This window comes from Cervus elaphus, chromosome 30 (assembly GCF_910594005.1).
Source record: "Cervus elaphus chromosome 30, mCerEla1.1, whole genome shotgun sequence".
Taxonomy (NCBI): Eukaryota; Metazoa; Chordata; class Mammalia; order Artiodactyla; family Cervidae; genus Cervus; species Cervus elaphus.
Genome location: NC_057844.1, coordinates 12479518 through 12590295, shown reverse-complemented (window position 1 = coordinate 12590295; position 110778 = coordinate 12479518). Strand labels below are relative to the sequence as shown.

The 110778-nt window shown below is 39.7% G+C and overlaps 1 protein-coding gene and 1 pseudogene across 9 annotated transcripts; both read right to left on the bottom strand.

The window, feature by feature from the left end:
- Positions 1-6902: 6902 nt before the first annotated feature.
- LOC122686844 lies at positions 6903-7688 on the bottom strand (annotated as a pseudogene).
- A 20344-nt stretch (positions 7689-28032) lies between these two features.
- On the bottom strand, positions 28033-96578 carry NAA16 (N-alpha-acetyltransferase 16, NatA auxiliary subunit). Of its 9 annotated transcripts, XM_043891837.1 has the most exons (20): positions 96277-96578; positions 90706-90790; positions 88940-89044; positions 87163-87320; positions 84875-85009; positions 78844-78997; positions 75928-76047; positions 73086-73181; positions 66127-66233; positions 48177-48249; positions 45917-46086; positions 45422-45574; positions 43471-43599; positions 37187-37400; positions 36037-36227; positions 33893-34001; positions 33368-33466; positions 32914-33057; positions 30903-31000; positions 28033-30126 (listed from the first exon to the last, which is right to left on the bottom strand). In XM_043891837.1, the coding sequence occupies exons 1-20, from the start codon at positions 96328-96330 to the stop codon at positions 29929-29931; spliced, it is 2592 nt and encodes an 863-aa protein (XP_043747772.1). In that variant the 5' UTR covers positions 96331-96578; the 3' UTR covers positions 28033-29928. The 9 variants fall into 9 exon arrangements, 7 of the variants coding, with proteins under 7 accessions (XP_043747772.1, XP_043747773.1, XP_043747774.1 ...); XM_043891838.1 differs by lacking the exon at positions 73086-73181; XM_043891839.1 differs by lacking the exon at positions 75928-76047.
- Between the last annotated feature and the right edge of the window lie 14200 nt (positions 96579-110778).

Sequence of the window (110778 nt, the reverse complement as noted above, 5' to 3'; positions counted from 1 at the left end):
AATCCTTAATCCATCTGGAGTTGATTTGCATGTCTGATGTGAGATAGGAATCTGATTTATTTTTCATATGGATAATAATTCTCTTTCTATTTCACTTATTGAATTTCTCATAAATAATCCAGGAAACACAAATCAAGACCATAGATACCAATTTACATCCATATAGCTGGCAAAAAATTGGGTCTAATAATGCCAAGAGCTGAAGCAGATAGATCAATAGCATGGTGAGAGTATAAACTGTTACGGCTGCTTTGAAAACTGGTTTTATCCTGCAAAGGTAAACATTCACACTACCTACAATTGACTCACACTCCACTCATAGATATAAACCGAAGGCAACTCCAGCAGGTATGCAGAGTAAACCACTTATGAGAATGTTCATTGCAGCAAGAAACGTGAAAACCCGAACTCCAGGATCCAGGAGGCCAGATAAATAAACATTGTATTTCACACAATGAAATGCTATACAGCAGTGAAGATGAATGAATCACAGTAGCCCACAGCTCTTAGTAATAGAAGTAAATAATTCTTAGCAATCGAAAACTAAATGGAAAAAGTGTCCCAGAAGACTATGTACAGAATAATATGCTTTTCATAAGTCAAAAGCAGTGAAAACTAATCATCAATTTGTTTGCATGCATATATGTGTGATAAAAATATTTGAAATCAAGAATGAATAAAAATACAAGATTCAGAATTGTGCCCACACAGTGGGCAGAGGGCAGTGAGGGGAGGGGTGGGGAGAGGAAGGGGCAAGGCAAAAGGTGGAAGTTTCTCTCAATGTGTTAGTTCTCTAACTGGAGAGTGAGTTCAGAGGTATTCATTAAATTATTAACAAATAAACACACAGGTAGATAAAATAAAAGAGGGCCTAGTATGGACCAATGATGAGCGTTGGAGGGGCGAATCAGCACAGAGCTGAATTGCCCTAATTATGAAGCGATGATATTCAAAGACCAAGATCGAAAAGCCATTTGAAGGAATTCCTTGGCCATCCTGTGATTAGGACTCTGCCTTTCACTGCTGGGCGCCCAGGTTCAATCCCTGATCAGGGAACTAAGAACCCATAGGGCTTAACTGGCGTGGTAAAAAAAAGCGCTATTTGATGTAACAGTTAAGTATTACTAAATCAAAACTCCTCACTGTGCTAATTTTTTTTTACCTGATTTTGATTAGGTATTAGGGATTCCCTTGTGGCTCAGGGGTAAAGAATCCACCAACCAGTGCAGGAGATGTGGGTTTGATTTCTGGGTTAGGAAGATCCCCTGGAGCAGGAAATGGCAGCCCACACCAGTATTCTCACCTGGGAAATCCCTTGGACAGAGGAGCCTGGTGGGGTACAGCCCATGGGGTCCCAAAAGAGTTGGACACAACTTAGCAACTACACAACAAGTACACATGTAGCCTGCATATTTAAATTTAAAGTCCATGTCCTTTCAGCTCTGCTTGGACCACAGTGAAAAAATAAATCAGTTCTCTAGGGAGGGGCTGGGTGGAAAGAGAAGCAAGCTGGCTAAGAAAGCCTTCCATTCTTCTGAGGACTCTCTTTATGTCACAAGAATAAGTTAAAAGACTATGGCATTTCCAATCTTCTAATAATAAAAGCAGCTTGCATTTTTCTAGGATTCTGTACTTGCTGAGTGTTCTCATGTACATGCTTCATTTGATGGGACAAAGAGCCTGACAACTTAAAAAAATCAAGGCTGTCAGATGTTGGTGATGAAAAATAACAATACAAATGAAGGGGAGTGCTGGTGTTATCTGAATGTTATCTCTGTAGATAAGAGCTAACTGAAGACAAAACATAAACTGAGAGGTCAGTTTATCAGCAGGATCTTTTTGGGCTTTAATTCTTTAAGTCTTTGTCTACGTAGGAGGTTACCCTTATTGTCGCTTTAGTCACTAAGTCCTGCCTGACTGTTTCCAACCCCATGGACTGTAGTCCTCCAGGACCCGTGTGTCCATGGATTTCCCAGGTGAGAATGCTGGAATGCGTAACCATTCCCTTCTCCTGGGGATATTCCTTCCTGACCCAGGATTTAACTTGTTTCTCCTTCATTGGCAGGCAGATTCTTTACCGTTGAGCCACCAGGCAAGCCTGAGGTTTCCCTGTGCCTGCATGCCAAGTCCCTTCAGCTGTGTCCAACTCTTTGCAACCCCATGGAATGCAGCCCGCCAGGCTCCTCTGTCCTTGGGAATTCTCCAGGCAAGAATACTGGAGTGGGTTGCCATGCCCCCCTCTAGGGGATCTTCCGGACCCAGGGACTGAACCTGAGTCTCTTACCTCTCCTGAATTGGCAAGCAGGTTCTTTACCACTAGTGCCACCTGGGAAGCCCCGAAGATACCCTACTGTTGTTGTAAAAGGCCAGCTCAACAAATATTCACTGAATTCCTAAAATATGTAGGCATTGTGCTTGGTGGAAGAACAAAACAATGAGCAAGAAAGACAACAGACATGGAGCTATCAATAGATGATATTTAGCAAAATAAAGAGATTTCTGTTTTTATTTTAAAAACTGTATCATGCATGATATCTTTGAGCTGTCTTTACCTGAAACATATCTAGTAGATTTCTTAAAATTTAACTTTCTTTTCTCTCTTTTTTGGCTGTGCTGGGTTTTCGATTGTTATACATACATTTTTTAAACGGTCAGCTGCACTGGGTCTTCCTTGCTGGGCACAGTCTTCCTCTAGTTTTGGTGTGCAGGCTTCTCTGCATCGGTTTCTCTTGTTGCCAAGCACAAGCCCTAGGACTTGAGCTCAGGAGTTGTGGTGCGCGAGCTCCGCACCATGCTCTGAAGAATGTGGGATCTTCCCAGACCAGGGGTGGAACCCGTGTTCCCTGCATTGGCAGGCAGATTCCTAAACAGTGGACCACCAGAGAAGTCCCCATATCCAGTAAAATTGATGACTCCGTATATATCTCCATTAGACTTCTCTGTGCTTCCTTATATTCAGTAGTATTCGTCATGCTGACTTGCAATCATTTGTACAGATATCTTCAGGGCTGCTCTGGGCTTAGTCGCTCAGTTGTATCCAACTCTTTGTGACCCTATGGGCTGCAGCCCGCCAGGCTCCTCTGTCCATGGGATTCTCCAGGCAAGGATACTGGAGTGGGTTGCCATGCCCTCCTCCAGAGGATCTTCCCAACCCAAGGATCGAACCTAGGTCTCCTGCACTGCAGGCAGATTCTTTACTGTCTGAGCCCCCAGGGAAGCCCAAGAACACTGGAGTGGGTAGCCTATCCCTTCTCCAGGGGATCTTCCCAACCCAGGAATCTAACCAGGATCTCCTGCATTGCAGGTGGATTATTTACCAGCTGAGCTACACCTGTGCAGTAGAAGTCTGTTATTTTTCTTCTGTCCAGGCTCTTTTCCTCTCAGAAACTCCTTTCTCCACCTTCTAAGACTGTCAGACACATGGCCCCACCTCCCCCACCCACAGGGAACCACAGGACACAGGCCGGCAGAAAGAGGAGGTAGGTCTGTGATGCAAGTAGAAGCTTTTTGGAGGCTTGGTTTGGATCCTGAGAAAAAGAATGTGTCTCTTCTCCTAAAATGACTAGTACTGATATCACGGATGACTAGAGCTTTGCCTTCATGAGAAAATCTAAGGAGCCAGAGGAGAGCAGGGTTGTGAGATGGAGACACCAAATTCTGACACTTTAAGCCTGGTCCAGCAGTGCCAGAAACCCGTTATCTCAGTTAAAAGAACCAATATACTGACTTCTAACTAAAGCTTGTTAGGTTAGTTTTTTGTCACTTAAAACTAGGAAATCCCAACCAATGTTGTGCATTGTCTCTTAACCAGACAGTGAGCTTCTAGGAGCACCTATGAGCGAGGGTCCAGTTGGCACCAACATTGACCTGGTGACAATCGCTGACACCGCAGGTGCATATCTAGATAAAATTGTTCCGCATCTAGAACAGGCATGTGTAACCTAGGTCTGCGAACTTCTAGTTGGATCCATGAGTGGATGTGTGTATGTGGATTTTTTAGGTAAGAAAGTTAAAACTTGTTATCAGGACTTCCCTGGTGGTCCAGTGGTTAAGAATCCACCTGCCACTGCGGGGGGGACACGGGTTGGATCCCTGATCAGGGAAAATTCCACTTGCCTCAGGGCAACTATGCCCACGCGCCACAACTACTGAAGCGCACGTGACCTGGAGCCCAGCGCTCTGCAACAAGAGAAGCCACTGCAATGAGAAGTTCACATACTGCAACCAGAGAGTAGCCTGCAAGCATCAGCCGAGACCCAGAGTAGCTGAAAATAGATGAATTTTTAAAAGAAAAGCAAAACTTATTTTGGAAACACTAGTCATCAGATGTGCAAAAGAATCACAGAGGAAGTGAGTTCAGGAACGCCCGCGGGTTAAAGGCAAACTCAGCTGGGTGTCGGTGTCCTGGTGAAGGTTCACAGTATCAGGTCCAGCATTCCGTGACTGACGCCAAGAGCAGTCACCACATCTGGAGGCATGGAGCCGGGGGAGAAGGGGCTCTGCTGGAACTGTCCTTCAAGTCTAGGCAACACGCAAGCTTGCTGGATTCCAAGTACCATCTTGCCATGTTTGTTTGGCTTGATAATTTTAGCGTGTGTGGATAATTTCCAGTCTGTTTTTCTAAGTCCACTTAGAAAGGGATAGAGCTGGGAAATGTAGGTAAGAGGAGAAATCCAAGCCCCTTGGACCACAGGGCCCCCACGTCCCCCCACTCCCCCACCCTCCACTCACATCACGTAACTGACAGAACCTCTCCTGCCCGCCTCCCAATCCATGGGTTCCCTTGAGCATTGACCATACCGAGTTCTAGTATCAATCTCTAGGCTATTTGCTTTTTTTTTATTGTGGTGAAATACACATAACATCAAATTTACCTTCTTAACCTTTCTTTTAGTGGAAAGCCTCACAATCTATTTATTATTTTTTTATTTTGGCCACACCACACCGTGCCACATAGCATGTGGGATAGAGTTCCCTGACCAGGGGTTGAACCCATGCCCCCTGCAGTGGAAGCACAGAGGTCACTGGACTGCCTGGGAATTCCCAACCATTTTTAAGTGTACCATATGGGGGCATTAAGTACATTCACATTGTTGTGCAACCGTCCCCACCATCCATCCACAGAACTTCTCATCATCCCAGACTGAAACTCTGTGCCCATTAAACATGAATTCCCCGTTCACCTCTCCCGCAGCCCCGGGAAGCTCTAGATCACTTTTCTGTCTTCTGAACTTGACTAATTTAAGTACCCCATATAAGTAAAACCATACAATATTTCTTCATATATATATATATATATTTTTTTTTTTTTCCCCCACTGAGTAGAATGTCCTCAAGTTTCATCCATGTTGTAGCACCTCACTTCCATTCCGAGTGGCCTCTGGACCACAGTGAATTAGCTTCCTAAGCCTGCCCCTTCCAGGATGCCACGTGGGCTGGCCCTCAGAGAGCTACACTGAACGCTGAGCCCGACGCTGTGAACCCTCATCTCCCTGGAACAAATGAGCCTCTCTCAGGGACTTCCGGGGCAAGCCGATGGGAGAGTTTATTATCCCAGGCCCGTGAGGTCTCCAAGTGTTGCCTCTGTAATGACATCTGCTTCTCCCACAGGTATGACTTGTTGGGAGATTCCGTCAAATAATTTTTGGAAGTTCTTCATATGTATTTGCTGATCTCTCTCTCCCAAGCATAGTCATCAAATATTTATTGGCTATCTACCATGTAACAGGCTTATCCTAGGTGCTCGGGATATAACTGCTTCTGGCCCAAGATACGACAGGAGAGCTGGGACCCCAGCTGGTGATCTTGAAGATGGAAGCCAGGTTCTGAGGCTGATGGAGTGGAAAAAGAGACACCTGTTACCTTGTTGTATGGTGAAGCCACCACATCAGCCCAGGCCTAGCGACCATGAGAAATGAGAAAGAAATAATCTTCTCTCTTAAAAAATAATTGGTATTTTGGGTTTTCTGCTTTATGCAGCTGGAACTAAACCCCCATTATTAAGGTTCTCTATTCCTCACTGCTGTTGTTAAGTCGCTCAGTGGTGTCCGAATCTTTGCGACGCCATGGACTGCAGCACACCAGGCTTCCCTGTCCTTCACCATCTCCCAGAGTTTGTTCAAATTCATGTCCACTGAGTCGGTGATGCTACCCAACCATCTCATCCTCTGCCTCCCTCTTCTCCTCTTGCCTTCAATCTTTCCCAGCATCAGGTCTTTTCCAATGAGTCATCTCTACATATTTACTGTCCTCGGACCAGCAGAATCAGCATCATCTCTAAGCTTGTTAAAAACACAGACTCTCAGGCTCCACACCAGATCGACTGAATCAGATTTTGCATTTTCCCTAGGAGATTTGTTTGCACAGTTAAGTTGGAAGAGCACCACTTTAAGCCATGTAAGGAGGCTGACTTTCCTATGGTAAGTTTTGGTTCCATTTTAGTATTTTTTTAAATGATGGACTATATCACAACATGTGGACTGGATATAGACATGGATAATTCTCCATATTCATTCATATGATTTTCTTCATTTTTTCTTGAGATATAATAGGTCTATACCATTACAATTGGTACAACATAATGATTCAATGTGTGTATACATTGCAAAATCACCACAGTAAATCTGTTTAAATCCCATCACTATACAGTGTATAAATCTTTTTTTCTTGTGATGGAAACTTTTAAGATCTACTCTCTTAGCAACTTTCTTTTTTATTATTTTTAAGTCTTTATTTATTATTATTTTTGACCACACCACATGGCATGTGGGATCTTAGTTCCCCAACCAGGGATTGAACCCTGGGCCCCTGCATTGGAAGTGCAGAGTCTTAACCATTGGATGGCCAGGGAAGTCTCTCTTAGCAACTTTCTTTTTTGTTGTTGTTGTTGTTTCAATTGTTTATTAATGGACCAGATTACAAAAATAATCCTGGTAGATACCTTAGTTCATCCTTCTAATAAGCCTGTTGATCTGGTCCTCCCTGTTGCCAGCATCTCCACCTTCTACAAAATGGGTGGTCTTTTTCTTCATTCCACCTCATGGAGAAGACAATTTAAAGGGCCACAGGAAGTTGTTTGCTTCTTTGAAACGTTTTCCAAAGGCATAGATCTCATGAATCAGATCCTCCATGCAGACGATTCCGTATTTCCCAAGAGATCGAGCAATCAATGCGTTGTCTGTCAGGGCAATTCGCTTTTTGTTGATTTTGCCATAACCACGCTTGTAGATCAATTCATTTACAGACTTCAGATTTGGGTGCCCCCATGCAGTGTATGGCTCCTCAATTCTCAGCATGTTAACTGATGCCTTGTTGAGCGTCACAAAGGTGTCACAGAAGGTCTGCCGGAGGCAAAGGAGCTGCAGCACCTTTCGAACCTTTGGGCTCACACCGTTGATACCTCTGATCCTGATGACAAATGCCAATTTGGGTTCCGCGGGTACATAGAAGTTGCCGGCTTTTCGTGCCATCCTAGCTATTCAAATTTCAGTTCTGTACATCTGCCTGTATTCCTTGTGGTGATGCTTAGCTTTTTCATAAATAAGCTTCCTCCTTGCCTTTCGAAGCATCTTTTGGGCAAACTTCTTTCTCGGTCACTTGATATTAAGCTCTGCGAAATTCTTTCACTTTTTCTTAAGGGTTTCTGGCACAGCAGGAATCTTCTTTTTCTTCTCTTCTGCACCCTCCATGGTTCCAGCTGGGAAAGAGCAGCAACTTTCATTAATGGTTTTCAAAGATAAAAGATAATCTTTGTGCACCAATACACATGTGGATAAAAGAAAGAAAAAGAAAGTAAAGTAGTTCAATCGTGTCCAGCTCTTTGGGACCCCCATGGACTGTAGCCTACCAGGCTCCTCCTTCCATGGGATTCTGCAGGCAAGAATACTGGAGTGGGTTGCCATTTCCTTTCTCCAGGGGATCTTCGTGACCCAGGGTTCGAACCTGGGTCTCCCGCATGGCAGGCAGATGCTTTAACCTCTGAGCCACCAGGGTATCAGATCTTTCATTCCCAGGGGGTACAGTGGTAGAGAATCCGCCTGCTAATGCAGGAGACGTGGGTTCGATTCCTGGGTCAGGAAGATCACCTGGAGGAGGAAACAGCAACACAGTCCAGTATTCTTGCCTGAAAAATCCCATGGACAAAGGAGCCTGGCAGGCTACAGTTCATAGGGTCGCAAAGAATTGGACACAACTGAGCGACTGAGCATGCATGCAAAGAAGAGGTATCAGATCTTTCACTAGGTGAGGTCGGAGCAAGCTCCAGAGCAGCGATAGTGAGGAAGAGAGGAAATGCTAGTGAAGAGTCACCAGGACTGGCAGCTACTCCGGAAACATCAGCTTTCTTCTTAGGACAGCTGGGCTGGAGGACACAGTGGGACCTCCTACTCCAATCACACTTGATCGAGAGCAGTCAGGTCCTGTAGGGAATATGCTATGCATAGGTCTGTACTATCATTAGCAGGGCTTCTTTGAAAAATAAGAATGACTGTCTCATCACCCCCAGGCGAAGGGGTGGGAGCAGTAAAAAGTATATCGTGAAAAAACATCTTGAAAACAAGAGGTTGAAGTACTGATGTGACTGATGGAAAACCATTAGTGACCGTTCCCATAACCAGAGCCTTGAGGGAGTTGCTGAGAAAGGTCGTCACTAGCCAAAGTGCTAAAGAGAGTCATGAAAGGCATGAAGGTTTGACATTGAGGACTGTGCATTGTATATCTTTATCCCCGATCTGAGACTGTAAAGAACAGATATCTCTAGAGCACGTCCGAGGAAGTAGGTTTTAGCAATGAAAAGCATGCAAGGATTAGGATCTGGGCTTCTGCCTGCGAATGGCAACAGCCCCCTGATCCCCACTTTATTTCTGAGTCTTCTTTTTCTTTATTCTTCTGCGGCACCGCTCCTTCAGGTCGGTTGGTTGTTGGGCTGGTCCCAACAAGGTCTGTGGCTGAAAAGCTGGCAAGGATGTGCCTCTCCTCTGGGTGGCCCTGCTCCAGGACACCGAAGACACCACGGCGGGGAGCACAAGACCCCCGCCTACCTGAACAAAGGCAGGTCCAAGAGGGGACCGTCCACTGCTCTTGCCCCACAGGGGTACATGTGGCTTTGACTGGTCATCCACCCGATCAAGAATCCTGCTCGAACTTAGCCATCAGTGGGGTCACTCTTCCATTCAGAAGCAGCTAGAAAAGAGATGAAGGGAGAGGCAGGAAGAAAGTATTAGGACTGGTCATTTTTCTCCGGGCTGAGGCAGGGATGAAGAGCCAAGGGAAAGATAAATCCACCTTGCAAATTCCAGAAAAGTCAGCCTCACAGTGCCTGACAGCAACAGCCTTCAAACTGGAGGTAGCAAAGACTGGCTGGTTTAGGAGCTCTTGGAAAGTTTTAGGAAATTCATTAGAAGATCTTCAACTTCAGTTTGTCTTCTTTCTTAAAACTGTTCTGCCAGAGAAGCAATGTGGTAAAGGTATCATGTGGTGGTGGTTTAGTCGCTAAGTCGTCTCTGACTCTGAGACCCCGTGGACTGCAGCCCACCAGGCTCCTCTGTCCATGGGATTCTCCAGGCAAGACTACTGGAGTGGGCTGCCATGCCCTCCTCCAGGGGATCAATGCCGGTGTTCTATTTCCTCCTCCAGGTTCTCAGTAGCGCTTCTGCCTCTTAAAAGAATCAACCTCTTGCTCATCTCAATCTCCCAACGGATCTACCATTCCGTGTAAAAATCTCCAGACACCCAACGAAGGGCAATGTAAGATAGTGGTGTTGGGACTTCCCTGGTGCCCAGTGGTTAAGAATCCGCCATCCAACGCAGGGGACCTGGGTTCCATCCCTGGTCTGGGAACTAAGATTCCACATGCCACAGGGCAGCTAAGCCTGCTCACCACAACAAGAATTCTGTTCTGGAGAATTAAGATGATGTGATCAACTTTTAAAAATGGGCAATTTGGAATGGAAACATAGGTTTAAAGAGAGAAGAGTGATGGAATATGTCTTGCTGTTAATTTAGTGCTTATTCTTTTTTTAAACAGATGATGGATGGATAAATTTAAGGGATGGATTTGGATATCACTGGATATGGATAAAAGAGTGACATAATTATTTTATTTTAAAATGTATTTATGGAAGCCAGGAAATAACGTCCTTTCAGTTCCATATGCTTACAATGAAAAACTTTAGAAGTCACTCTAAACTTCTTTCAGAAAATATATTAAAGTGACAGTAAAAGTAATAGTCGCTCAGTTGTGTCCGACTCCTTGCGACCCCATGGACTGTAGCCCACCAGGCTCCTCTGTCCATGGAATTCTCCAGGCAAGAGTACTGGAGTGGGTTGCCATGTTCTTCTTCAGGGAGATCAAACCCAGGTCTCCGGCATTGCAGGCACATTCTTCATCATTTGAGCTACCCAGGAAGCCCCTCTGCTAAAGAATACTAAAGTGGGCTGCCTCTAAATCTGAATTGCAGATTCCCAGAAAAGAGGGCCTGATTGGTCCAGTGTCAATCAGATAGCTTACCCCTGGTAGAATCAGTTGTGGTCTGGAGTGGACAAGACTTGCTGTCCACTCAGTAGGAGCTGTGAGGGATTGGGTAGCATGTGCATGATGGTCCTTAGAGAAGAGGATGGTGCCCAAGAAAGCTTAACTACTTAATAAAGCTCTTTACTTAATATGCAAGTGACCTCAGTAAATGGATTTCTATGCTGAATCCATTTTTTAAATATACGTATACTGAGGGAATAGGTGATGGTCACTCAGAAACACACTGGCACAAACTCTCTGGAAAATCTGTAGGCGCTGATTTTCAGAGACCACTGAGGATGCTGACCACGCAGCCAGGCGCCCAGCTCCGCGTGTCTCCATGAGGGATGAGAAGCAGGCAGGCTCTCTGTTCACGGATGGAAACGCTCAGCACATGAAATATCACACACACCTCCCTACTGACGTAAATTTCCTTCCTCCTTCCAGGCAGTGGTCCAACGTGTATTTTAGTTTCCTTCTTTGCATCCGTCAGTGTCTCTACCTCTTATTTCATAAGCCAACCTATATTTTGCTCTTGTATTTTTAATTGGGTTGAGTAACACAGCTACTGGTTTAGGCCAGATTGAATTGATTTGCTTCTGACTATGAATAACACCACGGGGAGTAAAAAGGAAACATGAGCAGACAGTGTGTCTCCGGAGAGGTTCGGGAGATGGTCTGAGGAGCAGCGGGCTTCACTTCAGCGTCTCCTGTGCTTTGGACACTTCTGTACTCTCTTCATGAGCTTGGCTGCGTCACTTGCTCCTACTTGCACTTTTTTTTTTAAACAGCTGTATTGGGATATGACTCATCATTTAGTGTACAATTCAGAGTTTTTCCAGTATATTCACAGAGCTGTACAATCATCACACATGGCATGCTTAGTCGCTCAGTCGTGTCTGACTCTTTGCAACCCCATGCACCGTACCCCACCAGGCTCCTCTGTGCATGGGATTCTCCAGGCAAGAGTACTCGAGTGGGTTGCCACACCCTCCTCCAGGGGATCTTCCCGACCCAGGGATCAAACCGGCGTCTCCTACATTGGCAGGCGGATTCTTTACCACTAGCGCCACCTGGGCAGCCCACAATAATCACCATCATCTAATTTTAGAACATTTTCATGCCCACAGGACAAAGTCCAGACCCACCAGCTGTACCTTCACATCCCAGCCCCCACACAGCACACCCACTCCCCCGTCCTAAGCAACTATCGGCCTCCCATACATCTCTATGGACTTGCCTATCCTGGACACTTCACATATATGAAATCAAACAATTTGTGGCTGACTTTTTTCACTCATATAACATTTTCAATCCTTTTCCTTGTCAAATAGCATTCCATTATACCTAGATATATCTCTGTATTAGTCAGTGTTCTCCGGAGAAACAGAATCACCAGGATGAGTATGTGTGTATACAGAAATTTGTTTTTTAAATTTTTATTTTATATTGGACTATAATTAATTTGCAATATTGTATTAGTTCTAGGTGTACAGCAAAGTGATTCACATATACATATACCTACTCTTTTTCAACTTCTTTTCCCATTTAGGTTATCACAGAATATTGAGCAGAGTTCCCTATGCTATAGAGTAGGTCTTTGTTGGTTATCTATTTTAAATATAGTAGTGTGTATATGTCAATCCCAAGCCCCCAATTTATCCCTCCCCTTCCACATTTATCCTCAGTAACCATAAGTTGGTTTTCTAAGTATGTGAGTCTATTTCTGTTTTGTAAATAAATTCATTTGCATCATTTTTTTATATCACACATTTAAGCAATACTGGGTATCCCCCAGGGCTTAGCAGTAAAGAATCTGCCAGCAATGCAGGAGCTGAAGGAAGCACAGATTCAATCCCTGGGTCAGGAAGATCCCCTGGAGCAGGGCATGGCAACCCACTCCAGTATTCTTGCTTGGAGAATTCCATGGACAGAGGAGTCTGGCAGACTATAGTCCATGGGATCTCAAAGAGTGGGACACATCTGAAGCAGTTTAGCACACACTCACACATAAGCAGTATCATATAATATGTCTTTCTCTGTATGACTTACTTCACTTACTATGATAATCTCCAGGTCTATCCACATTGCTGCAAATGGCATTATTTTACACTTTTTCATGGCTGAGTAATATTCCATTATATATATATATATGTACCATATCTTCTTTTTTAAAATTTTAATTTATTTTTAATTGGGGGATAATTGCATTACAATGCTGTTGGTTTCTGCCATATAACAATGTGAATCAGTCATAAGTATACAGACATCTCCTCCCTCTTGAACCCCTCCCAACCCACTCCTCTGGGTTATCACAGAGCACCAGCTTGAGCTCCCCGTGTTATACGACAGCTTCCCACCAGCTACCTGTTTTGCGTACGGTAATGTATATGTTTCAGTGTCACTCTCTCAATTCCTCCCACTCTCTCCGACCCCCATTGTGTCCACAAGTCTATTATCTGTGGCTCCATCTCTAGTCCTGCCCCGCAACAGGTTCATCAGTACCATTTTTCTAGATTCCATATATACGTGTTAACATACCATATTTGCTTTTCTCTTTCTGACTTACTTCACTCTGTATAACAGGCTCTAGGTCCTTCCACCTCAGTTCAACTGACTCAAATTCATTCCTTTCTCAGGCTGAGTAATATTCCACTGTATATATGTACCACAACTTCTTTATCCATTCATCTGTCAATGGACATTTCAGTTGGATCCATGTCTTGGTTACTGTAAGCAGCACTGCAATGATCATTTTGAACCATGGTTTTCTCCAGATACAAACCCAGAAGTGGGATTGCTGGATCATATGGTAGCTCTATTTTTAGTTTTCTAAGGAACCTCCACACTGTTCTCCACAATGGCTGTACAAGTTTACATTCCCACCAACAGTGCAGGAGGGTTCCCTTTTCTCTACACCTTGAGAGATATTTATTTTTAAGTAGCTGGCTCATATGATTGTCGAAGCTTGACAAGTCAAAAATCTCGTGGAGTAGGCTACAGGCTGGAGACCTATGGAAGAACTGCAGTTCAAGTCCAAAGGCAGCCTACCGGCAGAGTTCCTTCTTGCTCAGTCTTTTATCCTCTTTGGACATTCAGCTGACTGAGTGAGGGCCACTTCCATTACGGAGCATCATTTGCTTTACTCAAAGTCTACAAATTTAGTGTTAATCTCATCCAAAAAATACCTACACAGAAACATCCAGAGTAATCTCTGATCAAATATCTGGATGCCATGGCTCAGCCATGTAACTGTACCAAATCACAACTACATTGTATTTATCCATGCAACAGGTGATGGAAATTTGTGTTGATTCCATTTTTTAGTTATTATGACGTTGCTATAAAGATTCATGTACAAATTTTTGTGGGGACACACAGTTTCATTCGTCTAAGATTGAAATTACTGAACTAAATGGCAACTCTGTGTTTGAAATTTTGAGGAACTGTCAAAATGTTTTCCTAAGCAGCTGCACCATTTTACAGTCTCACCAGTAATGTATGAGGGTTCCAATTTCTCCACAACTTTGCTAATACCTCTCATCTGTTTCATTAAAGCCCTCCCCGTAGGTGTGACGTAGTATCTCATTTCCATTTTCCTGATGACTGATAATATCAAACTCTTCTCACATGCTTGTTGATTGGCCTTTTGTATATTCCTTGGAGAAATATTTATTCGGATCCTTTGCCCATTTGTTAATTGGGTTATTTCTCTTCTTATTATTAACTTATGAGTTTATCCATATATTTGAAATACAGGTCCTATATTTGAAATATAATTTGCAAATATTTTCTCCCATTCTGTGGGTTTTCTTTTCATTTTCTTGACACTATCACTTGTAGCACAAAACTTTTTACTTTAGATAAAGTCCCATTTATTCATTTTTTCTTTTGTTGCTTATGCTTTTGGCTTCATAACTTAAACAAAAACTACCTAATCTAAGGTCTCAAAATTTACTTCTGCATTTTCTTCTGAGTTTCATAATTTTAGCTCATATGCTACTGCTGCTGCTGCTAAGTCGCTTCAGTCGTGTCCGACTCTGTGCGACCCCATAGACGGCAGCCCACCAGGCTCCCCCGTCCCTGGGGTTCTCCAGGCAAGAACACTAGAGTGGGCTGCCATTTCCTTCTCCAATGCATGAAAGTGAAAAGCGAAAGGGAAGTTGTTCAGTCGTGTCCAACTCTTAGCGACCCCATGGACTGCAGCCCACCAGGCTCCTCCATCCATGGGATTTTCCAGGCAAGAGTACTGGAGTGGGTTGCCATTGCCTTCTCCGTAGCTCATATAAACGTGTCTAATTTCGAGTTAATTTTTATGTGTGCTGTGAGGAAGGGATACAATTTCATTCTTTTGCATGTGTCTACCTAGCTGAGCCAGCACTCCAACTTTTGCTTTTATTACCTAATATTTTCTGAAATCAATTCACTTTTTCATGTAAACAAATTATTTTAAAGAAAACATCATAGCATACTGTGAATGTAAAGCAAGTATGATTTGCCATGAAAACAGGGGAACATGTAAACACTAAGAAAACAAAACAAGGCTATAAAATGTTAGAGAGACATGACTGCTGAGGCTTCCTTTCTTTGTTAAAAAGGGGAAATACGTGAGTATGAGGGCATTATTCAGGATATACCAGCACCAAATAGAGATGTTTCAAGTTAGAAGAATTAAAAAGGAAGCATTTGTCTCACTGAGTGACTTGGGGTGCATTAGGGCCTCCCTGAGAATGAATAGAGGAACCGGGAATTCTCTAAGCACCTTAAGTGAGGGTTAGCCCTGCAGGAAACACTTTCCTGTATCCCTAGCCTCAAGAGTGATGAAAGAACCTGGGCTGAGGGGTCGTCCACCAGGAATGTGATCCCAGGCGCATCACTTATCGCCTCAATCTGGGCAAGTTAGCCTTGCGGAAGCTTGTTTGCTCAGCTGTAGCAAATTTCTTTCTAAAGGGTGGTCTGAGGATTTACTACTGGGTTATGTGGAAGGCAGTCCAACGAAGGGTCGGCTAAAGAAATGTGAGTGCCCTCTCACCACTTCAAGAAAAATAATCTAACACCCAGGTAGGGTTTTCCAAAATGTGGGACACTAGCGCCCTAAGAATCTCCCCGCAGAGGAGTCTGCAGCTCAGCAGCTCCACTGCACGCAGTCGGGACCCTGCTCCCATAGACACGCCGTGGGGCTCTATGGCTTCCATCACTTCTGTTTTGACAGACTGGCCTTGGCGAATTTTCCATTCCTGAAGACACTGCCTCTGACAACCATTCCCAAGGTCCTCTCAAGGCTTGGGGAATTCGATGTCATGACTTTAACGGGAAAACGGCTAAAAACATGGAGAATCCAAACACACTGCCAAAAGTTTAGACTACCTAAACGCAGTAGCAGCATCCACGGTCTGTCCCACTCACTTCCTCTTCCCAACCTTCGGTGACGGATCTTAAGAAGCAGAAACAAGGTACCCAGGCTCCCCCTGGGCTATAGAAAGGAGGGATTGAAAATCCCAGCTGAGAATAATCAGTTTCTGAAAAACCACAGGCTCACTCCTGCCAGGAGGAGTTACTGAGCCCTTCCCTCGGGACTGCGAAGTACCCAGATGGTGGGGTACTGATGTGAGACAGGATACAGGAACCCGTACCTAGGACCCCTCTGCCCTGATGGGGAGATGAACCTCACAGGTTCTACACAGGAGTGGTCCCAAGCTGTGACATCTAGGCCCAGTTCAGGGGAAGGATGGAGCCTTGATGGGGAAGGAGGGAAAAACACATAGTCCAGAAGAAGAGTGGGTGGAGAGGCTGGAGAGCTAAGGTGCACAGTGGGGTCGGGGGTGGCTGTGAAGGAAAAAAGCATAATGGAAGCTGGATATTAGAACCTGGTGATCTTTCTTTAAAGCAGTCAGTTCCTTCCCGCCCTGCATTAGCCCTGGGTTTCGGGTTCAGGCTAGTATGGGAATCCTGACAGCCGACTCGAGCCTACATGCTTTCCTCATTGGTGGTTCTTTACGAAAGCTACCTAACGCATGTGCATGGGATCCAGAGGGATGGCACCGATGAACCCAGACGCGGGGCAGCCGTGGAGACGCAGATGTGGCAGCGGACTTGTGGACACAGCGCGGGAGGGAGCGGATGCGACGAAGTGGGAGAGTCGCACGGAAACATGTGCCCTGCCACGTGTGAAGCAGACGGCCGGGGGGTCTGCTGTGTGATGCAGGGACCTCAGACAGGGAACTCTGTGGCAGCGTGGGGTGGGGTGGGGCAGGCTCAGGAAGGAGGGGACACACGGATACCTGTGGCTGATTCATGTTGCTGGGTGACAGAAGCCAACACAACACTGTAAAGAAATCATCCTCCAATTAAAAATAAATAAACTTATTTTTTAAAAAAAGAAAGCTATTGACAGACCAGAGAAGCTGTTAAGGTGCAAGAAGTAGATGAAATGCTCACCAGAGCGATTTAAACCTGGTCAGATAAACGTGGGGCTTGAGAACACTCAGAAGAAACTCCCCCTTGCTCATCTGTCTGTAGCCTTGCCTAGAAAGTGTACACTCGTAACCATCCTACTGTGCTGTTTACATCCTTGAAGTTACCCTTCCCAGACTGCCTGTGACAAAGCCCCCTGGAAGGGTGTGGCCTTTTAGTTTACTGTTCTCTCCCCTGTGGTGTGTAAGCTTTCTTTTCTTTTTTTAAACTACAGTTGATTTACAACATTGTGTTAGTTTCAGGTGTCCAGCCAAGTGATTTAGTCATGAGTGCGGGCTCAGTCGCTTCAGTCGAGTCCAACTTGTGACCCCATGGACTGTAGCCTGCCAGGCTCCTCTGTCCGTGGGATTCTCCAGACAAGAATGCTAGAGTGGGTTGCGATTTCCTCCTCCAGGGGATCTTCCCGACCCGGGGATCGAACCTGTATCTCCATGTCTTCTACATTGGCAGGAGGGTTCTTTACCGCTAGTGCCACCTGGGAAGCCCATATATATGTGTGTATTATATATATATGTGTGTGTGTGTCTGTATTCTTCAGATTCTTTTCCATTAGAGGTTATTACAAGATGTTGAACATAGTTCCCTGTGCTATATAATGGATCCCTGTTTCTTATCTATTTTATACATAGTAGGGTGTATCTCTTAATTCCAAACTCCTAATTTATCACTCTGCCCTTTTCCCTTTGGTAACCATAAGATTGCTTTCTATGTCAGCGTGTCTGTTTTGTAAATGAGTTCATTCGTATCCCTTTTTTAGATTCCGTAAGTAAGTCATAGCACATGATACTGGTCTGACCTACTTCACTTAGTATGATAGTCTCTAGGTCCATCCATGTTGCTGCGAATGGCCTTATTTTATTCTCTCCTGTTAGCATTAATCTCAAAACATTTCATGCAAGGTGGTAATGGTGTGGTGGTTACAGAGGGGAGAAAAGCCAGCAAAAAGATGGGAAGGCTAGAATCACACTGTCCCAGCAAGTGGGGTGGGGGATGGAGGGATAGATGGAATCAGACAGGCAGCCAGTGGGGCAACCCAAGTGGACGTGAACCCTACCTCCCAACCCCTCCTCCACTGATTCCACTTGACTGAACCTGAGTAGTAGGTACCTGGGCATTTGTTATCCTCTTCTCTCTACTTTTTTGTCTATTTGAAAATTTCCATAATAAATAATTTTTAAATTGCCTAATTGATTATCATGGAACCAGATGTACCAAATTGTATTTAAGATGTATTTAAAAGGTATTTGTTGCTTCTAAAGTATCTGAAGGTTATTTTGTTCAACTGAAGACCCTGATGGGATGGACACATGAACAGATTATATGAATAGACAGATGGAGGGATGGATGGTCAGACTGCTGCTAAAACAAAGACTGGTTTTGGGGGCCCTGGTCACTCAACCCCAGAGAGCACTTACCTGCCCAGTTTTAAAGTACCAACCCTTGCTGATTCCATCTTTGATTTTCCTTCTAAAGTCACATCCCCATGTCAAGTCAGACAGACAAGATGCTTTTCTTTCCACCTCCTTTGAGATTACTGACATCCCTGAAAGATGCGAAGTGCTGACCTCAAGATGAATGGCTCCATAGCCTGTCACCAAACCCCCCAATGACCTGTTTCCAAACAACGGGCTCTAGTTACATCCTAAACGTGGGTGTTTGACACTATTAGCGTTTCCTGCTGTTCTCTATCCTGACCCCTTTTCCTTTAGGAAATTAATGGAGGTCTCACATTCACTTGATCCATGGTTAATCCCCACTTGTTAAACTCCTATTGTGTGCTACTAAAACTCAGCAACAACGGAACCTGCCATGCCTTTTTCGTGGTTCTCAGAGGATTTGCTGTTACACAATGCTTATGTGAGGAGAGTGGGTTTTCAAACCCTTTGGGGTACACGTTCCAGCGGGGTGCTGGAACGGGCTCATCCAGGCTCCAAAGACCTGGCTATGGTTTCCCTTCCCAACTCCATGTTCTGATATGCTAAACCGACGGCTTGAAACCAACTGGAGTATTTACACCACAAAACCAGCACATTCTCCAAATCAAGATTTCTCCCCTCTCCCCTCACAGAGCCAGTTGTTAAACATTTACGAGGATACAGCAGACTTTTTGCATGTATTACCCCGTTTTCTCTCTACATTACCTCTTAATGTAAACGATTTACTCATGAGAAATGCCAGGCAAAACCAGCAAGTGACAGGACAAGACAGTAAAACCTGCAGCCCAGTGCTCATGGCTCCAAACCAGGTCCTGCTCCCCGACACTCCCGCAGCCCCCCAACCACCTCCTCCCCACCTGCCTAACTGTAATCGGCTCTCTTTCTTTAGCTTTGGCTGCACTGGGTCTTCACTGTGGCGTGAGGGCTTTTCTCTAGTTGCAGGGTGTGGGGTCTAGAGCATGCGGGCTTCTCTACTGCAGCGGGTGCTTAGCTGTCCCATGCCATGTGGGCTGTTAGTTCCCTGACCAGGGATCGAACCCACGACTCCTGTATTGGACGCACAGAGTCTTAAACACTGGACTGCCAGGGAAGTGTCTCTCCTTCTTTACTTCTCATCTTTTCCCTTCACTTTTTCCAACCAGACTTTAAGAATAAGAAATAACAAGATAGAAGATGAAGTGGAAATGGGGCAGGCTATGGCTTTTTTATATTTTTATATTTTTTTATTTTTATTTTTTTCATTTATTTTTATTAGTTGGAGGCTAATTATTTTACTTTTTTTGTAGTGGGTTTTGTCATACATTGACATGAATCAGCCATGGAGTTACATGTATTCCCCATCCCGATTCCCCCCTCCCACCTCCCTCTCTACCCCATCCCTCTGGGTCTTCCCAGTGCATCAAGCCCGAGCACTTGTCTCATATATCCAACCTAGGCTGGTGATCTGTTTCACCCTAGAAAATATACATGTTTCGATGCTGTTCTCTCAAAACATCCCACCCTCGCCTTCTCCCACAGAGTCCAAAATTCTGTTCTGTACTTCTGTGTCTCTTTTTCTGTTTTGCATATAGGGTTATCATTACCATCTTTCTAAATTCCATATATATATGTGTTAGTATGCTGTAATGTTCTTTATCTTTCTGGCTTACTTCACTCTGTATAATAGGCTCCAGTTTCATCCATCTCATTAGAACTGATTCAAATGAATTCTTTTTAATGGCTGAGTAATATTCCATGGTGTATATGTACCATAGCTTCCTTATCCATTCGTCTGCTGATGGGCATCTAGGTTGCCTCCATGTCCTGGCTATTATAAACAGTGCTGCAATGAACATTGGGGTGCACGTGTCTCCTTCAGATCTGGTGTCCTCGGTGTATATGCCCAGAAGTGGGATTGCTGGGTCATATGGCAGTTCTAATTCCAGTTTTTAAGAAATCTCCACACTGTTTTCCATAGCGGCTGTACTAGTTTGCATTCCCACCAACAGTGTAAGAGGGTTCCCTTTTCTCCACACCCTCTCCAGCGTTTATTGCTTGTAGACTTTTGGATAGCAGCCATCCTGACTGGCGTGTAATGGTACCTCATTGTGGTTTTGATTTGCATTTCTCTGATAATGAGTGATGTTGAGCAGCTTTTCATGTGTTTGTTAGCCATTTGTATGTCTTCTTTGGAGAAATGTCTGTTTAGTTCTTTGGCCCATTTTTTGATTGGGTCATTTATTTTTCTGGAATTGAGCTTCAGGAGTTGCTTGTATATTTTTGAGATTAATCCTTTGTCTGTTGCTTCATTTGCTATTATTTTCTCCCATTCTGAGGGCTGTCTTTTCACCTTGCTTATAGTTTCCTTTAAAACATAATATTTTTAAAGTAGATGACAAAGGTGGCATATAACCTAGAGAGCAGCACTTGTCACGGGGTCTATTACTGATTAAGACCCTCACAAGCTAGCCTGGGGAGTTTCACGATATGTATTGAAAAGGGTGAATTTGGGCAGTGGTAACAATTAAAAAGCAGAGACATTACTTTGCCGACAAAGGCCCATCTAGTCAGAGCTATGGTTTTTCCAGTAGTCATGTATGGGTGTGAGAGTTGGACTATAAAGAAAGATGAGTGCTGAAGAATTGATGCTTTTGAACTGTGGTGTTGGAGAAGACTCTTGAGAGTCCCTTGGACTGCAAGGAGATCCAACCAGTCCATCCTAAAGGAGATCAGTCCTGGGTGTTCATTGGAAGGACTGATGTTGAAGCTGAAAAGCCAATACTTTGGCCACCTGATGCAAAGAGCTGACTCATGTGAAAAGACCCTGATGCTGGGAAAGATTGAGGGCAGGAGGAGAAGAGGACGACAGAGGATGAGATGGTTGGATGGTATCACCGACTCAATGGAGATGAATTTGAGTAAGCTCCGGGAGTTGGTGATGGACAGGGAGGCCTGGTGTGCTGCAGTCCAGGGAGGTTGCAAAGAGGCAAACATGACTGAGCAACTGAAATGAACTGAACTGAATAATTATTCTAAAGACCAGCAGGATATTAGAAATGTAAAGAATTATTATTAAACAATAGAGACTGTAGATAAGAGACCAGAAACCCAGAGCCTTGGGATTTATAATTTCTCTCCATGCATGCATGCATGTTAAGTCACTTCAGTCATGTCTGACTCTGTGCAACCCCAGACAGCAGCCCACCAGGCTCCTCTGTCCCTGGGATTCTCCAGGCAAGAATACTAGAGTGGGTTGCCATTTCCTTCTCCATCTCTCTCCATAGATCTCTGAATTTTCTTTCTTTTTTCATTATCTGACCATCCAGGTGCCGTGAAAAATAGGAAGATGATCTATTAGAACCCCCAACTTGGATTCTCCAGGCTGGCTCCCATTTTATATAATTACATATTGTATCAAAACCTTAAATTTGTACTTCCTTATGAAATGTTACCTAAAGTCATTGGATTTTCATCTTTTCATAACCCTTTTTATATAACCATTCACAGTTTTTAATATGAGTTATGAGGTAGGCTCTTTGGTTCAGGAAACACAGCCTCTGTATGGGGACAGTCCTGACCCAGGGCACTTGTGGACGGCTGCAGGAACTGGCTGTAGTTTGTGATTCAAACAGGGTGAGCTTAAAAGAAGCAACTGCCTCTTTGGGCTCAGAAGGCTCCAACCAACTACCTTGCAGAGAGACAAAAAGAGATTCAAACATATACTAAAGAGGACAGCTTCCATTTAGAGGTGGCTGTAGGCAGGCTACAATGAAGCGACGTTTGCACTGCGTCACCCATGAGGCACAGTGGGGACATGACTCCCTCCAAGTCATATAGCTGGAACAACATCTCCGGCCAACTTGAAAGGCAATGCCCATCTTCCTCCAAAACCTGTGTTCTTTCCTCGATGCCCTGGTCTCAGATCACTGGGAATAGACTCCTGAAGAACCAGGAAGACGCTCCCAAAGAAAGCAATGAGTGGTCCCCCGTGATCCTCCCTCCAGCATGGCCACCCCACACTCTGCAAGCTCTTCCATTTCTATCTTATCAGTTCCCAGGACAGAGCATGTCAACATCAGAATCAGATCCTAAAAGGGGGCTTACATAAAATGTCTAGGGCCAAGCCCTCACTCAGATCAACTGCATCAGAATATGTGGAGGGAATGTCCTAAGTGCAGTTATTTTTTAAACTTTCCTTAAGTAACTTTACCATGCAGCCAGGATGGGGAACCATGGTCTCCGAGCCACACACAGTAGCTCTCCTCCTGGGCCACACAGGTTCTTACATTTCCCAGCTCTGTCCCAGGCCAATCAGATCTGAATCACCGAGTGTTGTCTTTTTTTTTTTTTTTTTTGAGTGTTGTCTTTTAAACCACATTACTCTACAGTCTACTGTGGGGTATTTTTAGAATCGCTATGCTTTGTTACTGTGTTTTCATTAGTTAATTTATGGGACATATTTTGATCATTATTATTTTTCATTGTTGTTGTTGAGGTGCTAAGCCATGTCCAACTCTTTGCGACCCCATGGACTAGCACGCCAGGCTCCCCAGTTTCTCACCATCTCCTGGAGTTTGTGCAGATTCATGTCCGTTGTGTCGGTGATGCTAACCATCTCATCCCGTCGTCCCCTTCTTTTCCTGCCCTCAATCTTTCCCAGCATCAGGGTCTTTCCTGATGAGTCGGCTCTTTGCAGCAGGGGGCCAAAGTATTGGAACTTCAGCTTCAGCATCAGTGCTTCCAATGAATAATTCAGGGTTGATTTCCTTTTAAGATTGACTGGTTTGATTTTGTTGTCCATGGGACTCTCAAGAATCTTTCCCAGGACCACAGTTAGAAAAAATATCAATTCTTCAGTGCTCAGCCTTCATTATGGTCCAACTCTCACATCTGTACATGACTACTGGAAAAAAAAATAGCTTTGATTATGCAGACCTTTGTCAGCAAAAGTGATGCCTCTGCTTTTTAAATGCTGTCTAGGTTTGTCATCCAGTTTCTTCCAAGGAGCATCTTTTAATTTCATGGCTGCAGTCACCATCTGCAGTGATTTTCAAGCCCAAGAAAAGAAAATCTGCCACTGTTTCCACTTTTCACCCTTCTATTTGCCATGAAGTGACGGGGCTGGATGCCATGATCTTAGTTTTCTGAATGTTGAGTTTTAAGCCAGCTTTTTCACTCTCCTCTTTCACTGATAATTAGAGAGGAAAAAAAAAAAAAAAAAGAATCTCTGCGAGGGGCCTAGCCTTGGTTTCTTAGGCTCCCCACCTGACGGCCACAGGCACCTGGTGGGGAGTCACTAAACGCAGTGCTGTCCCTGTGGGCAGAGATAGCACACAGGCGCCAGAGGTCTCAGGAGGAGCCTGGCCAGAGCCTCTATTGTTGGAAAGGAAATTCCTTGCGGCCCAGCGGAAAGCCCGCCTACACTGGAGAAGCCATCAGAAGCCCACATCCTCGGAGGCGCCCCCAGCAAGGCGGTAAGAGAGACAGAGATAGCAACAATGACTGCGAACACTCATCCGGCACTGTGTGTGGGCCGTTCCGAGGGCTCTGCACAGAACTCATCACTTCTCACTGCAGCTATGTCTGTGAGTCAGAGGAGTACAAAAGCGACAGCCATGAAGAGAGGTCTAGGGTACTACAGCCCAGCGACACTCATCTCAAAGAAACATGGGCTTTTATACAATAGTGGAATAATGGGCTGAAAGCAGTAATTGGGAATAAGGATACATATTTTCTGTGAGAAAGTAAACAGCCTCCACTTGAAAAACCCGCATAATGGATGGAGATCTCAGTTAAGGTCAAGAGAAAAGGAAATGCTGAGGGCAGAGACGGAAGATGTGTAGAACTATGATAACCGTATCTCTTGACATAACTATCATAACTATGATAACTGTAACTACAATAAATCTTGTGAGTCCCTTGGACTCTACAAGAGATGGAACAAGTCAATCCTAAAAGAAATCAACCCCGAATACTCATTGGAAGGACTGATGCAGAAGCTGAAGCTCCAATATATTTGGCCACCTGATGTGAAGAGCTGACTCACTGATGCTGGGAAGACTCAGGCAGGGAAAGTCTGAGGCAGGAGAAGAAGGGGGTGACAGAGGATGAGGTGGTTGGATAGCATCACCGACTCAATGGACACGAGTTTGAGCAAACTCTGGGAGACGGTGCAGGACAGGGAAGCCTGGTGTACTAGAGTCCGTGGGGTGGCAAAAAGTCAGACACGACTTAGCGATAGAACAACAAATAACCAAGGAGTGGGATATTCCCAGAGGGTAAGTTGTACAGAATAAAAGGAAGAGGCACAGAGGGAAGCCTACGAAAAACAGATAATGAGGATGAGAGTCTGGCTGAGAACAAGCCAGAGGGGTTATACCTTAAGTGGTCACTATGAAATGGGCCACAGCTCTGTCAAGAGGCTTAGTCCTAACAGATCCTTGGTGGATTAGGATAGGGTGGGATAGGTGAGCTGGCTTTCAGAATTCAGCAATGGTCCAGACAGAAGTCCTTTTAAAGGCAGTCTTAGCTTCTGATAATTAGAAAATCTCCAACCAGTCCGAAATCAGCTGTGGGAACTGATGATATGGCTGCAGATTCAGGGGCTCCCAAGAGCCAAGGCTAACACATAATCCAACTCAGGTGATATAAAGACACTTTAGCAACTTGAAGATAAAGAAGGTTCACTTAATCACAACTTGTATGGGCGTGTGCTCAGTCGCGTTCAACTCATTGTGATCCCACGGACTGTAGCCCACCAGGCTCCTCTGTCCATGGGGTTTTTCAGGCAAGAACACTGGGGTGTGTTGCCATTTCCTTCTCCAGAGATCTTCCTGACCCAGGGATTAAAACTGTCTCCTGCATTGGCAGGCGGATTCTTTACCACTGAGCCACCTGGAAACTTTAGAAATAACATCCACACGTTCAGGAGGAAGGAGGTAGAGCTAGTAGGTATGCTATTAGTAATTAAAATCATTTTAACAAATTGTTAAGAACCAAGTCTATTAATGAGACTGTCCAGGCTATTTCATAGCTAAAAACGTACCAGACCTCAGTAACTCTTCTCAGAGGAGTCACCATGCACTGAAATCCATTGTAATTCCTAAGTTTTGTAGCTACTTAAACCTACAATGTCCAAACATCTTTATTCCACAACATATTAAAAAACTTGAGGCACATGGCCACTCAGTAATCTACTATCAATTCTCACCTCAAGGCCTTGAGCCTGTTAAGTCCTCCTGGAAAGTTCCTCCCACCAATATCTGATCAGCAAAGCTGTCCAAATGTCATCCCACTAGAAATGCTTCCTTGGCCCATCCTACTTAAAAATAGTAAACCCTTCCCAATCACGTATTTAGTGAAGAGTAATATACACACCATCTCAAACTAATTACATGGTCTGTTTTCAGTTAACTGCTGTTTATCTGCTTATCTTTCAATTTTTGAGAGAGGAAAAAGATGTATTAAAATCTGCAGTTGTAATTTGGTATTTCTACTTCTCTCTTCAGCACTGTATTTTTGCTTGGTATAAGTAAGTGCATGTAAGTCAAAAGTAGACCTATCTTCTCATATTTTTATTGAGATGACTGAGGCAACAGTTTCAAGTGTACAACACAATTCACTGTATGTACATACTGCAATATGATCATCACAGTAAGTCCAGTTAATACGTATCACTACAGTTAAAAAGTTTTCTATTTGTTACCATTTAATTTTTAGTGTTAAATTTGTATTTTTATCACTGTATAAATAATTCCTCTTTGCCACTGTATTCTGCATTAAATTCTATTCAAACTATTACTCCATCTTTATTCTGGTTCATATTAGCTTGCTGTGTTTCTATCTCCATGCTTTTATTTGAAGTGTATAAACAATTTTAATACAATCTAAAAATCTGAGTTTAACCCATTTATTGTCATCAGTGGTCCATCAGAATTTTTCATTCACTGTAATCTTTGTTCCTCTTTTTCTGCTTTCCACCAGATAAATTTTCTTCTTTTATATTTGTTTTATGATAGTTTTTAATAATCATATTTATGTTTGTGCATAGTGAAAAATTCATCAATTTCTTAATCTTTTCTATGTAAGGTCCTCTTAAGGCACTTCAGCTCTTAATCTGTACCTCCAACTCCAGCCCTGATGGTAATGCCTAGAATTTTAATTGTTACATTAAAAATAGCTTGTTAACAGTAAACTCTGAAAAGTTACTTGATCACTCTTCTCGTTGTATCTCTAGGAACATCTTCCCAATTCTGTTACCTCTTAATATTGTTCCAAAAGCATTTTCTACCAGGACCTTTCTAAGGCAAATCTGAGGTTTATATGACTAAGGATATTTTTAAATGCTATCATCTTCTAATGCTCATTTGCTTGGATATACAATTTTAAGCTCAAAGTAACTTTTCTTCAATCCTTAAAAAGTCTTTCATCTTCTTACATTCAATAATGCTTTTCAGAAACCTGATTTTTCTTCACAGTAATTATCACTACCTGACATTATATAAAAATTTGTTTGCTCTCCCCTACTAAAATATAAACTCCATGAAAATAAGGACACTTTCGTTCACTACTGTGTTTGTCATACCTGGAACGATGTCTGACACATAAAAGATGCTCAATAAAACATAGACTGAATCATATAGCTTTTTACCCTGTGGGCTTTGCCTGCTAAATGCATTCCTCAAGGAAGAAACCAGTAATTTCCTAGCAGTCCAGTGCTCAGGAGACTCGGTGCTTCCACTGCAGGGGGCGCAGGTTCCACCCCTGGTCAGGGAAATAAAACCCACAAGCCACGTGGCACGGCCAAAAAAGGAAGAAACCTAGAGTCAAATTCTGAAGTCATGACACAATCACACGAATCTGCCTTTTCCTATCTGTTCCGATAAACCTGGCAAGCTCAAAGGACTTTTCATGCCGAGACTAGAGATCTCACTAAGTACTTGGCCCTCAGATGCATCTCCTTTAGGTTTATCACTATTCTCCTGTAGCTTTCCAAAACTAAAAGGTCCTCTGCCAAACCTGGGATAGGGTTGAGGGACACGACTGAGGGACATGACACAAAACCCTCACTAAAAAGGATCCCTATGCACAGTCCAGGTTTGCCACGCTTACACTCAAAGTGGGATGGGAGTAAACAGAGACAGTCTCTACACACAGAGGAACATACCACTGGATCTCACTGATCCCAGCGTCACTCTTCCTGCCTTCCACACCTTAAACCTAACTGCCCACATCTCCACTGTACCCACCCTACGTACTGAGAAACTCCAACCATCCCAATGGAATTCTTTTTAAAGACTGCTGTTGAAAGCACAATTTCCAGATAAATTATGATTAACTGGCATCTTTTAAAGAAACGGCACTTACTGACAGTAACATGACAAATTACATGTTTCCCAGGGTATTTAGTGACAAAGATAGCCTACTTCTAATATTATTAAAACACTAAAAAGAAGCCAAGCTGTTGTGGCACTAATACTGGTAGGTGGTTATTTTTTAAAAAATAAACTTGTAAAACTAAGATAATTTCGTATTCTCTCAAAGAAAAACACTTTGCAAAAATATTTTGATAGTGTAAAGCAATAAAAAAAAAAAGCAATTCTGATAGTGTGAAGCAATAACACAAACACAAGTAAGTACAAAATAATTTATTACAGCATTATATAGGTTGGCATGATTTTACAGTGAATTCTTTTCTTTCAACAATTATGAATCTAAATATTAACTTAGTGTGAAGGAAAACAATTTTAATTAGAACAGTTTCTCTAAATAAAATCTCTTTTGAATTTATATTTGTCTTAAAAGGAAGTATTAAAGTTACAGACATATGGTTCTGAAAAAAACATATTCAATGATGCTATTACTGTTTTCTGTACAAGACAGAACAAAAGCTATCCCCCCCTAAATATTGCTCAACACCACTATGTTTTAATAGTTACACTGTTGCAGGAAGGAAGCCAATTCTGACTCCATGTTGGAAATGGTTTCTTTGACTTGCTTTTGTTATGATCATACTTAATGGCTTGGCTGGAGGACCCTTGCCCTGTGCTTGCCTATAAACTAAAGTGCCTTTGTTCAGAACCCTGTCTACCTGCAGATGGCTGAAGGGAGAAATTAACACATCCCCTGACTAAAGCCTGCCATTCTGGAAGATGTTTGCAAGACTAACAGTCTTTTTACTTTGCTTCCTCACCTCCCCCCATCTCTGATCTATAAAAGAATCTGGCATCCAGGCCCTGTGAGATGGTTATTTGAGGCACCAGGCCTGCCATCTTCTCGGTCGCTGCTTTCCAGATAAAGTCTCTTCCTTTTCTCAACAGCTCGTCTCTGGGATTCACTGCCCTATCATGCGGCAAGCAGAGTGAGCTTGGACTCGGTAACAGAACTAGTTGATGGTCTAGATTCTCATTTTGCTGATATTAAAATGTATTTAAATAGTCAATGTATAGCTGTAAGAGTAAAAATACCTCACTGAAATTTGTCTTCTGCCCCATTACGCCCTCCTGAAGCACACCACTCATATATAAACTACTTAAACTACCTGGGAACACACAAAGCAATTGAGTCAAAAAAGCATAATTCTTGCCTGTGGATCTTCAAGTCTGACCTAAATAGGCTACAAATTCACCACTGAATTTTCATGATTAAGAGGCAAATGGATCCCCAAACCCTGAATCATCAACATAAAACTGCAGTACCCTTATTCAACAGACAATAACATTTTCATGGATATTAAGAAGAAAACGGTACATCAGAAAAAAATTAAGGTGGACAGAGTATCACACTAAAGTTAAGCTTTAAATAAATATTTGCCAAAAGGAGTTCCATACCGTTTCTGACATACAGTTAATACTTGAATGTTGATGTGCTTTAAAAAGCAAACAGACAATAACAAAACAAACCAAGAAGGGATCAAAACATAGAATTCTGAAATGAAACCTGAATCTAAAGAAAATAATACAGTGGAGCTGGACTCAACTTAGGTTAATTAAGAAATTATCATCAAAAAAAAAAAAAAGAAATTATCATCGTTACAATATGAAGTGACAGCAACCATCACAATGCTAACAACGGAAAAATTTACGACAACTGTACAAGAACAAACAGGTAATTTTAACAGATTTTTACGTAAAGTGGCAGAGTCAGATAAAGAATAAAATAAGCTTACAGAATACTCCATTCAAAAAAATGATATCCAATCACAGCTGACCTTTGCACAAAGCAACAGTTAGGTGCACTGACTCTCCGTGTAGTCAAAAATACACATACAATTATAGTTGGCCGCCTGTGCACACAGAGTTCCTCCCTACCTGGGTTCTGCATCAGATTCAACCAACCGCGGACGACAGAGTAAGGTAGTATTTACTATGGAAAAAATCAACACATTAAGTGGATCCTTGCAATTCAAACCCATGTTGTTCAAGGGCCAACAGTATTTCATTTCTTATCTATATTAAAATACAAGCTGGAAAAGAAACCTTGACCTGAATTAAGCTTTGAGTCTAAGAGACGTCAACTTTCTAGAGGATTTCAAGTTTCATTTGCCAAGACATCACAGTTGGCTGTGTGGTTCAGAGCCGCGCCGTGACTGCCGAACTCGCTCAGAGCGGGCAGGAAAGCAGAAGTGAAGGGAAGCAGCTTGTGACAGGCCGTCCTGTACTCCTCATACTGGGAGCTGCAGCTCCCAAAGCTGCCATCGAGCAGCGCCTCAGAAACCTTTATTAAAGTCTATGTAAACAAGGAAAAAATGAAAATTATTTAAAAAATAGTCTGGTTAATAATCACCTTAATCAAAAGATGTAGTTTGTTAATTAAGCAATAGAAAATCAAGAAGGCCTCACTCTAAAATAACTTCTTGCTATCTATAACAAGTAATCACCACAAAAAAGAACACTTAAAAAATCATTTCTATGAGGCCTTGAAAAAGCAACAGAATTCTAATACTTTAAAAAGGTGAATCTCTGAAACTATAATCATTTAAGTGAAGCTGCTCAGTTATGTGTGACTCTTTGCAACCCCATGGACTGTAGCTTGCCAGGGTCCATGGGATTTTCCAGGCAAGAGTACTGGAGTGGGTTGCCATTTCCTTCTCCAAGGGATCTTCCCGACCCGGGATCGAACCCGGGTCTCTCACATTGCAGGCAGATGCTTTACCCTCTGAGCCACCAGGAAAGCCCGTAATCATTGAAAGTGTCCTTTATTAACAGTAATAGTTCCCATTTACTGAGTGCTTACTACATGCCAAGCACCTCACAGTTTACTATTTCAGTTAACTGTTATGCTAACTCTGAGATGGACCATATTTTCATCCTCAACTTACAAATGAGGAAAAGGACGCTAAAGAGGTAAATTGCCTAACATGATACAGCTCACAGCGAGCAGAGCTGAGATTCAAATCCAGACGTAACTCTGAAAGCACACTCAGGAATTACGTTGCAAAGAGAAGTTTTGTTCGCTCACTCGGTATCCACAATCTGTGGCAATCGGTTGGTGAAAAATCTTACCTTTACATTTTTATCTTTTACAGTTTCATCCAGTCTAGTGGCAATAGCAATTGCTTTCTCTTGCCTTGACTTGTCCAGAAAATACATCATTTTAGCACCTGAAATACCAAGACATTTCAAAACCAGTAAATGTGGACATCTTACATTTGATCTGAACCGACCAGTGACGTAAAACGTGGCTCCAGGTATCCAGTCAGCAGTGGGCTGCACACAACTGTGGCCTTTTTTCCCTAACTCCCTATTCCATGATATCCCACTGACAGCTTGGGGCCACAAGGAGAGTATTCGTACTATGTTTAGACACATACAAAAAAAGCCCCCTACCAATTGGGGCTTTTTCTGTGATAAAAGATGGCTGTGAAACATTTACCAGGACCAGGGTTAACAACCCCACCCCTCAGAAATGTAAATATGGGCTACCCCTGTGACATTAGTCAGTATTTCAACTAAAATCATTTTTGAAACATGATACTCTAAAATAAAACACCTAAGGAACAAATTGTTATCAAAGAGCAGTGTGATAGATGGACAACAGGAAAATCTTTGCATATTCATGAAGAAAGTAACTTTTAAAGCTATTTTGAAGTAAAATACAATTTATGTTCCCCCTGTAAACTACATGGTCCATGTTCCTTTTTCTGCTGGTCTTTTACTGATTTGTATTTTTATTATTGATCTATAAGATTAGTATGTGTATTGCTAAATTTAATCAGTTACACATCTGTGAGTATTTCCCCTTCTCGGCCTTTTGATTTTCTTTATGGCTTTTTCTTTTTTAGTAAGGCAAAAATTATCTTTTTCTGAGAACATCACATAATGCTTAGAAAGGCATTTCCCATTATTGTAAGAACTATCTCCTTCCATTATCCTGTGTTTTTGATGAGAAATTCTCACCTGTCCTTACTACCAGGAAGAACTGTAATTTTTCATAGGAATTAACTTTTTTCATAGATAACAGAACCAAGCAGTTTTCCTTTACAACAAGAAAGTTTAGGTTAAAATATTTAAATACACGGCTTAAAGTAGGAGCATAGTTAATTACATCCTGTACTTCATTTATTTTGTTCCCAGCTCCGTTTAAAGTCTTTTTCTAGAGTGCATTTAATGCCACTTTGTCATTTTATGAACTCGTATAGACTGCCTAAAATCCTTCCTCTAACAGGGCAGGATATAGTAAGTCCTCAAAACACAAAATACATAAAGTAATAAAAATACAAGAAAAAATAAGTCTCGCATAACCTCAACATTCAAAGTCAATCATTAAAGCTTTAATACACGCTTCTCTTTAGCTTTTATGCTATGTATATTTTTACACAGTCGAGACTGTATTATATATTAATTCTGTATATATATTATAAAAGTGTTTGCTCCTGTTATTACAAATCTTTTGAATAAATATCACTTTCTATTTCTATCTGGCAGTCCATCCTGCAGTCCTACTGCTGTTTCCCCTATAACTGGACATGCATTAAATTTGTTTCCATTCTCTTCCCCATCCTTAACACACAGAATTCCAGTTAATACCTTTGACCTTAAAACTCTTTCTTTGCTTTGGATTCTTTAAAATTATTTACACAAGTATGTATAGGCATAGCAAAAGACAAAGTTCTTGATAAGAACGACAAACTGTTTTCCTACTTGGTCAGACCAATTCACACCTGCAGCAGTAAAATAAGAGACTGCTTATACACTACAGCTTTCCCATACTTTAGCCTTCTTTTTTCAAACACGAATAACCTTTGCTTTTAGGTGGTAGGTTAGGTTAGAGATTTTTCTTATTTTCAGGGGAAGGCTTGTACTGCTATGAACTTCTCTCAAGAATTGCTTTGGCGGCATCCCATAGATTCTGTATGGTTGTGTTTAAAAATAATCTTTCCTAATTTGAAAGATCAAAATTATACTGTGTTCCTTTCTTTTTCTCTGATAGTTTGATCATCTTGCCAAACTTTTTTTCCCATCATATTCTAACTTTTTGCCATGAACATTTTAACCCCGGGAGCTAAACACCAACCTGAAAGTAGATGCTGAAGAGAGGCAGCATTATGTTTGAGAAAATCCTCATTAAAACTTTCCAAATCCTTGTTAACAAATATTTTCTGCATTTCCTGAGATAGAACTTTGCTCACGGTGTCTGGAAGATTACTGTGATTAGACACTATTAAAACAGAACATTTGCAGTTTACAGTATGTCTGACCTGTCCTTTGAAACAACATCAATTGAAATACATTCATATTCATTACTAAGCCTGATATATTTTACATAATAAAAATAGGAGTGCTCCTTTGGAATATAAAAACATTCCAGCTTAAAATGCACTAAGTTCTAACATATCTTTGCTAGTATCTTCATTTAAGTACTTTGCAAACTTTTTTCTTTGTACTAATCTCTTTCATGTCCAGCTTAATAGAAGACAAGTGAACTGTCATAATTACTTTTACATAAATATTACCTTTTTTATACTTACCAGATTTAGAAAATTTAATTAAACATTCATGTAGCCATGGGTTATTCCTGTTGATGGCAAAAGCTCTTTTAACAGACTGCAGCATTAACAGAAACTTTCCTATGTCAGAAAAAATTAGAACAGTAACAGCATCAATATTTAAGTATGTTATTTTATTCCCTTTATTTTAGCCTCACTTAAAATTCAGAAATATAGTATTATCTTTCCTATAATCTTCAAAAGCAAAATTCAAAGTTGATTTTAGTTATCAGGGACAACTTTTATTTTCTAAAGAAATGCTTGAAAAATCATGAAGAATTACTTCAGGTAAACAATCTGTATGCCTGTTCAAATAATTCACTTGATCATAATATTCTAATCCATTCCTCAGTAAAGTTTTGAGTAACAAAGGAAAAAGGGATTTAGAGCCTTTGTGGGAGGTTGAAATGAAGATCTGAGAAACAAAAAGAGATCTAACTCATAAACATTATACTGAATATGGTCACCAATAAAATAAAAAATGAAAATCTGAATCCAAACTATTACCTTTTCTAAAATATATTTCAAATGCTAATAGATGAGTGTCAATGTTATCAGCAACAAGGTTCTTAAGAGGTATAAGAAACTTGATAGCTTCTTCTAATGGATTTTCTATCTATTTTGAAACAGAAAGAAAAATTATTGTATTTAAAAAGCAGTCACACAAGTCAAATTTACCCCCAAATTTTATACTAATGCATAGCTGAAGTAATCTAGATAGTTCTCTTTATATAACCAAGAAGCAAGAAAAAAATTTAAAACTACCAACTATAAACAAAGTACTGTCAATACTTTTCAAGATGGAAATAGCTCTATTGTTTTCATGATTATACAATTCAAAATAATTTTATAAAAATAAAAAAATACAGAAAATTATTCTGTAGACTTAATGAAGTGGTACTACAAGTACCGTTATGCTACCAAGCCCCTTAAACTACAGACATTTTAAAGTAAGGAGACAAACACAACTGCATGACATAACTGAAAAAAAGTCAAGTTTAAAATACTTATACTAGACTCACAGTGAATAAACCAAAAAGCTAAATATTTCCCTAAATCTGGTTCCTAGATAACTATTAATATTTTGAAAAAAATTGTGGAGATAAGGTCCTATTCTCTTTGCAGCTAAAACATTTTCTAGTAAAGTATATAAAATGCTGCCATATTTCACTGTATTGCTGCTCTAACAAATTACCAAAAATTTACTGTATTAACGCAAATTTAGGGATTTCTCTGGCGGTACCATGGTTAAGACTCTGTGCTCCCAATGCAGGGGGCATGCGTTCAATCTCTGGTTATGACAGAGACAAAGCAGGTGATTAAACAGCTAATCCCATGAGGGAATTTAAGTAGAAAAAATATGGGAGACCTCTTTAAGCTAATGATTACTCAAAGAAAGCAGGTTCACTTAACCACAAAACCAAGCAGCCTTGCTTGGCAGCAAAGCCATGCAACAGAAGCAAAGGACGTGCCCCAAAACAGTAAAAAAAATGGCGGCATGAGGCCCACATCCTGCCCAGTGAGCTCAGGGCCTCAGTGATCCCGGGGACATGCACACACACACACACACGAGTAATGTGTGAACCGAGCTTGACCGTGAAGGGACAAGAAAAAAGTCCCTGCCCAACCTGGAGGAGGAGCAGGTGATGGAAGCACGGCCTCCGCGCCAGGAACACACAGGTCCTCTCCCTCCTCCTCACCCTCGCTTTGAGTAGGGAACTGCAGCCGACCACGTCCTCGGGCGTGGCACCCCCCCTCCCCCGCCTGCACACCCGCAAGCCTCACGAGCGTCTAGTCTAACAGACCACGTTGCTCTTGCTCAAGTCTCTCTGCACTGAGACATACAGGACTGTGGCTCTGGAGTCCTTGGAGACCCTCAAATGACACCAAACGGTGTCAGTTAGGCCACTAAGGTCTCTCATGCCAATCGCTGCAGTCAAAACAAAACAAAACCCCACAAATTTATCTGACACAGTTGTGTAGGTTCAAAGTCCAACGTGGGTCTCACTGGACTGCATTTCCCCTTGGAGGTTTTAAGGGAGAGTGTTTCCATGCCTTTTCTCGGCCTCTTCAGGATGCCCGCCTCTCCTGGCTCGGGGCTCCCCCCTCCTTCAAAGGCAGCCACAGAGGATGGTGTCCTTTCCCATCACTCAGCCCTCCTACCAGCCTCCCTCGTCTCCTTGAGGTCCCCTGTAATTAACTACACTGGGCTCACTGGGTAGTCCAGGAATCCTCTCCCTGTCCATGTTTTTATTTTTCAGATTTTTTTTGGCTGCACCATACTTGAGGCATGTGGGATCTTAGTTTACTTGTCTTATTTAAAGGCCAGCTAAATAATCATCTTAAATTTCATCTGCCACCTTAATTCTCTCTACCATGTAATATAATACATTCACAGTTTTTAGGGATTAGAACATGAACCCTTTTGGAGGGCTATTATTCTGCCTACCACAAGCACAATTCTACCTATAACTTGCATTAGCCAAAACTCACATATTATCACTTAAAAATAACTGATGTGTATCATAATGATCTTAGCTAATACTACAAATTTGGCTTCTGATTTACAGATTCAAATAAATCATATTTATGGTCAGCACAGAACTAAATAATACAAATTTTATCAGATAAATACAGTGTATTCATCTCACCCTTTCTAATTTTTCAGGTATAAGTTCTTCTTTGAGACCACTGCTGTCTTCTTCTTCATCCCGTTTTTTCTTTTGATTTTTTGGTTGATGTTCCCTTTCCACATGCTTTCTCTCTTCTTCTAATTTAGCCTTTTTCTGAGCTCTTCTCTGCTTGCTAAGCATTTTCTTCAATTCTTTGGCTGACAGGTTTTCTATAAATATTCAAATCAATGAAAACTCTGAGTCAGTGTTCTCCATTTCCTCATATTCTTATTCAATGCATACTATTGGTATATCTGGGCTTCCCTGGTGACTCAGAAGGTGAAGAATCCGCCTGCAATGCAGGAGACCCGGGTTCAATCCCTGGGTTGGGAAGATCCCCTGGAGAAGGCAAAGGCTACCCACTCCAGCATTCTGGCCTGGAGAATCCCATGGACCATGGTCCATGGGGTTGCAGAGAGTCAGACACCACTGAGCAACTGTCACTAGTATATCTGGGGGGATGGGGGGGGGGTGGGGAGGCAACTGTATACAAGTTTTTAGACAGTAAATTCCTAATGATTAACTTACACCTGGCACACCAAAGGCAACAGCAAATGCTGCATCAACTAAAATTAACCAACTCTAGCCTAGCCCTTCCTCCTACACAATACATGGGCTTAGGCAAATCCTCTCTCTCAATCTCAAGTCCCAAACTGTATAAAGTGGAGCTAAAGATTATCCTTCTGGAAAAATTCAAGAAGTGAGACAAAGCACAACTGCACAAGTGATCTGATCAGAAATCTGCTTTCATGCCACAATTTCTCAAATATTCTTGGGTATTGACATGTTAGTGAGTAAAAGGTTGTATTTAGATATTCTCATTGGCATTACTATTTTCAGTCAAGTAGGTATTAGAAGCTGCACAAATATATTTTTTTTCTCTAAAAACCTCAGTTATTTTCAATCACTACTTAAAAAAAACAAAACAAACGGCCCATAAACATTATCAGTTACAGGACAACACCCTATCAACTTTTTCTAAGTCTTCCCCCTACTTTTTGGGGGTATATCTGTTATCTGATGTTGCCTTCACACTCATTTGATAACACACTTTTCCATCATTATGCTAATGACATTCTAAAACTCTGTGTTCTTTCAAGTCTCTTTAAGCAAGTCCCTTTTTAGTTACCTGAATTTCTCTCTTGTTGTTTGCTTTCACTGGTCAAGGGATTATCATACAATTTCAAGTATATTTCAATAGCTGATCTAGCGGCCTTGAAATAAAATCCATGTCTCCTGAGTATATCTTCTAATTTCAGAAGGTCAACGTAGGCCCGAAGGGTCATCTTTCTCATGCAGTAAGTATGGAAGTCAAACTGGTCGTCAGTTATCTCAGAAAAGTGCTTGAAAAGAAAACCACAAAGTTACCCCTTACATTTAAGTCAATAACGTCTACTTTTTGAAAAGAAAATCATAAAAAGCCCGTAAGATAATGTAAGCAGTCACAATTTCACTTAGTTGCCCTCTCCAGGGTTTAACATACAAGGGACCTCAAGTGGTTCTTTGCATTCAACTTAAGCTTCTCTTCCTTACATTCCATCCCCATTCCCTATAAATCAAGTTTCATGATGATACCCAATTTCTATGTAGTAAGTCAGATGAGGGGAACTTCCTGGTAGTCCAGTGGTTAAGCCTGGAGGAAGGAACGGCAACCCACTGCAGACAGAGGAGCCTGGCGGGCTACAGTCCATGGAGTCCCAAAGAGCTGGACACAGCTGAGCACCAGCAGTGAGGACTTGGTGCTTTCCACCCTGGCTGGGGAACTAAGATCCCGCAAGCCATGTGGCACAGCCTAAAAAAAGAGTTAGATGCCCAGGTTATTCTTTAAACCTGGAAATTAGACTCTATCAATATTTTAGTTTTAACAAATACTTCTCAGTATTCCCTCAAAATCAGCAAGGTAGAGTTAAACAGAGCTCTGAATGGAAACTAAACATATACAGGTTTACACTGAATGTCTATACATCAGATGGTTCTACTCAACCATGAACTCTTCAAGAACAAGCCTGTCACATCCATCCCCACTCCCTGGCACAGAAGACATTCAGTAAGCGCAGTATGTGCCAACTCAAGAAAGAAGCTGGTTTTCAGGCATGTGACTTCTTAATTCCTACAGCCTCAGTTATTTAGCCTAAGTTAGGAATAAAAAAATATATACAGCCAATCTCATATGTTGTTAGGGGATCAAGTAATTATTTTAAAATTCATTCTAAACAGTAAACTGCTTTATAAGCACAGAGTGTTATGGTTTTCTCTCACTCATTAAACTCCTGTTTATATAACTATATCCCATTTTAGCAAAAGATCTTAATCTGGACTCTTGTGTATACACAAGCACAGTAACATTTTCCTAAGGAGAGAGCTTGAAGGTTTCAACCAATTCTCCAAGGGTCCATGGCCCACAAAGGGTTAAGAACTAATCCCTTACATGAAAGAAAAGATGACTAACTCCCCAACCAAACAATTTATACTTTTATTTTCTTCCCTACATGCATCTCCACTTCCATCTTCTTTCTTTTCCCCTACTTTAGCTTCTCCAAAAATATATAGAAAAATGAATGATTCATTACAGAAACACAGATCAAACTCTTCTACTACTTCATCACCCTCTGTCCTGGAGGCCTAGTAACTCATTGTGCAGAAAACACATTAGTAACTGCTCATATCATTTGATAATTTTAGTTGTCTTGGTAATTAGAAATACATTATACACAGACTTGCATTAAGAGCCTGATATTTTAAAATACTAACATTAAAAAGAATAAACGTACACAGTGTGAGGGAAAGAAATGGGGGAAAAAATGACTATTTCACATTAGTTTATATTTACTACTTTACAAACCATGCTTTAATGTTATATTTGAAAGCTTCATTCCTCCCATCAATGAGACAAATCAAATAACTTTTTTTTAAATGAAGGAATTACATAATTGTTCATGGTTAACATAAATCAAGTGATACCTAGCAGTATAGTATCTTAAAATCCAATACAACTGACTGAGGAAAAACGGCGGTGCCCTAAATCATGGAACACATAATGAGATGGAAATGTCTAAGAGGCTGCAGTTTTCTTAGGGTGAGAAACATTTATGTGTAAAAAAAGGCAGACGCAACTTCAAGAGACATTCCTAGAGCATTAGGTTTCAGTGAGGTCTCGAGGGAGCCGTGTGGACCCACAAACATGTAAGCCGCCTCTTTATCAGTAACCGCCCATAGGCTGCCTCTCTCCAGTCACCGTCTTCCAGAAACAAAGCAACCCACTTATCCTAGTGTGTCTGAGGCTTTCTCAGTTCTTGCGCTCAAAGTCCTGTGTCTCAGGAACCTGCTCGGGAATGGCAGATTCCTACTTAAGAGCAACTAAATCATCTTAGGCTGATTTTTTAACTTTTCATTTTGAAATAAACACGGATAAAGGAAGCTGCAAAGATGGTGCAGGGATGTCCTATATCCTCTTTCCTCAGTGTCCCCACCAGGTTACATCCTATAGTTAACCACCAGCACAAAGAATTGAGATGGGCTTGATGTGTGTAAACAGTTTCAGGTGACTTTATCATCCTTAGATCTTTATAACGACAAGGCAGGGGGCACAGGTTCAATTCCTGGGTGGGGAACTAGGATCCCACATGCCGAGGGGCGACTAAGCCTGTGAGCCGGAACTGCTGGGTCCACGTGCCACAACTGAGAGAAGCGTGCATGCCGCAACAAAGACCTCGCGTGCAGCAACCAGGGCCTGACACAGCCATAAACAAACAAGTAAAAGAAGTAATAGCTAGACCAACCAGGGCAAAGAGCAACTCTTAATTCCTTTATAGAAAATCTGTCGTTATAAAGTAAGTGTCAACTTGATAAAGATTAAGACGCAATGGAAGATAAAGTTACAGGCTTCCGTGTGGCTCAATGGAAAAGAATCCACTTGCCCATGCAGGAGACATGGGTTCGATCCCTGATCCAAGATCCCACATGCTGTGGAGCAACTAAGCCTGTGCGCCCCGACTACGGAGCTTGCACTCTAGGGCCCTGGGACTGCAACTACTGGGGCCTGTGCGCCCTGGAGCCTGTGCTCTGCAACGAGGGAGGCCACCACAGTGAGAAGCCACGCGCTGCACCTAGAGAAAAAGCCCACACAGCACTGACGATCCGGCACAGCCATAAATAAATAAAATTAATAATAATAAAGATAAAGTTACGAACGCGCTATGATTTTGATCTACTGGAAACCTTAGATCTTATCAAAAAGTTTCAGAAATATGCACTGCTCCTCTAAGATATAAATCAACACACTAAAATAATGAGAAACTAATCACCTGAAAAAAAGGGGGAAAAAAAGCTCAATTCTTAAAAGAAAAAAGTTAAAAATATTATTCTGAACACAAGTTTATAGCCAGTAGTCTGAAGGTGGTCATTGTGTCTTGTTTTTAATAAAATGTAAGCTCTAAACATCAGATTGGGTTGACTACATAATCACTACATGTAATCTTAAACCCTGTAAGGAAGGCAAGAAGAAGACAGAAAAAGTACTACAGTAGACCATTCTAGAATTCTAACATTTCAAATCCAATTAGTAAGAGCACAAAGCAGTATGCCCTAAGCTGAAACTGCCTTCAGTGAAAGAATTCTTGAAGGCAGAAGGACTCAGTTCTTCTTGGAACTTAGTTCCCTATTCAATAACCTATTTAGAAGGTCAACTGCAAAATTATATATATATATAAAATTTTTTTTTGCCACACAGAGCATGCAGGATCTTAGTTCCCTGAACAGGGATTCAAACTGTGCCCCCACTGCATTGGCAAAGCAGAGTCTTGACCACTGGACTGCCAGGGAAGTCCCCAAAGTTTTATTTTTGAATAAGGTGTTTGTTTCTTTACTAAAAATTTTTTTCATTTATTTTTATTAGTTGGAGGCTAATTACTTTACAATATTATAGTGGTTTTTGCCATACATTGACATGAATCAGGCATGGATTTACATGTGTTCTCCATCCCGATCCCCCCTCCTGCCTCCCTCCCCATCCCATCCCTCTGGGTCTTTTTACCAAAATATTTAAAACCCAAGCACAAAGGTAACCCAAATAGGTATCTGTTGTATCTTTTAATTCTGTAATTACTCCTAAATCCTTATAATTGTTATCATCAAGAATTTTCTTTTAGATTACATTAATGTTATTAGAAACTAATTTCAAGGAGCTCCCTGGCAGTCTAGAGATTAAGAATCAGCCTTCCAATGCAGGGGGACATGGGTTCCATCCCTGGTAAAGGAACTAAGACCCCACAGGCCTGGGGGCAACCACGCCTGCTCAAGACAGGGAGAGAAGCCAGCGCGCTGGAACCACCGAGCCTGTGCGCTACAGCCGCGCGTCACAACCACCGAAGCCACGCTTCACACGAGAAGCCCTCCCGCTACAACTAGAGAAGCTTCTTTGCGCCATGACAAAGGCCTGGTGCAGCCAAAATGAGAGAGAGAAGTTAATTATTTCAGAAGCATTCAACCACCCTATTTGTACTCTATACTAATGTTTTTCCTTTTAGCATGAATTACTCACTATAAAGATAAGCTTACAAGTGGAATATAAATAGGATCTTTTCTTGTTTATCTGCCTCTGGTTATATTTTGAAGTACCAACAGCAAACTCTAAAGATACTTAGTAAAGTTTCCAATGATGATAATTACATAACATAACCAGAGGGTAATGATTTCTACCATCTCTGATAACCAGTGATTGTCTATAATTTTTTTTCCTTAAAAAATGCTTTCTACCAGTCAAAACACATTTCTTAAACTGGAAATACAGTTGATCCTTGAACAATACCATGTGGGCCCACTGATATGTGAGTTTTTTCCAACAGTAAATACTACAGTACCACATGATCATGGTTGGTTGCATCCACAGATACAGAGGCAGGGATACATAGGAACCACGTATACAAAGGACCAACTGTAAGTCACAGGGAGATTTTCAATTTCCCAGAGGGTTGTCACCCCAATATCCACTCTGTTCCAGGGTCAACTGCAGTTATTCAAAATCATTAAAAACTCAGGAGAAAGCATAATCTAAATGAAACTTAGTAATGGAATAGCTAGTAATCATAGCCTAACAATTTTTTAACAAAAAACATTAAAAAGAATAAAGTAGTCACTAATGTTAGAAGGAATGGGACTACAGATGGAGAAGTTCCCAATGATCCCAAGGTGTTCAAATCTGATTTCCACAGAAGTCTGATCAACTTCTAATTACTGTCGTGCTAGAAGAACTCATATGTAAGTTTCAAGCTACAGCTCCTTGAGAATGTCCTGGGTAACAGAAATGCATCTTTCCTTAGTAACAAGCAGAATGTTTTTAAAGTAACGATTGTCTAGGATGTCAAAACAAGCTAGTGATCTATGGTTTGGTCACAGAAATAAGAGCCTGACTTAAACTTAGGATGCTTAGATATTGCCTTAATAGTTCACCTACCATCCAAAGGCTTTATAGTTTCTGAGAAGATGACAAGGATTTTCCCTGACAATCAGCCATCAAGTTTAGGCTTAAAAAGCAAAGAACAAAACAAAACAAAGCAAAAACTACCCTATTTCTGAAAAGGGCTCTAGTGGAATCCTAGTTCCAGCTCCCGACCAAAGCCACCCCCAAGAGGTCCAGCCTTCCTCTGGGCAACTTCACAACTGTCACGAGGGGAAGAAGGCCAAAGTGCTGCCAGGGTGCAGACCGCAGGCTCACCTGACTGCGCCAGCTGGGGGCGGGGCTGCCGAGTGACCCCCGGCCGAGGGCTGCCGAGGCCTGCCTCGGGGGTGCATTGCGGCTCTTTTCCTCCCGTGGTCCATTTGGAAGGAGAGTGCTTCAGAGATGACAAAGAACAGGAAAACAAAAATTCACACACAAGGAAAAGAAAAGCCCCCCTCACTAAGGCACATCGCACACATGACCCTAGCAAGTCATAACATAAGCCTGCGAGCCAGCCACACGCTGGGTGCGAAGGTGCAGCAGGTGAGAGCAAGCACCCCGGGAAGGCGGACTGGAGAGAGGCTGACTACAGAGCAGCTCCCGACACGGGGCGGAAGGGGGTGGCCCTCGGCTTGTGCGTCTTTCCAGGCTGGGGACGGGAATCAAGGAACGGCCCGATTAGGGAAGAGAAATTCTGAGGACATGTTAGTAACAGCAACAATAACTTAACTAATCCTTCTCTTCTTGCTTCAGACAAAAATATGCAGACATGTCTACCTCATTACCATCTGAGGATCCAAAGAAAGGAATCATTTATTCACAATTTCTGAATGTTTGAAAGGCTAAAGATCGAGAATTTTTTCACAGTGAAGTGTTCCAAAGTCGTTAGAAGAGGTAGATGAGCCCATGTAGAAATCTACCTGCTTTTCTGGTCACCTTACAGGAGAAAAATGAGGCCCAAACTCTTGTTAACTTACCCTTTCTACTTCATGGCACTTTTTCAAAGCATCTCCGTACCTTCCCAGGCGCTGGTAAGCTGAGATGCACTCTGTCTGAAACCACATGCACTGCATCTCATTTAGGTTCTCCATGGCAGACGTCCCTTCCTGAAATGGAAGCAATCACAAATAAAGGAAGCAAACAACACAAGAGATCCTAAAAACCCCATTTTCTCTTTTACAACAATGTCTACAAGGATTGCGGTGGCAATAAGTAGCAGTGACAAATTATATAATAAACACATCAATGTGTTTCCAAAAGGCTCCTACCACCTTAAAACTGTATGTCTATTCACCCAGCTCTAGACACAGTCAACAACCTACACAGAAAAGACTACAGGTTACTGAAGCCAAGTTTGAAACACTGAAGCTTTTATTTAACCTACTTAAGACAGGGATCCTATGAAGCACTGCCTATCTTTCGCCTATTCAGCAAAAGCCACTTAACCTTTTCCTTGCTGACCTAGGATCACTGCTATTTACAACACTGTTTTCAAATCTCTTCAGAGTGGCTTCAAGCCCGGCTTTCCGTTTTGCACGTCTCCTTCCTCCACATCAAGGCATCAGTTGTCACTTCCTTTCACAACTATGTCTATGAGGATTAGTATGACAATAAAGAACAATAATGAATTATATAATAATACATTAAAATTTTTTTAAATAAAAAGAATATTCGCTAATTCAGGCTCAGTGTGTTTTCTAGGAGAATGTAAAGCACAGAGTACCTGGTTTCACACAGGGACACTAGAGCTTTGTCACAATTTAGAACAGTTATTTAAAATGCATTTTATGTGACCCCAAGAAAGACAGCAAAGATATGGGTATATTTACATAAGTTTAGTCTTCATTTCTTTTTCACATCCACTGTTTAAGTTATCAGTTTAATTTTCAGAATTCTCACTGAAAGTATAAAAACCAGTTATCTCTGGGTAAATAAAATTATGGTGGTATTTTATATCTTCTTCATGGCTACAGATATGCCATCATTTGATAACTACATATGTTTATAAGAAATCTACCATATTTTTCATTTCAAAACTTTACCAACTAGAACTAACCAACCTGCATCAGCAACTCCACCAAATACTATAAACTGAAAAATCTGCAGGAAGGAAATAGGAGCACTTCACTTACATGTTACAAAGCAGATACAAACTGATACCGCAGTCATTAGCAGCTCTCCTCCCCCGGCTCACTGCTACCCACCGCCATTAGGGACACGCCTAGCCAGCGAAGCAGCACGGATAAACTACCAAGCTCTCTACACGGCACAGCAACCTGTCAATGGTGGATGACTGGAGGCAACTGTGATGGGCAAGGTGAGCCCAGCTTTGGGGCCACTACTTTCCTCAGAAAGCTCAACTTCCCCTTCTTTCTCATTCTCCTGGGTCTTTTCAGACACGTCCTAGTTGGCTGTGGTTTGCTGCGTGGGTGCTTTGTTGTTGTTTTTTAAACCACAGAGCTTATTTTACTTAAATATCCTCATTTCTGATTGTACTTTACTTCTATTGTACTTCACTTCTCATCTCTACAGGGCCTCCCAGGTGGCTCAGTGGTAAACAATCTGCCTGCCAATGCAGGAGACACAGGAGACAGATTCCGATCCCTGGGTGAGGAAGATCCCCTGGCGAAGGAAACAACAACCCACTCCAGCATTCTTGCCTGGAAAATCCCATGGACAGAGGAGCCCAGCAGGCTACAGTCCATGGGGCTGCCCAGAGTCGGACACGACTGAAGCAACTTTGCACGCACACACCAGGAGCACATGCACACTCATCAATCACAGTAAGAAATCACACTTAGCATATGAGCTAAACAAGATGAAGAAAAGGACGACAAAGGTGAATTCCGAGGAGCCAGAGCAGCAAACTTCACACATCACCAGAGAATTTAATTTTACTAACTCAGACAATGACATGCTATTTCTTACCCTTGTGAACTTGGAGCACATTTCCTCTGCTTCCTTTATCATATTTGCCCGAAGCATATACTTTGCGCATTTGGAATTGATGAATCTATCAGCTGTATCCAAAGACTGAGCTTCATCCATCCACTTGACAGCTTCTCTGAGATTACCCATATGCTTTAAGAGATGAAAGTATTAAAGACATCTCTGTTAGGATTAAGAGAATATGGGTACGATATAACAGAAAAAGTTCTTAAAGACAAATTAGAAATCTGTTACATTTCTGTCAAATCTATCGAGAAATTTTTAGATACATTAAAATTCATATTTACTCAGAGCTGAATGAAACGATTAACATTGACTATATGACTATGCAACATAAAACTCCTTAGGATTATTAGCGTATTGGGAATAAATAATCAGGGTGCCCTAAAAGTTATCTCCACACAGAAAGAACTCCATGGGTCCTTAAAATGGCCAAATTCTTCAACTATTCAAAAAGCATGACCAAGATTTTACCTTGTAAATTTTTGCTTTCATATAGAATAGTTCTATTAGAGTTGGAGTGCCAGCAATTGCAGCATTAATATAATCCAAAGCCAGAGAATACTGCCCCAGCTTATCGAAGTGCTGTGCCAGGAAGTACTGAACCCAGAGGAGTGTTGTCGGGGGCTCCTTCTCCCCATTCTCTGCAATCAAACACACACAATTATTACAAGGAATGAGGCAAAGTGAAGCAACTCACTTGCTTTCTTTCTCCCCGTGCATAATGAAATCAATAACTATTACAAAAAAAATCCAGTAAAAATCACCAATTTCAACAGAAAGAGATACAACCTCAAGTCACAAAGTTCAGAAAGCAGCAGCCAAGCAGAGGAACGATGCTGGTTTCACAAGCTTCTACCTATACCTCATGCCAAAGAACAATCTGGGGAAAAGAGGCAGATCAACATAACTCGACGAATTCTCAGGCAGACAGCATTAAGGCAGCAGGTCCAGGAAAAGCCAGAGAAAATAGCCTGGAGAAAACATGTCCCTAACCACCACAGTAAAACTCCCACAGAGGCAAGAACTGCCGGGGCTTATGTGGATCATCCAGGCCTCGACACAAACCAGGGAAACCCAAAGTTGAAGGGTATCAGGAGAGTACACTCCTGATAGTATGGCCACAAACAACCACCTGACCTCTATCTGGCTCCCCATTCTACCCCGAAACTACAGAAGAGTAAACATGAAAAACCTAGCTCTCAAAATGGGTATCAGAAGGGAAGACACACAGGTATAAAACGAGGAAGGAAGAACAGAGAGGAGAATTTACTCATGTTACCTCAGAAGACAAGGTCTCCTAGACTAGCTGACCAAATGAAGTGACAATGCAAACACACAAATTAACATAAATTAAGACACAAAGAATAAATATAAGCAAAGAGCCAAGCACTTATCTTGCTACTCTCATATACACTCCATTTCAGGGGGGGTCAAATATCTGAGGAGGAAAAGTTCTTTATAAGAACTCCAGCTAGTATTAATAAAAGCAGAAGGAATGATGATCAGAATGAAACAAGGGACCAAGGCAATTTTTGCAGTGGCTGCAAAAATCACTAGGTAACTGACCAATAAGAAACACTGCATGGCCAGATTAGGCTGACAAACATCTAAATTCTGATGAGTCTTAGTTTCACAAAAAGAGAGACAACCAGAAGGCCTTCGGCCTTCAAATGTGCTATAACAGGAAGTTCAGAGTGTCACCTATGAGGTATTCACATGGAACCCGAATCTAATTAAGCTTATAAACCTAGGGGACTTCCCCAGAGGAACAGTGCTCAGGACTCTGTGCTTCCACTGCAGGGGCATGGGTTCAGTCCCTGGTCAGGGAACTGAGATCTTGTATGTTGTACAACACAACATGCAAGACAGGGGGAAGAAAAGAGCCTATAAATCTAACTTGAAGTTTGTAAGAATTATGGATGACAGCAAGATGTATTAAATGATACCATGAGAAAACAGTCAGTGAAATTCAAAGCATGGTGCGTTCCACAAGACAAATGACCTTTCAACAAATAGCCTCTAAAAAAGGGGGCGAAAGGAAGGACAGGACAGTACCACTCAAGATGAAAAGAATATCAGAAACATAACAAACAAATGTAAACTGTGGACCTAAGTTGGATCCAGATTCAAATAAACCGATTATACATTTCTTTAAATAATCAGGAAAATTTAGGTGTTAAGATATGTGGTATGAGAGTTAATTTTGCGTAAGACACACTAGGGCTTCCCCAGTGGCTCAGCAGTCAAGAATCCACCCACAATGCAGGAGATGTGGGTTCGATCCCTGGGTCAGATCCCCTGGAGGAGGGCACAGCAACCCACTCCAGTATTTTTGCCTGGAGAATCCCACGGACAGAGAAGCCTGGCAGGCTACAGTCCATGGGGTCACAAAGAGTCAGACACGACTGAGCACATGAACACAAAGTACAAAGAACAAAAACTAGGAATTCAGGAAAAATACATCTTAACGTTAACTACTGGTCTTGGTCAAGCTACTCAACCACTTGGTTCTGTTTACTCATATTAAAGTGGGGCTAACTCCCACCTCACAAGATTATGGAAGTTTTTAATTACTGTAGATTGCAAGTGCTCTTCTCATTTCATTCACTAATTCAAAAACTAGTGAACAGCTATCATGTAGCACATAATAATGAACATAATTTTACTGTAAGTGATTAAAAATGGACTAAAATGAGTAATCAAATTTCAACTCAATCTAATTTAAACTTACCATAAGGGCTAAAAAAGTCACACGTTTTAAGAGAGGTTTCATAATTAGTAACAAGCTCCTGGATTATGGAAATCTGTCAAAGAAACATAGTTTTAAAATTTAAAAACCTTTTATGAAAGTATTTTATTTATTATGGATTAAATTAGATTTGGAAGCAACATACAGTTTATTTCAGAACAATAAATTAACTATAAATTGAGATGCCTGCTTTCCCCACCCCACCCTCCATGCTGGAGGGAAAATGAGAAAAACACAGAAAATGTACTGCTCTCTTTATTAATAGTGAAACAGAATCTCATTAATTTCTCATATCAACAATTAGTTTCAAATTATGAAACTAATGGACAAATTGTCACTAGTTACCACACACTCCTTTTTTCTTCTTGCTCAATGAATACACCTGTATAATTCATTAACAGCTTACTGCTTTTTGCTCCCCACTGTTACAGGGTGAAGTTGTAAGACATTATATTCTCAGATTTTCTAAAATGTCAATACAAAAAAAAGTGAAATAATCTAAACTACACAGTGAGTTGATGGAAGAAGTAAACTCGTAATTAAGTGTTTAAACTGTTTTCAGTGATCATTTTAATAAATTTTCATTCCAATGCTATACTTAGGTAGGACTAAAACATCGTAAGCTACACTGCAAACGTGCTATGCCCAGAAAGTACAAAAGAAAAGTGACATGAATTAGAAGTGGCAGGAAAAAAGTAGCTTCTATGTACAGTTTGCTTTAAATGTCTGTTGATGTTACCTGTTCAGAATGCATCAGAAAATATAGCCATCTTATTTATGAACTTCAGAAAAACAGAGGTCAAAAGTGAAGAAAAACCATTAAAATTTATAACAGTATGTGAGCAATATAGTATTATTTTAATACCATCCCACTGACAGCAGTCAAAAAAACAAAAGGTCAAATTAAAACACTTCTCAGGCCTATGTATCTTTCTGATAAGAATATTGCACTATGTGGTATAATTCTCTCAGATAGAAGGGCAATAAGGAATACGTGGGATAATATATTAGCAGTGGGGGGAAATACGTAACATAAAAAAAAAAAAAATCAAAGAACTTATACTCATTATTAAAAATATGACCAAATGGGTTAAGGTAGTAGAAGATGAATACAGTGTTAAAAAAAAAAAAAGTTAACAATAATGCTGTATTAATAAGATATTTATAACAAAGATCATTTTAAAAGAACGGTTATTAAAATCTGAATAGACCTATATCTAGTAAGGAGACTGAATAAGAAATCAAAACCTATCAACAAAGAACAGCCCTGGACCCTATAGCTTCAATGGTGAAATCTACTGAACACCAAACTAGAAACTAACACCAAACTTTCCAAAAAAAACTGAAATGAAGGGAACACTTCCACATTCCATGAGGCCAGCATTCCTCTCATACCAAAATCAGAAAAAAACACCACAAGAAAACTACTGACCAATACTCATGAAGAATACGGATGCAAATCCTCAACAAAATACTAGCATATAGGCCTCAGCAGCATGCTAAAAAGATCACCCACCATGACCAGGAGGAATTTATTCCTGGAATGCAAGGATGGTTTACCTTAAAAACTAATCAATATAACATGCCATTATCAACAAAATTAAGAAAAAAAACCCATGTAATTATCTTAACTGCTGCAGAGAAAGTATGTGATGAATTCCACCACTCTCTCATTATAAAAACACTTATCGAAACTAGAACACTATCTAACACCATACACAAAAATAAACTCAAAATGGATTAAAGATCTAAATGTAAGACCAGAAACTATAAAACTCCTAGAGGAGAACATAGGCAAAACACTCTCCGACATAAATCACAGCAAGATCCTCTATGACCCACCTCCCAGAATATTGGAAATAAAAGCAAAACTAAACAAATGGGATCTAATAAAACTTAAAAGCTTTTGCACTACAAAAGAAACTATAAGTAAGGTGAAAAGACAGCCCTCAGACTGGGAGAAAATAATAGCAAATGAAGAAACAGACAAAGGATTAATCTCAAAAATATACAAGCAACTCCTGCAGCTCAATTCCAGAAAAATAAATGACCCAATCAAAAAATGGGCCAGAGAACTAAACAGACATTTCTCCAAAGAAGACATACAGATGGCTAACAAACACATGAAAAGGTGCTCAACATCACTCATTATTAGAGAAATGCAAATCAAAACCACAATGAGGTACCATTACACACCAGTCAGGATGGCTGCTATCCAAAAGTCTACAAGCAATAAATGCTGGAGAGGCTGTGGAGAAAAGGGAACCCTCTTACACTGTTGGTGGGAATGCAAACTAGTACAGCCACTATGGAAAACAGTGTGGAGATTCCTTAAAAAACTGGAAATAGAACTGCCATATGACTGAGCAATCCCACTTCTGGGCATACACACTGAGGAAACCAGATCTGAAAGAGACACTTGCACCCCAATGTTCATCGCAGCACTGTTTATAATAGCCAGGACATGGAAGCAACCTAGATGCCCATCAGCAGATGAATGGATAAGGAAGCTGTGGTACATATACACCATGGAATTTTACTCAGCCGTCAAAAAGAATTCATTTGAACCAGTCCTAATGAGATGGATGAAACTGGAGCCCCTTATACAGAGTGAAGTAAGCCAGAAAGATAAAGAACATTACAGCATACTAACACATATATATGGAATTTAGAAAGATGGTAATGACAACCCTATATGCAAAACAGAAAAAGAGACACAGAAATACAGAACAGACTTTTGAACTCTGTGGGAGAAGGTGAGGGTGGGATGTTTCAAAAGAACAGCATGTATACTATCTATGGTGAAACAGATCACCAGCCCAGGTGGGATGCATGAGACAAGTGCTCCGGCCTGGTGCACTGGGAAGACCCAGAGGAATCGGGTGGAGAGGGAGGGGGGAGGGGGGATCGGGATGGGGAATACGTGTAAATCTATGGCTGATTCATATCAATGTATGACAAAACCCACTGAAATGTTGTGAAGTAATTAGCCTCCAACTAATAAAAAAATTAAAAAATAAAAAATAAAGGCTACACATTTGGAATATTGATATAAAAAAAAATAAATAAATAAAAACACTTATCGAACTATGAAATAGAAGGAAATTATCTCAATATAATTGATGACAAATATGAAAAAGCCACAATGAACATCAGACTCAATGGGGAGAGACTGAAAGTATTTCCAATACTAAGATTAACAACAAGGCAAAGATGCCTGCTTTCATCACATCTACTCAACACAGTTCTGCAAGTCCTATTGCTGGAAAGCAAGAAAAAGAAAAGATATCCAAATTGTAAAGAAAGAAGAAGTAAAATTTTCTCTGCAGATGTTTCACAAAAAAACAGCAAGACACAGAAAGTCAATACATAAAAATCAGCTGCACTTTTCCACATAAACAATCTGAAAAGGAAATTACTAAATCAACTTCATTCACAATAGCATCAAAAGAATAAAATACTTAGAAATAAACTTAACCAAGGAAGTGAAAGGCTTGTACAATGAAAACTATAAAACACTGCTGAAAGAAATTCAAGATGACATAAATAAATGGAAACACATTCCATATTCATGAACTGGAAATTTTAATATTATTAAAATATCAATACTATCAATAGAGACCTATAAACTCAATGCTATCTCCATAAAAATCCCAATGCTTTTTTTTCCAGAAATAGACAAGCCCATTCTAAAATTAACATTTGGATTCTCAAAGAAACCATATAGCCAAAACAATCTTTAAAAAGAACAAAACCAAGAAGACTCACTTCTGATTTCAAAACATTCCACAAAGCTACAGTAATTAAAAAATACAGTGTGGTATTAGCATAAAGACGGACAGAGACTAATGGAATAGAATCTAGAGTCCAGAAGCAACGCTTATACAGGTAATTTTTTACAAGGGCATTAAGACCAATCAATGAAGAAATAAAAGTCTTTTCAATAAATGGTATTGGGAAAACTAGATATGCACATGCAAAAGAATGAAGGTGAACTTAACCTAATTCCATATACAAAAATTAACCCAAAGGACCAAAGACCTAAGTATAAGACCCAGAACAATGAAACTCTCAGAAGAAAACATAGGACAAAAGCTCCACAGTATCAGGTTTAGCAATGATTTCTTGGCTATAACTCCAAAGGCACAGGGAACAAAAGAAAAAACTGACAAATTGGACTTCATGAAAAGTGAAAAATGTGTACAACCAGATGTCAGCCACAGAATGGCAACCCACAGAATGGGAGAAAATGTTTGCAAATCATGTATTTAATATGAGGTTAGTATACAAAATACATAGAGAACTAAAATTCAACAACAAAAACCCCACTGAATAATGTTTGATAAAATACTTAATAAACATTTGTCCAAAGATATACAAACAGCCAGTAAGCACATGAAAAGATTTGCAACATTACCAGTCATTAAGGAAATACAAGTCAAAACTACGATGAGATGCCACCTCACACCCAGGAGGATGGCTATCTAAAAACAAACAAAAGACAGAGAACAACAACTATATACAAGGATGTAAAAAAAATGTAAACTCTGTGCACTACTGGTGGAAAATGGTACAGCTGCTGTGGAAAACAGTACGGCAGTGCCTCAAAAAATTAAAAATAGGACTACCAAATGATCCAGCAATTCTACTTCTGCTATATATCCAAAAGAACTGAAAGCAGATCTCTAGGAAATATTTGTACACCCATGTACATAGCGTTGCTCATAACTGTCAAAACGTGGAAGCAACCCAAATGTGGTAGAGACATAAGACAGGTATTATTCAGCCATGAAAAGGAAATTCTTCAATGTGTTACAACATGGATGAACCTTGAGATCATCATGCAAAAGGAAATAATCTAGTCACAAAAAGACAAATACCATATGATTCCACTTATATGAGTTACTTAGAGTAGTCAAAATCATAAAGATGTAAAGTTTAATAGTTGTTGCCAGGGGCTAGAGGGAGGAAAAAATAGAGTTACTGTTTAATGGGTACAGAGGTTTATTAATAGTGCCACAAGATAAAAAGAATTATGGGGATGGATGGTGGTCACGGTTACAAAAAAAGCTGAATCTATTTAATACCAGTAAATCATACACTTAAAAAAATGGTCAACATCGTAAACCTTATGTTAAGTGTATTTTGCCAACAACAAAAGTGGTTCTAAAGGCGCAATCCTCTAACCATTAATATCATAAATGTTAACATTAGCATAACTGGTAATTTGTAGACATGCAAATTTCTGAGCAAACCCCACATTTATAGAATCAGAACCTGAGTCTAGCAACATTTTCAGCAAACCCTCTATAAATAATTCTAATATACCCTAGGGTTTGAGAACTGAGTTTTTTAAATGCTGCAATAAGACTATTACTATAAAGCAAAATAAAAAGTAATAGGCGTTTTTAAGCCACCAGGACTAATTTCATTCAGAGTATGTGTAACTTAAAAAAATCTTCAGGTTCAACTTATGGAAATTCAGCACTCAACTTGGGGAAGCAAAAAGTTTTTCATGAACTTACACTACCATCTACTGGCAGTTACTAAAACTGCAGCTAGAGTAGATTTTTAAGCAAGGGTGTACCTTTTTGCATCTCTAGGGTGCAATACATTTTAAAAATCAGTTTTAATAATTTTAAAAAGTACAACAAAATACTGAAGCTACACATAATTCTTAAAAAAGGAGTGCAAATACTACTGAATAAAACAGAATCTCTAGCTTCAGAACTCAAAAACAAGACTTAATTGAAAATGGGACCTAATGAAACTTAAAAGCTTTTGCACTACAAAGGAAACTATAAGTAAGGTGAAAAGACAGCCCTCAGACTGGGAGAAAATAATAGCAAATGAAGAAACAGACAAAGGATTAATCTCAAAAATATACAAGCAACTTCTGCAGCTCAATTCCAGAAAAATAAATGACCCAGTCAAAAAATGGGCCAAAGAACTAGACATTTCTCCAAAGAAGACATACAGATGGCTAACAAACACATGAAAAGATGCTCAACATCACTCATTATTAGAGAAATGCAAATCAAAACCACAATGAGGTACCATTACACGCCAGTCAGGATGGCTGCTATCCAGAAGTCTACAAGCAATAAATGCTGGAGAGGGTGTGGAGAAAAGGGAACCCTCTTACACTGTTGGTGGGAATGCAAACTAGTACAGCCACTATGGAGAACAGTGTGGAGATTTCTTAAAAAACTGGAATTAGAACTGCCACATGACTGAGCAATCCCACTTCTGGGCATACACACTGAGGAAACCAGATCTGAAAGAGACACGTGCACCCCAATGTTCATCGCAGCACTGTTTATAATAGCCAGGACATGGAAGCAACCTAGATGCCCATCAGCAGATGAATGGATAAGGAAGCTGTGGTACATATACACCATGGAATATTACTCAGCCGTCAAAAAGAATTCATTTGAATCAGTCCTAATGAGATGGATGAAACTGGAGCCCCTTATACAGAGTGAAGTAAGCCAGAAAGATAAAGATCATTACAGCATACTAACACATATATATGGAATTTAGAAAGATGGTAACGATAACCCTATATGCAAAACAGAAAAAGAGACACAGAAATACAGAACAGACTTTTGAACTCTGTGGGAGAAGGTGAGGGTGGGATGTTTCGAAAGAACAGCATGTATATTATCTATGGTGAAACAGATCACCAGCCCAGGTGGGATGCATGAGACAAGTGCTCGGGCCTGGTGCACTGGGAAGACCCAGAGGAATCTGGTGGAGAGGGAGGGGGGAGGGGGGATCGGGATGGGGAATACGTGTAAATCTATGGCTGATTCATATCAATGTACGACAAAACCCACTGCAATGTTGTGAAGTAATTAGCCTCCAACTAAAAAAAAAAAAAAGACTTAATTGAGGGAATAAATCAAGGTAATGGAAAGTTCACATGAAATGTTCTAAATAAAAAACTGCAAAGATCACTGCCCTTCCTAGTTTACTGGCATATATATTGAATCTAAAAAATGTGTATTATAGTCACTCACTAATTAATTAACTAAAAAATTCAATTTTCCAAACTTGTCTATGAAAGTTAGCCTAAGGAGTTCTACTGAAGTATAAAGGATCCATTTTACTTCACGTTTACTTACCAATTATATTGCAATTATACTGCATAATTATATATTCAATTATATAATTGTATACCATATAACTATAGTCAATTGTACAATATAACTGTATATTCAACTTCTTTCTTCTAAAACTTAATAAGTAATGGCTATTCCTGAACATAGTATTTCTACTGGCATTTAAAATCAAGAAGTCCAATCTACTCACATTAGGTATCTAATATCACAATAAAACTTCAAGCCTCAAAATAGTCTAAAATCATACAAAATTTTCTATGAGCTGATAATATTTCAAAGTTCAACCACATTCTCCTGATTTAAATACTTTCTTCTAACAGTTATATTTGATCAGGATTGAAAAAGATTTGCTTTTACTAACCAAATCTAACATGGGCAAATGTGACTATTGTAGATAATTTCCCTAAATTACTGCCCTTAATCAGCTTTTCTTATATATGAGTTAAAAGAATTCTTTATTAACCTTAAAGCAAAGTTCTAAAAAACATATATGACACACAATTTTTCACAAATACAGGTAGAGTTTAAAATGTTACTGTAAAACACGAAAGCCACTGAAACTGTCTTTTCAAATTTTTTTAATCCAAATGAGAAAACCAAGCACAACAGTTTATCAACAAGGACCAAAAGTGGATTAATTTCTAATAAATATACAATTAAGAGGGACAATTTTGGTCCCCAAGCAGCTAGCTAAATTGCCCAAGAACTATGACACTACATTGAAACTTCTTGCAGAGATGACCTGTGAGGGGTTAAGGATGGTGAGAGAGTTTAAATCTTCTCTGAACCAAGAACTTTACAAACTTTATCATTTAATTAAAACATACATGAACTCATTTAGTATTAACTGTCCCAATTTTATGATCCAGAAACAGATTCAGGTCTGCTCAGGCAAATATGCGATGGGAGTCAGGATTCTAAACCAGGCTGGATTCCACAACAACACTCTCTTCCCTATACCAGTATTTCCCAAAGGGTGACCACACAGCTAATTCACCAACTGAAACTTTTAAAGTTAGATTTTAATATTAGATTTTTACTTTATGAGTATAAAAATTGTATTAACACAAATCTGGCTTTTATGAAAGACAAAAAAAGTAATCAAATTTGGTGGAAAATACTAAATAAATAACACTATAGTTGTTACATAGATTTGGCAAAAATTGTCAAAGGGATTAATAAATAAATTGACATTACACTATACTTAGACACTTTCCTAGGTAAGAAAAGTACTTGCTCTTATTTTCCTCTCCAAAAATTTAACTGTTTTTAAATAAGAAATGAATTCATGAACGTCATTACAATAACAGTTGATCAGCATGTCTGAAAAATACTGACACTGTTACCACTGCAAATAATGCTTTTTGGAATTTTTAACAACAGAATTTTTTTCCTTTCGTGAGAAATCCAGGATTCTAAGAAATATTCTCCCCCCCCCCCCCTTTTTGCAGAGAGACTGTATTTGCAACAATTATTGCAAAAGGGCTATTTTAGTGTTGTGAGCTGGCTGTTGCCACAGAAAGAACCAGTGACCATAAGATCTGCAGAGTTAGACAAAAGGGCTTTTATAAGAGCAGTGGACAGAGCTAAAAGAACCCGGTGTGGGGAAGCAGGATAAGAGGACAGCAGATAGCACAGTGTTTTATCCTGACACCAGGCTCTTCTCCAGGAGAGACCCAAGAAGAGGGGCTGTCTGCTGTCTCAGGCTGAGAGCAGGCTCAAGTTCAGGGACCGCCTCCTGGCCATGAACCTTTACAGAGTCACCACCTATGCCAAAGCAACTCCCCTCTTTCTGTTTTTCTTCTCTTCTTCCTCCTCAGTCTACAGAATCTAAGAAATATTCTTAATGTAGTTCTTCTATTATTTGGAGCATCTAAGGAAAAATCCCTTATACTGCCCTAAAATACAAATCAAACTCTTGCTTTCCTTGGTAATTACTCCCATATATAGTCTTCTGAAACACCCAGTTTTCCAGAAGTATATATGAAATGAAGCATTTTTAGAATCATTCTGCTTGACCATTAACTGTGATGTCATTTTTATAATGATGACAGAACTCTAATTATTTTTATAATGCTGCTCAGCTTCATTTTATCCCCTAACTTACATTCACAATTAAAGTTAGGTAGTAAATAGATACAAAACTCAATTTTATACCCACCTGAGTTAATTCAAAAGAAAGAAACAAAGATACCTTAGAGACACTATATTCCAGGATCAACATCTAGTTTACCCCCACCCTCCAGCAACAAATTATAGGTGTTTCCCAGTAACCAGAGCCAAACAATCCAGTACTTTCCATAGAAATATTTCCACAATGTTCATGATGATTCTCTTTCTTCACTGAACAGGCCAAGTGTTCTGTAACTCTTCGGACCTACTGTCATCAGTTTCTAAACGTCACAAATACCTCAACAGGTCCTTCAACTGAATGAGGATCTTGACATATTTTCACAGTTATGGGCCGATTTAACACAAGAAAGAAAGGCTGTCTTGGAAGCAAAGCAGCCTACCTTCCCTTCCTGTGTATGGACAGCCATACATATTTTGTTGAGACAGCTACACTTCACCAGTCTGTCTCATCAAGCACTCAGTTTCCATGTTCTCACTAGTGTTCAGCACACCTATGCACCGATGTCCAGCTTCAATGGAATCAAATGTGCCTGTAACAACCCACGCAAACCGTGATGATTCACTGCGTTCACTCAAGAGTCTGACACAGTGAACAGCTACAGAAGAAAACTGCCAAGTACTTTCCACTACAGGTGCAAATGGAAGTCCAGAATTCATTTCCACCTCTTACCAGGGTCATTTTGGTTTCTTTTAAAACCCCCCAAAATATTTTTAAAGTATATGCTGTAACCTTGAATTTATCCTTCAACTAAAATAATTTTTTCAAAAAAGCAATTGCAAAAAGATGAGCAAATTAAATGTAAAACCAGCAGAAGTGAGGATATAAGAAAGATCAGATTTGAAGACAAGCGAAATAGAAAACAGAGGGAGGGGTCAACAAATTGAAAACTTGGCCTTCAGCAAAGACTGACAAAACTGGCTAGCCTTTAGTTACACTGACCAAGAAAAAAAACAGACTCAAGTTATTAAAACTAGAAATCAAAGAAAAGACACTACTTATTACTGACTTCTTAGAAGTAAAATGATTATAAGGAAATATGATGAACAATTATATGCCAATATTGGATCATTTAAATGGACAAACTTCTAGAAAAACAAGTTTCAGAAGCCAAATGAAATCAATAATAAATAAACAGTTGAAACAAGTAATCAAAAACAACCCACAAAGAAAAGTGCAGCCCCAGGCAGCTTCACTGGTGAATTTTACCAAATATTTAACACCAACACCAATCTTCACAAACTTCTCAAAAAAAGAAAAAAGGAGAGAAAATTTCCGAACTCATTATAAAGCCATTATTACTCTGCTATATCAAAGCCAGATAAAGACATTACAAGAAAACTACACAGCATTTGTTAGAAATTTAGACACAAAAATCTTCTATAAGGATGTAGAGAAAAGGGAACCCTCTTATACTGCTGGTGGGAATGCAAACTAGTACAGCCGCTATGGAGAACAGTGTGGAGATTTCTTAAAAACCTGGAAATAGAACTGCCATATGACCCAGCAATCCCACTTCTGGGCATACACACTGAGGAAACCAGATCTAAAAGAGACACATGCACCCCAATGTTCACTGCAGCACTGTTTATAATAGCCAGGACATGGAAGCAACCTAGATGTCCATCAGCAGACGAATGGATAAGGAAGCTGTGGTACATATACACCATGGAATATTACTCAGCCATTAAAAAGAATTCATTTGAATCAGTTCTAATGAGATGGATGAAACTGGAGCCCATTATATAATGAGAGTGAAGTAAGCCAGAAAGATAAAGACCAATACAGTATACTAAGGCATATATATGGAATTTAGAAAGATGGTAACGATAACCCTATATGCAAAACAGAAAAAGAGACACAGATGTACAGAACAGAATTTTGGACTCTGTGGGAGAAGGTGAGGGTGGGATGTTTCAAGAGAACAGCATCGAAACATGTATATTATCTATGGTGAAACAGATCACCAGCCCAGGCTGGATGCATGAGACAAGTGCTCGGGCCTGGTGCACTGGGAAGACCCAGAGGAATCGGGTGGAGAGGGAGGTGGGAGGGGGGATCGGGATGGGGAATACATGTAAATCCATGGCTGATTCATGTCAATGTATGACAAAACCCACTACAATATTGTAAAGTAATCAGCCTCCAACTAATAAAAATAAATGAAAAAAAAAATCCTCTATAAAACTCTAGTAAATTGAACCTGAAGTGACGTTGCTCCGTTGTGTCCAACTTTTTGCAACCCCATGGACTGTAGTCCCCCAGACTCCTCTGTCCATGGGATCTTCCAGGCAAGAATACTGGAATGGGTTGCCATTTCCTTCTCCAGGGATCTTCCTGACCCAGGGATTGAACTTGGATCTCCTGCATTGCAGGCAGACTCTTCACCATCTGAGCCACCAGGGAATCCCAGATGCAGGAGACCCCGGTTTGACTCCTGGGTCTGGATGATCCGCTGGAGAAGGGATAAGCTACCCACTCCAGTATTCCTGGGCTTCCCTTGTGACTCAGCTGGTAAAGAATCCGCCTGCAATGCGGAAGACCTGGGTCCAATCCCTGGGTTAGGAAGATCGCCTGGAGAAGGGAAAGGCTACCCACTCCATCATTCTGGCCTGGAGAATTCCATGGATTCCAGAGGGTCACAAAGAGTCAGACACGACTGAGCAACTGTCACTTTCAAACTGAACCTAGGAACACATAAAAAGAATTACACATCATGACCAAGTGGGTTTTATCCCACTAATGCACAGTTGTTTAATATCTGAAAATCAATTACTGTATGACATAATTATCAATAGAATAAAAAATAAACACATGATGATGTCAATAAACATAGAAAAAGAATTTGATAAAATTTAACACCCTTTCAAAACACAAATGTTCAACAAACCCGAAGTAGGAAGGAACTTCCTCAACATCATAAAGGGCATATACAAACATATCCATAGATAAAACTATTTAATAGAGAAAGACTAGACGCATTCCAATTGAGACCAAGAACAAGACAAAAACATCAATTCTTATCATTTCTATTCAACATATATTGGGGGTTCTAGACCGGACAAGTAGTCCAAAAAATAAATAAAAGGGATCTAACTGAAAAGGAAGAAATAAAACTTTCTATTTGCACATGACAGGAATTCATTATACCAACTGTAACAACTAGTAAACCTGAAAAATTAAATTAAGAAAATAATCTCAATCCAAAGAACACAAACACACTGATCCAAAAAGACAGATGCCCCTCTGTGTTCTGCAGGATTATTTACAATAACCAAAATATATGGAAACACCTTAGATGTCCATCAACAGATAAATGGATAAAAATGTGGTGTAATACATGGACTATTACTCTCCTCAGCCATAAAAAAGAAGACATCTTACCATGTGCCACGACATGGATGGACCTCGACAGTATTATGCTAAGTGAAGTAAGTCAGACAGAGACGAACGTCACATGATTTCACTCACACAGAGAATGTTAAATAAAAAAAAAAGAACAAAATAAAACAAAACCTGATAGATACAGATAACAGACTAGTGAGGGAAAGGGATCTGGGGGTGAGTGTGAAATGGGTGAAGGGACTCAACTGTATGATGATGGATGGTAACTAGGCTTGCAAATTACAATGTACACAGATGTTAAATTATAACTGGCTCTACATAAGTTTCAGCATGTGCACCTGAAACTTATAAAGAGAAAATAATTCTATCTAGCATAGCATAAAAAAATAAAATACTTAGGAATGAATTTAATGAAAGATGTATAAGAGGTATACTGATAACTACAAGACATTGTTGAAAGAAATTAAGGACTCTCTAAATAAATGGAAAGACTACCAATGTTCATAGACTGAAACACTTGTGTTAAGATGGAAATTCCATCATGGGGATTCCCAAAGTGATCTACAGATTCAAAGCAGTCCCTATAAAATCCCAGCTGGCCTCTTTGTAGAAATCAAAAAACTGATCCTAAAATTCAAATGAAAATAAATCCTTAATGGCCAAAAGAAGATTTAAAAAAAAGAACAAACAAGGAATATTCACACTTCCTGCTTTAATAAACTACCCAAAAGCTATAGTAAACAAGACAGTGTGATACAGCCTAACGGTAGACATACAGAGAGTCCAGAAATGAACCCTCACATTCATGCTCAATTTATTTTCAACAAGGCTATCTAGCCTTTCAAGGGGCAAAAAGAAAGTAAATTGTGGCAGGAAACTGGACAGACAATGCAAAAGAATGAAGCTGGACTCCCACCTCACATCATATACAAAAATGAACACAGAATGAATCAGACTTTAATATAAGAACCAAAAGTATCAACTCAGGAGTAAATATGTATAGATCTTCAAGACCCCAAATTTGAACATGGTTTCTTAACATACAACACAAAAGCACAAGCAACACAAGGGAAAAAAGATAAAATGGGCTTTATCAAAAGACACTTTCAAGAAAGTAAAAAGACAATCCACAGAAGAGTAGAAAATATTTTCCAATTATTTACATTTATTATTTATTTCAAATACCGTATGTCAGATAAGAAACTTGTTCCTAGAATATATTTAAAAACTTAAAATTAATAATAAAAAGATAAATAACCCAATTAAAAACTGGGCAAAGAACCTGAATTGATATTTCTCCAAGGAAGATATACAAATGACCAACAAGTACTTGAAAAAATGCTTAAAATCATCAGTCATCAGGGAAATGCAAACCAAAATCACAAGGAGATACCACTTTACACCCACTAGGATGTAGGTTACAATCAAATATCATATAATAACAAGTGGATTGTTGGTGAGGATGTATAGAAATCAGACTCCTAATACACTGCCTATGGGAATGTAATATGGTAGTGGCACATTGGAAAAGAGTCTGATAGTAGAGAGGGAGGGGGGAGGGGGGATCGGGATGGGGAATACGTGTAAATCTATTGCTGATTCATGTCAATGTATGACAAAACCTACTGAAAAAATAAATAAATAAATTAAAAACCAAAAAAAAAAAAAAAGTTTAAATATGGAGTTACCATTTGACCTAGCAACTCCACTCCTGGAGTATATACATCCAAGAGAAATGAAAACGTGTATATGCAAAAAACTTTACATAAATGTTCATAGCAATATGGGTACTAACCAAAAGGTACAACCAACCAAAACGTCCATCAACTGATGGATAAAATGTGCTACAGCCATACGATGGGACATTATTTAGACATAAAAGGAGAAGAAGAACTCATGTTACCACATGGATGAAAGTACTTATGCTAAGAAACTAGAGAGAGAAAAAAACCATGGTTTGATTCCATTTGTATGAAATATTCAGAATAGGCAAATCCATGAACAGAAAGTAGACTAGTGGTTGCCTGATTGGGGGTGGCAGTGGGCAAATATGAATGGGAGGTTTCTAAAATTATCATGGTGATGGTTAGAAAACTCTGAACATACTAAAAATCAGTGAATCTGTAAGCTTCAAATAGGTCAATTTTATGGTCTGAGAACTGTATCTCAATAAAGCTATTAACAGGGGTAAGCTATTGACATCTGAGTGGTAGAGGCCAAGGACACCGCTAAACATCCTATCATACACAGGACAGCCCCCTAATAACAAAGGATTATCTAGCCCAATATGCTGATAATGCAATTCCTTCTTATGAGGGGCTGTCCTCTGAACCACAGAATGTTTAGCATCATCCCAGGGCGCTACCAATATGAGGTATCAAGTAGCACACCCCTACCACAGTGACAATCAAAAAAGTCTCCAGACACTGCAAAATGTCCCCTGGTGGCCTAATTCCCTCCCCTGTCCCACCTTGTGAAGCAGTGCTCCAGGCGAAGAGGACTTTCCAAACTGTTTCTAAAACAACAGATGAAGTTCTACAATAGAAGTAAAGATCAACAAATCTGGTTACATTACATTTTAGCTTCTTTATATCTAAAAGAAAAAAAATCTCCTGAGAAAAGCAAACACAAGAAAATATTTAACACTGCCTAATGCTGGTGAGGAAATAGTGAACCTTTCACACACCTTTGCTACTGACAATACAAACTGATGTTTACAGCCTTATAGAAATCAGTATATCAGTGTTTACCAAGAATAACAGAATGTTCATACCTTTTACCCATTAACTTATTCTGAGAATTTATGGGAGAAAAAAACCCTAAGTAAAAACTATGTGTACAAAGACATTTTTTTAAACAGCAAAGTTCAATAACGAAGTATGATTTTGATAAGACTATGCAGTCATGAAAAAGAAGCTATCAAAGACTACATAATAACACATGAAGTGCCTATGAAATTGCTAGGTGGAAAAACAAAGTTTTTATGGTCAAAATTACTATAGCTATATAAATACATCACAAATAAATTCACAGGGAGAAAACTTGGAAAGGAATTACATGAAAATTGCTCTTAAATTGTGCATTCACAGTTTAAAGTGCTGGAGACATTTAAAAAACACTTTTCTACAACTGTATTATATCCTAAACTTCAAATGCTAATCTTTTATTTCCATGGTATCCGTCGTGGGTTATTTTTTTAGTCTTGGAATCTTACAAATTAAAAAACTGTAATTGTTCATCATCCTTAACCTCTTTGAAATCCTTCAAGAGTTAAAAATGCATCCCTAGGGGCTTCCCTGGTGGCTCAGAGGTAAAGAACCCACCTGCCAATGCAGGGGACACAGATTTGATCCCTGATCTGGGAAGACCACACATGCCTGGGAGCGACTAAGCCACAACTACTGAGCCTGTGCCTGGGAGCCACAACTATTAAGCCTGAGCACCCCAGGGCCTGTGTTCCGCAACAAAAGAAGCCACAGCAATGAAGAGTCCCAGCACTGCAATGGAAGAGCAGCCCCCGACCCCTCTACAACTAGAGAAAAGCCCATGCGGCAAGGAAGACTCGGCACAGTCAAAAATAAATAATTTTTTTAAAAGTTTATTAAGTAAAAAAAAATGCAGCCCTTGCTAAAAATCATGACTCACTGCTGATTAGAAATATGCAAAATTTAAAAATGCCCTTTTGAGTAATCACAAATATATGAAGCCAAAATGATTTGAGAAGGATTTCCCATACTTGTACACTTTTTAAAATATACTAAGTTTGGACAACTTAAACTCAATTTTCTGCATTGTAATTCAAACATCAAAAACATATGGTAAACATTCCTGCTGTGTGCTTAAAAATTAACACTAAAGATATGTCACAGGTTTCTATACAGGTCAACGAATCCTCAATGCCTTCTTTAAAAATGCAATTTCTAAGATTTATAAAATATCAACAAATGCTTAACACCTTTATGATGCTAATTCTGGGTCAATACTAAAGGGATTTTTTACATCTATGCCTCTTATGAAAACTGAGAAAGCCAGGGAAAGCTCACTGATAGCTTTAAGAGAACAAATTCTGAAAGGACCACTGTATTCAGTACTTGCTGTAAGACAGTCACATACAAGCTCTGTATTATTAACACTGCCAACATCTCATCTCTTCTTTCTTGTCAACCTTGCCAAAATGAGTAAAAGAAGCACTTCGGCAAATGCTAATTTAAATAACCTACAGAAACCACGGCTCCCATGTTTCCATACGAATCAATCACTCAAAAAAATAAGATAGCAAGAGAAAATCAACAGCAGTACCACGGCAATCAAAATAAAGTATACTACAGACATTAAAGAACTGTAAGGATTTTTGGGGTTTTTTTTAATGCAAATGACACTTTCTTACTGATCAGGTACTATAGGTATCTTTCTAGAAGTGGGGATGTGACCAGCTGGCAAGGAGATGGTGCACAAACGGCAGGAAGAGGGTGCAGAGCTCTACCATCCAGCCTCAGCCACTCCCCTCTAGATGTTATGAGTCATCCCTTTTAGTTTATGAACCTGCTGCCAAATGAAGAAAGGGTCCATCAGTATACCTACCACTGACCTTTTTGAATAACTTATTATTCATAATTATGCTAACTTACAAATAATTATGGGTCAAAGCTAAGTAAAGTGACGAGGTTTAACTAAAACTACTTTAGCACGTCTAATAAAGTCTCTTCCTTATCCATTCAACTTTCAAAAACTGTTTACACAAGATTTTAGATCTTAATAAGAAGCAACACTTGGAAATAGAAGTGTAACTTATTTTCTATTAACTTCTAATTTTCTTTCTAATATAAAACCAAATCTGTTTCCTAATTTTAAAAAGCAGAAGGATGACTCTTCATGGCAAAACCAGCTAAATCTATCTTTATTAAAATGTAGCCTGTTAGTTAAAATAGTGCCTACATTTTATTGTTGCACTAACAATTACCCATGCTCTAACTTTAAAAGCAAGCATAACAAATTTAAAAATCCACAATCACACTATAAAGTAATAGATAACTAATCGTGAGATAGTTAAATATAGACCTCTGGTGACAATATGCCAAATTTATTAATAAAATTCCACTAGAAAAGTATACCCATTAAAAACAACAATCTTTTAGTGTTCTTATAAGCCCCTTACTCAGTAAATTTCAGACTGACATTTCCTTTGATACTACTTATAGTACATGCATATAATTTCAGTTCATTTATTATTAAACTAAGGTGCACACCATTACTTGAATAGAGAAACTGTCTTTCTATAATAACAAAGTGAGTAAAAAGACTACAGCAAAACTGAATAAAGATCAAATTTTACCTTTTCTGTATTGTAATACAGAGATTTCAAAGTAGTAAACAAGGGCGGGCAGCCTTTACTGAAGTTAACCCTCAGGAACTTATCCAATAGTTCTCTAAATTTTTCACCTAGGAATAAAAGTGTACTTTGTTAAACTTCGATTGATGCAAACAGTTCTCAAAGTTATTTTATTAATAAAAATAAAACTTCTTCAGAAACAATGACCCCCCAATCCAACGTTTAAACCCAAAAAGTTAGCATTGCTTGTTTGTTACCGCCAAAGAGTGGAACACCAGTATCTCAGTAGGCATGTTTATTTCCCTTAGATATAGGTTCAAAATATCTTCAAGGAACACTTCAAAAGACCGGCAAGCAAAATGACTAGGCAGCTTTGAGGAAGAGTAACCTACTCTCCAGTCTACTTTTCCTAATGTCACTGACCAGCATAGGCTCAACCCTACTATCTGACATCTCAGAAGGCACTCTGCAAACTTTAGAAAAGGCTTCTACTGTAACCAGCACTGTATTTAAGTAGCAGTCAAGATACCTTCTTAAACACTAACATATTTACAAATGTCTTCCAGAGAACAACTAGTGATTTACTCCATCATTTGTCCCACAATCATCTATCAAGCACCTACTATGTGCCAGGCACTGTTTCAAGTGTCCACGATATAGCTGTGATTATAACAAAAAAATTTTTTAAATTCTGCCCTCAAAGAACTTATTAACATTCTAGTGGGTAAGATGGACAATAAGTAAAATAACAAACGTAAGACATCAGGGTCCTGGGGCATGCTAACATTAGAATTAAATAAATACCTCATTTGTAACATTAAGTAAATACACCTCCTATTGTTGCTAAACCCTTACCAAAAAGTTTCAGTATCACGTTTTAAAAGCAGAAAAAACTGAAAAACAAAATTAATTTTAAATATGAAGGTTCTAACTTTTTGACAGTAAGGGTTAACAATGTAAGAGCATGAATCTAGCCATGCAAGAGAAGAAAAATATATATATAGGTCATGAATGGCTTAAGCTAATATAAGGCTACTGAAATGAACTTTCCTAATGTTTCTTTATGAAATCATGACATTTTACCAAAATACGCAACAACCCAAGTGGTTTTTATCTGTTGTGACTGACGTCATTGAACAAAACATGCATACTCAACATGTTACATATGTCATAAAAATTAGGAGAAATTCAAATTTTATTGGATTAAAAATTTATCTAACATAAAAACAGGTTCAACATTTGTTACTTCAACTTACTATAAAGGCTGTTGTCAGATGATCTCTAATCTTTGTAATAGAGGAAGTACTGGAAAGACTTAATCTTGGAAACTATTTTTGATTTTTAGGGAAGTAATGATATGTATTTAACCCAGAGTAAAATTTTGTGCAATCCTGATAAACCTGTGCAGTCTTGATAACCTTGAAATGTTGGGCTGGATGAAGCACAAGTTGGAATCAAGATTGCCAGGCGAAATATCAATAGCCTTAGATATGCAGATGACACCACCCTTATGGCAGAAAGCGAAGAAGAACTAAAGAGCCTCTTGATGGAAGCAAAAGAGGAAAAGTGAAAAAGTTGGCTTAAAACTCAACATTCAGAAAACAAAGATCAAGGCATCCAGTCCCATCACTTCATGGCAAATAGATGGGAAAACAATGGAAACAGTGGCAGCCTTTATTTTTGGGGGCTCCAAAATCACTGCGGATGGTGACTGCAGCCATGACGCTTGCTTCTTGGAAGAAAAGCTATGACCAACCTAGACAGCATATTAAAAAGCAGAGACATTACTTTGCCAACAAAGGTCCATCTAGTCGAAACTATGGTTTTTCCAGTAGTCATGTGTGGATGTGACAGTTGGACTGTAAAGAAAGCTGAGCGCAGAAGAATTGATACTTTCAAACTGTGGTGTTGGAGAAGACTCTTGAGAGTCCCTTGGACTGCAAGAAGATCCAACCAGTCCATCCTAAAGGAAATCAGTCCTGAATATTCACTGGAAGGACTGATGCTGAAGCTGAAACTCCAGTACTTTGGCCACCTGATGCAAAGAGCTGACTCATTGGAAAAGACCCTGATGCTGGGAAAGATTGAAGGTGGGAGAAAGGGACGAGAGAGGATGAGATGGTTGGATGGCATCACCGACTCGATGGACATGAGTTTGAGTAAGCTCCGGGAGTTGGTGATGGACAGGGAAGCCTGGTGTGCTGCAGTCCACAGGGTTGCAAAGAGTCAGACACAACTGAGCAACTGACCTGAACTGATAACCTGGGATTTTCAAAAGATTATATACAAAGTATGCCAAAACCACACAAAATATCACTCTGGATTGGATATACATGATTACTTCCTCAAAAATCAAAACTAGTTTTAGAAATCAAACCTTTCTAGCACTTGCTCTGATATAAAACAAAGGTTAACAATATTGTGCTAGGTGGTCAGAGACCTTGTTGCTTACCTCCTGTGTGACATTATCCACTCAAAGATGAGGATAACACCACCAGCCTCAAGAGTACTCTTTCAAGGCTCACATGAGATGAAAAGTATCATGTAAGCACACAATAACCACTCAATAAATGCTGTCTAACATACACACTGACATTTAACAGCTGTTGTATTTCTAAAGTCAGAAGTGTTTTCCACATGCGCTACCATCGACAGAGACAATAGGCATTTTATCTTCATGTCAGAGGCTACTCTAAAAACTCTTCAAATCTCAACCTACCATTTAACAAACAATGCACTCAGTTCTCAAGTACCCACTGCACTGAAAGCCTCTTCTCCCATTAAATTGTTATTTCAACGGTGCAAAAGGTCTTCTATACTGATACAGGACTGAACTCCAGACAGTTAAGTGAAAAGAAAACCAGGTACAGAACAATCTATGCTACTTTTGTACAAAAGGGAGAGGAAAAAGGAAAATCACACATAAACGCTCACACACGTACCTTTGCTTGCATATGCACATTTCTGGAAGAGTACGCCATACTAGCAATAACGGCTGTCTCTGGGGAAGTAAACTTGGTGGCCAGAGGACAGAGACATGAAAAGACCTTCCAGTGAAAACCCATTTTGTACCCTTTTATTCGGAACTATATGAATGCAGGGTCTAAACCAGAAGCCTATACAGCTACTCAACTGCTTAGTCACATACTATATCCCAAAATTACTATCTACCTATCTCATCAATTTTTTTTTGTATGTTCAGAAAAACTGTTTCACAAAAGTAACTTCCCTTCTTCCTAATTACCAGGACTCCCATAGGCTTTTCTTTAGAGGAGGAAAAAAAAAAACCCCTGTCAATCATTATGTGCCTATTTAGAACTGCAGCTTGTAAAACAAGTTTTCTATCTTCAGAAATGCTATGCTAATTCTTCACTAGATGTAGCAGATTCACATAAAAATTGATATTGCCAAAAACCACCACTAAAATAGTGAACAAAAGCAAGATCAGACAGCATCTGATAACCTGGGAATTTATTCTAAATAATGGTGCATGTTCTCACTACAAAACAGAAATGATAATCATGTGACCTAACAGAGGTATCAGCTAACACTACAGTGGTAATATTGTAATATATAAATGTTTATCAATACATTGTATACCTTAAACATATATATGTCAATTATATCTCAATAAAAAACAAAAATAATCCAATGAAACAAAAATAAAATAGGAGGAAAATGTGATTAGCATTCTCTGTTTAACACTCTGGATTATCTCCTTCCCTCTTTCTCCCTCCTTGGCCAGTGAAGACTAATACATCATGAGGAATTAAACTAGGTATTTTGAAAAGCTCCGTTTTCATAGCACTTTCAGGCTGGTGGAGAATCTCCACAGGACTTTGGTTGTGTTCACTAATCTGTTGGTAATAAATCTTTTTACTTAAAAACCAGAAAGCCTTTTTCAAAACTTGCATTTTCAAGTCCCATCACATTTCTAGGAAAAGATCTTACTGCCTTTGGTGATGCTGAGATACCTTTATGACACATAAAAATATTTCTAAGCAGGCAAAAAAAGTTCATGAAGTATTCAGCTGTTGCACAGGTTCAATTAAGTAGCTGCACAATTTTATATAGGTCCCCAGAGCTTTGTAAACACATGTTTATGTTAGAATCTCACATGATGGTTGCTGACCCTGAAGCCCAAGCCCTCAAGACCCCTCAACTGAGGCCTTTTTGTAAAAAGACCCCTTTAGCAATTCAAACAAAGAAAGTCCTAGAGGGTCCAGAATCATTCCACTTTAACCTAGACTACACTTTACAGTCAACAGCTGGCTCCAGGCTATCTTTCAATAAAAATATACTTCCTACCTTATACACAAAAGGCCACGTATGGTATGATTACAATTATACAAAATGTCCCAAACAGGCAAATCCACAGGTACAGAAAGTTAGAGTGGCGGCTGCCTGGTGCAGGGTGAGAGCTGGGAGCGGCTGCTAACGGGCATGAGTTTTCTTTTTGGAGTGATGACAATTCCCTGACACCAGAGAGGAACGACGGGTGTGCAGCTCCCTGGGCACACTAACACACTGAGCTACACACTTTAAAAAGTGAATTTTATGGTATGTGAGCTACATTTCAACAAGTTGCTTTGCTGTTTTTGTTTTGTTTTTAAAGAAGATACAGAAATGTGAGTCCAAGCATCTTCCAGCAAACACTTATTAGGGAAATGCTCCTCTGAGCTCAATACATTCCACCTTGGAAACTCACAATGTGTCTACTTAAAGTTCTAGGAAATCCTGCACAAACCTGACTGCTACCGTTAACCAAGTTTCCCAAATTCACCTGACTGAAAATATCTCAGTACATCAGCACCCTCCCCACCAAGCCTACTAACATCCACTTGGACTTAATGTTCCCTTGAAAGCATTAGGAAATTTGCCTAGTTCACAAAGTCAAAACAAAACAGAGATTCAGAGAAATACATTCATCATTTATGTAACTGAGAGGCACTATTTATTTTTAAATAAACTTGTATCTACTAATCCAATACATCTCTTTTTTTTCAATCCAATACATTTCTAAGAGGTATTTCATATATCAGTCTACTAAAAGCTCTTCATTTCCATTAACCTTTTGATAAAAGGAAAACAACACAATTATTTAAACAAACATTTCCATTGTAAATGAGAAAATGCATAAGAAAATACATTCCCTAATGTAAAACAAGTATCCTCCAGTTAAAAATAAAATTTTTAAAAAAGAAAAAAAAAATCATACGAAACAAACGAAAATACTTTCCCTCCTCGGACCCATGACTAGGATAGAGATTTTTAAGTCACATTAGCTTTCTAAGGTCTGACTTGTACCAAAAGACATGCCAGAAGTTTCAATAAATAATTCATTATCTAAAGCACCTGCAACTAAAAATAAAAGATGACTTTCAGAAAAAGGCACATGATGCCTTCAAAACTCTCAGGTCCTCATATCCTGCACAGTGTTGGTATTTCTGTTAAAACTGGTAACCAGGTATTAGTCAGCCAGTCATATAAGCATCTGTCATATGACACGTACTCAGCTCTATACACAGAGGTAAGAAATCAACCCTCTCCTTGTACTTAAAACTGAGATTTATGTGTTTTTAAAGCAGGCCGGGAGAATCAGATGGATTTCTATTTTATTGGTACCTTTGAAGAATTGTGTAGACAAATCAGATGTATACAGCCTGCATTACCAAAGAACATTAAATCTGTGATGGTTAGTTTTGGTTTACAAAAACATAACGGGTCACTATATGCAAGACAGCAAAAGAGACACAGATGTAAAGAACAGACTCTCGGACAACGTGGGAAAAGCAAGGGTGAGATGATTTGTGAGAACAGCATTGAAACACGTATATTACCATATGTAAAACAGACAACCAGGGCAAGTTCAAAGCATAAAGCAGGGCACTCCAAGCTGCTGCTCTGCGACAACCCAAAGGGATGGGCTGGGAAGGGAAGTGGGAGGGGGCTTCAGGATGGGGGGACACATGTGTTCCCGTGGTTGACTCATGTCAATCTATGGCAAAACCACAACAATGTAAAGTAATTAGCCTCCAATTAAAATTTTTAAAAAAGGGTAAAAAAAAAAAGATGGAAACAATCTAAAACAACTTCTAGAGGGAAATATTTCAAAAAAATTTTTTTCTGGAATACAGATGTGTTGAATGAGATCTGTATGTTGTACTGTGTTAAACTGTAAATAATGCAACTTTGATTTATGCTTTGTTAGCAATAATTTTAAAAGGAAGCTGGAGCAAAAAAAGAAAAAGGCACATAAAATCATCAATGAAGTCATTAACTATCTCAAGAGCTAATAGACTCTTTACCTCAATAGCAAATGAATTCAGCTACACACTAAAATTTAGATCAAGGTCATGAATACACTATTGTTCAATTAAAAAAAACCATAAGAGTATATACCACAGTGCTCCAAATTACATAAAGTACAAAATGAGATTTTTTGTTTTTGTTTCTAGGGATACAAAATACATAGCTCTACAAAAATGCTAAAAAGCAAAATTCAGGAACGTGGTCAACTCTGAGGTGAGGGCCTTGCACAGGATTGATAACATTCTTAAACACTGTGGCAGGAACAAAGAATTCACAACTCTTTCTCTGAATTTATGTCCTAAAAAAGAAAATCTAGAACTTCAAAACTTTTACCACTTAAATCACAATACCTTACATATAATTTTTCATCAATTCTATGGAATTTAATTTACCTCCTAAATATGGTGTTTACTTTTTAAAGTCACATAAGAAAAACCATTTTATATAGATAACTTCTGACACTTAAAATCAATCTAAAGCTAAACCAATATAAATACTCTTAACAACATATGTATAACAAATTAATAATTGATGACTCCCACCCCTAAGACTGGTGTACTCTCTTCCAGAAACAAGTTTTTAAAATGTGACTGGTGTTGAGTAATTTCAACAAGTAATTATTAGTGTTACAAATGATATCCTAATATTACCTGGGACAAGATTCAAAGGTAATCTTCTAGGTGAAATTGCTCTGGGGTGCTGCTTACTAATGTCTTCATAAATTTGAAGTCTCTCTTCTAAAGTGCCTATTATCAGTAAATATGTGTGAGATCAAAGCATCAAAACTTTTATCTATGATAAAAACTTTATAAACTTTAAAACTTTATGATAAAAACTAATAAACTTTAAAAAGTATGTTAAAAATTAAAAATCTCATGATCAATATTAAAACTGCTCTCAATTTTTGTAGGAATCACATTAGAAACTCTGTGGTAGTGAAATAATATCATCAGTCAATGACCATTTTAAATTCAAAGAGAAATCCAAAACTTCACAACAGATTCTACATCCAACTCAAATAATATATACACAAGACTCATAGAAGCAACATACTCCTCTTACATTCCTGTGTGCACAATCCATGGAAAAGAAAATGTTCCTTTAGAACACATCTGACATAAATCCTCTAACCTGCTGCTAAGTCGCTTCAGTCGTGTCCAACTCTGTGTGACCCCATAGACAGTAGCCCACCAGGCTCCCCCGTCCCTGGGATTCTCCAGGCAAGAACACTGGAGTGGGTTGCCATTTCCTTCTCCAATGCATGAAAGTGAAAAGTGAAAGTGAGGTCGCTCAGTCGTGTCCGACTCTTCACAACCCTATGGACTGAAGTCCACCAGGCTCCTCTGTCTATGGGATTTTCCAGGCAAGAGTACTGGAGTGGGTTGCCATTGCCTTCTCCGCCTCTAACCTAATATAACCCATATAAATCCAAGAAGTCAGTAGCACTGAGAGATAAGCTTAAGAAGCAACAGTTTTAGGGTCATGACTGCAATATTTTAAAAGATAAGAATTAAGTTTCTAAGGTCACTTTGACAGTCAAAATCTTCAATGAAACTGTATAATAAAGAACCCCATTAGTTCATGTCCCCATCCAGGTGCCCCAAAAAAAGAACCCCGTTAGTACAGACTTTTTAAAGTGGCAATTACTTCACCCAAATATTATGATATAAAATGTACTTCTAACAGAAAGTTGTATCTTCCCTCTCAGGACCAACCTAATTTTATAGTACTAAATACAAGATCTATAAGTACAGTAACAATCTGAAGAATAGGTTCTAGGTCTAGTTTACTACTCTAAAATAATATCCTGTATAATCTACAGAGGCTATTTAATATGAGCAATAAGATATTTACAGCAAATTTCAAGAAAAAGCAAACTCATTTTTAAACTGTAAGGTTCTAGGTGGATTTTAATTCAGACCACACCTACATTATTATTGTTAAGAATAACCCTTGGTGCTAGCAGTCAAGGTATCTCCACAGCAAATGTAGTATTCAGTATCAAGATTATAAACACAGAACTTTAAAAAGTAAAGTCTGGTTTTATTTAGACTCCTTCCTTCCGCCAGTAATATGTTTTGAAGCTCCAAAATGGTTGAGTTTTTAAAAATGGGTTATGTGAAAAATTATTCTCACATTCTGCTAATGATCTGGGAACTTCATGAAATATTTAAGGAGTCTTATACTAAAATTTACAAGAAGGTTATTGCAAAATTTTAAAAAGCAGTTCTCATATGTATGCCTAACCTTGGGGAACGAAACAAGCTATGAGTAGAAAAACAAGTCTCCCACTACCTCAGATAGACCAAGTCTTATCAACACAGGTAAGACCAACCGACTTCAGTGTCCTTTGTGAAGTCATGTGCTGGAGCTCCAGAACTTACCACGGGGGAGAAAAGGTCCCAAGGAACCGAGCACAATAATGGAATTAGTTTCATAATCAATGTATTTTATAGTGAGCATGGATCCTGACAGATGGAACACAGTCCATTCATTTTACTAAAACAGTTATTAATGTATGTCAGTAACTGGTAAACAAAAATCAGTTATCTCACATTTCCAACCTTCGGACACATGACTTTTGTCCTTTTTTTAAACAAGAGATTACTAATCTAATCAATATTTTACTTTTCATTATTTTCACAAAAACAATTATGTAAGGAAAAAATTTTTTAATAATTGTGTTAAGTACAAACACGAAACTTGAATTTAAGTATACAAGTAATTAGGATAACAAAAAATAAATTTTTTCTCGAATTTCTTCCTACTGTAAATACGGGTAGTTACCTATTTACCATGTTTTTTAAATTAAAAAATTTTTCTATTTCAATATCTTTGAGTTTCAGACTTATTTCATACTAGTTTCATAATTATTTTAGCCATATACTTTTTACCCATGAGTAAATATAATTTTGGCAATACTAACTGCTCCTAAAAATATTTAATTATGAAAATATTAAGGAAAGTTTGGAATAATATTCTAGATTCTGAAAGGAGTCAAGGTTATCAAATTTCAAAATATGTATTCATATTCCGTACACATTAGCCTAGTTTGAAAGTAAAACGATAGTTTTTATGCTGATGCTGTGTACAACATACTCTCAACAACACTGCTTTGGCCCAATTCTTATGCTTAGAGGTTGAGAGTAACAGTCCTGTATAATTGTTTAAAAATATTAAATAATTATGACATTTCCCAGAAAGGGAATGCCCATTTTCTACCCCATCAGTCTAGTCAGTCTAAATTGGTAACTAACTGACCATTGGGATGAAGAAACCTAAAATTATCTGTAAGTGTTTATCACTTAAATATTCTAAATATCTGAATTCATTTTCACTCCCATGTTTAACCTGCAACTTTCCTAAATGGAAAAATAAATGCTAATATTAAAAATATACATCTTCAAATATGACTATAACTTTATATTTTACTACTTTTTACTATACTTCAAATACTAATTAAGAGAAGGTAGGAGAAAAATCATTACATACTAAGTTGCAGAGCTTTTTCCAAGCCTTCATAATAACACCAATTTTCTGCATTCCGATCAATCAAGTTTTTGAATACTTCACTTGCTTCTTTTAATCGCCCCAATTTCAACAGCATTTCCCCTAAAATTAAGTTTAAATGTCACATTCATTTTACTTAAACATTAAATACCTTTCTAAGCCCAGAGATTTTCACTAACCATTATTAGTATAGCAGTTATTTATGAAAGACAGAATTTTATGTGCTTCCCTTCAGGGTTTGTAGTTGTTGTAGTTTAAATAACTAAAGATTAATTTGGAGTTTGCTTTCAGAAATGAACCTTCATTTACGTATTCTATTAACATTCATTTTTGGCTCCCTCCCACACCCCAAATATAAATATATGACATTAACTTGTTAGTAAAAATTTTTGCAATTTTGTACATTTTTATACACCCTTTAAGATAACTAAAGACACCCTATTTACAGATTGGTAAATGATTCCAACGAAGTATCTCTACCTTCCTACTGCAAGATTTTCAATGCATTTTTCCTAATCAATTTTTGTGTTAAACAATTCTCTATATAATTCTCTTAGTGTCCTTTCCAGGTTACCAAAATCAGAGAAGTTTAACTCACAAAACAATAACACTAAATATCATTTCAGAGCAAGAAACTACACAAACCAAGTTCACATGTGAGTCATCTCTAACACTCAGTTCCTTTACCTAAGCCATATAAATTGTAAGGGGGTATGGGAAAGAGAATCTAAACTTCTCAGATAAAACCAAATCTAATCAAGACAATGGGGAGAATCTTGAAAAAGAATATACCTCAACTTTCTATCACTAAGCTTTCCCACTTCCTGAAGAATTTGTTTCAAATAACCCTTTGAAATGCCTTCAGTCATACATACCATTTTGGCTTTTATCATCATCATATTATAGTTATTATATGCATTATTTTACTATATATGTATATTATATATTACTCAATCTCTAGAGTAAGACTAACAGGAGTGGGAAATCGGTTCAAGGGGGGAGGGCACATATGTACACCTGTCACCAATTTATGTTTACGTATGACAGAAGCCACCACAATATTGTAAAGTAATTATCCTCTAATTACAAAAAAGACTAACAGCTATAATTACCAGTTTTACCCCTTTCTAGTTTTGGAACCCTGAGTAACTTATAAAACTCTCAATTTTCATTTCCTTGCTTGCAAAATATCAACTGTATCAGTCTATTTTTATGATCATCAACTGAAATAATGTACTTAAAAATGGTCAGCACAGTACTTGGTACAAAGTGAATACAACTAAGCATCTACTACTTAAAACTATAAATAGTATGTCAACTATACTCCAATTTATATAAAAGGAGAGGGAAAAAAACAAACAATGACTGTGCCCCATTCCTCCACAGGAGTAAAGGACAGCAGTTAAAAGGACTCAAAAAATGACACGAGGGAACCTTAAAAGGACACTGCTAAGTGAAAAAAGCCAATATAAAAAGGCTACGTACTGTATGATTCCATCTCTAATACATACTGTAAAAGGTGCAAGTAAGGAGACAGTACAATGATCTCGGACTGCCAAGGGTTGGAGGCAAGGAGAAACAAACAGGTAGAGCGCCGGGTTTTTACGGCAGTGAAGCCACTCTGTGTGCTACTGTAATGGTAGCTACATGTCAGTACACAGTTTAAATCCTAGAAGGTGTACAACACCAAGCGTGAACCCACATGTAGACTACAGACCTGGGGCAGGGAGGAGTCTGTGCACGTATGTGGACAGAGGGTGTATGGGAGATCTGTGCCTTCCACTCAGTTTTGCTGTGAACCTAGAACTGCTCTAAAAAATAAAGACTATTTAAATTAAAACAAAACAACAAAAATAAGGAAAGGCTCTGAAATCAGAAAAATATGCTTAGAAATTAACTCTTAAAAGGCTAGGCAACTTCAGGCAAGTCCTTAACCTCTCCTAGTTTCTTCAAATATAAAAAGGCATAATAAATAATATCCATGTTAGAAGTGATAAAATATTCCATGAAATTAAGCCAGTTAAGCAATTACTACTGTGAAAGACTAAATAAATCTTGGCAAGTATTTTTATTAAGTTTTAGAAGTTCTGCAATTATATGGGATTTTAGTTTTAAACTAATCTTTAATTCAAATGGACAGTTTATACAATATTCCTCAGGAAATGGGTAACTGATGAGCAAAGTTAAATATAAAAAAGAAAATGTTTGACTTTGTTGAATAACACTTTTAACAAACTTATTTCTCAGGATCCTGTCTTAATTAGCCTATAATGAAAATAAATGAATCTTGCTTTCATGATGATCCCAGTGTCATCATTTACTAATCTCATTTTACTATATATGGAGATAAGTATTGGGAGAGGGGATGAATATGAAAGTAGTATAACACACTGCTTTAGAAAAAGGAATCTGGAGTCCAAATCCCTGCACTCAAACCCTGCACTACTCAACTTAATTAGCTGTGTGACTCTGGGCTACTCACTTAACCTCTCTGTTCCTCAGTTCCTGATCTCTAAAATGGATGTAACAACTACATCACAGGGTTGTTATGAGGATTACATTAATTATTAATGGTTTAATAATAAAACTATTTAGAACACTGCCTGATATATAGTCTCAGTTAAGTGTCAGGACATGAAAGTGAAAGTCTTAGTCAGTCAGTCCTGTCTGTTTGCAACTGCCAGGCTCCTCTGTCCATGGGATTTCCCAGATAAGAATACTTGAGTGGGTTGTTGCCTCCTCCTTCAGAAGACTCTTCCTGACCCAGGGATCAAACCCACATCTCCTGCATTGCAGCAGATTCTTTACTGTGGGAACCACCAGGGAACCCAAGTACAGCTTTTATTCTCATCTTTAATCGAGACCATTTTTAAAAAAAGAAAAAGCAATTCAACTAACCTTTAATTTCTTCCACCAAAAGTTTATCACATATTTGTTTCTCATATGTTTCTATATGTTCCAAGGATTCCTGAAACAGATCTGCCTCCCGCATTACTTGATTCTGGTACAGGATGAGTTCACTATATTCATAGTCTATTTTGCTGGGAGGAACCTGGAAAGAAACATAACCAAATAATCTTATTTATATAATAATAACAAAGCAGTTACAGATCTAACTGATTTCTTAGGAATGTCATTCACACAGACTTTAAAAAGCAACCTACAAGCAGTTACAAATAGAAGAGTTATTAACAGCAAAGATTAATATATTCTTTAAAACAAATGAAGGGATGGGGATTTCTGCAAAGGGAAGAGGTCAGCAAATCCTATTACCAAAGAAAAGTATAATAATGGGATTAAAATCCTAAAGAATCTTTCAAAAAAAAGAAACCTACTAGAATAAAGCACTTTAGCAAGGTGACAGAATACAAGATCAATATAAGAAAATCAACTATATCTCTCCATACCAGCAACAAATAACCCTACCCCCCAAAAAATTAAAATAATTTCGCTTATAACAGCACTAAAAAGAACAAACATTCAGGAATATATTTAAGAAACAAGACTCATACCAAAGAGTACAAAACATTCAAAGAGAAATTAAAGACCTAAATGCATCAACAGACATTTCATTTCATGTACATGGATCAGAATACTTAACATTTTTGGACTCAGTATTTTTTCTCCCACGCTGATCTAAAAATGCAGTGCAATCCCTATCAAACTCTTAATAAGCTTTCAGAAACTGACAAGCTGACCCCAAAATTCAAATGGAAACCAAAGAAACCCTGCATGTACAACAGAATCATAAAAAGAAAAACAAAGTAGGAAGACTTCAAATTTCACACATACTCTAAAGCTACATCGATCAGGACACCGTGGTTAGGAACGGTGTGAGGACAGACAGAGACAACGGGACAGAACACACGCTTCAGAAGCAAGCCCTCATAGCCCGGTCAGTCAGTCTCTGATGGGTGTGCGATAGACAGGGCAGTCTTTTCAACAGTGATGGTGGAGCAATAAAATATCCATATGCAAAAAAATAGCCTTAGACATGTATTTCATACCATATGCAAAAATTAACTCAAAACGGATCACAGACCTACATGTGAGCACTAAAACTATGCAAGAAATCTCAGAATAGGAAAAAAATCTTCATGACTATTTGTATAAGAAAAAAATTAGTAAACTGGATTTCAAAATTACAAACTTTTCCTCTTCAAAAGACATCATTAATAACATGAAAAAACAAATTACAGACTAGAAGAAAATATTTTCAAATGATATATCTGATAAGAAGCTTGTACTGCGAATATAAAAGAACTTCTTACAACTCAGTTGTAAGACAAATAACCCAACTAAAAAATGGGCAAAGAGTTACACAGACATCTTATCAAAGAAGAAATATAAATGACTAGTAAGAACATGATAAAATGCTCAATATCGTTAGTTTTTGGAAAAATGCAGACACAGTCAAAACAAATATTACTACACACCCACTAGGAGACTATCATCAAAAAATTGAACAGTAACAGGTGTAGGGAAGGTTAGAAAGTGGAATTCTCACACATTGCTAGTAGGAATGTAAAATGGTCCAGTCACTTAGAAGAACAACTCAACAGTTTATGAAAAAGATAAATATATACTTACCATATAACCAAGTAATTTCATTCCTAAGTATCTACCCAAAAGAAATAAAAATATATATGTCCACACACAAATGTTCACAGCAGCATTATGCATAGCTGAAAGTAAAAACTATATATATGTCGATCAGTTGTTGAATAGATAAAGTGTGGTGTATCTCCAGAATGAAATAATACATAGCACTAAAAAGGAATTAACCACTAATACCACACGCTCTAACACAGGTGAATCTCAAAAGTATTCTAAATAAAAGAATCCAAAGACAAAACACTACATTATGATTGTCTTTATTTGAAGTTTCCAAAAGAGGTGTAAGTATATTCCCTAATGTTATAACATATGGAGAGCTCTGTTCTTTCATGTCTTCTCTGGACCAGACTCTGGACCACAAGGCAGGGACAGAAAGGTCAGAATAGAGGACAGTTACCATGAAAACTCTGTAATGAGAATTACTGGGTAAATGAGAAGAGAAAAAACATCCACCATTCTAGCAGGTAAAACTACTTTGGCTATCAAACCCATCATGTTTTGGGTAATGTGTCAAAAGAGAAAGTTTTCATTAAGAAAATACAGAGGATGATGTCAGGAGAAACGGCAAAGAACTCTAAAAATTCACCTCTCCATAAGAGAAAAGAAAGAACAGGTAAAAACTGTCAGAATCACGTTATTCAGAACTCTGAAAATTAACCAAAGGCTTCCCTGATGGTTCAAAGGGAAAGACCCTGCTTGCAACACAGGAGACCCAGGTCTACCCCTAGGTCAGAAGATCCCCTGGAGAAGGGAATGGCAACCCATTTCAGTATTCCTTTTTTTTTTTTTTCATTTCAGTATTCTTGCCTAGAAAATACCATGGACAGAGAAGCTTTGTGGGGTACAGTCCATGGTGTTGCAATCGGACACAACTGAATGACCATCACTTACAGCTATCTGGGGAGCAATTACTAAAGAAAAGAAGCTAGATCTTAAGAAGACCAGTGAGTTTTATGTCATTTTAACTTCCCCTAGTCCTATCCCTGGTGGCTCAGATGGTAAAGCGTCTGACTACAATGCGGGAGACCCGGGTTCAATCCCTGGGTAAGGAAGATCCCCTGGAGAAGGAAACAGCAAGCCACTCCACTATTCCTGCCTGGAAAATCCCAAGGATGGAGGAACCTGGTAGGCTACAGTCCATGGGGTCGCAAAGAGTCAGGCATGACTGAGCGACTTCACTCACTTCACTAGTCCTATCCAAAGCTCTCTAGCTACACAGTAGCCTTGAGAAATAAGCTTGTATTCCCATAGCAGCTTGACAGTCACCAGTGAGAAAGAATGAAGCTGGGGCTCTTTCAAAGCTTCCTTCCCAAGAACTGTAATGAACTGACCTATCTCCTGGTTCACTGCAAGCCTCCAAGTACAAGCCTAACTCAGAGTGTGCCCAGAGCAAAAAAAGCCTCAGGGGAAGGGGAGAGCCTAAGTGCTCATCAAAACTGATCACAAGGGGACTTCCCTGGTGGCCCAGTGGTTAAGAACGCCTCTGCCAATACAGGGGACACAGGTTTGACCCTTGGTTTGGGAGATTCCACAAGCCGCAGAGCAAACTAAGCCCGTCAACTACAACTCCTGAGCCCACATGCCCTAAACCTCCACAAGAGAAGCCACTGCAACAAGAATCCCACACACCTCAACTAGAGTCGCCCCTGTTCACCACAACTAGAGAACGCCCGGGCACAGCAATGAAGATTCAGTGCAGCCAAAAAGAAAGAAAAAAGAAAAGTGATTAGAGGCGTGTGTTTTACCTTTATAGTGCCTGAAAGATGGGTAACAGTCAGGACAGACAACAGACTACACAAAAGCCTTAAAGGAAAAGCTGGGAAATGTGACGTCCATTGGGGGCACTGAAGTCACACACATGTAGAGCTATACGCAGGTTCAAGAATTACCTGAGAAAGTCCTAAGCTCTCACCTCCTGCTGACCTTGAGACTGCACAAGTAAGAGGTGAAAGTTAAGGCAGAGTTGTCAACTGCCTTCAGTTCAGTTCAGTTCAGTTCAGTCACTCAGTCGTGTCCGACTCTTTGCGACCCCATGAACCACAGCACGCCAGGCCTCCCTGTCCATCACCAACTCCCAGAGTCCACCCAAACCCATGTCCACTAAATCGGTGATGCCATCCAACCATCTCATCCCCTGTCGTCCCCTTCTCCTCCTGCCCTCAATCTTTCCCAGCATCAGAGTCTTTTCAAATGAGTCAGCTCTTCGCATCAGTTGGCCAAAGTACTGGAGTTTCAGCTTCAGCATCAGTCCTTCCAAGGAATATTCAGGACTGATTTCCTTTAGGATGGACTAGCTGGATCTCTTTGCAGTTCAAGGGACTCTCAAGAGTCTTCTCCAACACCACAGTTCAAAGGCATCAATTCTTCAGGTTCAACTTTCTTTATAGTCCAACTCTCACATCCATACATGACTACTGGAAAAACCATAGCTTTGACTAGATGGACTTTTGTTAGCAGAGTAATGTCTCTGCTTTTTAATATGCTGTCTAGGTTGGTCATAACTTTTCTTCCAAGGAGCAAGTATCTTAATTTCATGGCTGCAGTCACATGTGCAGTGATTCTGGAGCCCAAAAAAATAAAGTCTGTCACTGCTTCCACTGTTTCCCCATCTATTTGCCATGAAGTGATAGGTAAACTGCCTGGCTGAGTGCTAAGGCAAACACCAACACAGAGAAATTTAACAATACTACATGATCAACAAATCAACAAGTCTTTAGCAGGAATGACCAAGAAAGAAAGAAGGTTACTAAAATTGAGAATAAAAGGAAGACTGTTACCACAAACCCTACAAAAATAAAAAGGATTATAAGGGACTATTAGGCAAAGTGGTATGCCAACAAATTAGATCACCTAGATGAAATGGACTGATTCTCAAAAAGCATAAGCTGCTGAAACTGACTCGAGAAGGAATAGAAAATCGGAGCAGACCAATATAAAATAAAAAGTAAATCATAATTACCAATAATCTTTCCATAAAGGAAAGCCCAGGACCAGATGCCATCACAGGTGAGTATTACCATATGTTCACCTAAGAACTAACACCATCCTGCACAAAACACTTCCCAACTCATGCCCTGAGGCCAGACATACACATCAAAAGAAGAGTACAGCTTAGTATCTCTTATCCCAGTATCCCTCACTAATAAAGAAATGCAAATTAAAAGAATAATGAGATACACTTCTTCACATGTAGAAGACTAGAAAAACTATTAGTCCAGAAGACTAATACAGCTAACAGTAAGTATGTCCAGTAAGGACATAGGCAAATAATAACCATCAAACCTTGCTAGTGGGCATATAAATGAGCACAAGTGCTTCAAATGGGTAAAACTGAAGACACAGATCTGCAACTCTGCAGTTCCAGTTTTAGGTATAAATTGAAAAGGAACTCACAAATATGGCTAATGAAACAGCAGAAAAGAATATTCACCGTAGCACTAATTTTTAATAGACATGAAACAGTGTATATTAACCTTAGCTATGGAACACCAAACAGCAGTTTAAAATGGATAAACTAGCCCTTCATGTATCAATACAGATGTACCTCTAGGAATGTCTGATTTTAAAAACTGAGTATCATTCTTGTAAAATTTTAAATATATAAAATAACAGTCTGCAAACTTTCATGGACTTAATACATAAGGTAAACATGACTAGAAATGATCTATACCAATTTCACAATAGTGGCTACCTCTAGGGAGGGACATGGGAGGACACTGGTTTTTCCAGAACATTTTAGTTCTTTAAAAAATAATTAAATCTGGAGCAATTACTGCAAAATGCTAACATCTTTTTAATTTCTCTTGGGACACACACTATATTTTTGCATTTTTACTAATTTTTTACTATTTTACTGTTTTATATTTTTTTCATTTTTCTATTTTTTACTATGTACAGTAAAATGTATTTAATACATTTATATAAAATATAAAGCAATATATATTAAAGAAATTCCCACAGTCACAAAACTATTTTCAGTTTCATGTATTCTTTATTCATTTGAATATTATTGAAATTATAGCATAAAAACATTTTTATATTGGGAATTCCTAGAAGTCCAGTTGTTTGGACTCTGCACTTCCACTGCAAAAGGCATAGGTTCAATCCCTGGTCAGGGAACTAAGACCCCGCACGATGCATGGCATGGCCAAAATAAAAGAATTCTACATTATAACTTTTTTCCAATTACTTCAAAAAATTTTCAATTTTTCCAAAGATCTGAAAAACTAATTCATGCTTGAGGGGTGGAGGCAATATAGAAGTCAACTATTTTAGTTTGTAGAGAAAGGACATGTTAAAATCAACTTCTTACTTGCTGAGTTTGTCTAAATTCTTCCAGTAGTTTTAGTGCCATATCATAATCTTTCAGTAGATGGTATGCAATCGCATAGCCAATCCAGGAAGCACGTTGAGTCGGGCGCAATTGAAGAAGCTGATATCTTGTCTCCTTTAAAAAAAAAAAAAAACAACTTTTAAACTCTTTTCACTTTTTAAAGTTTCTCTAAAATATAATTCATCAGTTTTAAGACAACATATACCTTTAATTCCTTTCTAATGAACTGAGTGAACAAGTATCACTGAACTCCAGAATAAAACAAAAATACTGAGTTGGACAAAAATATTCATCTAGGATTTTCCGGAAGATGGTACAGAAAACCTCGAATGAACTTCTGGGCCCACCCAATACTGTCTATGTTCCTCATCTGAACTTAAATTCTGGAATACTCCGTAACGCTCACTGAAAGACTGTTGCTGAAAAGCTGTCCGTGGAGTCAATGCTGTTGGGCTGCCTTATAAAGTTACCTTTATACAACAAGAATGTCTTCTGGTAACTAAACACCTTAAAAGAGAGAATAAGACAGCTTTTAATGAAAGCAGAGTTTCCTGCATATTAAATTATTATATAAAATTAAGACCTACTTACATTGTTGTAACAGGCCCACAGACAGGCTGGACAGAGCCAGAGAAAACACTCAAACATCTGACTGGACTTTTCTAGCAGAAACACCACCGCTGCTACTCTTAAGACAGCTCAGTGTCTATGACGTTAGGAAGAAAACACCAGAAATTCCACCTGGTTGCCAAGAAGAATCAAGACCAGCACAAAATCTTCAGACCAGCACAAAACCTAACCTCCCTACACAACTCCAGCTTCCTTGTAGTTCATGTATGTCTCCAGGTTTTAAGCAAGTGTAACTGCCTAGAGGAACAGGGTCTCATGAAAAACCTTAGCTGCAATGAGTTTTAAAAATGTAATGTTTAGCTTCTGTGACTGTCACTGGAATGCGTGCTGGCCATCTACGCTATAGGCCATGAGGAGAAGCACGATTAGATCTTTCTTTAAAAAAGCTATCTTTGACAAAACGATTGGGACAATATTCACCTCTAAGTGTCTGTTCCTTCTAGGAATATGGCATTAAGCTCTTATCAATCTCACCCCTTATTTCCATCGTTACTTCTCTGTCACCCCCTACTTCATTAAAGTCTAACTCAGTTTTCATTTCTCTGTCAAATCCTGCCATTATCCTGGGCAAATCTAACACTAACCAACCAATAACCTATCTTCTTAGAGCCAAGATTTCCTTCTCTTTAATGATCTCCACCCTGTTGCAGGGACCTACTCCCACCACCACACCCTAGACCTTACTGCCACCCAGAAATCATAAATTCAGGTATCTCACCCTGGCTACAGCTCCTATGCTATCAACACTCTCAACTGGGACCTTTCCACCCTGTTCCTGGATACCACCAGGACCTTGAGTCCTTCACTTCTAACCACCAGCTCTTTAATTTATTTCACAGCCCCTCCTAGCAACCAGTCTCCTGCCAATATTGTTAATTTCTTTATTTCTAAAGATAAGTGATTTGAACTCTCACCAAACTTAGGCTGCTAAGTCCTAACCAAAAAAAAAAAAAAAGCACACAACCTTGATGAATTAGTTAGTGCCATTACTAAGCTCAGCAGAACCCTTGAAACGTCTGCAGAAGTCTAAGCATAGGGTAGAAGGACTCACACAGCAGCAGAAGGGCAAAAGGAAAAAAGTTAATGAAAGAAGACTTATCGAAAGAGAACTATTAAGTCTCGGTAGCCTCTGTCACATGAGAAGGGGGGAGAATTCCATTTTTAACATATTGAATTTAGGATACTAAGTGGGATAAGCACCTGTAGATGCCCAGTAGAGTTGACAGTAATGGTCTGGGACTACATTTATGGCAATCTCCTCACAATATCTTGTATTTTCTAACCCATAATAAAGCAAGCTAGTCAATCTCTACATTTAGGTTTCTATTATAAAAGCTGTTTGCCAAATTTGTAAATATCAAGCCCACAAAGAATATGGTCCAATATTAGCACATAGGAGATATTCCAGCTTTTATAATAAAAAGCATTAAATGAATAAACTAGTTACCCTTTTTGATCAATTTATGCAATTCTGCAACTATCACTGGAGGGGAGATCCCAAGTGACTTCCCCCTTCTACTATAGAATGAAATTAACAATCAAGTCTACATGATGTTAAGTTTACCTCATTCTGAATTCACATGCTTTTAAGTTATAGCTATTGCAAAAACATGTACACTTAAGACTAAAATACTTACTCGATAACCTTCAAGGTCTCTCATTTGGATCTGCAACAGAGAGAGATCCCTCAAAATTTGCAGATTATCTTTATCTAACTTGAGGGCATTTCTGTAACATTTAATAGCTTCATCATATCTCTTATCAGAACGCTGCAAGAGTCCATACACATGCCAACCTATTAAGTTAAGGAAACAGACATTCACAGATACTAGAATATACTATATTACATATTTAACAGAAAGCTTACCTTAACAAAATGGTATTTTGTTTGGGATTTACCTTAGAATGACCTGAGTAAGAGGGGGATAGAGAGGCGATAAAAGATGAAACCATATCAGCCTTGATTGACAGTTGTTAAATTACTGAAGCCAGGTGATGGGCATATAGGGTTTCATTATTGTATTCTATTTTTGGACATTCTGAAATTTTTCATAGAATATTTTTAAGTAACCTTAGAAATTACTGGTAGGAATTCTTCACATTCCCAACCTCCAGTCCCTCACTTTCCTAGGCCAGCATCTCAACATGCTCTTAATATCAAACACTGTGTATTAAAACAGAATATATACAAAAATTGCAATTATCTTTTAAAACAAGTATATATTCATTCAGTCAACTACAAAACATGTTTTTAATTGACTAGTGATTAAAGACCACAAAAAGTAAGGTTTTATTTAATGTAAATTAAATTCTTAGAATATCTTGGGGCTACAAAAACTATCTTACATGCCCTTTCTCTTCACTCTGGGATAAGCACTGGGATAATGAAATAAGTATTTAGTATTCTGAGAGAACCCTAAGCTAAATATGTAAAAAACACCATTAAGACTACTGATGTTCAATACTGGTCAAGAGCTAGATGATTTAAATGCAAAACATTAACATAAAAAGGCAATATGCGAATTCTGAATAAGTATACATACAAGCAAATCACAAATTAAAATAGTTTCAATGATCCATCCCTAAAGAATATTTTTGTTTTCTTACACACTGGGGTTCTAGCCAAAGAAAAATATGATAAGTATGCAGTGAAGTAACAGCCAAGTCCTTGTGCGCAGAAACCAAGTTGAAGAATCAATATGACAGTTATACTAAATAAAATCTATCTTACAAGTTCCTTCTGAATGTTCTTCTAAGGTTTCTAAAGTAAAGTTCAAGAAACTTTTAAGGAACACAAAGTTTACTATAAGGTAAATCATTCGGAATGGGGAAAGGATCACTCTGTTTATGGATGTAAATGAAAAAAACAATGGGTTTTAAGTCACATATAATTATCAAGGTTGGCTTCCCAAGTGGCGCAGCATTAAAGAATCCGCCTGCCAATTTAGGAGACGCAGGAGATGTGGGTTTGATTCCTGGCTCGGGAAGATCCCCTGGAGAAGAAAATGGCAACCCAGTCCAGTATCCTTGCCTGGAAAATCCCCATGGACAGAGGAGCCTGGCGGGCTATAGTCCATGGGGTCACAAAGAGCCGGACACGACTGAATGAGCACATACACACAATTATCAAAATTACTTTTCTCTTACACTAAGTACAACTGCAGTAAATATACAGTGCATAGGGATTCTTTTTAAAATCTTCCAATAAACAAAAAACAAAGGGTAGGGAACAGATGAAATTAATATTAAAAATGTTGATAATATTGGAAGCTGGACAATAGGTACATAGAGTTCATTAAACTCACTCTTTCTTACAGCTTTAAATTTTTCCATAGAAGTTTTTTGAGTTAGAAAAACTAGTAAACAGAAAACAATGAATTAAATTAAAACTACTGAACTACTACGAAAGGATACAGACATGACTCTTCACATCGTTACGAAGTCCTTTACGAACAAATTCATATGCTTCTTCTTTTTTTCCTAAACAGTTCAATGTTAATCCTTTCATAGCCAAAGTCTCTGAAAAACATTTCAACTCTATTTACCCATGAAAGATTCAAATTATTCTCTTAGCACTATTTTAATATGAGATCTACCAATGCGTACAATATCCATCCTTTAAATCCTATAGTTAGAAGAACTTCTCTCCAAATAAAGTAAAAATATATTTATGTATCTGCTTAAAGTTCAGCCCTATCCTTTTCTGAAATTCCTTAGGCTGGAACTGAGCTGGTAAAAAGCTCTCTGCCTTTCTGAAGACTCTATAAAGGAAGTTAAGATTATTCTGCTGGAAAAAGGTAACACAGCAGGGTCCTGAGTCCTGCTGAGTTAAATCTACTGCAGCTGACCTCACCTTTCACCTGAGGTCATTTCTACTAAAAATCTAACAATCTGATTTATACTCCACAAAATCATTCAATCTACCTTAAAGTGATGTACACAATTTAAAAGTCACCCTACTTCATACTGGACCAGACTTCATTTTTGGTTGCAAGTTTATTCCAACAAAGTCCACTGAGGCTAATTAAGATCAGTTTGCACTTGAAAAGCACAACACTGGACTGTGCGAGTGGTAACTAACCCAAGAACATGTTTAAGGGAGTTAAAGGAAGATTATACAGAATGAAATAATTCTCTCAATAACCCACAAGACCGAATTACGAAAGAAAAATGGTTAGACTCTGGTTTTCAGAATATGGTGATCCAACAGTTCAGGCTCCTATGATCAAACATCTTATTTTATCTATTTTGACATAATGAACTTCCCCAGAAGGTCCCATTTGGATAAAGGCCTGGAGAATCCCATGGACAGAGGAGCCTGGCGGGCTCTACTCCACAGGCTCACAAAGGATGGGACACGACTGAGCAACTAACACTACTCTATTGCTAAATAGCTTGAAAATAAGCTTTAATTTCTAAAATGCTATGAAACAAAGACTTCTTTCCACTTCCTTCAAAGAATGCTTTAAACATTATTAGAAATTGAGTCGGGCCAGGCTATTTTCCTAATAAGATGGTCTCGAGAATTACTCAAGTCTCGAGAATTACTCGAGAATTATTCAGAGACCCAGTTGGCTTTCCTCTGCTATAGGACCATAACTTACATGTCTAACCTGATTCATCCTTTTACCATGCACTGGTCACCAGCGAAAAAGGATTAGACAAGAAAATACAGACTTAACTGATATCAGTGCTAGAAGAACCAAGATAATCCAAATGTAAATCAGTAGTATCCTATTTACATATGAAGATGAGCAGATATATTAACAATACATCTACCAAAAAATAAAATCCATTTGACTGTATCTTCATTCTACTTCAGTGTTGCAAATACTGTTCTAATTTTATACATAAGAAATCAAAGGATAAGTCCTATTCAAAGCAACAAATGAAATCAGGTCTATAAAAGTAGAGGTATATATGCCACTTATTTACCAACAGATCAACTATTTCTCATCTATTAATAAAAGTAAAGTCTATAAATATATCTAAGCATGATATTGAAGGAAATAATCTAGAATAAGAATGATATGAGGCATAATTTAAAAAGTTAAACATGTGTGGACTCTAAGAGAGCTACAAGGCCATGGAAAGTGCGAAGTATTCTTCTTTCACTGTTAGAAATCCTTTCCATCTGATTGTGGAATTAGATTTTCTCAAAGGAATCTCACAGGTGATACCTCCATGTTCAGCAAATTTCGGATTTGAAAGAATCATCTTGCAAAATTTGAGGCCATTTTTGTATTGCTTCTGTTCATAACATTTCTGAAAAAGAAAAGTTATTACACAAAATGAATACACATGGAATAACTTCATTGTATTGTACCAATTCTAAATTCAAGATTCAAAGTTAGGTTTAAAACATGTGATGGAAAGGTTTTATACCAATTTAAATCACTTATAACATGAAGTGTACTTCTGTTACTTACTGGTATCTGAGTATTTTCACTTTTACAGAAAATAAAGAAAAAATTGGGACTTCCCTGCTGGTCCACTGGCTAAGACTCCCAAAGCAGGAGCCCAGGTTCAATCCCTGGTCAGGGAACTACAGCCCACATGCCGGAACTGAGAGTTTGCATGCTGCAACTAAAACCTGGTGCAGACAAATAAATAAATATTTGAAAAGATACTTTTTTTAAAACCCCTTATTGTCAATCAATACACTGTTATAGCTTTCTTTTATTCAAAATCCAAAAGCAAAAACATATGTGATCACAAAGAAAAATACTAGAAACTGCATTAAAAGCCTCTGCTACTTCAAGAATGGAACCAAAGCATATACACAAAAAAATACTGCTATTTATTGAGCAACTAATATGTGTCTGTACAAAACGTGTTATGACTCACAACAGTTCCTTAAGGTAGGTGTCATCATCTCCAATTCACAGATGCAGAAACTTAAAAGTTCATTAAATTTGTTTAATAGTGGCTCAGCTTAGTTGCAAACTCTGGGTTGACTTCAAAGACCATGGTCTTTCCATCAATTATTCTAACACAAATGTAAGCAACCTCTTTACTCCTAAATGCCACCAGCCAGGCTAAGTAACCATGTCTGGCCTCCGCAGTCATTAACTATGAGAACACCTCATCCTTAACTCAACTTGTGGTTATAGGTTATTTTCCCTAGTACTCAGCATGCCAAGCTCACCCCCACCTCAAGGCCTCTGCCCCTCTGAAACATTGTTCTTCCCCAGATCTTCCCACGGCTGGTTCCTTATGATCAAGTTTTCCACATCATCTACCTGACCACTCTAATACTGCCAGCCTCTTACTGTACCCCCCCCCCCCACACACACACACACACTCTGATACTGCTCTATTTTCTACACAGGGCTATCATTTCCTAACATTATTACTTATTCGTTTTTACTTAGTGTCTGTCTTTCCCATCATATTGTAGGCTCCATGAGAACAGGGATCCTGACTGTTTTAAACATGGCTGCATCCTCAGATTCTAGACAAATAAGCACTGCTCAACACAGTCAATGTGTACAGTCTTCTAAGTTCAAAACAGAACAGGACCAGCAAAGGAGAAGAAAGAGATTAATTCTGGCCAATAGGGGTGGCATCTGGAGGGGAAAAGTATTCATAGAAAAAGTGTCTTTGAGGCTTATTGATGGCCTCTGTTAATGGGGTTCTCAAGGCAAGAATACTGAAGTGGTTTGCCATTCCCTTCTCCAGTGGACCACATTCTGTCAGACCTCTCCACCATGACCTCACAAATGCACTCATCTCACATGCTAGTAAAGTAATGCTCAAAATTCTCCAAGTCAGGCTTCAGCAATGCGTGAACCGAGAACTTCCAGATGTTCAAGCTGGTTTTAGAAAAGGCAGAGGAACCAGAGATCAAATTGCCAATATCCACTGGATCTTCAAAAAAGGGAGTTCCAGAAAAACATCTATTTCTGCTTTATTGACTATGCCAAAGCCTTTGACTGTGTGGATCACAATAAACTGTGGAAAATTCTGAAAGAGATGGGAATACCAGACCACCTGATCTGCCTCTTGAGAAACCTGTATGCAGGTCAGGAAGCAACAGTTAGAACTGGACAAAAAACAACAGATTGGTTCCAAATAGGAAAAGGAACACATCAAGGCTGCAAATTGTCGCCCTGCTTATTTAACTTATATGCAGAGTACATCATGAGAAACGCTGGGCTGGAGGAAGCACAAGCTGGAATTAAGATTGTCCGGAGAAATATAAATAATCTCAAATATGCAGCTGACACCACCCTTATGGCAGAAAATGAAGAGGAACTAAAGAGCCTCTTGATGAAAGTGAAAGAAGAGAGTGAAAAAGTTGGCTTAAAGCTCAACATTCAGAAAACTAAGATCATGGCATCTGCTCCCATCACTTCATCACTTCCCATCACTGGGAAATAGATGGGGAAACAATGGAAACAGTGTCAGACTTTATTTTTGGGGGCTCCAAAATCACTGCAGATGGTGATTGCAGCCATGAAATTAAAAGATGCTTACTCCTTGGAAGGAAAGATGACCAACCTGGATAGCATATTAAAAAGCAGAGACATTGCTTTGCCAACAAAGGTCCATCTAGTCAAGGCTATCATTTTTCCAGTGGTCACGTGTGGATGTGAGAGTTGGACTATAAAGAAAGCTGAGCGCCGAAGAATTGATGCTTTTGAACTGTGGTGTTGGAGAAGACTCTTGAGAGTCCCTTAGACTGCAAGGAGATCCAACCAGTCCATCCTGAAGGAGATCAGTCCTAGGTGTTCATTGGAAGGACTGATGATGAAGCTGAAACTCCAATACTGTGACCACCTGATGCAAAGAGCTGACTCATTTGAAAAGACCCTGATGCTGGGAGGGATTGGGGGCAGGAGGAGAAGGGACGACAGAGGATGAGATGGTTGAATGGCATCACTGACTCGATGGACATGAGTCTGAGTAAACTCCGGGAGTTTGCGATGGACAGGGAGGCCTGGCGTGCTGCGATTCATGGGGTCGCAAAGAGTCGGACACGACTGAGCTGAACTGAACTCATGGCCTCTGGGGGACAGACCTTAGTGGTTGGGGAGACAGGATAGGAAAACTTTGAATTTTGAATCATGCTAACATATTACCCGTTCCAAAAATATTTTAACATAAAAATTTTAAAAATTGGAGAAGGAAATGGCAACCCACTCCAGTATTCTTGCCTGGAAAAGCCCATGGACAGAGGAGTCTGGCGGGCTGAAGTCCATGGGGTTACATGACTGAGCATGTGTGCACGAGGGTGGAGGGAGATGGGTTGGTAGCAATAAAGTGGTAGAACTAAAAAAAAGAAAAAATTTTTTTAAATAACAATCTGAATCTAGTCACAGGAGTTCATCTGACAAAGACAAGAAGAAAAAAACAAGCAGAAGGAACTACTGGGGAAGAGGAGAAAAAGAGAAATATTATGTTTTTTTCTGCCTTACCAAGTGATCTGGAAGTAATATCATACTACCAACAACAGGAATAATAATAGTTAACACTTCCTGGAAGCATTTTCTATGTGTCAGGTGCTTTTCTCATTTACTCTTTACTTAAATCCCAAGGAAAGCCTATGGGATACATGTAATCTCCATTTAGATGGAGACTGAGGCATAGTTACTGAGTTTACACAGCTGGTGTCAGAGCCACAATTCAAACCCAGGTAGTCATCCCCCGTATCCAAGTATTCAGGTTAAAGGAAAGTCTTATTAAGTTCAATAAGGAATATATACTAAGTAGAAAAAACAGATTGTAGTTTCAACTTGGCTACTAACCAGACAGAGACCCCTACACTGTCATTTACTATTCCTGGGTTTGACTGTCTCCTCTGTAAAGAGCAATGGAGTAGTTTCAGAATTCAACAAAACATAATGCTAACAGCCAGTTTGGGGAAATAAGACAGGCAGGAACAAGTTATGCAAACTATGTTGATAAGCCACCTGGTAAACATGTTTGGATGTTTAAATACAATGAATATTAACATTTAAAAGTTACTGTTGGTGGCAATGCACTTTGGCCCACAACAAAACTAAAAAATAATTCTATGACAGGCTTCTGAAAACTATGGAATTTGTCCCAGCCAAGTTTTACCCACACTTACTGCAATTTGAGATGATAAAATAATTCATTTTGCAGCATCTTCCTAAAGTCATGTAAGCTTATAAAAACATTACATACTCATTAAAAATGGTCAGCATTTCCCAATTGGGGGGACGGGGCGGCAGCGGGGGGGCAATAAAGTGAACTCAGCAGCAGTTTTAACTTTTTTTAACTAGAATATAATAAATTAGTTGTTTCTCATTATGCTCCTGATGACATGATTTGAACTAGAAAATATCCACATAGACAAAAAAAAGCGTTGTTATCTTTCATGTACAAATGCAAATATCCTGAAATCCAACTAGCAATTTATATAGATGATTTTTCATTGACATGTTTCAGCTTCCTTAAACAAAAAAAATAACAATAACAGACCAGCTCACCCAAAAGGGGCAAAAATTCACTTCTCCAACTCCACATTGTGAAAAATATAAAGATATAAGAAAAATGAAAGTAAAATAAAGAAAAAATAAAGGCAAAGTCGAAAGAAGCGTTCTGCCACAATTAGGTTTTTACACTCATTCCCATTATTTCCTCAGCACTAGCTCAGTTCAGTTCAGTCGCTCAGTCGTGTGCGACCCCACGGACTGCAGCACGCCAGGCCTCCCTGTCCATCACCAACTCCCCGAGTTTACCCAAACCCGTGTCACTGAGTCGGTGATGCCATCCAACGATCTCATCCTCTGTCGTCCCCTTCTCCTCCTGCCTTCAATCTTTCGCAGCATCAGGGGCTTTTCATTCAATTGAGTCAGCTCCTCACATGAGGTGGCCAAAGGATTGGAGTTTCAGCTCAACACTAAGCACCATATAAAATTAAGATTTAACACTTTCACCGCATTTTCCACGTTGCTTCCCAGGTTTCTTTCTGCTACAAAACAAAGTGAATGCTCCCTCAAGTGCAACCCCAGCCTACCCCAAGAAGCTTTCATCACTTGGCTCACCGCAGGGCCTCTACGAGTTAAATGCAATCCGAGTTCGCTGTGACAACAGAGAGGGATTGGGCGGATTGGGCGGGGGGAGAGGTTGAAGAGGGAGGGGACATATTTATGACTGATTTACGTTGCTATATAAGAGAAACCAACACAACATTATACAACAATTATCCTCCAATTAAAGTAAAAATAACATTTTTTAAAAAGCAATTAAGAGTTGTGCTCGAATTTATAACTTAAAAATGGCAGTTCCAGTCAGTAACTTCTCAGAGGGTGAACACTGACCACCAAAAGAAGACAAACCTCTCGATCAAAGGGAGGGTCGGTCTCCGTCCGAGGTTTTAGCTCCCGGGAACCGGTATAAACCAGATCCCGCCCCGCCACTGACTCGCTCCCTCTCTCCTGAGTGTCAGCGCGCGCTGTGCAACAGATTCCACACGGAGCAGCGAACCAGCACCCCTGGGCGCGGGGGTGACGGCTAAAGGTAACTGCGAAGGACCAGGAGCGAGGAGCCGGCGAGGCCGGCCGCCAGGCACCGCAGCGCGCAGGCCGCTCCCCGCGCCCAGGCCCAGGGTGACGGCGGCGGGAAGTTCCTGGAAGCGCTGTCCAGAGACACGACAGCGGGGAGGCAGCCCGGCGAGGCGGGCGTGCGGATTTCCACAAAAACAAAGAATCCGAGGGGGGCGGGGCGACCCGGCCGCGCCAGGCGCGGGGCCGCCGGCGGCGCGGTCAGCGGCCACTCACCAAGATGCGTTTGAAGAGGTTGCTCTCCTTGGGTGGCAGCTGCACGTTGGGCATGGCGGCCGGAGGGGCAGGCTAGGTGTCCCCCGCGCACCGCCTTGCGGGACGGGCACCTGGGCAAGCCGCGGCTGAGAGTCGAGCTGCGAGCCTCGGATCAGCTCATTGGGCTGGGCGGGCCGGCTAGGGCTGTTGGCTGGGTCTGACAGAGGAAAGGGGAAGGCGGTCCGGACAGGACCCCGCCGCAAGCCCAGGCTTGCTTTGGGACCCGCGGCGCGAGTCCCGCGCACGGCAAGATGGCGGTCGGGGCCCGGCCCCCTCGAGCGTGGCGGCGCGCGCATGCGCCCGCGGCAAGGTCCAGCGGGGCGTGTGTGAGGCGGTCTCCTCAGGCACCTGCCCCGCGCCCGCGGGGGGAGTTCCCCGTTGGCGCCGCTCACAGATCGCTGGCTTGTGTTGTGCTCTGACGGTTACGTTTCAGGCCCAAGAGGGTGTTAGTTATATCAGAGCCTGTGTTTTTTGGTTGTTGTTGTTGTTTTTCTTCTGTCCAGTGAGGAATTTAAACAGCACTGGACTCAATAAGTATCTTGGTGTAGGGCAAACTTGTTTCCCATCTTTTCCCCCGGCGACTTAGACTTCAAGAGAAGCCTTTTCTTTTCTGTGTGGACCAAAGAAGTATTCACAACGTATGTGAGGTCATTGGACAGGACTTGTAATGGGCTGATGTGAAAGCACGTTTGAAATTCAAAGAAAAATACTCTCACCAGTATAGAATACCTAACAATGTCAGTGAGAATTATGGTGGTGTCACGGGGGCCACTGATTCTCCAGGTCTACCTAGGCTTTCTCCTCAGCTCATTCTCCTTTGTACAAAGCCTATGATAATGGAAGGAAGAAGATTCAAGCCCAGGATGTTCCAACTCAGTGTTTTTCTGACACAAAAGGCAGCATAATGACAAGTATATCTTTCCTTTTCTCCTTCGCTTTTTGCTTCTCCTTTTCACAGCTATTTGTAAGGCCTCCTCAGACAGCCATTTTGCTTTTCTGCATTTTTTTTTCCTTGGGGGTGGTCTTGATCCATGTCTCCTGTACAATGTCACGAACCTCTGTCCATAGTTCATCAGGCACTCTGTCTATCAGATCTAGTCCCTTAAATCTATTTCTCTCTTCCACTGTATAATCATAAGGGATTTGATTTAGGTCATACCTGAATGGTCTAGTGGTTTTCCCTACTTTCTTCAATTTAAGTCTGAATTTCGCAATAAGGAGTTCATGATCTGAGCCACAGTCAGCTCCCGGTCTTCTTTTTGCTGACTGTACAGAGCTTCTCCATCTTTGGCTACAAAGAATATAATCAATCTGATTTCGGTGTTGACCATCTGGTGATGTCCATGTGTAGAGTCTTCTCTTGGGTGTTGGAAGAGGGTGTTTACTATGACCAGTGTGTTTTCTTGGCAAAATATTAGCCTTTGCCCTGCTTCATTCTGTACTCCAAGGCCAAATTTTCTCCAAGCAAAGGAGAAAAGGAAAGATATACCCATTTGAATGCAGAGTTCCAAAGAATAGTGAGGAGAGATAAGAAAGTCTTCCTCAGTGATCAGTGCAAAGAAATAAAGGAAAACAATAGAATGGGAAAGACTAGAGAACTCTTCAAGAAAATTAAGGATACCAAGGGAACATTTCGTGAAAAGATGGGCTCAATAAAGAACAGAAATGGTATGGACCTAACAGAAGCAGAAGATATTAAGAAGAGGTGTCAAGAATACACAGAAGAACTATACAAAAAAGATCTTCATGACCCAGATAATCACGATGGTATGATCACTCACCTAGAGCCAGACATCCTGGAATGTGAAGTCAAGTGGGCCTTAGGAAGCATCACTACGAACAAAGCGACTGGAGGAGATGGAATTTCAGCTGAGCTATTTCAAATCCTGAAAGATGATGCTGTGACAGTGCTGCACTCAATATGCCAGCGAATTTGGAAACCTCAGCAGTGGCCACAGGACTGGAAAAGGTCAGTTTTCTTTCCAATCCCAAAGAAAAGCAATGCTGAAGAATGCTCAAACTACCACACAATTGCACTCATCTCACATGCTAGTAAAGTAATGCTCAAAATTCTCCAAGCCAGGCTTCAACAGTACATGAAACATGAACTTCCAGATATTCAAGCTGGATTTAGAAAAGGCAGAGGAACCAGAGATCAAATTCCCAACATCCACTGGATCATCAGTAAAGCAACAGAGTTCCAGAAAAACATCTATTTCTGCTTTATTGACTATGCCAAAGTCTTTGACTGTTTGGATCACAATAAACTATGGAAAATTCTGAAAGAGATGGGAATAACAGACCATCTGACCTGCCGCTTGAGAAATCTTTATGCAGGTCAGGAAGCAATAGTTAGAACTGGACATAGAACAGTAGACTGGTTCCAAACGGGAAAGGAGTACATCAAGGCTGTATATTGTTACCTTGCTTATTAACTTATATACAGAGTACATCATGAGAAATGCTGGGCTGGATGAAGCACAAGCTGGAATCAAAATTTCTGGGAGAAGTATCAATAACTTCAGATATGTAGATGACACCACCCTTATGGCAGAAAGCAAAGAAGAACTAAAAAGCCTCTTGATGAAAGTGAAAGAGGAGAGTGAAAAAGTTGGCTTAAAGCTCAACATTCAGAAAACTAAGATCATGGCATCCAGTCCTCTCTCTTCATGGCAAATAGATGGGGAAACAGTGGCAGATATTATTTTGGGGGGGGGGGCTCCAAAATCACTGCAGGTGGTGACTGCAGCCATGAAATTAAAAGACGCATACTCCTTAGAAGGAAAGTTATGACCAACCTAGACAGCATATTAAAAAGCAGAGACATTACTTTGCCAACAAAGGTCCATCTAGTCAAAGCTATGGTTTTTCCAGTAGTCATGTATGGATGTAAGAGTTGGACTATAAAGAAAGCTGAGCGCCGAAGAATTGATGCTTTTGAACTGTGGTGTTGGAGAAGACTCTTGAGAGTCCCTTGGACTGCAAGGAGATCCAACCAGTTCATCCTAAAGCAGATCAGTCCTGGGTGTTTATTGGAAGGACTGATGTTGAAGCTGAAACTCCAATACTTTGGCCACCTGATGCGAAGAGCTGACTCATTTGAAAAGACCCTGATGCTGGGAAAGATTGAAGGTGGGAGAAGAAGGGGATGACAGAGGATGAGATGGTTGGATTGCATCACCGACTCAATGGACATGAGTTTGAGTAAACTCCGGGAGTTGGTAATGGACAGGGAGGCCTGGCATGCTGCAGTCCATGGGGTTGCAAAGAGTTGGACATGACTGAGCAACTGAACTGAACTGAATGACAGAGATATGTGAGTCTGGATATGATCTGGACATGCATCGTTAGTAAGAATAGCCATACATCCAATGTAGGTTTTATATTAAGGGATATGGAAATATCAGGTACATAAACTTATTTATACTTGTTCTGGATCGTGATGTGTGCATATTTATGAGACTAAGGGTAATTGATGCATGGTTGCATTTAATGGGCACTAGGTGGCTTAGTGGTAAAGAATCTGCCTGCCAGTCAAGATGGTTCTGTGGGGCACAAGTCCACCATCTTCCTAGTCTGCCAGCTTTCCAAATAAAATCACAATTCTTTGGCCCAACAACCCCTGTCTGATTTATTAGCCTATTGTGTGGTGACCAGTATGAGCTTGAAGTTGGTAACAACTGTTATTTTTGTTAATGACACCACTCCTGTAGTTAAAATTTTCTGATTAACTTTTTTACTTCCCTCTGTTATTCTGCACATTCAAATTGCCTAGTCCTTTAGATTCTAGATCTGTCGTGTTTCTCCTTTTCCTCCTCTGCTTTCTATTCCCACTCCACCTTGAGTATTGCAAATACCTTATAACTGCAAAACTGAATAACCGAATAACTCTATTTTAATGTTCTCTCCTCCATTTCATTTTGCACCTTGCTCTAGATTTGTTCTTTCTATCCAAAACTCTAAATGGGCCACTCAGTGTATCAAAACTTTCAATGTCTAGAACTCTGTCAGTTGTCCATAACTCCCTCGTGACCTAGAACTCGGTCTGTTCTCAGTTTCCTTCCACTTTGCTCACACAATTACCTTGTATAGGAGTGGAACCAGTGGGAACATCAGATCCAGTATTTTCTCAATTCCATACCTTCACTCAACCTGATAGTTTTATGAAATTGTTCTTCCATTATCCTAATCTTGATCTTCTTAAATCTCAAACGACACGACTTTCATAAGATCTTTCCAAGTCTGTCCAATAGATCTAATCTCTGTCTTCTGTATATTTACAAGTACTTTGTCCTTTTATGCCTATGTCTTACTCTGTTTTATGTTTTATAAATTTTAAATTATTCAAAGACAGTGATTGTCTACCTTGGCTTGCACTTTTGTGTCACCTAAGAAGCTTAAAAATCTACTGGTATCTGAGTCCCACCTCCATAAATTCTGATTCTATTGAGGTAGGGTGGAGCTGCTGCTGCTGCTAAATCACTGTAGTCGTGTCCGACTCTGGGCGACCCCATAGACAGCATCCCACCAGGCTCCCCCGTCCCTGAGATTCTCCAGGCAAGAACACTGGAGTGGGTTGCCATTTCCTTCTCCAGTGCATGAAAGTGAAAAGTGAAAGTGAAGTCACTCAGTCGTGTCCGACTCTTAGCAACCCCATGGACTGCAGCCCACCAGGCTCCTCCGTCCATGGGATTTTCCAGGCAAGAGTACTGGAGTGGGGTGCCATTGTCTTCTCTGGTAGGGTGGAGATTGGTATTTTAAATCTTTCCAGGTGACTGGAGTATGCAACCAGCATATTGAGAACCAATGCTTCAGGGCATTTCATCCAAATCCAGGCTCAATCATGCCAGTTTGAGCAAGCTCTGGGAGTTGGTGATGGACAGGGAAGCCTGGCGTGCTGCAGTCCATGGAGTAGCAAACAGTTGAACATGGCTGAGTGACTGAACTGAACTGAAACATGCCACCATTCCTCTTGAGGTTGAATTTAGATCAGACACATAAAACAAAAAACCCTCACCACCAAGATTCAATTTGGAACCCTCATCAAAAACGACGAATTGCAGACGGGACCACAGATAGTGAACGCAGACTAGAACTGGTACTACTCAAAGGCTGTGGGTCAGCGCAGAAATATCCTCTAGAGCTGGTGCTCCACTGGAGAAGCCACTTGCTATGAGAAGCCCACACCCTGCAGCAAGGAGTAGCTCCTGCTCACTGCATCTAGATAAAGCCCACAGCAACACAGACCCAGCACAACCAAAAATAAAATAAATAAATGTAATTTTTAATGTTTTAAAAAAAAAGAGACTCTTTAAAAAAGAGAAAAAAAGAACAACCAACAGATTCACACCCTCCAGTCCTGTCACTTCCGTTGTGTTCTTGTTTGTTTGGCTCTCTGTTTTCTCTCCAAACTCATCTTCCTATTGCTGTTTTCTATGCCACACCTTTCCACTTGGCTTTATCCTCAACGCCTTCACTGAGCATTCTTTCCTTCTTAGCTTCATTGATACTCAGTCCTTCACCAAGGACACTGTCTCTCATTTTGCATTTCCTCTGCTTACATACTGTAGGACCTGGTGAGGGAAGAAATCAATATTTTTTCCCATCCCACTGCCCGCCCACCCCCCCCCCCCCATCATAAGACTTCACCTTCATTATTTTTGAGTCTATACCCATCAGTTCTGTTGTTCTGTTCTCACTTTCCTCTTGGTTGTTATCGTTCATTTGTTCATCTGCCAAGTGACAATAGTTGTCATTTCAGCTTCACTCCTAGTATCCATCTACTATAATTCCAGTAACTATGTGGATTTAAAACCCTAGCCTTTGATAAATAAACTGTGGTACATCTCGACAATGGAATATTATTCAGTGCTAAAAAGAAATGAGCTATCAAGTCATGAAAAGATATCAAAGAATATTACATGTACTAATAATATTACTAAGTGAAAGAAGCCAATCTGAAAAGGCTATATACTATGTGATTCCAACTATATGACATTCTAGAAAAGACAAATCTATGGAGACAATAAAAAGATCAGTGATTGCCAAAGGCCAAGGATTAGGGAGAAGGAGGGATGAATAGGTGAAGCAAAGAGGGTTTTTAGGGCAGTGTAACTCTTCTGTATGACACTATAGTGCTGGCTACACTTGTCAAAACCTAGAGGGGGTACAACATCAAGAGTGAACCCTAATGTAAACTATGGACTTTGGGTGATAATGACGTGTCAGTGTAGCTTCATCAATTGTAGCAAATGTATTGCTTTCCTGGGAGATGTAAGAAGTTATGCATATGTGGGAGCAGTGGTTTCTGTAAGGGAAATCTGTGTCTCTTCAGCTTAATTTTTTTGTGTGTGAACCTAAAACTGCTCTAAAAAACAAAATCTTTCTTTCTAATCCCTAGCCTTACAGTTCCTTGGTTTCATATTCAAAGAACTTCACTTTCTACCCAATTTTAGCTACCCACTCACATGGCCAAATTTAGAATCAGCAAGACCTGCCCCATCTCCTAAATCAAATTCTAGCAATCTACTACCTTACTTTTTAAATTATTTTTAAATGAGAAGACATTTGCCAATAACCTTTTAACTCCAAGGAAACTTGTTAGAGCAGGCACAACTACCTGGTTTTGAAGATGAGATGCCAGCTTCTGGGATTAGTAGCCTGTCAGGGTGACATTGAAAGAAGACTTTCTGCCATTGCACTGAGGCTCCAGCGTCCTGCCAGCATGAAGCCAAGAGCTGTTGTGCTCAGAGGACTGTTTTGCGTATAACACTGATTTCTGATGCTAGTGACTCCAGTCAGATTCTTTGAGAGACAGTCCATGTTCTAATGACAATTGGGTATCATTCCTTCTGCAAACATACGCTGATTCCTTAATAAGAGTCATTCATTCTTCAAGATGCCAGGGATCTAAGCTAGCTCAGTTCAGTTCAGTCACTCAGTCATGTCAGACTCTTTGCAACACCATGAACTGTAGCACACCAGGCTTCCGTGTCCATCACCAACTCCCGGAGCTTGTTCAAACTCACGTCCATTGAGTCGGTGATGCCATCCAACCATCTCATCCTCTGTCATCCCCTTCTCCTCCAGCCCTCTATCTTTCCCAGCAACTGGGTCTTTTCCAATGAGTCAGCTCTTCATATCAGGTGGCCAAAGTACTGGAGTTTCAGCTTCAACATCAGTCCTTCCAAAGAATATTCAGGACTGATTTCCTTTAGGATGAACTGGTTGGATCTCCTTGCAATCCAAGGGACTCTCAAGAGTCTTCTCCAACACCACAGTTCAAAAGCATCAATTCTTTGGCCCTCAGCTTTCTTGACAGTCCAACTCTCACATCCATACATGACCACTGGAAAAACCATAGCCTTGACTAGACCGACCTTTGTTGGCAAAGTAATGTCTCTGCTTTTTAATATGCTGTCTAAGTTGGTCATAACTTTTCTTCCAAGGAGCAGGCATCTTTTAATTTCATGGCTGCAGTCACCATCTGCAGTGATTTTGGAGCCCCGCAAAAATAAAGTCTCTCACTGTTTCCATTGTTTTCCCATCTATTTGGCATGAGGAGATGGGGCCAGATGCCATGATCTTAGTTTTCTGAATGTTGAGCTTTAAGCCAACTTTTTCACTCTCCTCTTTCACTTTCATCAAGAGGCTCTTTAGTTCTTCTTTGCTTTCTGCCATAAGGGTGGTGTCATCTGTATATCTGAGGTTATTGATATTTCTCCTGGCAATCTTGATTCCAGCTTGTATTCCTCCAGCCCAACGTTTCTCATGATGTACTCTGCATGTAGGTTAAATAAGCAGGGTGACGATATACAGCCTTGACGTACTCCTGTCCCGATTTGGAACCAGTTTGTTGTTCCATGTCCAGTTCTAACTGTTGATTCTTGACCTACATAGAGATTTCTCAAGAGTCATGTCTAATGGTCTGGTAGTCCCATCTCTTGAAGAATTTTCCGCAGTTTACTGTAATCCACACAGTCAAAGTCTTTGGTGTAGTCAATAAAGCAGAAGTAGACTTTTTTTGGGGGGGAACTTTCTTGCTTTTTCGATGATCCAACGAATGTTGGCCATTTGATCTCTGGTTCCTCTGCCTTTTCTAAATCCAGCTTGAACATCTGGAAGTTCATGGTTCACATACTGTTGAAGCCTGGCTTGGAGAATTTTGAGCATTACTTTGCTAGCATGTGAGATGAGCGCAATTGCGTGGCAGTTTGAGCATTCTTTGCATTCATTGCCTTTCTTTGGGATTGGAAAGAAAACTGACCTTTTCCAGTCCTGTGGCCACTGCTGAGGTTTCCACATTTGCTGGCATATTGAGTGCAGCACTTTGACAGCATCATCTTTCAGGATTTGAAATAGCTCAACTGGAATTCCGTCACCTCCACTAGCTTTGTTTGTAGTGATGCTTCCTAAGGCCCACTTGACTTCACATTCCAGGATGTCTGGCTCTAGGTGAGTGATCATACCATCGTGATTATCTGGGTCGTGAAGATCTTTTTTTGTATAGTTCTTCTGTGTATTCTTGCCACCTCCTCGTAATATTTTCTGCTTTTGTTAGGTGTCAGGGACTGTTTAACAGTAGGACTCCTGTGTGTTGTTTCCTCTCTCTCTTGAGCCCTCTGTTCCTTATTAGTCCCTGTCAGGGGCGAGAGGAGCAGGCAAGCCGCTCCCAGGACTGAGATCAAAGAGTTGGGACGCTTGCATAGGATTTCCTTCATTAGCTTTTCCATTTGGTGAAAGGGCTTATTTATGACCCTCTTTTGATATGGATCGCCTTTTGGCCTTATGGCCTCTATTGCTCCTTGCTTCCTTGGTAACTTGTAAAGTCTGGTCTCTTGATCTTTATCTGAAGAAGCTACCTTATTTTACAGTATATATACTCTTACAGAATTCAATAAATCACCCTTGCTCCACCAGAGACTTGGGTCCCCGTGTCCTTCTTTCTCTCTCTCTCTCTCTCTATTTCTGGCTGATTCCCTGGAGCGCGAAGGCCAGCTGCGTAACCCAGGGAATATTAGCTTCTTTGCTTCTTTCACTTTCTTATCATCCACTCTGGACCACCAGGTTCTGGTCCATTAAAGGACCCCAACAATTAGGGCCATACCACTTCTGTCCTTTATTGTGCCCATCTTTGCATGAAATGTTCCCTTGGTATCTCTAATTTTCATGAAGAGATCTCTAGTCTTTCCCATTCTGTTGTTTTCCTCTATTTCTTTGCATTGGTCACTGAGGAAGGCTTTCTTATCTCTCCTTGCTATTCTTTGGAACTCTGCATTCAAAGGGGTATGTCTTTCCTTTTCTCCTATGCTTTTCACATCTTTTCTTTTCTCAGCTATTTGTAAGGCCTCCTCAGACAACCATTTTGCCTTTCTTTTTCTTGGGGATGGTTTTGATCACTGCCTCTTGTACAATGTCACAAACCTCTGTCCATTCTTAAGGCACTCTGTCTATCAGACGTAATCCCTTGAATCTATTTGTCACTTCCAGTGTATAATCGTAAGGGATTTGATTTAGGTCATACCTGAATGGTCTGGTGAATGGTGTACTAAATGGTGCGTGAAGCTAGCTCATGCACCCTTCTATTCTCAATATACCTCCTCTTCAACTGCATCTAACTTGCCAGTTTCTGGGTACAACATTTTCTCCTTATCTATTCACTCATTCAATCCACATTTGTTGGGCAGCCCCCATCACTCTACTTCTTTCTTCCCCTTTCAGCAAAAATGGCGCCTTCTAGACTTCTAGACTTTTGAGAGTCCCTTGAGCTGCAAGGAGATCAAACCAGTCAGTCCTAAGGGAAATCAGTCCTGAATATTTCATTGGAAGGACTGATGCTGGAGCTGAAATTCCAATACTTTGGCCACCTGATGTGAACAACTGAGTCATTGGGAAAGACCCTGATGCTGGGGAAAGATTGAGGGCAGGAGGAGAAGGGGAGGACAGAGGATGAGATGGTTCGCTGGCATCACCGACTTGATGGACATGAGTTTGAGCAATCTCTGGGAGTTGGTGATGGACAGGGAAGCCTGGCGTGCTGCAGCCCATGGGGTTGCAAAGAGTCGGACATGACTGAGTGACTGAAGTGAACTAGCCTATGCAGAATTAATTCCTCCATCAGTGATTAAGGGGGCTTCCCTGGTGGCTCAGACATTAAGAATCTGCCTGCAATGCAAGAGACCTGTATTCAATCCCTGGGTCAGAAGGACCCCTGGGAGAAGGGAATGGCTACGTACTCCAGTATTCTGGCCTGGAGAATTCCTTGGACAGAGGCTACAGTCTATGGGGTCGAAAAGAGTCAGAGGCTACTGAGTGACCGACACTTCCACTTTCACATGAATAAAGAAACTGCCAAAAAGAAAGAAAAGAATAAGAAAAAGGGGGAAAAAAGCTGACACAATCACATAAACTTAACATTGACTAGCTATTTAATGGGTTTCCCAGGTCGTGCCGTGGTAACAAATCTGCCTGCCAATGCAGGAGACCCAAGGGATGCTGGTTCAATTCCTGGGCCGGAAAAATCCCCTAGAGTAGGAAATGGTAACCCACTCCAGTATTCTTGCCTGGAAAATTCCATGGCAGAGGAACCTTATGGGCTACAGTACACGGGATCACGAAGAGTCGGACATGACTGAGCAGTTGAGCACACAAGTAGATATTTGATGTTAGAAAATTATTTTTAATTTTTAAGAATGATCATATGATTTGAAAGTCTTTATCTTCTGGACTTATATACAAAAATATTTACATATGAAAATTAAGATGTTTTGTATTTGTTTCAAATTAATCCAGTGAGTATGAGAAGGCAGATGGAGGAGGGCAGGTAAAACTGAACTGATAACATTGAGAATTCATGGTGAATGCAGAGGGGGTCATTTCACTGTTCTGTTTGTGAACATGTTTGAAAATTTTCATAATAAAAAGAAAAAAAAAGATACCTATTTACACACAGAGTATAGATTACAGAGTATTCCTCGATGGAGGATTTGGATGTAAGTTGGAAAGTACTTTAATGCGTATAAAGGTTATTTGAAGACTACTGTTAGTAGAAAAAGATGGAAAGACAAAACTCATTGAAATGAAAATTTGAAATGTAGAATTCAAAACTGAAGTAAAAAATTTAAGAAAAATACTTGGCCTGAAACCTAGGTTGAAAAAAAGAAGAGATGAAATTTCAAGAAGTTGTAGGAGACAACAGGAAACGAGCTTGTTAACAAAGCTGACCTCATCCTAGGGTAATACCAGTTTACGGGATAAAAGATGAGTTTCCGGGATCTGCCTTTTTTTTTTTTTTTTTGTAGAGTAAAAGGAATACAGTATAAGTTGACATTTCAATACCTCTTGACTGTGATCATTATTTGTGATCTAGTCTCAGTTAACGCCAGCAGGTGGCGTGTTTGTTAGCTTTATTTTTTTCAAGCGCCGAAAAATTTGAGAACTTGAATGAATGTGTGAAAATAAGAAATGCTGCTTTTCATTCTTCATAATCCACTTCTCTCAAGAAAGATTGTTTATGAGAATACAAAAAGAATAATCTTTGTTTTTCTACTTTACCATCTTATTGAGAGATTGAGTTTTGTATTAAATTGCTAAATAACTTCTTTCACTTTTTCCTCTAGTAGCAATATATCTGATTAAAATCCCAGGCTGTTGCCGGTCTTCCCACTGTGAAATGTCTCAAGATGTGGTCAAGAGGCCAAACTCCAGGGAACCAGAAAAGTATCATGTATTATAGCTTGTGAGCTGGGATTTAACGTTGCTTCCAGTGCCTTTGTAAATTTCCCACATAGGACCAAAGGCTTCAGCTTAGCCTGAAACAGTCTCTACACCTACCCTTGTCGAGCTCCCCAAGAAACATCCAGGGTTAAGGAAAGTCTACAGCTCTGCTTCTCTCTTGGAAAGCCCTAAGCAGACACTTTATTGATGAGAAATCTCTGCAGAAGGGCACAAATCAACCTCCTATTGGCTTCCCTGGGGGTTAAGAATCTGCATGCCAATGCAGGGGACGCTGGGACATGGCATCAGTTCCTGGTCCAGGGAAATTCCACATGCCACAGAGCAACGAAGCCGGTGAGCCACAACTACAGAAGCCCAGGTGCCTAGAGTCCATGCTCAGCAACAAGAGAAGCCGCCACAGTGAGAAACCCATGCGCCGCAACTAGAGAAAGCCCACACGCAGCAATGAAGAGCCAGCACAGCCAAAAATAAGTAAACAAATCTTAAACAAACGAAAACCTCCTGTTAGCACTGTAGGCACAAGAGTATCCTCAGAACCTTTAAAACAATCCGGAAGTCTCTGAGAGGAAGCCAAGTGAACATCTCCATTCCCTACCCCTTTGGGCTTGGGGCAGATTTTGCTCTAAATGGAGCTGAAAAATGGCCCCACGAATTTTGGTGTCTTAGCATGCTCCAAGATGGGGTGGGGGTAGGAGGGAGCAGGTCATTTTGTTTCCGACAAAGAGATACCAAATTGCATTGCCCATTACAAACTCATTCAACAAAAAAACTGTTCATAGTTGACTTGATTGTGAGAAATATGCTTTCCTAATTTAATCAAAATGCTATTTTTTTCCCCCACTGAATAAACCTCTGTTATTACTATTTTTGGAAACTTTTTTTCTGTAATATATCAGAACATTTGGAAATATAACTTCATAGAATGATTCGACAGTAACTTCCATAAGGCTTTTCAATCAAACATGAAAGAATGTCTTTTTTTTTAAATTTTATAGCTTTCTTGCTTACAATACCCATCACAAAATTTCTGGAAATTTGTAATATTATAAAAAGGAAAGTAGAGTTTACCTATAATTCCACCAACTTTTTTTTGGCGGGGGGGGTCTCTCTGGATGACTTGCAGGATCTTAGTTTCCTGAGCAGGGATTGAACCTGGGGCAACAGCAGTGAAAGCAGAAGTCCTAACCACTGAACCCTCTACCAGACTTTTAAGTAAATATACATCATATATGTTTTTAAAATAGAATAGTTTGATAAGTTTTTTAAAAATCCTCTTTTACTAAATATATTGTGGACATCTTTGCATACTAATTAATACAATTGTAGCCACATTACTTTCTTTAAAAAACATGGAGTAGGAAACAATGTTTATTCTCTTTAATGATTTTTTTAAATAGATAAATAACATAAAGTATATAAAGTTTTATGTACATCACAATAAATTTTTACATATTAAATGTCTACAGTTTTGGAGGCTGGCAAGTCCAAAAGCAGGGTGCTGGCAAGGTAGGTTTCATTCTGAGGCCTCTTCTCCTGACTTGTAGGTGGCTATTAGCTTGCTGTTTGCTCACGTGACCTCTTTAACTTCTTGTGAAAGAGAAGGGAATCGAGAGAGACTATGCAGACTCTCTGGTGTCTTCTTGTAAGATATCAGAATAGGGTTCCACTTATATGACCTCATTTCACTTAATCACCTTAAAGGCCCTATCTCCAGTACAGTCATATTGGGAGGTTAGCCTTAGTATATTGAATTTGGGAGGGATGCAATTCATCCACAGCACCAAGGCTTATTTTTTAAAAATAAGGCTTTATATGTACTACTTAAGTTATGTATTTGCATTGCTGTTGTTGTTCAGTCAGTAAGTCATGTCCGACCCTTTGCAACCCCATGAAGTGCATACACCAGGCTTCCCTGTCCTTCACTGTCTCCTGGAGTTCGCTCAAATTCATGTCCTTTGAGTTAGTGATGCCACCCAACCATCTTGTCGTCTGTTATCCCCTTCTCCTCCTGCCCTCAATCTTTCCCAGCATCAGGGTCTTTTCCAGTGAGGTGGCTCACTGCATCAGGTTGCCAAAGTATTGAAGCCTCAGCTTCAGCATCAGTCCTTCCAGTGAATATTCAGGGTTGATTTCCTTCAGGATTGACTGGTTTGATCTCCCTTCTGTCCAAGGGACTCTAAGAGTCTTCTCCAACACCACAGTTCAAAAGAATCAATTCTTTGGCACTCAGCCTTCTTTATGGTTCAACTCTCACATCTGTACATGACTGCTGGAGAAACCATAGCTTTGACGATACAGACCTTTGTCAGCAGTGTTAGCTTTAATAAATTGAATTTGGAAGGGTTACAATTCAGTCCATAGCACTAAGGTTTATTTTTTAAGAAGAAAGCCTTAAATGTACTACTTAAGTTATATATTTGAATAAGATATCAAAATAAAAAGTCAAAAGATTTTGTTGAATAATTTAGGAGAATGGTTTATGTGGTTCCTCTGGAATTTGCAGGGCTTCCTTGGTGGCTCAAATGGTTAAGAATTTGCTTGCAGTGCAGGAGACCCGGGTTCGATCCCTGGGTTGGGAAGATCCCCTGGAGAAGGGAACGTCTAGCCACTCCAGTGTTCTTACCTGGAGAAGTCCATGGGGTCGCAAAGAGTTAGACATGACTGAGTGACTTTCAGTTTCTGGAATTTGTGAGGTCAAAGACTTTTGTCTTTTCTATTCATTGCTAA

Coding starts and splice junctions, on each gene's coding strand:
- NAA16 (XM_043891837.1), bottom strand. CDS start 96,330: ATGCCCAACGTGCAGCTGCCACCCAAGGAGAGCAACCTCTTCAAACGC. Junction 89,045..90,705: donor GAAATTTGCTGAACATGGAG/GTATCACCTGTG, acceptor AATGTTTTTCAG/AGACTTTGGCTATGAAAGGA. Junction 48,250..66,126: donor TGTATTACAATACAGAAAAG/GTAAAATTTGAT, acceptor TTTCTTTGACAG/ATTTCCATAATCCAGGAGCT.